The sequence below is a fragment of the Megascapheus bottae genome, chromosome 16 (genome assembly GCF_031878675.1).
Source record: "Megascapheus bottae isolate mThoBot1 chromosome 16, mThoBot2.hap1, whole genome shotgun sequence".
Classification (NCBI taxonomy): domain Eukaryota; kingdom Metazoa; phylum Chordata; class Mammalia; order Rodentia; family Geomyidae; genus Megascapheus; species Megascapheus bottae.
This window is the reverse complement of record NC_143524.1, coordinates 38,506,353-38,647,670: the sequence shown is the minus strand read 5'-3', so window position 1 is coordinate 38,647,670 and position 141,318 is coordinate 38,506,353. Positions and strand designations below refer to the sequence as shown.

Genomic DNA, 141,318 nt, shown 5'->3' with positions numbered 1-141,318 from the left:
CGAGGTAGAGGAGGAGGAAGAGGAGAAGGGGGGGGAAGGGAGGAAGAATAATGAATCTGAAAGCCAAGTGTCTGTCTCAGCTTTCTTTGATTTATGGGAAGGGGGGAAAAGCTTGCCTGAGGCTCTGCAAACACCATCTCCAGCTCCAGTGGTGCGCGGAGCAGGGCTGTGTTCACTCCCCCCTCCCGTGCCCGCTCTGCCCATCCTCACAACCTGGAAACCTGCCGGGACGACAGGGTTCCCCGAGTTGACACCACTCCGCCATGTTCATCAACACAAAAGAGTCCCGCAAATCGAGCTAGAGCAGAACGTCCCCCCGAGTTCTGAACTCGGGCTGGAGACCGGCGAGGGCCCGGGGCACGCGGGAGTTCGGGAGGGGAGGGAGCTGCCAGAACTTCCCGCGCCCCACCTCCCCGCAAACGAGGGGCAGAGATGCCGGAGTCTCGCAGATGCACCCCAGCCCTCAGTTTCCCCACTTACACTATGAAAACTAGACCGCGAGGCCCCGGGATCCCCAGACCCGTCCCCCGGGGCTCCCGGACAGCGGAGCCCGGGCGGGAGCTGTCACCGGGGCAGGGTCCCCAGGCCCCGGGGCCTTTGGCCCCCCGACGACGGCGGCGCCTCGGCCTGGACGGAGGGGCGAGGACTCCGGAGAGCGAGCGGGGGGGGGGGGTCCCGTAAGTTTCCGCCGCACCCCCGCCCTGCTCCCACCCGGCCGGCCGGGGCCAGCCCGCGAGGGGACCCGGGCGCCCTCCCCGGCACGCGCGCGCCCTCCCGCGCCCTCGCCCGCGGCCAGGTGCGCCCCCGCGGGCGCTCACTCACCCTCGGGCGGCCCGGTCGCGCGGCCCCGGCGCGGCGGGACGGCGGCCGCCAGCAGCAGCGGCAGCAGCAGCAGCGCCCGGGCCGCCCCGGGACGGCCGCGGCCCGCGACCCCCATGGAAGGCGCGGCTCGGGCGGGCGGAGGCGGCGGAGCGCGGCGAGCACGGCGAGCGCGGCGGCGGCGAAGGCGGCGGCGCGGGGAGGTGAGTGCGGGCGCCCTGCCCGCCGCGCTCCGACACCCCCGGCCGGGCCCCGCCCGCCCCCCGAGCCCCGGCCTCATTTTCACACGGTCCTCTCGGGTCCGGGCAGTGCCGCCCCGCCCGCCCTGCCCCTCCCCGTCGCGGGCGGAGGGGGGCGCGGCCGCCCTGGCCCCGAGGGGGGCTCCTGTCACCCTGCCTCCCGCCTGTCTGCCCCGCCCTACAACTTGACCCAGTCCCGCCGGTACGGACCAGCCGTCCTGCTAGGCTGAAACACCCCGTCGTGGGACAGCCAGCGTGTCCTGCGTGGTCCCCCAGCGGCAAAGCCACTACTTCTCACGGCGCGCGTGGGAAAGGGTTACTGAGTGGGGAGGGCGACCCCCCGCTCCTCCGCGGGCCCCCAGCACACGCTCTGCGCCCTGCCCCTTATGGCCCTGCCCAGGACCGCTCAGATCCCCACCCCCTCCCCCAACACCAGGGCACTGGACCTCCTGGCCCACCAACACTGTCCCGACCACTGCTGCAGAAGATTCTCATTCCACAGCCATCACATTCAGGGTGTCTTCAGAGAAGTCCGAACCGCGAAGCGATCAGGGGTGGGCCACCAAGAGCAAGAGACAGGCTCCAGCTTTGCCTAGGGCACAGGGGACACTTACGACCAAGAGCAAAAAGAGGCTGGGACCTGCCACCTGGCCATCCAAGCTATCCAAGGGAGCAAGTACACTTTTCCCTAGCCACAACTGCACTCTGCCTCCCTCCAGAAACAGATATATCAATACCATACTCAAGAGGTATGAATGTGCTTTATTGAGCTTCTCTGTGCAGTATTTATTCCATTTTCTCCTATGAATAGATAGATACATACTCTTGTATGTTCATCTATATACACTAATTCCTTTGGTGATTAGAAAAATAAATATCACACACACACATACACACACACACACACACACACACACCCCTAAGCCAGGCCTTATTGGTCACACCTATAACCCTAACTATTCCAAAGGCTGAGATCTGAAGACTGCAGTTTGAAGCCAGCCCAGGTATTAGAGTCCTGAGATTCTTATCTCCAATTAACCAGCAAAGAAGCCAGAAATGGAGCTATGGCTCAAGTGGCAGAGTGCCAACCTTGAGGAAAAAGGCCAAGCAAGCGCAAGCATGTGCACTTGCACACACACACACACACACACACACACACACACACACACAATCCACATAGCTAACCACAAAAACACATGTCTTCTTGATCCACCTCCAATAGCTCCCACTCTCAGCTCCTCTATGCAGCCAAAGCCTCTGGATTGGCCAATCTGGCCTAGGGCTGTCGGTTGGACTGCGGCTTGTTGGACATCTGAGAAAATTACTTTTCAGTGGCTGTTTTGCTTGTGACCTTTTCAGCCTTAGCAGGGCAGGCAGGTTGCATCCCCTTTTCTGTCTTCAGTTCTTCCCTCCTACCCCCTTTGTGTTTGGTAGGGAGAGAGACACTCAGCTATTTCTAGTCATAAGGGTGTTGTTGTTTTTTTAATAGATATACATTTGTGAATCTTAACTTAGTGAAACGTTCACTCCGCCTTTGTCTTTGTGTCCTTAATGGTAGCCATAAATTACTGCCTTCTTTTCTTGCTGCTGCATCAGGCTCCATTGCTTTTGAAATGATCAAAGTTATTTCTTTTAAAATCCAACTAGAAACTTCCCATTGTGTGGCACAGAGCTCTTTAGCTCCAGTCAAAGCATATAAATACATAAAGCTGCCCATTAAACGCTAGGGAGTCTCCTCCAGCCGTCTTGTGCTCAGTAAAGAAAGAAGCCTGTGCTGTTCTTTCTCCAAGTTTGTGTAGCAGCAAGAATACAAATTCAGAATGATAAGGCCTAGTGCTTTTTGCCTTAGAGGGTCATGTTTCCCTATAAAGTTCACCACTGGCACAGATCTCAAAAAAAAAAGAAAGTTCTGACTCCTATTTTATTTGCCCTGACTTCCATACAAGCATGCTTTCCTCCGGTTGGCTTCCAGACCCCTGGGCAACCTTGCTGACACTTGAAATTAAAGTCAGTATGTTTTACAACTGGGAATTTCCATAGGGGGAAAGAAAGGCCCCAGGGAGGAAATGGTGTTCAACTGTCACTGCTTTCAGTGTCAAGAGGAACCTGCTTGGCCCTGCCTAGCTGCTGTCTGCCCTCTATTGTCCAACTGTGGTCCCCACAAACTTCTCAGACAGGCCCCTGGTTGAGTAGTCTGAGGCAGAATTGCCTCCACCACCCCCAGACTGGGAGGCCAGTAAAGCTGACCTGAAGGAGAAGTCTCACCACACTTTGTGAGCTTCCACCAAGTATGAAGAAAGACTGCAAGTGTAACTAGATTAAACTTGGCATTCACCAGGACCTTTCTCTGCTCATCATTCCAATTCCTGAGCAGCTTCTGAAGGGTTGCTTACTTGCTTGCTCCCTAAGTAAGCATGGTACACAGGCTCTTGCTTCTTTTCCTTCCCTCTCCATCATCTTTTTGAGATTCTCTATGTCTTTTCCCTGGCAGAAGAATTCTTTCTCTTGATTCTATAACATGAATCACCAGTCTGGAGTGTCCCTTGGCTTCAGTCCCAGGCATCCCATCTACTGGATGTTACCTCAGTTTCCAAATTAGACATGCTCAGATCAGAACTCAGTTCCTCACAGCTGCTCTTTCTCAAGTGCAGCTTGAGAGCCCTATCGATCACCATGGCCTCCTTTCTCTCCTTTCCCATAGCATCTAAACAAGTGTATCATTTCTACCTTCTTCTGTCTCCCTCACCATCCTCTTGAGCTGTGTCTGATGCCTGAGTTCAGGGTCTCACCTGGGTTGCTTCTGCCTAGAACCTCATTCCTCTTCAGGCAGGACAGTTAATCTAGGGTCCTCCAGCTCCTTTGGTACAATCACTCTGGAGATCATTGAATAGCAGATCTGCTATGGTTAGTGAGATCTGCTACATCTATTGATGATCAAGAAGTAAGAATGCAGCGGCCTAGAGTTTGGCCTAGTGGTAGAGTGCTTGCCTCGCATGCACAAAGACCCAGGTTCGATTCCTTGATACCACATACATAGAAAAAGCTGAAGGACAGTGATCAGGTCCTGAGTTCAAGCCTCAGAACTGGCAAAAAAAAAAAAAGAATCTCAAGAAGTAAGAATCTGGTGCATCTGGTCACCAAAAAGGAATATATAGGGAAGTGCCCAACAGCTGAATTTCCACTAACACAAACCCAGAAATAAATTAAATACCCACCAACTCAAAGTGAACAAATCATGAGCTATTTATTCACTGGAATAATAGGAGGCAATAACAGAGGTATGTCATGACTATCAGGTGGAGTAGAAGCAGCCGGGGTACATATGATTTCACTGTGGATACTTCCACTTCTGTGCAGTTTAACAGGAGACAGGGCTAAAGATAAAGGTCAGAATGGTGCTTCCCTCTGGGAATGGGTATCCTAAAAAGAAGTATGTAAGAACCCTCTAGAATACTGGATCTCTATTTTCGTGGAGATTGTTTGGGTTTAGACATATGTAAACATTTGTTGGAGTATTATTTTAAGTTTAATGCACTTTACAGCATATGTACTTTTACTAAAGAATTTGACATAAGCATAGCATACCCAAAGACTAGTAATGTAATCCCATTCGGCCTTTCCAGCCTTCTTCCTGCCATTACTTTACCCAGGCCAGGCTCCAGTGATGTCAAACCTGGTCCCAGCCCTGTACTAATGGCTCAGGCCTATAATCCTAGCTACTCAGGAATCTGAGATCTAAGGGTCAAGATTTGAGGCCGGCTTGGGCAGGAAAGTCTAATAGACCCTAATCCCCAATTAAATGGCAAGAAGCTGGGAGAAGAGGTGTGATTCAAATGGTAGAGTCCCAGGCTTGAGCAGAAAAATCTCAGGATACTTCAAAGCCCAGAGTTTAAAAGAATACCAAAAAAAAAAAAAAAAAGAATGCTGTCACTGGGTACTGGTGGCTCACACCTGTAATCCTAGCTACTCATGAGGCTGAGATCTGAGGATCATAGTTTGAAGCCAGCCTAGCCAGGAAAGTCTATGACACTCTTATCCCCAGTAAACTACTCAGAAAAAGCCAGAAGTGGAGCTGTGGCTCAAGTGGTAGAGTCTAGCCTTGAGCAAAAGAACTCATGGACAATGAGCAGGCCTTGAGTTCAAGCTCCAGGACAGACAAAAAAAAAAAAAAAGACTAAAACCAGGTGCTGGTGGCTCCTGCCTGTAATCCTAGTTACTCAGGAGGCTGAGATCTGAGGATCAAGGTTCAAAGCCAGCCCGGGTACAAAAGTCCATGAGACTTATCTCTAGTTTACCACCAGAAAACAGAAGTTGTGCTATGGCTCAAGTGGTAGAGCTTTAGCCTTGAGCTAAAGAGCTCAGGGACATTGCCCAGGCCCAGAGTTCAAGCCCACCCAATGACCAATGGGGGGCGGGCACTATTGTCCTAGTAGATGGAGGCATAGCTCAGTTGGTATGGCACTGGCTAATAAGCAAAAGTGGCAGGTACCAAGTTTGAGTCCCAGTATTGGACCTAATAAAATAATAAAATAAGAGAGAGAGAGAGAGAGAGAGAGAGAGAGAGAGAGAGAGAGAGAGAGAGAGAGAGAGAGAGAAAGGAGAATATTGTCCTAATGTTATATCTCAGATCGTAAAACTTATCATTTTCCCATAAAATCATTTTTAATTTATCAAAATGTATAGCTTTGTTTTTTTCTTTTGCCAGTATCAGAATCTGAACTCGGGCCTCAGGCTTGCTCAGCTTGCACTCTCCCACTTTGACTTCTCTCCAGCCTGGCTCCTTGCTGGTTAATTGGAGATGGAGTCTCCTGATCCTCCTGCCTCAGCCTCTGGAGTACTGCCACCACTCTTGGCCTATTTATGTTTTCATTTCTATAACTTCAATTACAAGGAAACATTAATTTTAACATTGTCTTCCTCATTCATAACTGGTTAACGTGAGGCCTCACATAAGAATGTTTTCTCCCTCTAACACCACAATGTTTATGTTTGATTTCTATTTCAAAGTCTGCCAACATTTGTTTTGCAATGCTATGGCAGTTTTAAGCAGCAGAGTTTCTAAACTTTTCAAGGATTTCTCCTACCCCACACTATGCTTTATCACAGTGTCAAGGTGTTTTCTTATGGAGTAAGAATTTGCTGACAGAGTTTACTGCCTGAGTGTCAGCAGCTCCTGTCTCAGTGCTAAGGCCAGAGAATGAATATTCCTTTAGACATCACAGAAATGGGCAGACAAGCCAGCTTCCTGCTGAGCATCTCCACATGGGCCCATGCAAACTCCCTTTCTTCTATGGCCACTGCTGCCACTGCCACCATCTCAAACTGACAGCCAGAGCCCAGGACCTGGCCCAGCTGCCTGGAGACCCCACTGAGCTGTGTGTTCTCCAGGCATGGCCATGTTCCCAGGCAGCAGGCCTGAGCCCACGTGTGACGGCACAGTCATTCCGAGTGTTTCCACAACGCACATGCATGCACTGCCATCCCAGCAGATTTCTGGGTTTTTGTTTTATTTGGTTTTGTTTTGTTGCCAGTCCTGGGCTTGAACTCAAAATCTGAACACTGTCCTTAGGCTTTCTCAAGGCTTGAGCCACAGCACCACTTCTGACTTTTTTCTATGTATGTGGAACTGAGGAATCGAACCCAGGTTTTCATGAATGCTGGGCAAGCACTAGGCCAAACTCCAGGCCTTGGAGATTTCATTTAGACATAAGTTTGTCTGGGTGAGGTAGCAACACACCTATGATCCCAGTACTGGAGAGGCTGAGGGAGATTGTATTATCTGCTGTGACTCTATTTCAAATAAACAAGAAAATACACACACACACACACACACACACACACACACACACACACACCCTCAAGTTTGAGGATGACACTTGACTTTCTGAAAATATAACCCTGTCTGCCTGAATACACAGTATTCATACTTAGTAAATACATTATAAAGCCAGGAGTATGGCAGTCAATTAAGCAAAAATGGAGGTATAATATAAAAATCAATGTTAATAAATTCTTTAATAAAAAACCAAAAAAGTTTATGGAGCAGAAATACTGCCAATAGTTCTTGGATAACCCAAATTAACTTAAAAAAAACAAAAACAAAACTAGAAGCAAGAAGAAAACGCAAAGAACAGGGAGCAAAATCATGACACAAAAATCAAGACATTTGAGAGGGAGAAAACACTCTTAACTAACAAAAATACTATTAAATATCTGGCATTAAATTTAGCAAGTAATACTCAAGATCTACATGGGGAAAAACATTTAAAACATTATACAACACAGTCCAAAAAACAAACTTGAACAAGTGAAGATCCAACATGTTTCTGAATAGGAATATCCAGTGTTAGGAGTTCTCCCAACTTTATTTTAAAAAATTAATGTGAATCGGGTACTCATGCCTGTAACCCTAGCTACTCAGGAATCTGAGAGCTCAGGATCACAGTTCCAAGTCAGCCCTGGCAGAAGGTCTATGAGACTAATCTCCAAGTAACCACCAAAAAGCCGGAGGTGGAGCCGTGGCTCAAGTGGTAGAGTGCTAACCTTGAGCACAAAAGCTCAGGGACAGTGCACAGGCCTGTGCCTCAAGCCCCAGGACACACACACACACACACACACACACACACACACCTTAACCAGATCCAATGAATATACAAACAAACTTTCCTGGGAAAACTGATTCTAAAGTTCAGATAGAAAAAACATACTGATTTAAACTGTGAAAAGGCAGGATGGGGTTAGGGAAACTGAGTCAACAGGTCTAGATGTTGAGGGACCTTTTGAAGCCTTGGTGATGTGAACAGTGCAGTGCTGGCATGTAGAGACAGGTCAGCACATGGAAGAGGACATCATAACCAGAAATAGAATGCAAATCACACACACAGGGCTGACTTCTCCAGAAAATATGAACCGTCAAGAACGTGGCATCAGGACAAAAACTGGAGTTTGAGTCCATTCCTCCCACTCACTAGATTCACTTGAAATGGATAAAAACATTTTACTTGGGGGGAAAAAACTCAAAAATAACTTGAAAAAAAGTAGAGAGGGCCAGGAGTTTTGCCTAGTGGTAGCATGCTTGCCTGGCATGCATGAAGACCCGGGTAAAACATATATAAAAAAACATATATAGCAAAAAGCCAGAAATGGTACTGTGGCTCAAGTGGTAGAGCTCTAGCCTTGAGAAAGCCCAAGGACAGTGCCCAGGCCCTGAATTCAAGGCCTAGGACCAGCAAAAAAAAAAAAAATGTAGAAGAAGAGATACTTTTCTTTTTTTTTTTTTTTTTTTTTTTTTTGCCAGTCCTGGGCTTGAGCTCAGGGCCTGAGCACTGTCCTTGGGCTTTCTCAAGGCTAGAGCTCTACCCCTTGAGCCTCAGCACCACTTCCGGATTTTTTCTATGTATGTGGTACCAAGGAATTGAACCCGGGACTTCATGCATGCTAGGCAAGCACTTTAACCACTAGGCCAAACTCCCGGCCCCTGGAAGAGATACTTTTCATGTTGTGGAAAGTTTCCTAACATCCAAAATCCCAAAGCATCCGTAAATTCAACTATTCAAATTTTTAAAAATACTGTATTTCAAAAAATGCCATATGTAAAGGTGAACAGAAGAAAACTAACTTTCTTCCTTCCTTTCTTTCTTCCTTTCTCTCTCTTTCTTTCTTCCTTTCTCTTTCTTTCTTTCTTTCTTTCTTTCTTTCTTTCTTTCTTTCTTTCTTTCTTTCTTTCCAGTCCTGTGGCTTGAACTCAGGGCCCGAGCATTCACCCTGTGTGGTTTTTTTATTCTTTTGTTAGTTGTATTCTCAAAGCTAATGCTCTACCACTTAAGCCACAGCTCCACTTCTGACTTTTGAGTAGTTTATTGGAGTCTCACAGGGCCTGGGAGTTTGGCCTAGGGGTAGAGTGCTTGCCTAGCATGCACGAAGACCTGGGTTCGATTCCTTGGTACCACATACATAGAAAAAGCCAGAAGTGGTGTTGTGGCTCAAGTGGCAGAGCTCTGAGAAAACCCAAGAACAGTGCTCAGGCCCCGAGTTCAATCCCTAGGACTGACCCCCCAAAAAAGACACTCACAGCCTTTACTACCTAGTTCCAAACCACAGTCCTCAAATCTCAGCTTCCTAAGTAAATTCTTTCATATTTAATCACACTCAAAAGAGTAACATCCCTTCATGTAGAAAGAGCTACTAAACGCCAATAGTCAAGCCACTTAACAGAAAATAGAAGACATGAATAGGTAAAAATATAAATCATAAATAGATGCAAATGTTCTTAACTTCATTCATAATGAAAATTGAGCATAAACATGGATATAGAATGTATATATGTTTATCAACAAAAATCTAAAATTTGGGGATATATTCTCATAAAACTGGGCACAGGTATTTTTTTTTTTTTTGCCAGTCCTGGGCTTGAGCTCAGGGCCTGAACACTGTCCTTGGACTTTCTCAAGGCTAGAGCTCTACCACTTGAGCCTCAGCACCACTTCTGGCTTTTTTCTATGTATGTGGTACCGAGGAATCGAACCCGGGTCTTCATGCATGCTAGGCAAGCACTTTAACCACTAGGCCAAACTCCTGGCCCCATGGGCACAGGTATTTTAAACATTTGTGGTGGGAGAATATGTTGACATTAAGTTCTAGAAAGATGAATCGTAAATTTTCTAGTTAAACTGTAAATATAATTTCACTTAACATTGCAACCTTTTAAAAAACTGACACATAATTATAATTATGTATATAGGATTCAGTGTGATATTTCAATAATTACAAATAATTTAGCTGATCAAATCAGGGAACTAGTAAATCCATTACCTCAAACATTTGTTCTTTTTGTTGGGAACATTCAGATAGTTTTTCCTACACTCAGACTTTCACAAGAAAAAATGTTGCCTGTACAAAGCATTTCTCAGCATTGTTTGCAATAGTGATAGATTAAAAGCAACACTGGGCACTAGTGGCTCACACCTGTAATCCTAGCTACTAAGCTAGGATCACAGTTTGAAAGCCAGCCCAGGCAAGAAAGTCCATAAAATTCTTATCTGCAATTAATCACCAGAAAACCGGAAGTGGAGCTGTGGCTCAGAGTGCTAGCCTTGAGCAGAAAAGCTCTGGGACAGCTCCAAGGCACTGAATTCAAGTCTCGTGATCAATAACAATAATAACAAAAGATTAGAAACAACCCAAAAAGCCATTAAGGAAGGACTAGAAATATAAAATGCATGACACTCACAACACAGAACATTTTGCAACTGTAGAAATAAACGGAACTGGGCACCGGTGGCTCACATCTGTAATCCTAGCTAGTCAGGAAGCTGAGCTCTGAAGACTGTGGATGAAAAGCCAGCACAGGCAGGAAAATCCGTGAGTCTGTTACCGCCAATTAACCACCAAATAGCCACCAGTGGAGCTGCAGCTCAAATGGTCAAAATACCAGCTTTGAGCAAAAAAAGCTCAAGGACAGGCCCCTAAGTTCAAGCCCCAAGTTTGGCACTGGCACACACACACACACACACACACACACACACACACACGACTCTACATTCATTCTAATGTTTTCATGTGGGAAGATTTGTCAATAAACTTAGCAATATTAAAGAATATAACTTTAAGTGGGAAAAATACAAGAAAATATGTACACTTTGCTGCCTTTTAGGTAAACAAAGAAAAACAAGAATCCATATTTGTGTTTGCTTATAAATACCCAAAGAAAGAGCTATAGGAAATGAAGAAGGTGGTACCCGTGAAGGGTTGAGCCCCTAGCAAATGGTGGCCAGGGCCAGGAAGGACATTCAGTGGTGATCTCTGCACTTTTTAGCTATTGACAATACTAATAGATTGTCGTAAAAGGAGGAGGAGAAGTGGAGTGGAGATGATTTCCATGATCATCAAACTAACAAAATCGAATGAAGTCCAGATCTTAACCAATCCTGAGAATCATGAAGTTCTTTTTTTTTTTTTTTTTTGCCAGTCCTGGGCTTGAGCTCAGGGCCTGAGCACTGTCCTTGGACTTTCTCAAGGCTAGAGCTCTACCACTTAAGCCTCAGCACCATTTCTGGCTTTTTTTTTCTATATGTGGTACTGAGGAATCAAACCCGGGTCTTCATGCATGCTAGGCAAGCACTTTAACCACTAGGCCAAACTCCCGGCCCCATCATGAAGTTCTTTTGCTTTCTTGCTTTCTTTTTTTTCTTTTTTTTCTTCCTTCCTTCCCTCCTTCCTTTCTTTTTCTTTCTTATTCCTTTTTTCCTTTCTTCCCTTCTCTAATTCTTTTTTTCTTTCCTTTGTCTTTCTGTCTTGTGCCTATCTGTCCTTTTCTGGCTCTCTCTCTCCCTTCCTCCCTCCCTCCATTTGGGACTTTTTAATGTAAGATTCGCTCACAGTTGATTTTTAGCCACATTGTTAACTCTCTTCTGTTGTCTTAGAATTAATAACTCCCTCATGGGGAATTATTGTGCTGGACCAAGTTAGGCTTACTAGACAACAGATAACATCTTTTAAATTCTTGTAGAAACATTGGTAACTTGCCTGCAGCCTGTGGGAAGATAATAAGGAATCAAAACAAACACACACACATACACACACACACACACACACACACACACACACACCCCACTTTGGTCAGTGTGATTTTATGTGATAAAAATCATCATATAAGACAACTGATAATAGAAATGTTGTAATCCTTTTAAATGAGCTCATAGAGCCAATTAGTAAGATAACAAGGTAAGATGTGACCTGTGATTACTTGCAATTATGCTATCTATTTTGCAATTTTATTGCCAGTAACTGACAATGCCCTTTCATTTAATAATAGGTCAACACAAAGCCAGCTTGTCAATTGTTTATCTTTGAAACAGTTCATGCCAGTGTTCAAAGGAAAAGAAAATTGTAGTTCATAATTTTTTTTTGTTGGTCATGGGACTTGAACTCTGGGCCTGAGTGCTGTCCCTGAGCTCTTTAGCTCAGGTTACTGCCCTACCCCTTGAGCCACCGCACCACTTCTCGTTTTCTTGTGGTTAATTGGAGATAAGAGTCTCTCCGGCTTTTTAGTGCCCAGGCTAGCTTTGAACCGCGATCCTCAGATCCCAGCCTCCTGAGCAGCTAGGATTATAGATGCAAGCCTCCCCACTTGGCTTAGTTCATAAATCTTATATGAAAACCTCGGCAGCACATGTGATGGAAAAATCAGGGACTTTACAATTACAGAAACATATTGGTAGAGAAAGTAGCCCCTGCTTCCATCTTGCCACCTTGATATAAAGTATGTGTGTGATTACCTTTTTAATTAGTGTCTGGCATGGTGGGCCACCTCTGTAACCCTAGCTACTCAGGAGGTTGAGATCATGAGGTCATGGTTCAAAGCCTGCCCAGTCTGGAAAGTCCATGAGGCTCTTACTTTCAATTGACTACCAAAAGCTGGAAGTGGAGATGTGGTTCAAGTGGTAAAGTACCAGTGTTGAGCACACAAGTCCCTGAGTTTAACCCTAGCACCAGCACCTTCTCACCCCCCACCGCCCAAAAAAATGGAGAAATGGAAACACATAAACAAATACAGGTTGAGCACTGAGGCAGGCCTGGTTTGTTAGCACGCTTTCTGGAGCATGTTGGGTAGGTTGTTTTCATCTTTCTGAATATGTTTTCCATATTCTGTATGCAGAATATTCTGTTTCCTTTGCAGCATTGCAGTGAGTCAGGGCTGAGGTGGTATTTGAGGTACCAAGTTCAGGCTGTGATGTACAGTAAGCACATAGCAAAAAGGAATTTTCATCCCACTCCTGGGAGATGAGACTTGTGGAGGACCGCCCAGCTGGGGGTCATGGTTTCTCAGTTCTCCATTGGGCTGTTCTACGAATGTGCTCACGAGCAGACATTTGCCCCTGCTTCTTGAGACCGCATTACTAATCTGTACCCACGGTGTGATTGTAATTAGGAAGCCTGGAACTGTTGGAAATAAACTAGCCCAATTCAGATCCTCAAAGGACATCTCCCTTATTGTACTAGTGAGGTATCAGTGCAGGAAGCCCAGCTGGCTACAGATATTTAATGCAGAGAAGCATAAAATATCTATTAACATAGAGAGTACTGAGAGTCTGAAAAGTGATGGAAGAACCAGAGAGGTGCACTGCAGGCTGGGCTTTCAGGAAGGATTCCCACAGCATACCCAACCTGGACCCAAGAGCAAAGCCAGAGCTTCAAAGACACACAGAAAATCTGTGAATTCACACACACACCTTGAATCACACCTGTTGGCTAGGTAACCTTGATCCCTCAAACATTAAGACAAGGAAGCTGTCATCCCAGCAACTGTTTCTCTGCACCTCTTACCTGGTTAACAGGCTCATCTCTAGAACTTTCCTAGTGCATAAAAACAAACAAGACGAAAGCCTGTGCCTCACTGTGACCTTTCAAACCTCACAGGAATAGCACAAAATAAGTCATATCCAGAGACCTGAGATGCAAGGGAGTCTACTAATGTGCTCATCAAGCTCTGCATGGCAGAAAGGTGTGAAGAACTTGGAAATCAGCGATAAGTACCACCTAAACTAATTCATCACAGAAAACTATTTGAAACCATGGCCAATACCTACTTGTGTTATAAGGACCCAAAGACCAGTCAAGGCTTTAAGCTCATAGTACTCATCATGAGCTCCACATTGAATGCTACACAGACCCTAGGCGTGATGCCAAAGATGAAGATTTACTGCAACTGAAAGACACTTGTGATATCATTAAACTAAAAAGAAGCAGACTAGTAGATGATGTGCACCTTCAATTCCACTTGCAAAATTAGACATAGAAATGGTATGTGTGAGCGATAGCTCACACCTGTAATCCTAGCTACTCAGGAAGCTGAGATCTGAGGATCGCAGTTCAAAACCAGCCCAGGCACTAAAGTCGTTGAGACTCTTATCTCCAATTAATCACTAGAAAACTAGAAGCGGTGCTGTGGCTCAAGCGGTAGGGCAGTAGCCTAGCGCTGAAGAACGCAGGGACAGCGCCTAGGCCCAGAATTCAAGCCCCACGATCCACAAAAGAAAGAGGGAAAGAAAGAAAGAAAGAGAGAGAGAGAGAGAGAGAGAGAGAGAGAGAGAGAGAGAGAGAGAGAGAAAGAAAGAAAGAAAGAAAGAAAGAAAGAAAGAAAGAAAGAAAGAAAGAAAAGAGTATGAGTACATAGGAGGAAAAAAAAAAGGGTGAAAGATATACACCAAAATGTTTGAAGTTCCTGTATCTTCATGGTGGGCACAGAGGGATTTTTCCTCCTCTCATTTGTATCTGTTTGTAGCTCATCTGTCATCCATGCATTCCCTGCCCCCAGTCTTCCAGTATTGCAGGTTTTTCCTTCCTCTGACATTTAAACAAAAATGGCTGATGTCCTCACTCCATATAGTATGCACATTCCAACGTCCTCCCCCAGCACTGCTGACTTCCAGGCTAAATCTCATGTTCACTGCTATTTCCTCTTCCTGCAGCTCTTGATTTTCCCTGGCACCCCGCTCTCTGCAGCTGTTCCCTTTTCTTTGTCCCCAGTTAACCCGAATCGGGAACCCTGCCTTCTTTCCTTGATTTCCTCCAAGGAGCACCTTATACCAGGTGCTACTGAGGGGTCTCTAATTCCATGACCTATGGCCCCTAGCTTCTGGAAAATTCTCTCTGAGGGCCAGGAGTTTGGCCTAGTGATAGAGTGCTTGCCTAGCATGCACAAAGCCCTGGGTTCAATTCCTTGGTACCACATACACCAAAAAAACAAAACAAAAAAAGTCAGAAATGGAAGATTCCCCCTGGACCATCTTCTCTCGAGCAGGCCTCTCGTGGAGGGAGGGGAAGAGTGGATAAACTCACCTCTGCTCCCAGAACCTACTTGGGATCCTTGTCTGCCACCAAGCTGCCAATTTATTCATGTTTTCCATTTACTTCTGTACAGAATGATGCCTCCCTCTGGAACCTGTATTTTTGTGGAAGGAAAATCTTGACTTTCATATTTAAAAGACTTCCAAACAATCTTTCATCTCCACCAACTTGAACAAGCAGCTGGAGTGAGTCTGCTAATTTTCTTCCCACTACATGCTAATGACAGTATACTTTCTATGATGACGAGGCAGTGCTTTTTTATTTTTTTCCCCCCAGTCCTGGGCTTGAGCTCAGGGCCTGAGCACTGTCCTTGGGCTTTCTCAAGGCTAGAACTCTACCATTTGAGTCTCAGCACCACTTCTGGCTTTTTTCTATGTATGTGGTACTGAGGAATTGAACCCGGGTCTTCGTGCATGCTAGGCAAGCACTCTACCACTAGGCCAAACTCCCAGCCCCGAGGCATTGCTTTTTTAACTGAGTCATCTGAAGTAAAAGAAAGGAGTCATGGGACTGGGGATAAAGCATGGTGGTAGAACATTTTTTCTAGTGTGGTTCTGGGTTCAATCCCTGGCACTGTTAAAGGAAAAGAAAAAAAGTAAAAGAGAAGGCACCATAGATGCTGGGAATAGATTAAATAACATCCTTTCTTTTTTAGTTTTTTTTGTTTATTTGTTTTATGGGGTACTGGGCTTGAACTCAGGGCCTCATGTTCCCACTTGGCATTTTCGTTTAAAGCGGGTACTCTTCCACTTGAGCCACGGCTCCACTTGTTGCTGGTTAATTGGAGATAAGAGTCTCACAGACTTTTCCTCTTTGGGATGGCTTCAAACCTTGATCCTCAGATCTCAGCCTCCTAAGTACCAAGATTACAGTGTGAACCAGCAGCACCCAGCTAGCATAGTTTGTTCTGTTTTCCTCACTAGCACAAGTGCCATCACAGAAGCCGTGCGTACCTACTTGATTAAAACTTTGGAGAGAAGAAACAGGCCAGCTAAGAAACCACAGGAGCCTAACTGTCCTGGTGCCCTAGTCAGTTTTGTGAGGTCTTTACTAACATAGGTAGATAGGTAGAATCCAATGTGCACCTGCTCTCGCCTTCTCAAAATGCAGGCCTATGACTTCCCAAGCCCCTGTGCAGTCATCAAACCATTTAGGGGAAGAACCACCAGGGAGATCTTTCGAATCACTTAGTAGCCCATCTTGTTGGGCAATAATAGGTCCTGACAACTTCGATGTAATCTGCCCATACCCCAAGCCCAGCTCACCCCTTGAGGTATAGTATCTCCTCTGCTTAGGCAGTCACGCTTTTTCTCTTGAACTGCTTGCTCCACAATTCTCTCCAGGAGAATACTATCATTTCTAATTAAAAAAAAAACAAAACAAAACTCTTTCTTTTCACAGTGAAAGTCTCTTTCCTTTGCTTGTCTATCTGCCCCCTGCCTCATTGGAACAATGCTCTAATTTTAAACATAGCTGCCAGAGAGCCAGTCAACATCTGGGCTGCCAGTGGCAACAGCGAATTGCTTTCTTTCCCTTTCAAATTGCTGTCTTTTTTTCAAACTGGATTTTTAAAAGACCTATCTTTCAGAGAGATGTAAGAACAAGACAAGTAGAAGAAATTTCTGGGCCTAAGCCTTTCCATGATGCAAAGGGAATTGCTACATTCTTAGGAAAGGAGAAAGAATTCGTCTCGGGGGTGGGGAAGAAGAGCCATATCATATGCCTCCAAGTGCAGTCTAGTCCTCTGTAAAAACAATTCCCAGGAGTCTCCGAATTGTTCTTTTGGGGGAAGGTCTTCACAGCAGATGAAGCAAGCCCACCTCACCGCAGTCACCCACAAGACTCTCGTTATCACCATCTGTGTGCCACTCAAATTTGTTATGTTGACGTTCCGCCCCCTACTGTGGTGGTGAGGAGTCTTTGTGACTTAATCCAGATTAGATGCAGCCAGGAGGGAGGAGCCCTGTAAATGGGTTAGAGTCCCAAGAGAGATTGATTCTCCTCTCCTTTGGAAGAGATGGTGGCCCAAAGAGGAGGAAGTGGGACCTCACCAGACACCAAATCAGCTCACTCCTAAGACCTGTCAGCCTCCTGAACTGTAGTAATGTGTTGGTTGTTTAAGCTACCCAGTTTGGCAACCTTGGATAAGGATCCACATCTCTATGCCCAGGACTTAAAGTGTGTGCTTAAGCAAAGGAAAACACTCCATTTGTGTTTGCCACCTGGGAATATCGTATGGCTGTAGCTCAGAGGCACCCAAGTATTGTACAAAGAGGTATCACTGTGACATTTCCACGCACATACACAATGTATCCAATCAACCTAAGCTCCTCTATCACTCTTACTCCTTAAAACAATTTTAACAGGTTTCATCATTTTATATTTTCATCCATGCAAATAAAGGGCCAATGATTTCTTGCTCTTCTAGTTACCTGGCCATGAAATAGCACCCTCTAACTACTGCCCTGGCCATCCTGAATCAAAGCTGGATGGCCTTCCACAGGCCAGGTCTCCCAGGACCTGACAAGAAATGCATCATGTCAGCCCCAAGACTGTTGGCTGTCTGGTGTCAGATAGGGTCTGAGAGGGCTGCAGAATTACAGCAAGCAGATTAGCAAAAGAGCTTTGAAGTAAGAATTAGACTGTATACAATCACAGAGCTGGTGACTCTTGCCCTCAATCTGCAGATTCACAGGGCAGCAGATGGAAAGAAAGCTGGGCTGAAACAGGAAAGAGGGAAGACCAAGAAGGCATACAACCTCCAGTACCTATTTCTGCCTGACCAGGACTGGTCACATGATCCTGCCTGACTGAAAGCTCTGTGAAATATACATGTGGGGAAAAGGATGCTGAGTGAATGTAAGGGTCCCTGTCAGGAAATGGAGATCGCTACTATTACAGGGCAAGGTAACTGAGAATCCTGGTAAAATGATTCTTTCAAAGGTTTTCTGGTTTTGTTTTGCCACTTTAACTATACGACATGTTTTGCTGCCTGAAAGATTAAAGAATGTTTCTTTCCACTCCTCTGGACCTCCTCACGAACAAGGCTGAGAACAGGACAGTCCCTGCAATTTCCCTCTTTAACCCCATCCCTAAGGAATGTCCCTTAGAACTAGGATGTCCAGCTCATCCTGGTTTCTTTAGGATATACCAGATTTTACCACAGATTGTCCTGCATCCTGGGACAATTTAACACAGATTGTCCTGCATCCTGGGACAATCAATCCTCAGAGGAACATCCTACATAAAAGGTGATGAACCAGACAAAAAGAATTTGGAACAATGACAACAATGCGTATTTGTTAGTTGTTGACCCTTTTTTTCTTTAGTGTTGGAGATTGAAGCCAGGGCCTCACACATGCTAAGCATGTGCTCTGTCCCTAAGCTACATCCCAGCTCCTGCCTTTGGAAATAATAGTTTTATTGAGATATAAATCACAAGCCATAGATTTCACCAACTTAAAGCATAGAATTCAATGATCTTAGTATATTTACCATCACAACTGACTTTTAGAACATTTTCACCACTCCAGGAAGAAACCCCAAATCCAGTAACTTATTCCTAATCCCCTTTCTGCCCCTGCAGATTTGCCTATTCTATTTCAGAGGAAGAGACTCATACCACAAGCCTTTTCAAACTCAGTTCTGAGATACTCTTTAGTTGAATGCTGGATAACATCTCATTGTATGGAGACAGCAATTCCTTAGTCCATTCCTCAACTGGCTGCCCCCATGTTTTGACTATTATGAATTACACTGTGATGAGCAATGTTGTGCCAATATGTGCTTTCATTTCTCTTGGACAACTACCTAGGAGAATTTCAGGGTCCTTTATGTTAATGTTTTGAAGAACTGTTAGATTGTTTTACAGAGCTGTCTGCATCCATTTACATTTCCACTAGCAATGTATGAGGATTCCCTCACAGCCTTCCCCATATTTACATATGTGTGTGTGTGTGTGTGTGTGTGTGTGTGTGTGTGTGTGAATCAAACCTCAGGCAAACATGCTAAGCATTTGCTCTACCACTTAGAGTTACAGCCAAGTTTAAGTATTTTCTTTCTTCTTTTTCTTTCTCCTACTTCTTGTCTCCTTCTCCTTACTTCTCTCCTCCCTCTTTCCTCCTCCAGGGTCTTGCTATGTTGCCTTCCTCTTTCCAGTAAAAGGACAAGCATGCTCTATCATGTGTGACCATTTGTCTTTTGGATTTTAGGACATTCTAGAGCATATAAAGTAACACAGATGGAGGACTGGGAAGGTGGTTTATTGGTAAAGTGTTTGCCTAGCATGCATGAGGCCCTGGGTATGATTCCTTGATACCAAATAAGCAAAATTTAAAAAAAAAAATACAGATTGAGCACTACTAATTCAAAAATAAGAGGTCCAAACTTTTAAATGCCCATTACACAAAAAAAATTTTGGGGATTTTGGAATATTTGGGATTGTTTTATTTGATTTTTACAGTGCTAAAGCTTAAGCCTTGTGCTTGCTAGTGCATTGCAGATTTTTAAAAACTTTTTGGACAAGGGATGCTCAACCAGTAAAGTTTCTATAAGTATTCCAAAATTTGAAAAACTCTTGAAATTTAAATTTTTCTAGTTCCAAGAATTTTGAATATATTTAACCAGTGTTTCATTGTGATTCTGATCACATTTCCTATTAAAAATGTTGAACAATTTTGTGTGTATTTATTGGTTCAGACTCTTCGAAGAAGTATTCAGATTCTTTGCCTCTTTTTACATTGATTTGTGTCTTATTGGGTTGTAGTTCTTTATGTATTCTGGATACTGGTTCTTTGTCAGATATGTAAGTGACAAATATCTTATTCTATGGGCTGTTTTTTTTTCACTTTCTTGAGCAAGTATCCTTTGAACCATGAAGTTTATAAATTTGAAGAAGTCTAATTTCTTTTGGTGCTTATATTTTGGTTTTCATAGCTAAGAAACTATTGCCTCATCCTAGGTCACAAAGATTTATGTGTATGTTTTCTTCTGAGAGTTTTATAGCACTTGTTATTGTTCATTTTTATGTATAAGATGAGCAAGGGCCCCACCCACTTCACTCTTTTGCTAGGCAAGTTCTCTACAACTATGCTATATACCCAGTCCCTTAACTTAAATCTTTTATATGTGGATATCTATTTCCCCATAATATTAGTACCTTTCCAAAAAATCAATTGACCATAAATGTGATGGTTTCTTTCTGTACTTGGGTCCTATTCTGTTGATCTCTATGTCTGTCCTTATGTCAAAACTACAGTCTTGAATACTGTAATATGCTCTGAAATAGAGAAATACATCTTCCAGATTTGCTTCCCCCCATGGTAGAGATTAACTTCAGGTCCTGTGCATGCTAAGTAAGCACCACTAAACTAAGACCACCCCAACCCCTAATTTGATTTTTTCCAAGTTTGCTTTGGCTAGACTAGGTCTGATGGATTGTCACATGAATGTTAGGATCAACATTGATTTGTGCAAAGAATTCTGATGGGATTGTAGCAAAGCCTTTCTCAGTGTGAAAAATGTTATTTTATCATTATTTTCTGGTCCATGAACACGGGGTATCTGTTTATCAAGGTCATCTTCCATCTCTTTGAAAAATATTTTGCAATTTTCAGAGTATACATTCTTCACTTCTTCCGATAAAGATGTAAACATTGTTTTCTCATTTCTACTGCATAAAAACACAATTTTTTGTATGTTGATTTTGAATCCTGAAAACTTGAGCTCTTTCTCAGTTCAAGTGATGTTTAGATTACCTGGGATTTTGTATATAGAAGATCATATATGCAAGTAGTTTTTATCTTTTCCAATCTAAATACCAGTCCTGGGGCTTGAATTCAGGGCTTGAGCACTGTCTTTGGACTTTTTCAAATCTAGAGTTCATTTCTGGCTTTTTCTATGGATGTGGTACCGAGGAACTGAACCCAGGTCTTCGTGTATGCTAGGTAGGCACTCTACTACCAGGCCAAACTCCAAGGCCTAAGTGCCCTTTTTTTTTTTTTTTGGTGTGTGTGTGTGTGTGTGTGTGTGTGTGTGTGTGTGTGTGTGTATCATGGGGCTTGAACTCTGGGCCTGGGTGTTGTCCCTGAGCTTTTCTGCTCAGGGCTACCACCCTACCCTAGGAGACACAGCCCCACTTTCCCTTTTTGATAGATTAATTGAAGGGAAGAGTCTCAAGGTCTTTGGTGCCTGAGCTGGCTTTGAACCAGACCCTCAGATCTCAGCCACCTGAGTAGCTAGGATTACAGTTTAGATGCCTCTTTAAAAAAAAAATTCTTTTTTGCTTAATTTATTCTTACATTATTTACTTATTGATAGTATTGGGGTTTGAACTCAGACCTCAAGCTTGCTGAGGTGATGTACCACTTGAGCCATGTATTTTCTTATCTAGGAGATGTAGTCTCCTGAACTTTTCTGCTCCTCCAGATCCTAGCTTCCTGAGCAGCTGGGGTCACAGAGGTGAGCCACTGGTCCCTTTTAAAATGTGCTCTCAATTTTGAAAATTACTTGGTAGATCCTTTTGTCTTTATCACATACCACTGACAGAGAGCTAAAAAGCTTATTTTGCAGGAAATAGAGGAAGGCACACCATCTGGGAGATGGGGTCCCACAGCAGGCTAAGATGAAAACCTAGCTACTATATGTCCCATATCAGTATCCATTTGGGGGTTTAGTGTTAGTAAATAAAAAACTTCCAAGAGAATTACTTATCATTGCAAATTCAATAAAGTGAAATTTTACAAATAATATTAATTCACCTGATTACTTTTTGCTGTAAAATGATGCAAATTCATACGGTTTTAAGATTCCAGAGGGCTAAGCTTAACAAATGCACAACTAAATATTCAATTCACAGAGGTGCTTCCAAACCCCAGAACTGAAAGAAAGGACAAAATCTTACAACAGATCTAAGTCAAAGGTTTTAATTGAAAGCCCTGTCTCTAATGTGTCCTGGGATTTTGGTTCTCAATGGTGGTAACATCATTGGCAGCAGCAACATTTTGGGTCAAGCAAGTACAAGAATTCAAAGAGCTTCCAGGCCAGGACTGCACGTAGTTTAGGGAAGGTATGGCTTGCATGCCAAGCAGCAGCTCAGGAACTATAAGCTTGGACCAAGATGGAAAGTGATCTGTGGTTTGTTCAGGGGATGCCTTGGCTCAGCTGGAGACTCAAAAGAAACTTAGCAATAGAAACCATGTTCCAGGGACATTCACCATACAGTTCAAAGGCGTGGCAGCTGCTTAGCCTGTGCAGCTCCAGTTACAGGTCAGACCCTTGGGAAGTTAGGTCACTGTGACCCCTGCCTGAGGGATGGGGAGAAGTGCTCCAGGCCTGATCCACTCCCAAAGAGATAGCTTTATTTTCAGTCAGTATAAAATAAGAAAAATCTTTTTAATTCCAGGGCTTCTCATAAGCAAGCCACCATCCTCTCTTCTACTTTCCCCAAAGTAGCATGACAAAAGGAAGCTCAAAGCAGCTCAGGGGTAAACCTACAAATGAGTGTGAGCCTGTGTACAATGACATGTATAGTACACTACACAGATTTTAGTGTGGCTCAAAGTACAAAAAGGCAACCTTAACAACTCTTCTTCCTCACCTGGCTCTGGTCTATCACCAGATGCTGTGCATCCAACTCTGAAGCAACTCCCTGGCACCCCACCCCCACTCCCCAGTGCAAGCAGTGCTCATTTTCCCTGTGACCAATAACAGGGATACATCTTCCCTGGAAATTTAAATCTGAACATGTCACTCACCTACAGAAAGCCCTTGCATGACTTCTTGCGGCTCTAAGAGTACAGTAAAATTCCCTGAGATCACTTCAGGGCCCTGTGCAGTTGGGTTCTTACCACAGAATTTCATAAAAGCAATAGGTCCTGAATCTTCCTAGGGTTTATCTCTATCTTTTGGAGCCCATGTATCTTGCAATGGCTCAAAGAAAATAGACAGGTCTTTCTTTCCCTCCCAGTAACTATGATAAAATCCATGTAATGGAGTTGTGTGATGTTCTGCAGGCCACTCAGATGGTCCAGATCTCTATGGACAATGACAGAAGGCAAGAGAGTTTGACAGTTCTGGGGGAAAAAAAACCTGTAAGCAAACATTGTTGGCCATTCCACAAGAATCTGTTTACTGCATCCAGTGGGCACGGATGCAAAAGTAAAAGATAGGCCTGGGAATGTGGTTCCAAGTACCATACCTGGGTTCAACTCTTAGCACAAGGAAAACAATGGAGGAGGGGAGGGAAGACTAGAGGGAGGAGAGGTAGTAAGGCAAAGGAAAAAGAAAAGTTGTCAAATATGGAATAAGACTATCCTGGTAAATGCAAATGACATTGGCAAGTAACTAAAAACTCTCAGAGCTTATTTCAAACCTAGGATAATTTAAGCATGCTTTACATAATTATGAAGAAAAGGAAGAATGTGTTTATAAAGCTCCTGGCTTAAGGTAAGCCAAGACCTATCTGAACAATAAACACATAGCTGAGTACCATGCTGCCTTTCTTGTCTGAACAAGAATCCACCCTCTCTTCCCTTTTCACCAAAAGAATTGAAAACTCTGTGGCCTTCGGCAATCACAGTATAGTAATGCCCCCTGCTGGTAGCATGCTGTACTGCAGCTCTCCTGGAGACCCACTTTCCACATCTTTCCCAAGTTTTAAAGGTATTTATCATCTGCCAAGGGATGGAGATGGTCAAAAAGTCCTCTCTGTCCTGCAGAAAGAAGCTCATTCTCCATGACCAGAACCATGTTGGGCTTTGGCCCAACATGAGGCAGAAAATGAGGACCAAGAGGCTGTACCAACATCTAAGAAATGCCAGAATCAGGCTATAAAAGTAACCTTGAGCAACAAATAAGAACATACGCAAAGGAAAAGCATTCCAGGCAGAGAGAACAGTACATACAAACCAATGCAGCATGAGAGGGCACTGGTTTGAGGGGCTGTACTTTGGTCATCCTGTATTTTTAGAGCTTTAAGAATAAGAGCCGAGGGTTTGGCCTAGTGGTTAAAGTGCTTGCCTAGCATGCACGAAGACCCGGGTTCGATTCCTCAGTACCACATACATGGGGGGAAAAAAAGCTGGAAGTGGTGCTGAGGCTCAAGTGGTAGAGCTCTAGCCTTGAGAAAGTCCAAGGACAGTGCTCAGGCCCTGAGCTCAAGCCCAGGACTGGCAAAAAAAAAAAAAAAAAAGAATAAAAATAAGCATAGTGGCTCACGCCTGTAATCCTAGCTATTCAGGAGGCTGAGATCTGAGGATTGAGGTTTAGTGCCTGGGCACTAAAGAACTAAAGACCCTGAGGCTCTTATCTCCAATTAATCACTAGAAAATGGAAGTGGGGCTGTGGCTCCACGGTAGGATGGTAGCTTGGAGCTGAAGAGCTCAGGGACAGTGTCCAGGTCCAGAGTTCAAGCCCCATAATCCACCAAAAAAAAAAAAAGATTAAAAATAAAGGAAGCTCTAGGAACTCATAGAACTTGGGAAATAAAACTTCCTCCCCCCTCCCCCCTGTGTCCTGTGTTCGCATACCAGGCCTTCCTAATCATCTCAAGAAATGGCTCACCCAGTCTCAGTCAAGTAGTGATATCTGTAACCCAGGCCAGGTCTTCTCTCCTCCATGCTTCTGTTCCTTGTTTGTGACCTTTCCACCTCCCTATCTATGAGCCACTGGAGTCTAAATTGAAGGCAACAAGAAGGACCATGGAGATGCCAGGCCCTCAGAGGTACCCTGGGCAGTCCACAGCCCTGAGCCAGCTGGTAAGAGGCAATGAATAACTCAGATATCTCTGCCAGACCAAGGTACACCCTCCACCACTCATTGCTCACAAACCCCAATAAAAGTCTATGTCCTGGGCAGTTCTGTTTCAGGTGTTTTATTAAGTGGGCCATATTGTAGCTGGTTTCTAAGTTGCAAAACAATATAAATTTAACAATAATAACAGCCAGTTAGAATGTGACAAGCTTTATCTTTCCTTAAAAAGGAAAAAAAGAAAACAATAGTTAAAACACACAATGTAGAGTTAAAAATAAATAAAATGTAAGAAGAAAAGAAAACCTGTTAGAACATGCTTGTGTTTACTTCTCTAAAGTGTGCCAACAGGAAACATAACTTTCCACACATGACAGCATGATGACACGTCCAGCCATGTCTTCTTCCCAAATAATACTGACAAAAAAAAAAAAAAAAGAAGAAGAAGAAGAAGAAGAAGATGTGGGGCTGACTCCTCAGTGCTTGCTTAGAGGTACTACTAAAACCCTTTGGTGGAGCATGGAGCTTCCCACTCAGCACAACTGTGTGTGGTCTGTGAAAGCCAAACAACCATAATAATGTTAATATAGAAAACATTAGTTAAAAACAATGTGGAATGGCCTCATTAACGCAACACTGCAGGGTGAAGATCAGCCCTGCGTGTGTGTAGGCTCAGTCCAGGAGGCCGCAGGCCCCGAGTGCGTGGCCACACGAGGGAGGGCACCAGCTTCAAAATAAGCGGCACCAACCTCGCTCCCTCTCCCTATCACTCTTTCACATGAAAGTGTGTAAAAAGTAAATCAGCAAATAAACTCTAAAATAGATTTTTTTTTCTCCAAAAATCCTCTAGTTTTCTTTTTACAGTGAGTATACATCTCCTCTCTGTCCCCCTCCCCCGCATAGGTCTCCCTTTGGGAAGAAGATACAGAGCTGCTATGGAGTCTTTTCCCAGTTTAGCTGCTGGCTGGTGCTAGGTCAGATGTCGATGCCTTTGACGAGGGATGTCTCCAGCGTGATGTTGAACTCCTGCAATGTCTGCAGCACTCGGATCAAGGAATTCACAAGTGTGTGGTCTTTGATCAGTGCCACATCCTCATACATGTGTGCAGTGATGGGGCAGTCGGCCAGCAGGGCAATCCAGTGGTGCAGGAGGTGATCCCTGGCAGTGGTCCAGCAGGTCAGAGGAAAGGGAAAAGGAAGAGAGACAGGGAAAGGCCAAAACAGAACCTTGAACTTAAGTCTGAAGATACTGGCATTTCCCCACAGCCCCTCTTCCCTTCCTTACAGGGCTTGTGTCCCACTGGGGGCTGCCCAACCCTAGGGACAGAAGCCAATCTGACTCAACCTTCTTCCCAAACAATCCCAACACCTGCTAGACACAAGCTGTAGCAGATCAACATTCATTCCATTTACAGCAATCACTCCAGAGCATCTTTCACCTCTCCCTTACCCTCAACTACCACCACCAGGAAAAAAAGCACTAGCTTCTCAAATGCCAGCACTGTTATGAGACACTTCACTTTCAGAACAGGCCCCTTAACACATCCACTTCATAAATGAGCTACATGAAGATTAAACAATGTGTCCAAGGCCATATAATAGTGAGTTGACACCTGAGATGTGAACCTTGAAGTTGGTTCTAGGGTCTTGCTACATGGTCCAGGCTGTCCTCCCAATCCTGGACTCAAGTGATCTTCTTGCCTCAGTCTCCCAAGTAGCTGGGACTAAGAGGTATGTGACTTTGTGCCCAGCTTAGAGTCAATTTTTAACTACTATGTCAATTGCTTCATTTACATGGACCAAATCAACTACTATCTTAGGTCTAATGTGAGCTTCATACTCTTACCTATCCTACTGGAATAGCCTATCTCAGTCCTCTCTACTCTGAAACCCACATTGGATTATGTTAGATTCACATCATTTCAGAACCCTGATTAAACAAGGTTATCCTGGCCGGGAGTTTGATCTAGGAGTAGAGTGCTTGCCTAGCATACACGAAGACCCAGGGTCCATTCCTTGGTGCCACATACACAGAAAAAGCTGGAAATGGTGCTGTGGCTCAAGTGGAAGAGACCCCAAGGACAGTGATCAGACCCTGATTCCAAGCCCCAGGACTAGCAAAAAAATAAATAAATAAATAAATAAATTTGTTCTATCATATGATTAATTTTTCTCTACTCTAGATCACGGTCCCTAGCCTCTTTCAACTTTATTTCCTACTATTGCCCTTAGTACATTTTCCACTATTTTCTTTGAAACTTTAGATCTCCTTCCTCTACATATTCAGTATAATTTAGGAGTAAGTGCTTCTCTTTTAGCTTCTGATAACTTTCTGCTTTTTAAAAGTGAGACAAGGCTGGGAGTTTGGCCTAGTGGTTGAGTGCTTGCCTAGCATGCATGAAGACCCGGGTTTGATCCCTCGGTACCACATACATAGCAAAAAGCCGGAAGTGGTGCTGAGGCTCAAGTGGTAGAGTGCTAGCCTTGAGAAAGTCCAAGGACAGTGCTCAGGCCCTGAGCCCAAGCCTGGGACTGGCAAAAATAAATAAATAAAAATGAGCTTGGCCTATAAAGTGAGATCCCTCTTTCCCTGTCTCAAAATAAAACAAATAAAATATTTAAAAAAAATAAAACTAGGACAAAAAAAACTAGGCACAGTGGCTAGACATCTCCTTGGAAGGTAGAGATTGGGCAGATTATGGTTGGAAGCCAGCCCACGCAAGAAGTATGGGAAGCACAAATAGGCAGATCATGGTCCAAGCTGACCCAGATCTAAAAGCAAATACTAACTAAAGTAAGTAGTAGAGAACACTTGTCCAGCAAATGCAAGGCCCTGAATCCACACCCCAATTCTCCCCCTTCTAAGCAGCAGGAACCATTATCTCTTACCATCTGTTTTTGTTTTTTTTAAGACCTGGCACATCTAAGAAGGAATGACTATATTTACTCTGCTTCTAATTCCACCAGTGGGGTAGTTTTGTACCTTCTCATCATAACATGACCCAACCTCCCCCATGTATACACTCTCTTCTATTCAGAGGCTCTTCTAAACACACACACACACACACACACACACACACACACACACACACACACACGAAGTTAATGACCTCTAGAAAGAGCTCCAACATGTTCTCTTCAAAGGTAGCCACACACTAGCCATTTCCCAGCCTGCATCACACTAGGCGTCTAGCACTATCCTCTCAGGCTAGCTGCCAAGCACTCTAATCCCAGGGGCTGCAGTACCTGGCTCCCAAGCACACCAACATCTGAAACTTGCCGTCCTTGCCAATGTTCCGAGGAGTATTGTTGATTGCAGTCACAAATCGGCAGAAGTTTCGAGCCCTTGTATGCCAATTTTCTTCAGAGACTACTTCATTTTGCTCCAATGTTTCATAATAGGTTTGTGCTTTTTCTGTAAAGAGTAAAGTTGCTGGGCACAGTGTCCACACCTGTAATCCTAGCTACTCAGGAGGCTGAGATCTAAGGATCGCTGTTCAAAACCAGCCCGGGCACTAAAGACCCAAGAGACTCTTATCTCCAGGTAACCACATGAAAAAGGGAAGTGAGTCAGTGGTTCAAGGGATAAGGCAGTAGCCTTGAGCTGAAGAGCTCAGGGACAAAGCCCAGGCCCAGGGGTAGGGTGGTAGCCTTGAGCTGAAGACCTCAGGGACAGTGCCCAGGCCTAGTTCAAGCCCCATGACCCACCAAAAAAGAAAGAAAGAAAGAAAGAAAGAAAGAAAGAAAGAAAGAAAGAAAGAAAGAAAGAAAGAAAGAAAAGAAAAGAAAAGAAAAGAAAAGAAAGAGAGAGAGAGAAAAGAAAAATCAGAGGGGGCTGGGAATGTGGAAGAGTGCTTGTCTAGCATGCATGAAACCCTGAGTTCCATTCCTCAGTACCACATACACAGAAAAAACTGGAAGTGGTTCAAGCAGTAGAGTGCTAGCTTTGAGCAACAGTAGCTCAGAGACAGTGCCGAGACCCTGAGAAAAAAAGAAAAATCAGAGGCCGGGAGTTTGGCCTAGTGGTTAAAGTGCTTGCCTAGCATGCTTGAAGACCCGGGTTTGATTCCTTGGTACCACATATATAGAAAAAGCCGGAAGTGGTGCTGAGGCTCAAGTGGTAGAGCTCTAGCCTTGAGAAAGTCCAAGGCCAGTGCTCAGGCCCTGAGCTCAAGCCCAGGACTGGCAAAAAAAAAAAAAAGAAAAAAAAAAGAAAAATCAGAAAAAACAAACAAAAGATAATTTGATAGATGCCCAATCGAGATTGGTCTGAACTCAGACCCCCAAGGATCAGCAGCACACTGTTGGTGAGCCCATCTCTGCCTCTGCAGGCTTTTCCCACCCTCATGCCTTAACCCAACTCACCCAGGAAATCCCAAATGAAGACATTTTTGAAGAGGCGGGGCGATTTAAATCCGTGCTGGAAAGCCTGTTCCAGGGCTGAGACAAGGCCACATTCTCCACAAAGCAACAACGTGAGACTGCCCCGCTGGTTAAAACAACAGGAGTGAATCACAAGCTGGTCATAGCTGGGCTGCCCTCCCACAACTGCATCCCTAAACCCAAGGGCTTTGTCTTCTCCCTCAGCACTGGCACAGTGCCTGGCTCAGAGCAGTTTTTGGTGCTGAACAAATGAATAAAGAAATAATAATTGCTCCAGGTCACATATAAGGAGGTCCCTCACCAAGAGCAAAAGGCCAAGACAGCCATAATATGGAGACCCAAGCAAAGTAGATAGGAATAGGTACTATTCTCTGGGGAACCCAGAGATTCCACTGAAAATCATCAGCGTGGAGTGACGCAAATCAAAGACACTCTCCCCCCTGGAAGGAGTCTGTTCATTTCAAATGAGTTGGGGCATTTACTGTGCTCTGGGCTGGTCACACACCAGAAGTAGTAGTAGAAGAGTACAAGGTATTGCAAAACCAAATTGACTCCCTCTATTTAACATGAGCTGTGGGTTGGAGGGCAGGAGGCTCACCTCTTTCTCAGGTTTATGGAAGTGCTTCACAATGCCATTGACTGCCTCCCCAATGGATTCCTGGATCTGCCCAGTGTTCAGCTCTGACAAAAATCAAGCAGACATCCCTAACCAATCTCAGAAGCTAACAGTGCTTGGCTGACTGAATAGGAGACTGAGGATATCAGGAAGAGAGCCCATGGGAGAGGCAAGGCAGCTAGACCTTGGAGAGCAGTGGCTTGCTTGCCCGACTTTGATGAGCATTAACTCTTCCCAAAATCTTGGGAGAAAGCCAAATTTACCTTATCTTTTAAAAGATTCTCTAAAAGATTGGTAATATTTATTTTCTATTTCCCTCTAGAAATTTTGGCCACCAAAAGAAGGGCAAGATATATGTGAAGCTAAGGCACCAAAAAGGAGACCAGAAATATACTGCTCACCTCTAAAACATCATGAGGAAAGAGCACAGAGCTGCAGACTGTGCTGACTTCCCTTTCCTTCTGGGCCTCTAAGGAAATGGACATATACCTACCTCGCTGATCATGAGAAGTGGTGCCAACTCTAAGCTGGGTTTGTCAGAGGGATCCTGAGATGGCTGCACAAGCAGGGATTAGGGATGGGTGACATGAAGGTCTGACCCCCTACTTACTAGGCTTGTTGTTGGGCGAGATGGTCACAAGCCTCCGGATGACACTGGGGGACTGCTGCAATGGTGGGGTCCGGCATGGTCTCTCATCCACCTCAGGTAGGGATGTAAGCAGCTCCCCAACAAGTACCCGCTCCAGGCTTCCATCATCCATACCTTTCCCCAACCACCGGCCACAAGGAAACCTAGAAGTTAGGCAATGGTTTGTTAAGAGCTGCCAGCTCTTTCATTGTCCTTGCCTTGGTTGCTTAGCAAGAACCATCAACAAAGCTGATCTCTGGAGACAGTTATAAAATTAGGATAACTACTCTTACTCCCCTGAGGACTTGTTCATCTACCATGTGTCATCAAAGCTACCTAAATAGCATGTTGGGCTGGGACCTGTTCACAGCAATATCTTTACTTAGAAACCTTCCTTCTGTTTCTTTTCAAGTGCATGAAGCAGAGACAACAGGAAGTTGTCTCAGCCTGCCAAACCTCAAGAGGCTCCTTGAGAATGCACATACCTGAGCATACCTGAGAATGCACAGCTGAGGGATCACTCACTTGTAGGTATGTCCTGTGATCTCATTCCTGACCATCACATACTCCACCAGCCATTTGGCATACAGCCCTGTGTTGTCATGGCCAATCTGGACAGTAGTGAGCTTCCCTAGGTTCTGATACTGTGAGAGGAGAAAAGATGAGGCAGGTCAGGAAAACAGCAGAAAAGAGTAGCGCTCATTTGAAAACACAAATGTGACCGTTGCCACCTGGCCCCTCAGCATTTGTAGGGAACTATTTCCTGAGAGGCCCAGGGCTAGGAAAGAAAACACTACTACTTATGTGGAAGAATGACTTGGATGCAAGAGGCTTTGAAGTGGGTCCTGAGGTCTCTAAGGACACTTGAGCTCAATAGCTGAAAGACATCTTGGAGAGTCTCCATACCCCAAGCATAAGGAAGTATCTAAATCTCACAAAGGCCTCCATAAAATCTTGCAGAAGCCTCCCCACAGCAGCTGTTGCAAACTCAGGTCCCCACAGATTTGTAGACACACGTAACACATACCTCAAAGGTCATCTCCAGCACGTTTCTGGGAATCTGCAGGATTTGTGTCTCACCCAGTTCTCCTGAGATACAGATCCATGGGTTTGCAGTGAACATGGAGCCCCCCAGCTTCTTGCTTGGTACAATCAGAATGTGGTATGGAATCACTGTTTAGGAGAAGCCACAAAAGTATTGAGGGGAATCAGGATTCCCATACCTGGTGGGGCCTGGACCTGCCCCAGGCATGCATCCTGAGTGTAGTCCTGGCTATACCAGCTCCAGTGGGGTTCTGGACAGCAGAGCCCTGGATGGCTTACAGTATTAGCCAATCTACCTTTCAGAAATCATTCCTCCACGATTACCACACAAATATCAAAATCCAATCTGCTGGCTCTATGAGTTGATTCTTTAAATAATGCAATCAACTCCTGACATTCTAACAAATTGCATTATAGAGCACTTTTCATCTTGTTTCATGATTTCTATTAACTGTCATAATAATCTTAGCAAAGTCCATATAAATATCAACTTTTGTCCAGGACACACAGTAAGAAATAGTTTGCCCTGAATCTTTTAAGTTCTAGTCCAGTTAGTTCTATTGAGCCTACAGCTCTAGTCTCTGAAAATGAAGATGGGATGTTAGAAACAAGAGTGCAGGCTGGCTGTTGAGGCAATAGAGTGGCTGGCCAAAGAACTAGCTATGGAGCAAGTTCAGAGACTATCCAGTAAAGAATCTTGGCATCAGAAGAGATCTTAACAATATAATGAGCCCTCTTCCTCACTCAGAAAACAGGAAGATTAATGACCACAGCAAGGGTGAACATTGCTTGCAGACACTTAACAAGTTGTGGGCAGAGCCAGCCAGGACTCACACCTCCTACCATCTTTCTGCTACTTCAGGAAGAGATCTTTCTCCCTTGGGCTTACTCAAAAATCTATAATGCTAAGTGACCTCCCAGGGAGAATCTTTACAAATACACAGGGTGGGAAAATAACTGCACCCCTCATCCCTACCTCAGTCCGGTCACTGCCTTACACTCCTAGAGTATCACACCTAGCAAACACCACCAACAATATGATGGCCAGGGAATGGTAGTTCTTAATTTTAAACAGAACAAGAAGATTCAGAAAGAACATGACCTCCAAGGAAAGCACTGTTCTTTCCTTATTTCTCTCAAAGAGGCAAAAAATACAGAATAAAGGAAAAATCTCTCCCCTAAAAAGGGACCAGTTAGCCAGGGACAGTGGCTCACGCCTATAATCCTATCTACTCAAGAGTCTGAAATCTGAGGATTGGGATTCAAAAATAGCCTGGGCACTAAAGTCCATGCGACTCTTATCTCCAGTTAACCACCAGAAGACCGGAAGTGGAGCTGTGGCTCAAGGGGTAGGGCAGTAGCTTTGAGCTGAAGAGTTCAGGAATACCTAGGCCCAGAGTTCAAGTCCCAAGACTGACCAAAAAAAAAGGGGGGGGGAAGGCAGTGAGAGCTGTGAGTGTAGCCTAGAGGTAGAGTGCTTGCCTTGCATGCACTTGGGTTTGATTCCTCAGTGCCATATACACAGAAGAAGCTGGAAGTGGTGCCGTGGCTCAAAGTAGCCTTGAGAAAGCCCATGTACAGTGCCTAGGTTCTGAGTTCAAGCCAATAACTGACAAAAAAAAATGGGGGGAGAGGGGTCAGGAGCGTGGTCTAGTAGTAGAGTGCTGATCTACCATGCACAAAGCCCTGGGTTCAATTCCTTAGTACCACATACTAAGAAAAAGCCAGAAGTGGTGCTGTGCCTCAAGTGGTAGGGTACTAGCTTTGAGAAAGCTCAAGGATAGTGCCCCGGCCCTGAATTCAAGCCCCAGGACTGGCCAAAAAAAAAAAAGCAGGGGGAGTGGGAGTGGTGACAGTGAATGAGGCTAGGATTTGTTTGGAAGATTGCCTTGAGCAGGTCAGTGGGAAGAACAGAACTACTCACAGATTGTTGTGAAGACATTGGTGAAGCAGAAGTAATCAACAGCATTGAAAGAGAGCAGGTGATAAAGGAACTGCTCCTTCTCATCATCACAGCGCAAGAAAGCATAGCGCTTGTACAATTTCCTGTTGGAGAAGAGGCAGCACATCAATGCCCATCAAAAAGGAGAAGACAGTTACTCAGTTCCAGGAGTAGACAGTTAAAGAACTCTAAGTTCCTCAGAGTTACTCCATAAAAATATAAAGATTGATACTCTATGTAACTGAATCTACAGAGAAGTGGTTTAAGCCACAGAAGGAACAACAAAATTTAAATGCCATCTGTTGTCCAAGGGTTGTTGTTATACTGTCCAGTGTGACAGGCCATGTAATCTTTCCTGAACAATCTAAGACTAAAAGCCTAAAAGGTGATACAGATCCTCTCAGGCTTCTAGTTAAGCTGTCATTCCAACATATGAACCGTATGTAACAATAGCAAGAGGTCTATAGTGACTATTTATTACCAGGCAGAAACTCAAATGCTTAACAGACCTGAGGACCATGAGTCAAAAAGAACACTGCTTCAAAGGTGTGACTGAGGGCAGGTTCTATTTTTTTTTTTTTTTGGTGGGTCATAGAGCTTGAACTCTGCCTGGGTACTATCCCTGAGCTCTTCAGCTCATGGCTACTGCTCTACCCCTGGGCCTGGGCATTGCCCCTGAGCTCTCCAGCTGAAGGTTACTTCCCTACCTTTGAGCCAAGCCCCACTTTTGTTTTCTAGAGGTTAATTGGAGATAAGAGTCTCAGGTCCTTTTGTGCCCGGGCTGGCTTTGAACCTTGATCCTCAGATCTCAGCCTCCTGAGTAGTTAGGATTATAGGTGTGAACCACCACGCCCTGCTGGCAGGTTCTACTTCTTAACCCAAGTCACTGATAAGGAAGAGCTATGGAGAATAAGACCTTCCTCTCTGCAAAAATTTCTCACTTTATCCCTACTGCCAACTCATCAAAAGGCAACTCCTTTGCCTGATGTTCCAGGTCCTAGGAGGCTACACAGAAATGACATCAGATAACAATGGCAGCCAAATTTTCAGGCCCTGTCAAAGATTAATACACAGAAAACAAAGGATGACGTCTGTCCTACTTTTCCCAATTGCCCAAGCCAGTAAGATCTAGAATTCAGTCTATCTAGCTGTGAAGGCTTACTTTGACAGGATGAGAAGGCAGCTTCAAGATATAATTCATCAACTGAGGCCTATTACACAGTGCTAGAGAGACAAAGATCTACCCTCAAATATAGTCTAAGTGAATAAATTGGGTAAAGGACCTATGCATGAAGAATTGCCAAGTTAAAAGTTCTTTCAGGGGGCCGGGAGTTTGGCCTAGTGGTAGAGTGCTTTGCCTAGAATGCACAAAGACCTGGGTTCAATTCCTCAGTACCACATACATAGAAAAAAGCTGGAAGTGGTGCTGTGGCTCAAGTGTTAGAGCTCTAGCCTTAAGAAAGTCCAAGGACAGTGCTCAGGCCCTGAGCTCAAGCCTAGGACTGGCCAAAAAATAATTTAAAAAAAAGTTCTTTCAGGAAACTTAAAGAACATGAGCTTCAGTAGTACTAGAAGGCATTATAGAACAAAAAGGGCCTGAAGGATAGCACATGAGACTTTTTATTTCCAATCAATCTTTAGAAAATGGGAAGTGGGGCTGTGGCTGAAGGGTAGGACGATAGCCTTGAACTGAAGAGCTCAGGGACAGCAGGCCCAGGGATAGGTTGGTAGCCTTGAGCTGAAGTGTTCAGGGACAGTACTCAGGCCCAGAGTTCAAGCCCCATGACCCACCCCCCCCCCCAAAAAAAAAATGTCAGGGGCCAGATGAGGGCAGAGGCTAAGGACTAGAAATTGCATATGTGGCAGGCAAAACAAAGCAAGGAGCCAAAACTGACTACAAATTTAGAAAGTAAGTGGAAAGAAAGGGGGAAGGATGTTCCAAGAGAACAATGATGACATAACAAAACTGAAAGGAAGTTATAATGAAGGCATTGTGAAGCTTGTTTCTGTTTTCTCTGAACTACAGCTAAGATATCTGAATGGGAACAAATTCAGGACTAAAGCTCAGGAAAAACTATCAGAGCTAGGAGCTTTAGAGCTGGAAGTCTCCCACTTAGAGGTGACAGAAATCATGAGAATGAGTGAGATCAACAAGTGAATGAAAGAGAAGGGGGCATTGGAAGGGAGGGAAGAAAGGAGGAAGAGATAGTGACAGAAAGGATGTGTACGCAGTGACTAGAAGTTAATATCTAGAAAGAGTAGGAGCAAAGGAACAGAAGGATGTTGGGTCATGACAACCACACAATCTCAGATACAAAGGAAAGGGAACAGTACAACAGTATTAGTCACTTCAGAGAAATCAATGAGAAAGAGTTTGAGCTCCCTACAAAGAACCACCTTGTTTATTTCATTAGAACTTACAATTCACTAACTCTCATAAATCTGATGAATATATAAGCCCTCTCAACCTGCCTCTACCTTACCCTGACTCCAAGCTGTATACAATCTTGAAAGTTAATTGGAAATCCTAGAGACTCAGGAACATTCTATTAAGATAACGCTCTTCCACGGATGGTCTCCTCTCACACTGGCAGCTATGCACATATTTTATATGCACTGGCTGAATACCTATTAGATGCTAAGCAACATGCTCAGCACTGGAAAGGTACATGGTTCATGCCCTCAAAGTAAGCAATTTTTTTTTTTTGGCCAATCTTGGGGCTTGAACTCAGGGCCTAGGCACTGTCCTTAAGCTTTCTCAAGGTTAGTGCTCTACCACTTGAGCCACAGCACCACTTTCAGCTTTTTCTGTGTATGTGATACTGAGGAATCGAACCCAGGGCTTCGTACATGCTAGGCAAGCACTTTACCACAAATAGATAATAAGCCTACCAGTGGTAAATTAGGTATAAATAAATAATGTAACAAATGTCATGCATCAGGCTGGACAAATGACTTACACTTGTAATCCTAGCTACTCTAGAAGTGGATCAAAGTTTGAAGTCAGCCCAAGGAAAAAGCTCTCAAGATCTTATCTAAGTATAATCACTTCAGATATGTGGAAGGTGAAAACAGAAGGATCATAGTTCAGGCTGTCCTAGGCAAGAATTAAGACACTACCTGAAAAATAACTAAAGCAAAAGGATTTGGAGGCATAGTTCAAGTGATATACTGCCTACCTAGCAAATATGAGACCTTGAAGCCCTCAAAAGAGGTTGAAAAGACTGGACCACCTGATCTTGGACTTGCCAAACTTCAAGCTAAATAAACCTTTTTTCTTTATAAAGTATCCAGCATCAGATATTCTCCTATAGCAATACAAAATAGACTACTACAGTACTAATGTTTAATAAAGTACCCTTTTTCTCTATTCCCATTCAAAGCAAAACAAACAAAAAAAACCCAAAACCCTCTTGATTTTTCTACTCATTGAAATAGCAGAGGAGTCAGAATACCAGGGAGGAAGGTATTTATTGATTAGATTCTTAGCATACTTCCTCTGATAGGGCTACAAAACAACAACAAAAATGAGTTGCTTCTTCCCCAAGATCTGCGCTCCATTTGCTGTGCTGAGACAATTAAGTTCAAATGCTCTAAGCCCATCCATGTTCTGGCTTTCATAAACTTCCTGCTTGACTTCTCCCTCTGCTTAGGTGATATATGGAAGACAGAGAGTGCTTTAGGATTATGATTTGAAAAGTCCTTCTAAGTTAAAGGGAGACTTGGGGCAGAGCCAGTAGGTAATAACAAAGAACTGGTTGCTTTGAGTTGACTTTGGCTCAAGAGAAAATAAAAGAGATAAGGGAAATAACTCAGATGTTTCCTTTTACTTCTCCAAATCTTTGCTCTTCAGGACCTGAATAGACAAAGGGAACTCCTTACTTTATGCCCATGTAATGTCACCTGAGTGCAAGAAGGAGCAGAGGAGAAGCCCATCTTTCTGTTATTTCTTTAGGAATGCAAATTAGGAAAGGGAAAACAGAGTAGAGTACTGTTCTACAGAAAAAGATGAAGAGGAAATACGGCAAAACTTTCATGACATACTGAATAGTCTCCTTCTGACACAGGGGTTTCTAATCTCCCCACCAATCCTAAGAGCCTGTGTCTGCTCCAGGTGGAGTGTTCTTACTTGGTGAGCTCATGGTCTGAGAGTAGTTGCTTCAGGTGTCTAGAAAGCAACTTCTTTTCCATGGACAGTCGCACCCACGCTCTGGCTTTTCCCACATCAGTCTTGATTTCCCCAATGTTCTGAATGTGCCTGAAAGGGGAATAAACAAGAGAAGTGGAAGTTCAGTGGGGAGATGAACTCACTGTCAATACCTCATCCATAAAGCCAATGAAATTTTCTCTTCTCTCTTGTTCTTCAAAATCTTCAATATGGTATTGTCAGATAGGGTAGTCACAATTTTAGGAAGGAAAAGACATTAGAGAAATCTTTAAAATAAACTTTCTAAAGAAATAAAAGGAGCTGAAAGTGATGGCTCAACCCTGTAATTCAAGCTACTCTGGAGCCAGAAATTGGAGCATTATGGTTTTCAAAGACAGTCCAACCATAAAAGTTCAAGACAGAGTCCCACACTTCTGAAGGACAGCCTGCCATCTCAAGCTACAAGGGGAATATAATAATAAAATGCAAAGGGTACCAGTGGATTACAGTCCAAGATGACCTGGCAAAAAGCAAGGCCTTATCTTGAAAATAATCAACATAGAGGTAAGTGCTGGTGGCTCATAACTGTAATCCTAATTACTCAGGAGGCTGAAATCTGAGGATCATACTTTAAGGCCAGTCCAGGCAGGAAAGTTTGTGAGACTCTTATCTCCAATTAATCAACAGAAAAATGTAGGTGGAGGTGTGGCTCGAAATGGTAGAGTGCTAGCCTTGAGAAAAAGAGCTCAGGGATAGTACCTAGCCCATAACCAAAAGTTAAAAAAGAAAAGAAAAGAAAAGAACCAACATAAAAGAGGGCTGCAGGGGCCGGTAGTTTGGCCTAGTGGTAGAGTGCTTGCCTAGCATGCACGAAGACCCGGGTTCAATTCCTCGGTACCCCACATACATAGCAAAAAGCCGGAAGTGATGCTGAGGCTCAAGTGGTAGAGCTCAAGCCTTGAGAAAGCCCAAGGACAGTGCTCAAGCCCTGAGCCCAAGCCCAGGACTGGCAAAAAAAAAAGAGGGCTAGCAGAGTAGCTCAAGTACGTAGGGCACCTGCTTAGGAAGCATGAGGTCCTGAGTTCAAACCAAATGTGTTGATTAATGAAATAATTATTGTTATCACTATTATTAATTATTAATTAATATTTAAAAAGGGAAAGGACATTGTAGGATGATGCAAAAACACAGAACCAGAAGGTACCCTAATCCTGAACTCCAGAGCCTTGAAATATTCTCCTCTGCTAATTCACCTGGTATAATTCTCAAGAAATGCCAGGAGACCTAAGGCATTATAAAGAACAAGACCATTAAGGAGGATTTCCTGTTTAGCCAATATGCTTTAACAGCCACTGAGATTGTGTCATCTAAAGTAGACATCCAGGCCAAATACAGTGAATCAAGCTTATAATACAAGCTACAGTAGAACTGTGCTTGAAGGCCAACCCAGGCAAAAAAGGTTGCAAGATCCTATTTCAAAAACAATTTGGGGGGCCAGGAGTTTGGCCTAGTGGTAGAGTGCTTGCCTAGCATGCACGAAGACCTGGGTTTGATTCCTCAGTACCACATACATAGAAAAAAAGCCAGAAGTGGTGCTGTGGCTCAAGTGGCAAGTTCTAGCATTGAGAAAGGACAGTGCTCAGGCCCTAAGCTCAAGGCCCAGGACTGGCCAAAAAAAAAAAAAAAAATGGCCAGGCATTGGTGCCTCACAGCCTATAATTGTAGCTACTGATGAGACAGATCAGAGGATCAAGGTCTGAAGATAGCCTGGGAAGGCAAACCCTTGGGACTCTTATCTCCAATTAATCAGCAAAAAGTTGAAACTAAGATTGGTCAAGTAGCAAAAATGCCACTTGAGTTTAAAAAAGCCCATTGAGAACTACAAGCCTTGAGTTCAAACCCCAGTACCAACACACACACACACACACACCACCACCACCACCACCAACAACAACAACAACTGGGCATGGTAATATTCCTAAATCTCAGCTTCACAGGAAACAGGAGGATTAAGGTTCAAAGCTGGCCCAGACAAAAGTAGAAGACTTTTACTAGGAAAAAAAAAAAAAAAGCAAAAAAGGACTATGGGCTTGGTTCAAGTAACAAAACACTTGCTCAGCAAGCACAGGCCCCTTAGTTCAATCCCCAGTACCATCAAAAATAAACAACAGTAGACACCAAAGCAACACCTGAAAACAGGGTAACAGTGGCTTCTTATATGTGAGCCCAGACTGACCTCATATCCTGAATCAGAGAGACCCTCAGGGGAGACATGGCAGCGCTGGCATCAGACTTCCTCCGTTCTGAATCAAAAAGTATTCCTATAATAACAAGGTAAAAACACATAATAAAAGCAAACCTCATGGTTTTGGTATGTTCAGAAAGCCTAGTGGCTTCATATTTAAAACAGAGCAAAAAACTTCATTCATTTGCTATACATGATCTTTCCAATGAGGGAAAATGGAGAAATGGTGAAATTTCTGTGCAGTGGTTCAGAGATTATTTACCTGAGGTACTGAGGCTTGCTGATGTGAGTTTCCTCTGCCGGTTTTCCTGATAATGTAACAGGTGAGACCACAAGGCTGATTTCCCCTAAACCAATGTGAAGGGGAAATACATATCTGTTTAGATTTTAGAATACAACTTGTAATGTACAGATATAGACTTTTTAGCTGGGTACATATCTGCAGTACCAGCACTCAGAAGGCCGAGGCAAGAAGATCAAGAGTTTAAGGCCTGTTTGGTCACATAGTGATTTTGAAGCCAGGTTAGGCTGCAAAGTTAGACTCTGTCTCAAAAGCACAACAAGATGGATTAAGATGAATGGACGTGGTGGTTCATGCCTCTCCTACTATTCAGGAGACAGACAAGGAAGATAGAAATGCAACACCAGCCTGGGCAACAAGCTTGTAAGACTACATCTTAACCAAGTCATCCTCACTACATAGGAGTCTAGATTGGGAGGATGATGGTTCAAACCAGTACTGGCCCCTCCTCACAAAAAATTGCAAGACCCCATCTAATAGAAAAAGCTAGTGTAGTGATACATGTCTGTCATTCCAGTTACATTGGGATATGAGAATTTCAGTCCAGCAAGACCCTACCTCAAAAGTAACCATACCAAAAAAAAAACTAGAGTGCAGCTTAGGTGATAGAGAGCTTGCCTAGAAATGCAAACCTCAGTAGAGTGCTTGCACACACACGCACTAAAAATAAGAATGAAAAAGAAAGAAGTGGGTGCTAGGAGTTTGGCCTAGTGGTAAAGTGCATGTCTAGCATGCACGAAGAATAGGGTTCAATTCCTCAAGAAAAAGCTGGAAATGGTGCTGTGGCTCAAGTGGTAGAATTCTAGACTTGAGAAAGTCCAAGGACAGTGCTCAGGCCCTGAGTTCAGGCCCAGGACTGGCAAAAAAAAAAAAAAAAAGAGGTGGTCCCCATCATTGGGACTATAAAGGAACATGCCCAACAGGGCCTATGAAGGGAATACATGGATAAAAAAAAAAAAAAAAAAAAAGGAAACCTCAGAATGCTTTAGTGCTAGAGGCTAGCCCAAACCAAGCACTAAGGCTTCTACAGCATATGAGATTCTAAGGTAGCTTGTGAATTTCCTAAAAATTTAAAATCGTCCCCACCTTAATGCAAGTTGTTGAAAGTACAGCATTAGTAGGATGAAGATTTGCTTTGGTTTTTTGTTTGTTGGTTGGTTGTGGGGCTTTAACTCAACCTGGTCACTGTCCCTGAACTCTTTTGTTCACAACTAGTGCTTTACCATTTTTGAGCCACAGTACCACTTCCAGTTATCTGTTAGTTAACTGGAGATAAGAGTCTCATGGACTTTCCTGCCTGGGCTGGCTTTGAACTACAATCCTCAGATCTCAGGTCTCCTAAGTAGCTAGGATTACAGGTGTGAGCCACCAGGACCCAGGTAAAATTCACTTTTGAAGGTTTATAAGCCTACAGAAAGGTAGGCTGGTACTTAACTACAAGGCTAAGATAAACAATAATCAGTATAGAAGAATCTTGGCATTCAGAAAACAAAAAGGTATAGTTTAAACTATATAAGACATGTAGTAATTATTTTATCAAGGCATAAATCTAAATATAGCATTTGTGAGCCTGATATTCCTAAGGAAGCAATTTTCTGTTTATTGAGAGCCCAGATGGCCACATAACTGCTTTTTCCTCTACTTACCCATCCTTCAGTACACCATGACTTTTCTTTAATTTTTGTGTGTGTTAGTATAAAGTTGATATACAGAGGGGTTACAGTTACATATGTCAGATAATGAGCACATTTCTTTTAAGACAACATCACGCCTAGCCTCACCCTCTCCGTTTTTCCCTCTCATCCCCACCCACAAGCTGTATAGTTCACTTCAACAGTGTGTACTGAGTACCCACCACTGCTCTTGTTAAATGATAACGATTTTATTTCAGACTCATGGTCAATGTTCTGATGTGGTGGATACAATGTGTGGTACGTTTGTTTAAAGAGGAATTATAATCTTACAAATTAATTATAATTTCAAGTTTAACAAAAATAAGTGATACAACCATGTCCCAAGGCTTGCTAATAACAAAACACTACGTTAAATTATTAAAGTCTTTTAACTGATGCCCCCAGCAATTCTACAAGGTAGATACCTCTATCCCTATTTTCTTTCTTTTTTTTTCTTTTTGTGCCAGTTTTGGGGCTTGAACTCAGGGCCTGGCATTGTCCTTGGCTTTCTTGCTCAAGCCTAGTACTCTACCACTTGAGCCAAAGCTCGACTTCCAGCTATTTTGGTGGCTAATTGGAGATAAGTGTTTCACAGACTTTCCTACCCAGTCAAGCTTCAAACTGCAGTCTTTAGATCTCAGCCTCCTGAGTAGCTAGAATTACAGATGTGAGCCACTGGCTCCTGGCTTACAGGTGACTTCTATATATAGCTACCTGTACAGGAATAAGCCACCATACTTAACTTATTGGTTGAAACAGGGTCTTGCTCTTTGCCTTGAGCTAGCCTCAAACCACGATCCTCCTCAACCACTTTGCAATTCGCTAATATGACAGGCCATAGGCCAAAGATATCTATTTTAACCAGTAGTTGAAAGTACAACACTTCAAAATAAGGATATTCGGTAAGTATTATGTAGCAAAAATCAAGTATTTAACCTCCCCCTCCCCCCTCCCTCCCCCCCCCCCCCCCGATCCTAGGCCTTGTAATCAGGGCCTGGAGTCTGTCCTTAAGCTTCTTTGTGCTCAGGCCAGCATTCTACCACTTGAGCCAAAGCTCCACTTCTAGCTGTTTTTGATAATTTGTTAGAGATAAGGGTCTCACAGACTTTCCTGTTTGAGCTGGCATTAAACCATGACCCTAAGATGTCAGCCTCCTAAGTAGGTAGGATTACAAACAAGAGCCACCAGAGGCTAGCTAATATTCAACTTTTAAGGATTTCTCTCAGATCTTTAGATGGTTAAGCCATCTATTTACAAAAGAAATATTAATGGCCAATGTCTTTCCACTCAGAATTTACAATTAGTATGCACAGTACTTTCTGAACTCAAATTCTCTATTTCTTTTTGTGCTACCTCCAATCAGGGGCAAGTGTCAAATAAGATCTATAAGGTTGACCCTGAATTTACTTCTAGAAAGAAAAATACTATTTTTAAAAGTCTGGAGGTTGGGTATGGTGGCTCATGCCTGTAATCCTAGCTACTCAGGAGACTGAGATCTGAGGATCATAATTCAAAGCCAGCTGGGCACTAAAAACATCCATGAGACTCATCTCCAATTAACCACCAGAAAACTGGAAGTGGCGCTGTGGCAGTAGCCTTGAGCTAAAGAGCTCAGGGACAGCACCCAGGCCCAGAGTTCAAGCCCCATGACCGTCCCCACCCCCCCAAAAAAAAAAAACAAGAAAGGAAGAAAGACAAAAGAAAGAAAAAATAGCTGGAATCATATTTATTTACCTAGTTAATATTCATTCATTCTAAGAGCAGTAAACACTATTTTCAAAGCTGGATAGAGTGTGCTAAGTGAAACCAGGAAGACAGTTTGCTCAACATGGAGAGACCAGACATGTATTACCTGTTTTACTTGTAAACCATGACTCCAGATCCTTTCTAGAAGGTCACAGAGGCTAGCAATCAAGGTATTCTCTTCTACTCCAGTGATGTTCACTTCCCCATGCCCTAGCTCCACAGCCTCACGTCCCATCTTCTCCACCAGCATCCTCTTTGTCTAGAAATCCAAAAGTAGGACAGATAACCACACCAAGTAGAATCACATGCAATCACAGAGGGCTATGGCTACCTGCATGAACATGTGGTTGAATAAATCCCAGCCACTCAGGATATTGATAGCCATATAGGTCAGGTTATAGGGACTGCATACTTTGTTTTTTTTCTTTTTTATATATTTTTATTGTAATTAATAAAAGGGTTACATGATATTTGCCAGATAGAAGGTGCATTAATTCACATACATTGATACCCTTTCACATGTCTTGGTGCCCATTACCCTCCCCCCACCCACCACCCACTCCCCGTATTGGTTTTCCCCCCTTCCCTATCAAGTTTCAAATAACCAAATACAAATAAATTCAATATATCAGATAACAAAGTGAAATACTGTAACAATATGAGATACCCAAGGGACAGCAAAGGAGATGAGGGATAACATAGTACATTAAGGACAACAATCATTCGTTATATGGCTTTTATTTCGATATCCTGGAGGTCCTTTCAATTAGCTTCATACTATATGGCCTTATGTATCAAGGTTTTGCTCTATTGCAGATCTCTGCTAGTAGAGCCCAAGGTTTCTACTGATTATGACAAATGAGGCAAACCATTGAGCCTAAGTTCCTTTGAGTCTGGCTTACTTCACTTAATATGATTTTTTCTAAGTCTTTCCATTTCCTAACAAATGGGGCAATGTCATTCTTTCTGACAGCAGCATAGAATTCCATTGTGTACAAATACCACAACTTGTTGATCCACTCATCAACTGAGGGACATCTAGGTTGGTTCCATATCTTTGCTATGGTGAATAATGCTGCAATGAACATTGTTGTGCTAGTGGATTTAGTATGCCCTAGATTCTGGATGGTTGGGTAAATGCCAAGTAGTGGAATTGCTGGGTCATAGGGGAGTTCTATGTTTAGCCTTTTGAGGCGGACTGCATACTTTGAAAGGATATGAGAACATAACAATCACCATATAACCCTCAGCAAGTAATTTCATCAATCTAGATTCAGTTTTTGCATTTATGTGATAGAGTTAAATAAAATTCTTATACTCACCTCTGATACCCTCTAATTCTGATTGCTTAACTTTAATAAACCATCAAACCAGGCACTAGTGGAAGCTGAGATCTGAGGATCGCAGTTCAAAGACAGCCTGGGCAGAAATGTCCATAAGCCATTTATCTCAAATTAACCACCAGAAAAATGGCAGTGGCAGGGCCAGGAGTTTGGCCTAGTGGTTAAAGTGCTTGCCTAGCATGCACAAAGACCTGGGTTTGAGTCCTCGTTACCACATACATAGAAAAAAGCCAGAAGTGGTGCTGTGGCTCAAGTGGCAGAGTTCTAGCCTTGAGAAAGCTCAAGGACAGTGCTCAGGCCCTGAGCTCAAGGCCCAGGATTGGCAAAAAAAAAAAAAAAAAAAAAAAAAAAAAATGACAGTGGCACTGTGGCTTAAAGTGGCAAGAGTATTGGCATTGAGCAAAAATGCTCAGGGACAACAGTGTCACACCTGTAATCCTAGCTACTCAGAAGCTGAAATCCAGCCAGGCACTAAAGTCCATGAGTCTCTTATCTCCAATTAAACATGAGAAAACTGGAAGTGGCACTATGGCTCAAGGGGTAGGGCAGTAACCTTGTGCTGACGAGCTCAGGCACAGCCAGGCCCAGAGTTCATGCCCCATGACCAACACCAAAAAAAAAATTGTCAGGGACAAGCAACCAGGCCATGAGTTCAAACCCCAATACTGACAAAAAAATACATAAAATAAACAAACCTTCAATCATACATACAATATATAAAAATACCTCAAATAATTTCAAAGGGATAAAAAATTGAGGAAAATAATTGGAAGAAAAATCTTTAATGTGTATTATAATCAAAAACAAATATTATAATGATAATCACAGTTTTTATTAAGTATGTGTTAGGACTGTACTAAGTGCTGCATTAACTCATTTAAACCTAGTAACATCCTGAGATAAGTATTATTATTTTCAATTTACTAATAAAGAAATTGAGAACTTAAGTAATTTCCCCAAAACTATATAGCAAAGGAGTAGCAGATGTGAATTTGAACCCAAGTCAGCCTGAACTTGAAGTACAAACTCTTAATATTTAACTACACTATAAATTTCGACATATAAAAAGGAAAAAATGAGCCCTAATGCTAGTTTTAAAAAGTAATTCTTTTGGGACCAGGAGTTTGGTCTAGTGGTGAAAGTGCTTGCCTAGCATGTATGAAGACCGGGGTGTACCACATACACACACAAAAAAAGCCAGAAGTGGTGCTGAGGCTCAAGTGGTAGAGCACTAGCCCCGAGGAAAGCCCAACAACAGTGCTCAGGCCCTGAGCTCAGTCCTTAGGACTGGCAAAAAAAAAAAAAAGCAATTATTTTATATAAATATATAAATACATATATTTTTGGAAACTTTAGCTGTGCTGTCAATTTTGTAAAAAGTATTCCAGTTTACCGTGTTGAGTTGGCATTGTACAGAAATTAATAGCCATATTGGTCCAGAAATGTTAAACGTACTTTTTTTCCATTTGTACAGGGGTAAACACACTGTATTAAATATGTAAGGTCTTATCTACATGGGTTTGGTTACAGAAACTAATAAAAGTATTCTCTAAATAATGAATAAAAAACTTATTCTTGTATATTTCTTTCCAGTGTTACTGTTTTTTTTTCATTTCTTTTACTGTGACACATAATACATGTGTGTGTGCTCACACATGTGTGCATGTACCAAGAACTAGGTTGAGAAATAAGCTAGGGGATGGCGGCTCACGCCTGAAATCCTAGCTGCTCAGAAGCTGAAATCTGAGAATCACAGTTCAAAGCCAGCCTGGGCAGGAAAGTCTTTGAGACTCTTATCTCCAATTAACTGGAAGTAGCACTGTGGCTCAAAGTGGTAGAGCACTATCCTTGAGCAAAATGGCCCAGAGACAGTGCCCAGGCCCTGAGTTCAAGTCCTATGACCAACAGAAAAAGAAAAAGAAAAGAAAGAAGGAAGGAAGGAGAGAGGAAGGAAGGAAGGAAGGAAGGAAGGAAGGAAGGAAGGAAGGAAACACTGTCAATCTCTAACCACTGAGGCCCTCTTACAATTACTTTCTCATCAGAAATGACAACATACACAATGAAACTACAGAAAAGCATCTATATTTGTATTCTTAAATAATATCATTTGGTTATATGTTTTTCTTCTATAACTTGCTTTTCCCTCAACTTTATGTATGCAATATTCATCAGAGTTGATGGACACTGTGATTCAGTTTCACTGCTGCACAGCATTCCACTGAACATTAGTTATCCTACTGATTAGCTCTTGGCTTTTTGAGATTTGGGACTATTACAAAGAATGCTATTCTAAACTAATTATCACATTGTAAAAGTGATGGTTAACTGACTTGCAAAAGTTTCTCTAGAAAATACAGCTAGGAGACAAATTGCTACATAATTCTATGCTGTTTTCCAAAGTGATCATACCACTTTCAAGAGCATGAGTGTTCTATTGTTCCACATGCTAGCCATGCTTTGGGGTATTAGAATGCTTATGGTATTTCTTCAGTACTAAGATGCACATTTTCCTACACAGTAGCATTGTTGTGCCAAGATTGTCCCATGTTCTGGGAATGACCCCCTCCCCGCCCTTGCTCAGGGCCCATGTACTAGGAATCAAAAACACATGCTCCTGGAACTAGCCCGGACTTGAACCCCTGGTGGCAACAGCTCAGTGCTCAGTGGTTAGACGCCGGAGCTCTGACCAATCTTGAAGCGACCAGTGGTTCCAAGTTACCAAACAGCCAATCAGGTGATTTTAACTAATGCCCCTAAAACTTGTTTGTATAAAAGCTGTGTAAAATCTTTGTTCGGGACCTCTTAGCGTTGCCAGCTATGGGTACGCGGAGGTCTGAGTTCGAACTCGTATCCAAGTTTGAGCTCGTAATAAACGACCCTTGCCTTTTAGCTTTGACTATGGCCTCTGGTGGTTCTTTCGGAGTCCTAGGAATTCAGGTACAACAGCATGTCACAAAATGGTATGTCTTTCAGTCATCATTTAGCCAGGTGCTGGACATTGGAAGCTATCACTGCTAGGAGTATAACTTAAAACTTGAGAATGAATGGTGAGACAACGGAGGGATACTCTTTGAAAAAATGTAGCATCAATTCTCTCGGGGTAGAAAAAAGAAGAGTGCAGGGAAAAATCATAGAACTCAATGACTCAAGATTGGTCTGACAATTTTTAAAACCTGAATTTAAAATATCATTTGTGTGCAGAGAGAAAGGGCAGGTGAATACAGTCATGGTATTCAATGGAAACATGTGAAAATGGAACCAGATAACTTGAAGGAATGGGTAGGATTGGGAGAGATGGGGAGAATGATGGAAAGGGTGATCTCAAACCAGATGCACTGTACTCATGAACTGACATGTTAAACTGAAGCTTCTTTGTACAACTACTTACAGAGTATTTTTCCGTTATATGAGTATAAAATAATATAATATCTGTTCTGCAATCTGTTCTGCTGGTAGCTCATGTCTGCAACCCTAGCTACTTGGAAAGTTGAGTCAGGATTACAAAGAGGATCACAATTCAAGGACAACCCAGACAAATATTTAAGTCACCTTCTCAACCAATAGTATAGATATATCATCTGGCTACAAGGGAGGGTGAGACCAGGAGGATTATGCTTCCAGGCTAGCCTAGGCAAAAACATCCTAAGGACTCCATCTCAACAGAAAAAATGCTGAGCATGACAACACGTGCCTATCAGTCCAGCTAAAAATATAAGCCTAAAACAAGCTGAATGCAAGCTAGTTGTATGCCGCAGAGAGAAAATGTAACCCCATCTCAAAAATAACCAGTGCAAAAAAAACACTGGGGGTACTCTGCCTCAAGTGGTAGTACAGAGCAACAGCCCAACAAGCAAGAGGCCCTGAGTTTCAAACCCCAGTGCAAAAGGGGTATTACTTCTGATATAAAAATCTAACTTGCAAAACAATAACAATAGTATATTTCTATATGAAAAAAAGAAAAAAGCATGTTGAGCACTGGTGGCTCACACTTGTAATCCTGGCTACAGAGGCTGAAATCTGGAGATGGCAGTTTGAAACCAGCCTGCGCAAAAATCCCCATGAGACTCTTATCTCCAATTAACCACTCAAAAATCAGAAGTAACACTGCGGCTCAAGTAGAAGAGCACTAGCCTTGAGTACAAAGAAGATCAGGGACAGTGCCCAGACCCCAGGACTGATAAAAGAAAAGAAAAAAAAAAAGTTTTTTATTTCTCCCTAAATATGAGTACATCTTTGAAAACAGAAATATTTTTTTCATTTCATTGATAAAGAGGATGTAATAAAGACTAAGTCAGCAGATTTACCCTAAAAATTAGGATTGTTGACTCTACTAGAAAATAAATTCAAGTGATAGTTAAGAAAAAAATCATCTACCGAGCTGATTTTTAACACATACCCTAGAGTGAAAGTCAAGATGTAAGAATAATTAAAAGGGAGGCCTGGAGGCCCAGTCTGAGGGGACTCTTATTCCAACTTAACCCCCCTCCAAAAAAAACACATTTTGGAATGGAATAGAAGAATACCCATTTAAAAATAAGCTATACTTTGAAATAAGACTTAATAAACTTAAGTTAAAAGACAGAAGTTATAAGAAATATTAGTTGGTGTTTTATATAGAAAAGATTAAATAAACCATATAGGAAATAAGCAAGAAATCATAAAACAGGACAAGCCATCTGACAGAGAAAAATCCATATATTTATGAAACTCAGAAAGACATTAAAAATAAATCATCAGCCAATGAGAGACGGAAGAGGTTGTGAAAAAAGTGACACTGGGGCCAGGAGTTTGGCCTAGTGGTAGAGTGCTTGCCTAGCAAGCAGGAAGACCTGGGTTTGATTCCTTGGTACCACATATATAGAAAAAGCCAGAAGTGGTGCTGTGGCTCAAGTGGTAGAGCTCTAGCCTTGAGAAAGCCCAAGGACAGTACTCAGGCCCTGAGTTCAAGCCCCAGGACTGGCAAAAAAAAGTGACACTGAACAAGATGCATTTTATTCATAAACTGACATATTAAATTAAAATACCTTTGCAAACTACTTAAAGATAATAAAAAAATTAAAAAGAAAGAGATTATTTGTCTCATTTGTTAGTTTATCTATTTTGGGAGAGAAAAGGTGCACAGAAATTGAGGGCCAAAGGGTAAACAAATACAGCAGTGGTAGTTACTAAACAGTATGTTAAAAATTAATTTTATAACTTATGGGTGAGGATGGAGGGAAAAACTGGGAAAGAATAAAGAAAAGGGCGACATGTCCAAAAAGAAATGTAAGGAAGTGGGGTGCTGTTGCTCAAGGGGTAGGGTGGTAGTCTTGAACTCAAGAGCTCAAGGGACAACACCTAAGCCAAGAGTTCAAGCCCTACAACTGACAAAAATAAAGAAGCAGAAGCAGAAGAGAGAAAAAAAAAAGAAATGTACTCATTACTGACTTATGAAACAGTTACCCTTCTGTATATCATCTTTATAATAACAATAAAAAGTATTTTTAAAAAAGAAAAGCCAGGCACGGTGGCTCCTGCCTGTAATCCTAGCTACTCATGAGGCTGATATCTGAGGATCAGGATTCAAAGCCAGCCCAGGCACAAAAAAAAAAAAAGAGACTCTTACCCTCCAATTAACCACTAGAAAACAGGAAGTAGGGTTTGGTTCAAAGGTAGGGTGGTTGCTTTGGGCTGAAGAGCTCAGGGCCAACCCCAGGCTGAAATCAAGCCCCATGACCCACAAAAAAAGAAAAAGGAAAAAAAAAAAAAGAAGAAGAAAGAAAAAGAAAAAAAGGAAGCTGGTGCTCACACCTGTAATCCTAGCTACTCAGGAGTCTGCAATCTGAGGATCATGATTCAAAGACAGCCTGGGCACAAAAAGTCCATGAGTCTTTCATCTCCAATTAACCACCAGAAAACCAGAAATGAGTGATACTGTGGCTTAAGAGAAAGAAAGAAAGAAAGAAAGAAAGAAAGAAAGAAAGAAAGAAAGAAAGAAGGGAGGGAGGGGCTGTGAGTGTGGCCTAGTGATAGAGTGCTTGCTTGAAGCCCTGGTTCAATTTCTCAGTACCACATACATAGAAAAAGCCCGAAGTGGTGCAGTGGCTCAAGTGGTAGAATGCTAACCTCAAGGACAGTGCCCAGGCCCTGACATCAAGCACCAGGCCTGCCCCCCTCCCCACAAATAAAAGAAACAAACAAAAAGAAATTCATAGCACACATAGAGAAGGGTCCATAGCTTACCTTGTTGCGACATTCTTTTAGCAGGCCCTCTACAAATTTCCAGTTGGTTTGGGCAATGACTGATGGAGAGAGGTTAGACAGTTTGGGTTGGCGGATGGTACTGCCCATATTCCTAGCTTCTTGGATGTATTTCTGCATCAAACAGAAAAATTGAAGACCCTCTGTGTCCATTCACACAAACCATAGGTGACCAGTACTGATGGGTGCCTAAAGAGGGCATTACTACCTCACATTTTCCTGCCTGTCTCTCCCATGGCTCAGATAATATTGAAACCAGTAAGTTTAAAATGGAAATCTTGCCAGGCACCAATGGCTCACATCTATAATCCTACCTACTCAAGAGGTGAGATCTGAGGAAAACAGTTTGAAGCCAGTCAGGGAAGCAAAATCCACCAGACTCTTATCTCCAATTAATCAAAGAAAAAGCAGCCAGACTGGTGGCTCCTGCCTGTAATCCTAGCTTCCCAGGAAGCTGAGCTCTGAGGATCAAGGTTCAAAGCCAGCCCGGCACTAAAGTCTATGAGACCCTTATCTCCAATTAGAAAAGGGGAAGTGGGACTGTGGCTCAAGGGGTAGGGCGGTAGCCTTGAGCTGAAGAACCCAGAGTTCAAGCCTGGGCTTGAAAGAAAACTAAAACAAAGAAAAAAGAAAAAGAAAAAGCAGCAGTGAGGCTCAAGTGATAGAACTTTGACCTTGAGAAAAAAGGAGCTCAAGGACAGTGCCCAAGACCTCAGTTCAAGCCCCAAGATCTACCAAAAAAAAAAAGAACAACTCTCAAATTAGATGCTAGTGTCATCTAGCTAATCAGTAGGCTGAGATCTGAGGATTACAGATCAAAGCCAGCCAACAGGATTCTTATATCTAATTCTATAGATATAGAAATAGATATAGATTCTTATATCTAATTAACCACCCAAAAACCGTAAGTGGAAATGTAGCTCAAAGGGTAGAATGCAAAAAAAGGTAGAATCCTTGAGCAAAAAAACTCAGGATCAGCCCCCAAGCCCTGAATTCAACCCCAAGACTGGCACACACACAAAAAAAGGAAAAACAGATAATATGTTTTCTGTTTTCTGTTTTTACTGATACAAAGCACTAAAGCATTTCATAAGTAACCTTTGATTAAAAATACAAGGGGGGAAAAAAAAAAAACCCACCTGCCGGAGTGGTGTAATTCTAGCTACTTAGGAAGCAGAGATCTGAGGATCAAGGTTCAATGCCAGCCTGGGCACAAAAGGACCTGAGACTGTTATCTCTAATTAACCTCTAGAAAACAGGAAATGGGGCTTGGCTCAAGGGTAGTGTGGTAGCCTTGAGCTGAGGAGCTGAGGGATAATGCCCAGACATATAGGTAGGGTGGTAGCCTTGAGCTGAGGAGCTCCACAGTGCCCAGGCCTAGTTCAAGCCCCATGACCCACCAAAAAAAAAAAAAAAAAAGGAAGAAAGAAAGAAAGAAAAACCATAGCTACAGTGTACATAGCTCAGCTCAGTGTACAAACCCATCTTTTCTCCAAGTTAAACAGAATTTTAATTCCTCTTCCCATATCAAAGATACCCATTCTTTCTAAACTTGCTGAATTAGGAACTGAGAAAATAAGGCTGCACACAAAACAACTACATTTCCTGCTTCTCTACAATATGACAGGATTGCTTTAACACAGACGCAAATCACTGTAGTAAACTGTATATAAACATCATCTCAGTATTTTAGGTTCATGACCAATATTTTTGCCTTGTTCTTTTCCTTTCTACCAAATTTACTCTATCAGCACAACTCTGTCCACTCTATTTGGCCTCCTTAACCTGCTCCTTTCTCCCATCCCACTAAATTCGGATCCAGCTCCTACCACTTAGACTACAATTACCTTCCTACTCATTTGCTATCTCTGTAACTCAATCCTCCAAAATATTCTGCCCAAACCTGCTTTACACAACATAAATCAAACTTTAGGTCCTACTATTCATTTCCTAAACTTGAAATGCTAATCTCTTCAAAACCCTATCATTCTCCAAGCTTAAAAAGATGCTGAGTTATCCAAGTAGAAGTGATTTTCTCTCACCAGTAATCATATGAGGGCTTGTCATTCACATGGCCAATTCAAGTGATTCTTCTACAGAAGTTTTTGTGTTGCGCTCTTAATAATATTTTATCATCTTTATATTTCAAAGGTCTTACCACAGTGATTTCAATCAAAAATGTGTATTCAATAGTCATTGCTGGCACCCATAGCTCACACCTATAGCCCTACTCAGGGGGCTGAGATCTGAGGATCAGGGTTCAAAGCCACCCCAGGCAAACAGTCTGTGAGACTCTTATCCCCAGTAAACTACAGAAAAGGGGGGTGGAAAACAAAACAAAAACAAAAACCAGAAACTCAGGGCCAGAGCACAGGCCTTGAGTTCATGCCCAGGACTGGCATATGCAAACAAAATATAAAAACAGTAATATTCAAGTTGAAATAGAAAAGCATACAGGGAGACTTGTAAGTTTTTACTATATTAGCCAGGGAATGTATAAAATGCTTAAGTAAATATAGAGAGACTCTACAAAGTTAGTGGCTGTCACTTGAAAAACATACTATATACTCAATTGTCATCATCTCCAACTAGTATTATGTATCAAAATCTATTCTTAGCCAGGTGCCAGGGGCTCACACCTATAATCTAAGCTACTTAGAAGGCTGCAATATAAAAATCTCAGCTCAAAGCCAGGCCAGACAGTAAAGTCCATGAGACTCTTATCTCAAATGAACCATCAAAAAAGCCAGTGGAACTTTTGCTCAAGTGGTAGAGCACTAGCCTTTGGCAAACATTTTTTTTTTAAAGCTCAGGGACTGGGAGGACAAATGCAGTAGTGGTATTCACTAGACACTATGTTGAAATGAACTATATAACTTGTTGATGGAAGCCAGGTACTGGTGCCTCACACCTATAATCATAGCTACTCAGGAGGCTGAAATCTAAGGATCGTGGTTCAAAGGTAGCCCTGGAAGGAAAGTCCATGAGACTCATCTCCAGGTAACCATCAGAAAATCAAAAGTGGTGCTGTGGCTCAAGTTGTAAAGCATTAGCCTTGAGCAGAAGAGCTTGGGGACAGCACCCAGGCCCAGAGTTCAAGTCCCACAACTGACAAAAACAAAAACAAAAACAAAAAAAAACAGAACAAAAACTTGTGGATGGGAATGGAAGGAAAAAAAAAAAACAAAAGACGGAGAGGGGCTGAGAGTTTGGCCCAGTATTAGAGTACTTGCCTAGCATGCACAAAGACCAGGGTTCCAATCCTCAGTACCACATACATAGAAAAAGCTGGAAATGGTGCTGTGGCTCAAGTGGTAGAGCACTAGCATTGAGAAAGTCCAAGGACAGTGCTCAGGCCCTGAGTTCAAGCCCCAGGACTGGCAAAAAAAAAAAAAAAAGAGGGTGAGGGGGAGAAGGGGTGACATTGTCCAAAAAGAATACACCTGACTTGGCCAGGAGCATAGCCTAGTGGTAGAGTAATTGCACCCCCGTTCAGTTCCTCAGTACCATATATATAGAAAAAGCCGGAAGTGGTGCTATGACTCAAATGTGAATGCTAGTCTTGAAAAAGCCCAAGGACTGTGTTTATGCCCTAAGTTCAAGCCCCAGGACTTACAAAATAAATAAATAAATAAATAAATAAGAAATATACCTGACTCATGTAACTTTAACCCCTCTTTACAATAACCATAACCCACTTTTATAGTAACAATAAAAAGAAAGGAAACACTGGGTACCAGTGGCTCATGCCTATAATCCTACTCAGCAGGCTGAGAAAAACAGAAGTAAAGCTGTGGCTCAAAGTGAAGAGTGTTAATCTTGGGCAGAAAAAGCTCAGGGACAGCATCCAGTCCTAGAGGTCAAGTCCCAGGGCTGACAAAAGAAAGAAAAAAGACCCTGAGTTCAAGCCTCAGGACTGGCACAAAAACTAGACCTACTATTTATGGGGAGTGGTTATGACTGGCATATATTTATGGGATCTGAGGCTAAGGAGTGGTAAAGAAAAGGCACATGGAGCATGCTAACAGGGCCATTCCTTGTCAAAGTTAAGGTATCTTACCTCTCTCTGGTCATTATCTAAACGCAAGTGTTCTGTATGCTGCTTCTGCCGATCTTTCCGCCTCCACTGAGCAGGGGCATTCCTTTTTGTCCACCTGAAAATTTCCAAGGAAGCAATTAAGAACATTATAAAGCCACTGAATGGAGAAACTTGAATGTCTGAGAAAACAACAGTGGATGCAGGGACTCAGTTCAGAGGAAAATTAAGTGCAATTCAAGAAGCAGTAACTAAGCCCGTGCAGTGGCTCACGTCTGTAATCCAAGCTACTCAGAAGGATGGGATGTGAGGATCTCAGTTCAAAGCCACCCCAGGCACAAAAGACCAGGAGACTCTTATCTCCAATTAATAACTAGAAAATGGGAAGTGGGGCTGTGGCTCCAGGGGTACGGTGGTATCCTTGAGCTCAGGAGGCCCAGAGTTCAAATCCCATAGCCCAAAAAAGAAAAGAAAAAAAAAGTGACTAGAAGCTGGACACTACAGGCTCATGCCTGTAAATTGTTACTACTCAGGAGGCTGAAATCTAAGAGCTGTGATTCAAAAGCTGGGCAGGAAAGTACATGAGATTTTTTTTTTTTTTGCCAGTTAAGGGGTTGAGCTAAGGGCCTGAGCACTGTCCTTTGGGCTTTCTCAAGGCTAGAACTCTACCACTTGAGCCACAGCACCACTTCCAGATTTTTCTATGTATGTGGTACTGAAGAATCGAACCTGGGTTTTTGTGCATGCTAGGCAAGTACTCTAATACTGGGCCAAACTCCCAGCCATCCATGAGACCCTGATCTCCAATTAACCACCAAAAAGGTGTAAGTGGAGCTGAGGCTCAACTTGTAGAATGTTAGCCTAGTGTCCAGGCCCTGGGTACAAGCCCTAAAACAAGCACAGGGGAAAAAAGAAAAACAAAAGCAGTGACTGAGTAAGAGATTACAGCTCCTCAAGAAAGATCTGTCTCAAAAACATGTACAAGAACTTCATCTGGTAATCTAAAAGTATCATTCAGAATCATTCATTGATACTCACCTCTAAAAGTAAAGGAGAGGAATCCAGCTAAATTATCTATTTTTTATTTTGATTATTTCAACCTCTAATTACTGAAGATACAATGCTATTTGGGATCCAAGCATGAGATGATTTGAACCCATCTGTAGCCTGGCTTTTTGCAGGTCCTGAGCACATTGTTATCTCAAATTTTTACAGTGAGGACAGGAACTGACAGACACTCTAAATTATTTTCTTGTTTATAAGTGAACAATCTATAAACTCTGGTTCTTTTCTGTATTTATTTCATAAAAATCTGAGAGTTTGGGGGTACTAACTCCAGGTGACAACCTCGGCTTAGAAACTCAGCCAGGGATTTGAAGGGCTGACTCACTTGTTGCTGGCTGGTCCAGTGGAAAGTACATCAGACTGTAGCTTAGGGAAGAAACCTGGTTCATACTTCCCTTGTCCAATCTTCATATCAAGTAAATGTGGATGAACTGCAGTATGATCAATCTTTGCCAGACGTAGTTCAATTGCTTTCTCTGGATGAGAATTTTAAAAATCAAGTCAAACATTTTTCAAGAAGCAACTATGCTTCCATTTCTAGCCAAGATAAAATAGAAGGGGATAGTACTTACCTTCTTTTTGAAACAGTAGAAAGAAGAAAAAAAAATAACCGACAACATAGAAATGAAGCAAAGAATTTTAAAACACTAGACATCTGGCAATGGAAGGCAGTAGCCCTGAGAAGAAGGAAACAAATGAAGTAATTCCTAAAAATGATTTGGCTAAATGGCTTAGAGAGTTTCTAATCTACAACAAAGGGAGGGCAACAAAAATCTAGGGAGAGTCCGCCAGACTCCCTGAGTTAGAGCCGAGTAGCTAAGTGCCAGAGGGCTTGTATACTATGAACAAGGTCCTGGGATCAAAAAAAGAGACCTAAGTATTTTTACTTGGTATCAGAGAGGCCAAAGTGATAGCATTAATTAAAAAATCGTACCAGAAAAGAAAAAGAGAAGCTGGGCGAAGCTGGGCGCGATGGTTCATGCCTATAATCTTAGCAGAGATCTGAGGAACAAGGTTCAAAGCCAGCCTAGGCACAAAAGGACCTGAGACTCTTATCTCCAATTAATCTCCAGAAAAATGGGAAGTGAGGCAGTGGCTCCAGGGATAGGGCAATAGCCTTGAGCTGAAGGCCTAAGGGACAACACCCAGGCCCAGAGGTAGTGCAATAGCCTTGAGCTGAAGAGCTCAGAGACAGCGCCTGGGCCCAGAGTTCAAGCTCCATGGCCCACAAAAAAAAAAAAAAAAAAAAGAAAGAAAGAAAGAAAGAAAAACAAAATCCAGAAACTCAGGAAATTTGCAGAGGGTCCATCCTGAGTATTTGCCAAGGTAACTGACCATTTCATACAAGTAAAGTAACTACTAGGGCCAGGAGTTTGGCCTAGTGGTAGCGTGCTTGCCTAGCATGCATGAAGGCCGGGGTTAGATTCCTCGGTACCACATACATAGTAAAAAGCCAGAGGTGATGCTGAGGCTCAAGTGGTAGAGATCTAGCCTTGAGAAAGTCCAAGGACAGTGCTCAGGCCCTGAGCTCAAGCCCAGGACTGGCAAAAAAAATAAATAAATAAAATAAAATAAAAATAGAATAAAGTAACTACTAAAAGCTGGAGAAAGAATCATCTGAGAAAACAAAGGAAGGTGACATTAACCAAGAAGGATTAATTGTAACTACTTTATATAAATACATCATCATCATCAACCTTATCATCATTGTAATAGTAATAAAACATTCAGAGCCGAGGTCCAGTGCCTCAAGCCAATTATACTAGCTACTCAGGAGGCTAAGACCTAAGAATCTCAGTTCAAAGTCAGCCTGGGAAGAAAAGTCCTGTAGAGACTTTTATCTTCAATCAACTACTCAAAAGCCAAAAGTTGATGTCTACTACTAGCATGACCTAGTAGTAGAGTGCTTGCCTAGCATGCACGAAGCCCTGGGTTCAATTCCTCTGTACCACATACACAGAAAAAAACTAGACATGGTGCTGTGACTCAAGTGGTATTGTGCTAGCCTTGAGAAAGTCTAAAGACAGTGCTCAGGCCCTGAGCTCAAGCCCAGGACTGGAAAAAAAAAAAAATCTCCAGGAAGATTTGTTTATGTTATTGTTTTCCAGTGGGACTGGTTTAAGAAGCCGAGATGTCTCTGTGAATAAGATGCCTAACTATTCCTACAGGCTAAGATATATGGATGGTGAGAAGAGCTCTGCTCTAATGGATTTGTAGTGTGTAACAATGGTACATATTTTTTTTTTTTTGCATGCTAGGCAAGCACTTTAACCACTAGGCCAAACTCCCGGCCCCGCAACAATGGTACATATTTAGAGCATATGTCTATGGCAAGCAATTCCTTTCTATGGTTTCTTTTTTTTGGGGAGGGCCCAGTTCTGGGCTTGGGCTCAGGACCTGAGCACTGTTCTTGGGTTTTTCCTCAAGACTAGAGCTCTACCACTTGAGCCACAGCACCACTTCTGGCTTTTTTTCTAAGTATGTGGTACTGAGAAATCAAACCCTGGTCTTCGTGCATGCTAGGCAAGCACTCTACCACTAGGCCAAACTCCCAGCCCCATCATTCCCATGCTTCTGGGAACAAAGCAAAGAGCCACCTGAAGCATGCTGGAATACTCATTTTTCTGAAATGAGCTTTACAACTGAGAATGTCAATTCTTCATACTATATTCCAAAATCTACATTCTAATATGTCACTACATATTCTGGCCATAATTGAAACCAGAGTAATTCAAATAAGCATATTACAGTATTTACCATATGGATTACAGATGGTCTAAGAATTAACTGCCTCACTCATGGCAAATAGGTAGGGCCTCAACTGATTAGAGCCTCTAGTTTTACTGCCAGTAGCTACAAGCAGAAAAACCTCTTGATTTGTGGCATGTCAAATACAAATATTGCCATGAAAATGGTTAAGGATCCTGATTTAAACCATACTTTAGGATGGTTTCCTAAACTCACAGTCCCATAGAAATCTCTTTCAAGTTGCCCAGGTCCAAACTGTGAAGCAGAGTTAAAGAACTGGAAGGCTGCTATGTCCAAAAGGCAAGAATGATTATGTTCTACTAATCCACTCATACAGAAAACATGTGAGCCTTAGTCATGAACCTGTGTGTGTGTGTGTGTGTGTGTGTGTACAAAACTGGGACTTAAACTCAAGGCCGAATGCTTAGTAGGCAAGCAGTCTATCACTTGAGCCTTCTTGCTTTAGTATGCTGTGGCTCACTTAAGGTAAGGTCTTGCTGACCATGGTGGCTCATGCCTGTAATCCTAGCTACTCAGGAGGCTGAGATCTGAGGATCATAGTTCAAAACCAGCCTGGGCATTAAAGAACGTGAGACTCTTATCTCCAATCAATCACTAGAAAACTGGGAAGTGAGGCTGTAGCTCTAGGGATAGGGTGGTAACCTTGAGCTCAGGGACAGTGCCCTCTGACCCACACACACAAAAAAAGATAAAGTATTAAGCTTTTGCTCAGGTTGTCCATATCCTTCTTTTGGGGGGGGGGATGGGGTGGGTCATGGGGCTTGAACTTGGCAGCCTGGGAGCTGTCCCTGAGCTCTTCAGCTCAAGGTTACCACCCTACCCTTGAGCCAAGCCCCATTACCCATTTTCTAGAGGTTTATTGGAGATAAGAGTCTCAAGGTCTTTTTGTGCCCATGCTGGCTTTGAACCTTGATCCTCAGATCTCAACCTCCTAAGTGGCTAGGATTACAGGCATGAGCCACACCCTGGCTCTGAGACCATATCATTCTACCTCCACCTCCTAAGCAGCAAGAAGACTGTTAATTTTTTTTTCTTGGTGACAGTCCTGAGGCTCAAACATTAGGCCCGGTACTGTCCCTGAGCTCCTTTTTGCTGAAAACGAGTGCTCTACCACTTGAGCCACACCACCACTTCCTGAGGGCAATTATCTTCAAGAAAGGTCTGAAACATAAATGATAGAAACCAGAGGATGTAAGGTTGATGAAGACAAAATTTTACTCAAGCAAAACAGTTCTAGCTTCAATGTCTAAAACATAAAAGCTGGGGCCGGGAGTTTGGCCTAGTGGTAGAGTGCTTGCCTAGCATGCAAGAAGACCAGGGTTTGATTCCTTGGTACCACATACATAGAAAAAAGCTAGAAGTGGTGCTGTGGCTCGGCTCAAGTGGTAGAGCTCTACCCTTGAAAAAAACCAAGGACAGGGGGCCGGGAGTTTGGCCTAGTGGTAGAGTGCTTGCCTAATATGCATGAAGATCCAGGTTCAATTCCTCGGTACCACATACAAAAAAAAAAAAAAAAAAAAAGCCCTAAGTGGTGCTGAGGCTCAAGTGGTAGAGCTCTAGCCTTGAGAAAGTCCAAGGGCTCAGGCCCTGAGCTCAAGCCCAGGACTGGCAAAAAAAAAAAAAAGGACAGTTTGGGCTCAGGCCCTAACCAAAAAAAAAAAAAAAAAGTCTATTGTATGCTGGTGCTTAGCCTACTCAGGAGGCTAAGATCTAAGGTTGTAGTTCAAAGCCACCTTGGATAGGATCAAGGTTCAAAGCCAAGCAGGGCAGGAAGGTTCATGAGACTCTCATCTCCAATAACCCACCAGAAAGCCAGAAGTAGTGGTCAAGTGGTACAGTCCTAGCCTTGGGCACAAAAGATCAGGGACTGCACCCAGACCCTGAGTTCAAGCCCCAGATCCAGCATACAGAAAAAAAGCCAGACGTGTTCATTTTTGGTTGAACACATATATGATAGACATATAGTAGTAAGTAGTTATAATGGTAAATAAACAAACTATACTAAAGGATAAAATAAGGACACAGCATCCTATAAGGAGGCACACTAGTTAAACATTTCAAGCTGAGACCATCCTCTAAAGCTAAACTGATCTAGCTGCAGCCTTCAGTAAATAGAAAGGCATGTTTAGTCATTTGTGTAGCCTACAATTTTTAATATTTGTAAGACCAAGCATGATGCTAAATTATCAGGAACAAGACAGTGAAAAGAGACTCTGCGCTTAAGCTATTCCCTGATACCAGTTCAAAGTAGCAGATTAGAGTGGAAATGAGAACTAAGTACCATAGGTGCACAGAAGAAAAATCAACTCTAGAGTATCAGAGAAGACTTCACAGAGGAGTTGACATATTGGGTGTTGTTGTAAGCTTATGGGTGTTGTTGTAAGCTTATGAGTTTTGTTTTCTTTCTGACGATTATCAATTTCTTAGTCATACTTCATTAACCCTGTATTTCTTGATTAAAGAATTCTAATGTTGTTCAGAATTGCACTGCACCCAATTCAATGTTCACTTTTATAGATTCCCTAGATTTAAAGGTAGTAACATAATGTGATCCTGCTCTACGAAAACATGGGAATTGTTGGCAATTTCTGGGAACTGCTTTCTGATAAGTAGGGGGAAGGGGGGATATAGGTGGCATCAACTCTATGAATATAAAAAGTCTCATAACTGGCTGGGCACTGGTAGCTTATACTTATAATCCTGCAGCTCAGAAGAATAAGATCTGAGGATTGAGGCTTAAAGCCAGCTTGGATGAAAAAGCCCCTGAGACTCTTATCTCCAATTAAATACCAAAAAAGCTGAGATTCAAATGATCTAGTGCTATCCTTGAGCAAAAAAGCCCAAGGACAGTGCCCAGATCCTATGTTCAAGCTTAAGTTCAAGGACATGGGCACGCGCGCACACGCGTGCACACACGCACACACAAAAATCTCATAACTAGGGGCCGGGAATTTGGCCTAGTGGTTAAAGTGCTTGCCTAGCATGCATGAAGACCCGGGTTTGATTCCTCGGTACCACATACATAGAAAAAAGCCGGAAGTGGTGCTGAGGCTCAAGTGGTAGAGCTCTAGCCTTGAGAAAGTCCAAGGACAGTGCTCAGGCCCTGAGCTCAAACCCAGGACTGGCAAAAAAAAAAAAAAATCTCATAACCAAAAGAGTGGAAAAAAAAATAGAATCTCAGTTTCTGATTATGCTGGTTAAGTTGTTCATCAAACTCCTGTTTGGAAAAACAACAACAACAACAAATCCCTATTTGTTTTACTCACTGCTGCCTAAGTTCCCTGCTATTTATTTCAGGAATTGTTCCCAAATGTGTAACAATGTTAAAGGATGAAGACTGTCAGATATTTTTTAAGTCAATAATAAGGAAGAACACTGCGGGTAATGTACTAAAAATATGTAAAGGCAGAAACAAGGAAAGAGATTGGCATGTTTAAGAACAGGGACAAGTTAGAAATGTATCCCAAGAGACTAAACATAAAGCTCCAAGGAGGCCTTACCTGCTTCATCCACAGTAGTACATTTCTGATACATGGATGTGCGGAGCGTAGGTGTCCGAACATTTAACAGCCTTATCTTGTCCACCCGGGAATCAAATACTCGGAGTACAGGGTCTTTATCATCATCATCATGACACATAATTTTGTTGTCAATAAAAGAAGCAAACATTTGGGTTTCTAGGAATCTTGAGAGAAAGGGCAGGTAGGGCTCAGGCTGATCTGACAGAAAAGATGCCTGGTGGGAACAAAAAAAAACAACCATTGATAGGGAAGAGAATTTGTCTTTTTGACCAGTACAAGCCACATACCCTAAAGATATAGTAAGTTAGTTCTTCCATGGAGTTTCCTAGACTTTTATGAAAAGCAAATTGCAAAATCCTTTCATTCCTTAAAAAAATTTTTTTTCAGACATCAAGAAATTCTAACCCTAGCACAAACTTATGCTGGTAAACTACAAAGGCAAAAAATTGTAAATTTTTCCTGGGCGGGGCAGAGGAAGGGGAACAGGGGATTGAGGAGGCAGGTGTGCTGGTACTGGGTCTTGAACTTGGTCTCAATCTCTTGGTTGGCTTTTTTTCCTTTGTGCCAGTCCTAGGGCTTGAACTCAGGGCTTGGGTCCTGTCCTTGAGCTTTTTTTTGCTCAAAGCTAGCACTCTGCCACTTGAGCCATAGCTCTACTTCTCACCTTTTTGGATATTAATTGGAGATTAAAGTCTAATAGACTTTTCTGCCTGGGCTGGCTTTGAAGTGTGATCCTCAGATCTCAGACTCCTGAGTAGCTAAAATTACCTACCACCAGGGTCAAGTTTGTTTGATTTTATTGTTCACGGCTGGCTATCTGCCAGTTGAGCCACAATTCCAGTTCCAGCTTTTTGCTGGCTAACTGGAAATAAAAATCTCTCAGATTTGTCTGCTTTGGCTAGTTCTGAATGAGTCAATCAGGACTTTTGTTTCAAGATTCCTTTTCCCAAAGCACTATGCAAAAAAAAAAAAAAAAAGAGAAAAAAAAGAAAAAGAAAAAGAGGCACAGAAATGGAGGGACAAAGGATGAACAAATGCAACAACGGTACTCACTGGAACACTGGACACAATATTAAAAATGAACTATACCACTTATGGGTGAGGACTGGAGGGAAAAACTGAGTGAAAGTCAGGGAAGGAGTGACACTGTCCACAAAGAAATGCATTCTTTGCCTGACTTAAGTAATTTTAACCCCTCCGTACATTATTTTTATAATAACAATAAAAAGATTTTTTTTAACTTTTTGGCTGGAGATAAATAACTGGGTAGTAATCATAAATACATCAAGGACCAGGAGTAGAGTGCTTGCCTAGCATGCATGAAACCCTGGAACCAGAAGTGATACTGTGGCTCAAGGGTAGAGTGCTAGCCTTGAGAAAGCTCAAAGACAGTGCCTAGGCCCTGAGTTCAAGCCCCAGGACTGGCAATAATAATAACAACAACAGTAATAAGTACACCAAAAGATTATTCATTATAGGCTGAGTACTAGTGACCCATGTCTATAATCCTAGCTACTCAGGATTCTAAGATCTGTTGTTCAAAGCCAGATGAAGCAGAAAAGTCTGTGAGACTCTTCAATTAACCAGCAAAAAGCCAGGCATAAAGCTGTGGCCCAAGTGCTAAAGTACCAGCCTTGACAAAACAAGCCACATAAGAACAAGTAAGAAGCCTTAAATTGACACCCACAACCAAAAGCGGGGCACCAGTGGCTCCCATCTGCAATCCTGGTTACTCAGGAGGCTGAGATCTGAGGATTGTGGTTCCAACCCAACTAGGACAACAAAGTATGAGACTTTTTTTTTTCCATTCCTAGGGCTTGAACTCAGGGCTGGGGTGGACTGCTTTCCCTCAAGGCTAGCATTCTACCACTTGAGCCACAGCACTACCTACAGTTTTTTCTGTTTGTGTGGTACTGAGGATCTGAATCCAGGGCTTCATGCATGCTAAGCAAGCACTCTACCACTAAGCCACATTGCCAACCAGTCTACGACTCTTACCTCTAATTAATCAACAAAATGCCAGAAACAAAGCTGTGGCTAAAGTGGTAGAGCACTAGCATTGAGCAAAAAAGCTCAGAAAGCCCAGTTCAAGCCCCAAGATGGGCCTCCCTTTCCCCCTACACACAAAAAAGACACACAGACACACACACACACACACACACACACACAGATCATCAAACTTGTTTTAGTAATATAATATACAAAAATGTATATACGTATATATAATCACATAAAATCATAATTATTTAACTTTTTCAAGACATAAATAACCAGTTTTCATTCTTCATCACCTCTCCAGCTAGACTATACTTACTTTATCAAAGTTTTGCATCTGCTCTCTGTTGGTAAACCAGGATTCCTTATCCTGACTGGGCTGAATGACAAACACTTCATAATCTGCAAACATCTGAGTAAAACGATTTGCAAAAACTTCCCGAATCTGAATGTTTAGCTGATAAATCCTAAGTTCTTCTTCATCACACTGAACTTTGAGATCCTTATTGCTACTGGAGTCTTCACGTACTTCTAGCTAAAAAAAAAAAAAAGAAAAAGAAAAAAGAAAAAAGAAAGCTAAGAATACAGACACTTGTTCTTCTATGTCAAAGAAATGCAACCCAGTAGGGCTCACACCTATAATACTAGCTGCTCAGGAGGCTGAGCTCTGAGGATCATGATTGGAAGCCAGACCAGTCAGGAAAGTCCATGAGACTCTTATTTCCAATAAATTACTCAGAAAAAGCCATATATGGGGTTGGGAGAATGGCCTACTGGTAGAGTGCTTGTCTAGCATGCACGAAGACATGGGTTCAATTTCTCGATACCACATACAGAGAAAAAGCCAGAAATGGTACTATGGCCAAACTGGTAGAGTGCTAGCCTTGAGAAAACCCAACAACAGTGCCCAGACTCTGAGTTCAAGCCCCCAGGACTGGCAAAAATAAAAAGCCAGACATGGCACAGTGGCTCAAGTGGTAGAGCACTAGTCTTGAACAAAACAAGCTCAGGGACAATGTCCAGGATTAGCAAAAAAAAAAAAAAAGAAAGAAAGGAAGAAATGTGACTAGTCCAATTTTTTCCAGTAGTCTTTTACTTAACAAACAATGAGAAATTTAAAACAGTGAAAAATAAAGTAGAGGTTCTAGGGACTTGAGGTTTAGCTCAATGGAAGTGCATGTGCTGGCATATGTAAAGAAGGAAGAAGAAGAGCAGGAAGGAAGAAAGAAGAAAGAGAGAAGAGAGAAGGGAATTGAGAAGGGAAGAAAGAGGAGAGGGAGAGGAGGGGAGGAAGGAGGGAAGGGAAGAAATGTGAGGAAAGAAGAGAAAGATTTTGACACATTTAAAGATAATCAACAACTCAATGCGCGTGTCTATAAGATCATTATGGTCAGAGAGAAACTCAGCCACGAAGGAAAAGATGCTAATTATTTCAAGTGTTAAGGATAAAGGAGGGAATCTATCAAATCAATAAGGAGCCAGGTGCCAGTGACTCACACCTATAATCCTAGGCACTGAGAAGACTGAGATCTGAGTATTGTAGTTTAAAGCCACCTAAATTGACAACCCCATAAGACTGTTATTTCCAATTAGCCAGAAAAAAGCTAGAGATGAAGGCATGGCTCAAGTGGTAGAGTACAGTTTTGAGCTAAAAAAGCTAAGGGAGAGCAAAAGCTCCTGAGTTCAGGCCCCAATACAGGCACAATCAAGACAGAGAGGCAGGCAGGCAAGCAGATCATGTATGTTTAAAGTTATACTCTATAACTATCTATCCCTGTGGAGTGAGGGGGTGAGAGAAGTCTTTTTACTTTTATAAAAAGAAAGCAATGATAGCTGAACATTGGTGGCTCATGCCAGTAATCCTAGCTACTAAGGAGGCTGTGATCTGAGGATCTCAGTTCAACACCAGCATGCCAGCATGGGCATGAAAGTCCATGAGACTCTTATCTTTAATCACCAGAAAACCAAAAGTAGAACTGTGGCTCAGGAGTGCTATCCTTTAGCAGAAGAGCTCAAGGACAGATAGAACCCAGGACCAAAGTTCAAGCCCCACAACCGACCAAGAAAAAAAAAAGTAACAATGAGAATGAGGAAGGTAAAGAGTAGGTAAACAAGTACAGAAAGCTTGTGTGAGAAGTAATGCACCCACTACCCGAAGAATGTAACTGTAATCCCTCTATACGTTACCCCGACAATAAAATAATTTTTTTAAAAAGTAAGAAAGCTTAGTCCCATCAAAGTAGAAAACAGAAAGCTAAATACATTCCTAGAAATAGCACATGACTAAAATCCAAGATAATTAATTCTAGCCTCTTTGCTCAGCTATTTGATAAGCATCAAATCTTGGGCAAAAATGCTTAGGCTTTCTAAACCTCATTTTCTTTGGCCATAAGAGGTTTGATTTGGGGGTTGGGGGAGGGAAATGGGGACCAAGACATGAGAAAGGGTATCAATGTATATGAAGTAATGCACCTTCTATCTGGTGAATATAATGTAACCCTTCTATTAATTATAATAAAAAAATATATGAAAAAAAAGGGTTGATTTTTTTTTTCTCTATTGGGCTGCTGTGAAATTCACAAGACAATGGATCTGAATAGGTCAGAACATCATCATCCTCTAAGATTCTCTGTCATATGTTCATACAGAATGACATCAGGCTCTCAAACTGCACATGAGAAACTACCCACATCTAGAGTTAAGTAGCATTTGCTAAAATAACATGCACAAGAGCCAAATCTAAGTCACCCATTGAAAGCTTTTTTCACTTCTAACAAATGTTTTCTCCTGAACTAAGAGCTTTTTCCTCCATATCCATGTCCATAATTTCAAAAGATCCATGTATAGCATCTTACTTTTTCCAAGCTCACTCCAGTCCTCTTAACCAAGGCTTGCAACCGGGCAATAGTTTCATTCTCCTTGAGAAGCTCATAGGAATGCAAAGGAGAGCCAGCAATGTTCCCATTCTTCTTGTCAGACACAAGGTCAGAGGCCCGGAGTCTCTTCAACTTGGAGGCGCTCTCACTGCAGTGAAGGTTTCCTTCAGGGGGAATGCCAAATGCCATGAGAATTTCAGAGACTTCCTGGACAAACTCCAATTTGTTGGGAAACTGAGGCAAGTCCTCTGGCAGCTCAATAAAATGGTTGTCAACATCCACAAAGCAGAGATTAGCCTAGAATCAAAACAGGATAAAAAGCATGAACAACTCCAGAGCACAGAGAAAAAAGAAGAAAAAGAAAACATCTGAAATGGGAATATATGAAATGTATAAAAAGAAATGGGGCTCAGAAATGAGATAGACCCCTTTCTACCTATTCAAACTCGGTTATTTTTCCTCTCTAATTCCTTTTCTTTGGCTATAAAGTGGAAATAAAAAGACAAAAACTCTTCGTGTTAGAGTGATAAGGATATTGAGATGCCACAGGTGTTAAGTACCTAACAAAACTCTCATACATAGCAAACATTTGTTAAATTAAAACTCTACAGTCAGTGGGGGGGGGGGGGAAACAGTAGAACTGAATTAGAAAATATAGATTCCAAACCTTAAAATACCATTATCTCCCTGTGTGAGTTCACTGAGTGTACTAACTTCTCTGAGACTAAGCCCTGATTTGTGAGATTTAGTGGCTCTTAGGGCTCCCTGTGCTTCCTTTGGGCTTTAAGATTGACTGAAAGGATGCAAACAGATAGCATTCTCATATGATGCTGATGCCATCAGCACCCAAAAAAAATTCGGAGATTTTTTTTTTTTTTTTTTTTTTTTTTGTGGGTCATAGGGCTTGAACTCAGCCTGGGCATTGTCCCTGAGCTCTTCAGCTCAAGGCTACCACCCTACCCCTGGGCCTGGGAGTTGTCCTGGAGCTCTTCAGCTCAAGGCTACCGCCCTACCCTTAAGCCAAGTCCCAGTTTTGTTTTCCAGAGGTTAACTGGAGATGAGTCTCAGAGTTTCAGATCCTTTTGTGCCCGGGTTGGCTTTGAACCTTGATCCTCAGATCTCAGCATCCTGAGTAGCTAAGATTACAGGTGTGAGCCACCCAGGCTTTCAGAGATTTTTTTTAGCATCTTTTCACTAAGAAATTTTCCTGTATCGCAATATTTTGTGTTTCTATGTGTATAACAATATGTAAAAGATTCATATTCAAGTCAGGTACAATGGATCACATCTGTGATCTTAACCATTAAAGAGGCTGACATGGAAGACTTATCCCCAAGAGTTTAACCAACCTAGGTAACAGAAAGCCTTTTTTTTTCTTTTCACTTCTTTTTCGTTTTGGTGGGTCATAGGACTTGAACTCTAGGCCTGAGCCCTGTCCCTGAGCTCTTTGACTCAAAGCTAGCACTCTACCACTTGAGCCACAGTGCCAGAGATAAGAGTCTCACGGGATTTTTGTGCCCAGGCTGGCTTTTTACCACAGCTCTCAGATCTCAGCCTCCAGGGTAGCTAGGATTATAGCCACCAGCACCCAGCTTCTTTCCTTTTTATCTTATTTATTTGTCTATCTTTGGGAGGGTAGGGAGGCACAGAAACAGAGGGTCAAAGGGTGAACAAATGCAGCAATGGTGCTCACTAGGTACTATTTTGAAAATGAACTATAAAACTTGTGGGTGGAGACAGGAGGGAAAAACTGGAAGAAGGCAAGGGAAGTGGTGACATTGTCCAAAAAGAAATTACTGTATGCCAGTAGCTCTTGCCTAGATACTCAGGAGACTGATATTTAAGGATCTCAGTTCAAAGCCAGCCTAGGCAGAAAAGTCCCCATGAAACTCGTATCTCCAACAAATCACTTAAAAACCAAAGTGGAGCTATGTGTGGTTCAAATCACTAGAGTACTAGCCTCAAGCAAAAGACCTTAGGGATAGCACTAAGGCCCTGAGTTCAAGCCCCAAGACTGACCAAAAGAAAAAAAAAAGAAATGTACTCACTACCTGATTTGCATAACTGTAACCCTGCTATGCATCACCTTTATACTAACAATTTTTAAAACTTTTTAAAAAGACTTTGTTTTGCTTATTCCCTTAAGACTGAAAAAGTATATATGCTGTCAGCCCATGTCACCTAAAAGGATGCACAAAACAGAATTAACTCATCTTCTCATGAAGATGACTTGCTTTATAGGCCCTATTCACACTGCTAACAGAAGAAGGCAATGTGATCCAGATGTAATCATTTCTGCCTTGGTTCTTCTCTCTTCAGAGGAAAAAAGCAATTTCTCCAAGAGGAAACATAAAGGCATCTAAAAATAAATCCACTCAACGGTTCAATTGGCTTTTTTCCCCACTGCCATGAGCCAAATATAGCATCTGCTTTTCTAGCAGTATACCAAAGATCCTGGTTCAATTCCTCGGTACCATATACATAGAAAAAAGCCAGAAGTGGTGCTGAGTCTCAAGTGGTAGAGCTCTAACCTTAAGAAAATCCAAGGACAGTGATCAGGCCCTGAGCTCAAGCCCAGGACTGGCAAAAAAATAAAATAAAATAATCTTATAACCTCCAAATTCTATAGCTCCACTGTGATAAACCTGGTCAAGGGTAGCTATGGAAAGAAAACAGCTCAGGAACATTTCAGAGACCGGTTAAATCCGATAGTAGCCTCAGAATACACACCACTAGCCTTAATTTTAAAAACTGGGCAAAAATAAGAAAAAAAAAGGAAGTATAAGACAAAAATAAGAAAGTGGATCATTCAATTTCTAGACTAATAGACTCATTCCGTTTTCTCCCAGCATACAGAGAGAAGTAATTTATAATCTACAACCAACTCCTTAGCTGAGAAACAGCCAGTTCTTGCATAATAGTTTTGGGGAAAAGCAGTAGACTGGTATTAAATTTCAAGTAATCATTTCTCCTCTTTTAACTTCCTCCTTGTGGAAAGAATAATTAGTAGTTAGGTACAATAAGAATAATAACTATATGGTTCTCCAAAATCTCCCAAATCTCTTCCTATAGGGGGTCATCATAATACCCTTTCCCATTCTAAGTTCCTAACACTAAATCACAGCCACCTCCCTCCCTCCAACACATTGTATACTTATTCACTAAAGGAAAGCTCTGTTCCCAGATTAATGGAGAACAGCTATTAGAAGAGTACCCTGAAAGGGGTGAAAAATAAAGCCAGTTGCCAGTGGCTCACTCCTGTAATCTTAGCTACTCAGAGAACTGAGATCTGAAGGTTGCAGTTTTGAAGCCAGCCCAGGCAGAAAGGTCCATGAGACTCTTATCTCTAATTAACCACCCAAAAAGCTGGAAGTGTCAGTGTGGCTCAAGTGGCAGAGCACTACCCTTGAGTACAGAGCAGTACGTAGACTTTGATTCAAGCCCTAGGAGACACACACACACACACACACACACACACACACACACACACACACACACACACACACGGGGGGAGGGGGGGAGAAGGAGGACAAAGAGAAAACAGTATCTAAGACAAAAAAGAAAAAAAATTAACATCCCCTTCTACCATTCTACTCTAGATATCTTTTCACTTTCTTTCTGAAATAACTGTAGATTCAGACAATGAAACCCCCAAAGAAGCAGAGGACAAAGGATACCTCATAAGGCAGCTCAGCACCCTAACTTCCTCAGAGCCTGCTGAGCTCATGTGATGTTATTAAAAAAAGAACAAAGGGCTTTCTACAAACTTCTAATGCTGAAAGATGGGACAGCAACCAATGATTTATGATTTATGATTTTCAGGTGGGGGCAGAACTAGGAAATGCATATTCTGTTGTTCTGAAGAAAGTCTCTTTTCTATACCAACCCTGCCATACTCACTACTGTGATGACGCTCCCTTATACACCCAGGTAAATACTGCTAGTCTTGCCTCAAAGCCTCCTTCTAATACTAGAATTTAAAAGGTATCACATAGTTTAAAAATGTCAACAAAAATGCTAAAATGAAGTACCTTTTGGTAAGAAAATTTGAGGTAATTTTTGTTTTAGTATTGTACTTTTTACTATAAATATTTTCTTTAGACATCTCAAAATTGCTTCAATGACAATTTTTTCCTACCTTCAGAAAACCAGCTGTGCCCGATGCTAGTGACTTAAGTGGAAGCTACCTGGAAGCTCAGGTAAAAAAACAACAAAAAAAAAAAACAAGAAAGTTTCTATCTCAAAATAACTAGAACAAAAAGGGTCTGTAAGCATGGCACAGTGGCAAAGTGCCTTCTGCCTAACATGAAACCCTAGCTGGGTGCGGTGGCTCATGTCTATAATCCTAGCTACTCAGGAGGCTGAGATCTGAGGATCAAGGTTCAAAGCCAGCCCGGGCACAAAAGGACCTGAGACTCGTATCTCCAAATAACATCTAGAAAACCGGAAGTGGGGCTTGAAGTGGGGCTTGGCTCAAGGGTAGCGCAGTAGCTTTGAGCTGAAGAGCTCAGGGACAGCGCCCAGGCTGAGTTCAAGCCCCGTAACGAAAGAAAGAAAGAAAGAAAGAAGGAAGGAAGGAAAGCAGGGAGGGAGGGAGGAAGAAACCCTAAGTTTAAACCCCAGTACTATACAAAAAATAAACAAATAAATAAATCTCTCAAGGGTTTCCTTATCTTAAACTAGAAAACTTCCAAGCTAACCAGGTGCTGGTGGTTCATACCTGTAATCCTAGCTACTCAAACTGAGATCTAATGATTGCAGTTCAAAGCCAGCCCACGCAGGTAAGTCCATGAGACTCTATTTCCAAACCACCAGGAAACTGCAAGTAGTGCTTTGGCTCAAGTGGTAGAGTGCTATCCTTGAGCACAAAGAGGCTCCGGGACAGCACCAAGGCCCAGAGTTCAAGCCCCACAACCGAAAAAGAAAAAGAAAAAAAAACTAATAAAATTCTCTATGAATATGTAGAATAACATGATTGAAAATATGTACAGGAAAAAGACAACTCAGCAAGGCACAGTGATACACACCTGTACACTTATAATTCCAGCCTCTAGAAGTTGAGGTAAGCCTGTGCTATGAAGTGAGACACAATCTAAAAACTGATATACACAAATAACAGCAACAATAATAAAAATGACAATGTAAAACAAATACAAAATGAATGAATAATGTGTGTAGGTCAAGTGATAAAGATGACAAGTTTCTCTGGAATGATATAAATTAAGTTCATTGTTTATCATTTTTCCCTGAAAGGTTAATCATATCTCCCAAAATAAATGTTTAGTGACAACATGGTAGGTTCATCTCAAGGGCTTTGTCTTCAGGATTCAGGATGGGGACTATTGGCACAAATATTCAGGTTCTCACCTCTTGAGGCAGCTCCAGCTTTGACCGGTCATCCAGGCCATTGGAATGCAAGCCCATCAGGTATGGAACTGGAGCATCTAAGAAATGTAGGAGAGAAGCCGGGAGAATAGGGACATAGACATGCTGCCACTGGAAAGGAAACATGAGAGCTGTAATCGTCTCTGCCACAGTCATCAGTCTCTGGTAATCTAATTCAAAAGAAAAAAGGAGGAGGAGGAGGAGGAGGAGGAGGAGGAGGAGGAGGAAGAAGAGGCAGGCATTAAAACCAGTCAAAAAGGAGGCCCTTCCCAAATATTATGTTAAATCTTTAATCCAATTTCATATTCAGAAACAATCAAGCTAAAATACAACAAAGGTATGCTTAATATGATTTCCCTGTATCAGAATTACGAGACATTGGTAGACATTGTAGAACCACCCCACATAGCCACACACACAGCTCCAACAAGTAATACAAGTTAATATAGAAAAAATAATAGCACCTTTTCAGATTCTAACTTTCATAGAATATATTTTAAAAAATTATCTTAAGTTGAAAGGATAGTGGAAGGAGCTGAAACAAACACAAAACAAACAGTGGTCTGGGGCTCTACTAAAACACTCTGGGCCTTGGTGCTGTCCCGGAGCCTCTTTGTGCTCAAGGATAGCACTCTACCACTTGAGCCAAAGCACCACTTGCAGTTTCCTGGTGGTTTGGAAACAGTCTCATGGACTTACCTGCCTGGGCTGGCTTTGAATTGCAATCATCAGAACTCAGTCTGAGTAGCTAGGATTACAGGTATGAACCACCAGCACCTGGTTAGCTTTGAAGTTTTCTAGTTTAAGATAAGGAAACCCTTGAGAGAATTTTGTATGTGTGTTGTGGTACTGAGGTTTAAACTTAGGGTTTCATGCTTGTCAGGCAGCAGGCACTTTACCACTGGGGCTCATTTACTCTCAAACACTTTTGCACAGTAATAAAGCTCTGTCTGTGCCTGTGCACACACATGCACTCATGTGCACATACTATTCCTAAGATTAAAATCAGTATCTGGACACTGCCCCTAAGCTTTGTGCTCAAAGGCTAGTGCTCTACCATTTCAAGCTATCACATCATGTCTGGCCATTTTGGGGGGGGGGGGAAGGGGATATCATGGGGCTTGAACTCTGGGCCTGGCGCTGTCCCTGAGCTCTTCAGCTCAAGGCTACTCCCCTACCTCTAGCTACAGCCCCAACTTCCCTTTTCTAGTAATTAATTGGAGATAAGAGTCTCAAGGTCTTTAGTGCCCGGGCTGGCTTTGAACCATGATCCTCAGATCTCAGTCTCTTGATTAGCTAGGATTACAGGCATGAGCCACCATACCCTGCCTTTTTTTTTTTTTTTTTTTTTTTTGGTAGTTAATTGAAAATAAGAGTCTCATGGACTTTTTTGCCTGGGCTGGCTTTGAACCAAGATCCTCAGCTCTCAGTCTCCTGAGTAGCTAGAATTACAGGGATGTCAATGTCTTCAGGTACAAAGGCTCATGGCTGTAATCCTAGTAGTTAGAAGACTGATTTAGGAAGGACTGAAATTCAAGGGCAGCCCTAGTGAAAAGCTAGTGAGACCCTCTTTTCAACAAATAACTGGCATGGGGGTCCAAGCCTATCATCTCAAATATGCAGGAAACCTTAACAAGAGGATTATGGTCTTGGCTTGCCTGGGCATAGATACATCATGAGAATTTATCCCCAAAATAACTAAAGAAAAAAAGGAGAGCATAACTCAAATGGTAGAGTGCCAGCCTATCAAGTGTGAGACCTTGAGTTCAACCCCATAACAACAACAGCAACAAAAAAGGACACTGTCAAGGAAGACAAATAGGGCCAGGTACTGGTAGCTTACGCCTATAATCCTACCTACTCAGTAGGCTGATATCTGAAGATTATGGTTCCAAAACCAGCATGGGCACAAAGGTCTGTGAGACTCCTATCTCCAATTAACCACCAGAAAACTGGAAGTAGTGCTGTGGCTTAAGTGGTAGAGCACCTAAGCTGAAGAGCTCAGGGATAGTGCCCAGGCCCAGAGTTTAAGCCCCACAACTGAGGAAAAAAAAAGAAAGAAAGACAAGGGCCAGGGGTTTGACCTAGTGGTAGAGTGCTTGCCTAGCTAGCATGCACAAAGACCCGGGTTCAATTCCTTTGTACCACGTACATAGAAAAAAGCTGAAAGTGGTGCTGAGGCTCAAGTGGTAGAGCTCTAGCCTTGAGAAAGTCCAAGGACAGTGCTCAGGCCCCAAGCTTAAGCCCAGGATTGGCAAAAAAAAAAAAAAAAAAAAGAAAGAAAGAAAGAAAGAAAGAAAGACAGACAAAAGGGTTGAGAGTGTGGCTTAATGGTAGAGTTGGATAAAGGAAATGCAAATCACAACATCTCTGAGGGGTGGGGAGAAGGAAATGGAGACCAAGACATGAGAAAGGGTATCAATGTTTGTGAAGTAATGCACCTTCTCTCTGGTGAATACAATGTAACCCTTTTATCAATTACAAAAAAAAAATATGGAAAAAAAATCTCTGAGATTCCATCTCACCCCAGTTAGATTGGCCAACATCAAGAATTCAAACAACAACAAATGTTGGCAGTAATGAGGAGAAAAAGGAACTCTATTGCATTGTGGATGGAAATGTAAACTTGTATAACCACTCCGGACAGCAATCTGGAGGTTTCCCAAAAATTTAAATATAGATGTTCTCTAGGCTGGGAGTTTGGCCTAGTGGTAGAGTGCTTGCCTAGCATGCACGAAGACCCGGGTTCGATTCCTCGGTACCACATACATAGAAAAAAGCCAGAAGTGGTGCTGTGGCTCAAGTGGTAGAGCCCTAGCCTTGAGAAAATCCAGGGACAGTGCTCAGGCCCTGAGCCCAAGCCCAGGACTAGCAAAACAAACAAACAAATAAATATAGATGTGTTGGGAGCCAGAGTGGAATCAAACTGTACCTTGACTTGCATCAGATGATGGCTTTATTGTCTTATTGTTTTCTGGCCCTATTCTATGTAAATGACCTGAGAATTACCATATGAATGTAACACCTGGAGGTTCCCTGGGTCTGGAGGAGGGAAGAAGCGGGAGTGAAAAATAAGTGAAAAATAAACGGGCAGTCTTTACCTGGACTGCGGACATCCCGGACCCGGTGTGTCTGTCTCTCTTCTATTTCTTCCTAGTCCTTGCCCCCGATTTCAGGAACCCCAATCTGCTAACCCTGGTTTGCTGCCGGTTGGCCCCAGCATAGATGTTCCCTACAATCTAGCTATACCATTCCTGGGCATCTAGCCAGAACATCACCAACCAGAATTCCATAAATATACAAAGACACTTGCACATCCATGTCCATTGCCACACTATTCACAAAAGCCAAGATATGAAACAGCTTAGATGTCCTACAATAGATGGGTGGATCCAAAAACTGTGGTGCCTATACACAATGAAATTTTACGACTTTTAGAAAGAATAAGTATGTCATTTTGCAGGAAAATGGATAGACCAAAAACAAATCATGTCAAGTGAGGCAAACCAAGTTCAGAGAGACAGTGTATGTTTTCTCTCAAATGCAAAAACTAGATCTAAAATACAGTGGGGCATTACACAAGAGTCTAGGTATTCACACACAGTGAAAACAAAGGATATTCTTAGGGGAAGAACACAAAGGTATTATGCTTATGTGCATTACCTGTGCTCATATAAAATAATATTTATAGAAATGAACTCCAAACCAGGCACTGGTGGCTCACACCTGTAATCCTAGCTATTCAGGAGGCTAAGACCTGAGGATTGTGGTTCAAAGCAAGCACAAAAGTGTGTGAAACTCTGATCTATAATTAACTACCAGAAAACAGGCAGTGCGCTGTGGCTCAAAGTGGTAGAGTGCTAGCTTTGAGCTGAAGAGCTTAGGGACAGCACCCAGACCCAGCGTCCAAGCCCAACAATCGACCAAAAAAAAAACAAAAAAAAAAAAATCAGAGCCGGGGATTTGGCCTAGTGGTAGAGTGCTTGCCTAGCATGCACGGATACCCGGGTTCGATTCCTCGGTACCACATACATAGAAAAAAGCCAGAAGTGGTGCTGAGGCTCAAGCGGTAGAGCTCTTGCCTTGAGAAAGTCCAAGAACAGTGCTCACGCCCTGAGCTCAAGCCCAGGACTGGCCAAAAAAAAAAAAAAAATCAATTTTAGGAAATACAAACAAGTTTTTCTTTCCTTTGTTGCTGTTTTTGTTTTGTTTTTGTTTCTCTTTTGCCTTGTTTATTCATTTAACTGTCTTTGGGATGGTTAAGGAAAGGCATAGAAATGAAGGGACACTTGCTAGGAGTTTGGCCTAGTGATAGAGTGTTTGCCTAGCATCCATGAAGACCCAGGTTCCATTCCTTGGTACCATATACATGGAAAAAGCTGTAAGTGGTACTGTGGCTCAAGTGGTAGCCCTAGCCTTAAGAAAGCCCAAGGACAGTGTACAGGCCCTGACTTCAAGGCCCAGGACTGGCAGGAAAAATAAAAATAAAAAAAGAGCTATGGGAAGTCCGGGAGCATAACCTAGTGATAGAGTGCTTGGATAGCATGCATAAAGCACAGAAAAAGCTGGAAGTGGTACTGTGACTCAAGTGGTAGAGCTCTAGCCAGAAGAAAGCCCAAGGACAGTGCTCAGGCCCTGAGTTCAAGCCCCAAGACTGGCAAAGAAAAAAAAAAAAGCAAAGGGAGAATGTCTACGTCCTGAAATACACACAGATACACACATACACATACGTGCGCGCACGCACACACACACACAAATTTATTTAAATAAAGAACAGAAAGGACAAACAGCTAATTTTCCCACAATGTAAAGAACCATCCTTTTTGAATTCTTGCTTTTACCGTCAGTCTGAGAAAGAACAGAAATAACTTGAGAGGGTTAGAGGTATGGCTCAGGTGGTAGAGCATGAGTCAATAAGTGAAAGCAAACATCAAACATCAGATAGTATGTTCAAGTCCTAGACTTCACGAAGGAAGGAAGGAAGGAAGGAAGGAAGGAAGGAAGGAAGGAAGGAAGGAAGGAAGGAAGGAAGGAAAAGAACAGAATTGTGGGAATGAGAAAACAGATGGGACATTACTTCTTGGTGACTATCACCTCCCATCCCTGTTTTCAGCTTTAATCAGAAAGAGCATCAGTAGACAGAGTTGTCTTCCCAGTCTGGAGTACTTGCTAGAAGGCTATCATGGAGGCCAACAGGAAATGCTAGCTCTGTCCTGTTACATCAATTTGCCACCCATTACCTACTTGCAAAAGATCTCGCTTTTACCCAAATTCTAACAAACTTTGGCATTTATAGTCAATCCCACTGTATATGAATATGGAAAGCAGGGAGATCCTATATAGAGAACTATACGGTTCCCATGCAGAGAACTCTAAGAAGCACTGACTTACGCTGTGAGTAGAGCAGAATTTGAAACTCCAAAAGGGCACAAGTAAAAAGCTGAAAGACATTCTCCACCCCAAGCAGTTCAAAGACTTCTTTGACAGGAAAGTCAAATAAGGGAAGCTCATTGGTACTTGGTCTCTGGCAAATTATTGGCCCATAAACCCCAGAAAACTTCAAGGACCGGCCAGGAGGTGGTAGTGGCACCTCATAAAGTACGTTGTATATGTAGCTCTCAAGAGGCAGAGGAGGGGGCTGAGGTGAAGTAACTGCCTGGTAAAGCTGTTCCAGCACACTGCGGCATGCCTTCATGAAGGACATTGGTGTGATGAGGCAAATACACTTAGAGACATATAGAGTGTCCCGGCTAATATCATATGAGTTGAAGCGCTGCAGTTTGGTCCCAGGAGTGCCTTCCCCATCTTCCATGCCACACTGGTCTCCACCATCAGCCACAGGAGTGTGCAGGACATCATACTCAGCATTGTGCATGTGGTACAGGGTCTGCATTGCACTGCAGATCTGCTTGCTAGTCACTTCTTCATAAAATGTGAGAGCAAACCCAAATGTCCGAGAGCCATCCTCCCTTGTGATAATAAAGGCATGGAACTGGGGCTCCCTAGGATCAGCCTGGGTCTTGAATGCCAGCCCTTTGGGCATGCACAGCTGCAAAAGAAATAAGGCAAGCAGTGAGAACACTCACTGCTAGTCATATTCAGGACATATTGCCTGTCTATGTATCTATCCATCTAGCACTTACTGTTCTTGATATATACCTGCCTTAAAGCTTTCCTCTTCTAATATACATTGCATGTAAACAAAATTATAGTACAGTTAATATAAGTTATCTCTACCAATAATATAGTTATCTGTAGTGTAAAACACTAGAGAAATACTAAAAAGACAACCTCAGCATGGGAACTTCAGAAAAAAACTCAGATATGGAGTGACACTAAAATTCATTAAGTAATATAAAAATTAGGACATCTGAAAGAAAGCCTAGAGCAGGACATTGGTAGCTCATACCTATAATTCTGGCTACTCAGAAGACTAAAATCTGCAGATACTGGTTCAAAGCCAGCCCAAGCAACGAAGTCCATGACTCTTATCTGCAATTAGGTACCACAAAAGACAGAAATGGAGCTGTGACTCAAGTGGTAAAGTGTTATCCTTAAGTAAAAAGCCCAGGGCAGTGCCAAGGCCCTGAGTTGGAGCCATCTAAAATTGACGCCCCACCCCCCCATTATTTATTTATTTATTTATTTTTGCCAGTCCTGGGGCTGAAACTCAGTGTGTGAGCACTGTCCTTGGGCTTTTTCAAGGCTACAGCTCTACCACTTAGGCCACAGCACCACTTCTGGCTTTTCTCTACGTATGTGGTATTGAGGACTCACACCTAGCTCTTCATACATGCTAGGCAAGCACTCTACCACTAGGCGAAACTCTCAGCGCCCCAAATTTTAATATAAGAAAGTTTACAAAATTTAGAAAATGGTAGATGATTAAGTACAACAGTATGACACAGACTAAAAGATATATTAGGAGGCTGGACACGGTGACTCACACCTATAATCCTAGCTACTAAGGAGACTGAGATCCAAGGATCTGAAGTTCAAAGCCAGCCTGGGCACTAAAGACCGTGAGACTTCTATCTCCAATTAATCACTAGAAAATGGGAAGTGGGGCTGTGGATCAAGTGGTAGGGCAGTAGCCTTGAGCTGAAGAGCTCAAGGACAGTGTCCAGGCCCAGAGTTCAAGCCCCATGATCCCCTTCCAAAAAAGGATATATTAGGAGACAGTTATAGAAATATATCTGAAATTTTTATCTAAAAATAAACTTGTAAATAAAGTTTTAGATAGAATTCTATCATCAATAAAATCTCTTCATGTCAAAAAGTTTCTCATTTCATATAAATGAAGATGACATGATCAGAAATAATGATGTGTATTTTTCCTATTGCCTTACATGAATTATATAAAGTAAGATAAATAACCAAACTGACTGATATAAAGTAACATAAATAATGAAACTGACTGAACCAATCACTACTCATTTTCTTTTTTTTTTTTTTGCCAGTCCTGGGCTTGAGCTCAGGGCCTGAGCACTGTCCTTGGACTTTCTCAAGGCTAGAGCTCTACCACTTGAGCCTCAGCACCACTTCTGGCTTTTATCTATGTATGTGGTACCGAGGAATCGAACCCGGGTCTCCATGCATGCTAGGCAAGCACTTTAACCACTAGGCCAAACTCCCGGCCCCTCACTACTCATTTTCTAAACCGGCTGTACAAATGAAATACCAACTGCCTGAGTTAATAAAAAAATAAGGATCTACATCATTTTAGCCTTAAACTTAATTTTTCAATGCCCTTTTTTTTTTCTAGCATTAGTATGTACAAATGAAATAAACAATGTAGCAGGAGTCAAAATTTTAAGTTTTGGTAAGAGATATTTTCACTTGTGAATGATATGTGGTACTTGCCTATAGTTACTGTAGACATTAAAGAAGATCATACACTAAACAATAGACTACTAAAAATTAAGAGACAATATAGATGTTGTTAAAAAAAATAAGTGGGTCAGGCTAGAGGCAAGGCTCAAGTGGTAAAATGATAGCTAAGCAAGCTGAGTTCAAACTCAACCCACAAAAACTGAGGGAGAGGGCCAAAGGAATATCATTTTTTAAAAGGGGGAGGGGCTGGAGTATAGTCTAGTGGTAGAGTGCTCACCTAGCATGCACAAAGCCCTGGGTTTGATTCCTGAGTACCACATAGACACACAAAAGCCAGAAGTGGTGCTGTGGATCAAGTGGTAAAGCCTTAACCTTGAAAAAGCTCAAGGACAGTGCTCAGGCCCTGAATTCAAGCCTCAAGACCAGCTCCCCACCGCACCCCCCCCCAAAAGTCAGGTCTAGAGCCAGACTACCAGTATTGTAACTCCAGCTTGACTAATTATTAGCAATATGACCTTGAGTACATTACTTAACTTCTCTGGATTTTAGAATCTACCTCTATTAGTGATGTTTATGTATTTGTGAATATGTTTTAATATTATCTACATAGAGGGTATTGGTGAGAAAAAATGAGTTAATCTATGTAAAATGTTTATTAGAATGCCTAGTACAACGTGAATAGTCAATACAAGTTAGCTTACTCAGAGTAGCATTCATGAAATTTAAAATGCTAACCTACCTAAACTATGATGAAATAAAAAGATATTACCAGCCAGGTGCTGGTGGCTCACACTTGTAATCCTAGCTACTCAGGAGGCTGAGATCTGAGGATTACAGTTCAAAGCCAGCTTGGGGAAGAAAAATCCATGAGACTCTTTTCTCCAATAAACTACTCAGAAAAAGCAGGAAGTGGCTCAAGTGGTAGAGTGCTAGCTAGCTTTGAACAAAAGAAGCTCAGGGGAGCACCCAGACTCAGAGTACAACCGCCAGGACCAGCAACAACAAAAAAGGGTGTAGTTGCCATAAGATTCAGATATAAACAACACAGAATAAGAGAAAACTACTCTAAGCTAGGTGCTAGTGGTTCATGCCTGATATCCTAACTACTAAAGAGGCTGAGATCTGAGGATCACAGTTCAAAGCCAGTTTGGGCAAGAAAGTCTGTGAGACTTTTATCTACAATTAACCATCAGAAAACCAAAAGTGGTGGAGTGGCTCAAAGGGGTAAAGGCCTGGCCTTGAGGAAAAAAAAAATAACAACAACAAAAAAAAAACAGCTCAGGGATAGCACCCAGGCCTGACTTCAAGCCCAAGACCAAATGTAAAAAAGAGAGAAAGTAGCCAGGTGCAGTGGCTCATGCCTGTAATCTTAGCTATTCAGGAGGCTGAGATCTGAGGATCATGGTTCAAAGCCAGCCTGGGTACTAAAGACCCCAAAGACTGTGAGTCTCTTATCTCCAATTAATCACTAGAAAATGGGAAGTGGGGTTGTGACTAGAGGAGGAGGAGGTAGCCTTGAGCTGAAGAGCTTAGGGACATTGCCCAGGCCTAGAGTTCAAGACCCCCCCGAAAGAAAGAAAGAGAGAGAGAGAGAGAGAGAGAGAGAAAGAAAGAGAGAGAGAGAGAGAGAGAGAGAGAGCGAGCGAGAGAGAGCGTGCTACTTTAAACTTCATTAATAATATAATCTTGATGTAATAAGCAATCAATAGTACTCCAAAATAAGTTCACTAAGTTAATATTACATATATACATATGTGTATATGAAACAGAAATGTGTTTTAGTATATTTTCTATGTTTTCAGTATTTGATAGACTGAACAAAATACAGAATGTACAATATATATAATTCTTTCTTCAAAAGTTATTGGTGGGCTGGGAGTTTGGCCTAGTGGTAGAGTGCTTGCCTAGCATGCACGAAGACCCGGGTTTGATTCCTTAGTACCATATACTTAGAAAAAGCCAGAAGTGGTGCTGAGGCTCAAGTGATAGAGTTCTAGCCTTGAGAAAGTCCAAGGACAGTGCTCAGACCCTGAGCTTAAGCCCAGGACTGGAAAAAAAAAAAAAAAAAAAAGTTATTAGTAAGTGATGAAAGCACTGCTACCACAGCTGCACTCATAATCCTGCTATAAATTATTTGTAAACTATCTCATACCTGTAGCTAAGAAATACTAACCATTCCCACTGCATCTTGGTCAAATGGATTCCATTCAACATTCTCAGGGTATCGGGCAAGGACCTTAGACTTGAATGTTCGTCTCAATGGTGTCTGCTCAAAATTTTCTCCTGTAAGAAAAAGAATAAAGCAAATCATCTCCACAAAATCCCTTTAAACCATAGTGCTACGAATGTTTTAGCTCGGTAGTCCAGCAAAAACATAAACGAAGGCAAGAGAGTTAGTATGCCAACCATTTAAGAATAGGAAAGATATTAAAATGTTAACATGTCAGTAAAGAAGCTGAAAAAGTATAGCATGGTTAATAGTAGACACCACTACGATCTTTGCTTCTCTTTGAAATTAAATATTACTACAATTCATTAATTTTTAACAGAATATTAATTTTCTTCAAAAAGAGGGGAAAAGGCACAAATGATTATAAAGAATTACTCATCTTATCCCCTTTGAAAGCCACAGTAGTTGATTAAAATCCATCTAAAACATCAAATTGAAAAAAATCTCAGAGCTAGGTGCGGTGGCTCACACATGTAATCCTAGCTACTCAGGAGGCTGAGATCTAAGGATCTCGGTTCAAAGCCAGCCTGGGCACTAAAGTCCATGAGACTGTTATTTCCAATTAACCACTAGAAAACCGGAAGTGGCGCTGTGGTTCAAGGGGCTGACAAGCTCAGGGACAGTGCCCAGGCCCAGAGTTCAAGCCCCACGACAGAAAAAATAAAAAGAAAAGAAAAAACATAAAACAGTTGAGGGTAAATGTAATGCGTACAAAAATCACTTGTAACTTCTAGAATTCTGTTTCTCCCTTTCCTCTCTTCAAATAGTATACTATAAACTTAGAACATTAATGCAAGGAGGGAAGAACCAGAGAACCCACCACCTAGAGGGATGCCAATATGAAAATAGACTGTCCAAAAAGGCACAGGAAGGTTAGAAGGACCAAAGAATACAAAATGCTACTGGAGAGACATAGGAAAGAACCACCAGAAAGCTTTGGGTCTTCTCAATTTTGTTTTTTGTTCTTTTACCTTCAGTTGTACTTGAAATGAAAGGGCTGGCACCACCTCTGGCTTTAGAAGCCTGAATGTACTGGCATAATGCTATATAATAAACGAAATAACAGAGCATTACAATAAAGCAGTGTTACTCGTTTGACCATGACTCCAGTATAAAACACATTTTACAATGTAAAACAATTTAACACATACATGTATGTGTGTATATGTAAATTTACCCAACATAAAAATGTTTACAAAACAATACTTAACATTGAGGCCCTCTCCAATTTTCTACTCTACACCATTAAAACAAAAAATAATGCTTGTAAATATACACTCACAGTCACCATTCATAATTTGAAAAACATTACAACAGGATATAATAAACAGATAAACTGATACAACTTTACTATAACATCATTAGGGTTTTAAATGAAATAACCTACCTCAAAATATTACTTTCCTAAGGGGTTTAGGAAATGAGGGACAAATTCCAACTCGATAGTTGTAAATAATTTTAAGGGGAAAATAAGAGAAAGCAAAGGAAAAAGTAACATTGTCCAAGAAAAACTGTACTCTTCTGACTTACAAAATTATAACCCCTTTGTACAATTTCTTAAAAATTAAAAAAAGCCAGGCAAGGTGGCTCACACCTGTAATCTTAGCTACTTAGGAGGCTGAGATCTGAGGATCAATGTTCAAAGCCAGCCAGGGCACAAAAGAACCAGAGACATTTATCAGAAGTGGGGCTTGGCTAAAGGGTAGGACACAACCTTGAGCTGAAGAGGGCAAGGACAACGCCTAGGCCCAGGGATAGGGTGGAAGCCTTGAGCTGAGGAGCTCAAGGAAAGCGCCCAGGCCAAGTTCAAGCCCCATGACCAAAAAAAAAAAAAAAAAAAAAAAAAAAATGCCAGTCGCAGTGGCTCATGCCTGTAATCCTAGCTCCTCAGGAGGCTGAGATCTGAGGATCAAGGTTCAAGGCCAGTCCAATCACTAAAGTGTAAGACTCATCTACAATTTACCACCAGAAAACCAGAAGTGGTGCTGTGGCTCAAGGAGTAGTAGCCTTGAGCTAAAGAGCTCAGGGACAAGCCCCACTACAAGACACACACACACACACACACACACACACACACACACACACACACACACACGAAAAGAAAGTAAAAGGAAGTTGGTTATCAGTGGCTCATTTCTATAATCCTATTTAGAAGGCTGAAATCTGAGAATCTTAGTTCAAAGCCTGCCCAGGCAAGAAAGTCCATGAATCTCTTACCTCCATTAAAGTACCAAAAGCCAGAAGTAGAACTATGGCTCAAGTGGTAGAATATTAGCCTTGAGTTAAAAAAAAAAAAAAAGTTCAAGGACAGAACCCTAGGCTCTGAGTACAAGAGAGGCTGACAGCAAAATAGAGGAGGAGGAAGAGGCGGTGGCGGTGGCCCATGACTCACACCTGTTATGCTCCCTACTCAGGAGAGTATCACAGTTCAAAACCAGCCTGGACAAGAAACTCCATAAGACTCTTATCTTCAATTAACCAACAAAAAGACGGAAGTTGGGCCGGGAGTTTGGCCTAGTGGTTAAAGTGATTGCCTAGCATGCATGAAGACCTGGGTTCGATTCCTCGGTACCACATACATAGAAAAAAAAAAAAAGAAAGCCGGAAGTGGTGCTGAGGCTCAAGTGGTAGAGCTCTAGCCTTGAGAAAGTCCAAGGACAGTGCTCAGGCCCTGAGCTCAAGCCCAGGACTGGAAAAAAAAAAAAAAAAAGACGGAAGTTGGGGCTGGGAGCACAGCCCTGTGGTAGAGTGCTTGCCTAGCATGCACTAAGCCCTCGGTTAAAAAGCCAGAGAGATGCTATGGCTCAAGTGGTAAAGTGCTAGCCTTGAGCTCTGAGTTCAACCTCCAAGACTAGCAAAAAAAAAAAAAAAAAAAAAAGCTGGAAATAAATCTATGGTTCAAGTGGTAGAGTGCTAGCCTTGAGCACAAAAGCTCAGAGACAGCACTCAGGCACTGAGATCAAACCCCAGGTTCAGGGGGGTAGGGGAGGAGAAAACATTCATATCTCATTTACATAAAATATCCAAAATAAGGAAATCTAGAAACAGACTTGTTTCTTGTTTCACTCACTCCTTGAAGACACAGAGTAACTGCTAATGGGTTGATTACACATGCTAAAACTATACTAAAACACTGGAACCAGTGTTTGGTGGCTCAAGCCTGTAATCCTAGCTACTTAGGAGGCTGAGATCTGAGGATCACAGTTTGAAACCAGTCTGGGCAGGAAAGCCCATAAGACTTTTCTACAAATAACCACCAGAAAACCAGTTGTGGTGCTGTGGCTCAAGTAGCAGAACACAAGCCTTGATCTGAAGAGCTCAGGGATAATGCCCAGGCCCACAGTGCCTCATGACTGACCAAAAAAAAAAAAATCATTGGAGAAAACAATATAAGAAAATTAGTCAGCCTGGGTTAAATGTAAATAATACTATTTCATAAAAGGAAAACTGAGAAAATAAAAAAGAATTATCACTAAATAGAATATCCCATCATCCCTCTGTGAATATAAAATACCTGTACTTGCTTTATTATACATACTAGTGACTGTGCTTTATCAGAGCTGCTTTAAATAATGTTACTCAAGAATGTTTTCTTTCCAGATGATGATTGAGAAGCTAATAAAAAAAAATGGTGCCAGGTACCACAACAGTAACAGAACTTCACATTTTTCTGGGGTTTTGCTTTTTATCTTTTTCTTTTTATTAATGGAGTGTGCTGGATGTCTAATTTTGTTCATTATTATGACTGCAGAACCTGGAAAAGCTGTTGCTGCTATCGATGCATAACATACTGCTATTACTGATCTTTTTATATAAATATATATATATATATATATACAATTTGAATTTTTGGAAATTTTAGCTGTGCTGTCAACTTTGGAAAAAGTATCCCAGTTTACCATGCTGAGTTGACATTGTACAGAAATTAATAGCCATATTGGTCTAGAAACATTAAACTTAATTTTTTTTCATTTCTACAGTGCTAAACACACTGTATTCAATATGTAAGGTCTTATCTAAATGGGTTTGATTACAGAAACTAATATTCTTTAAATAATGAAAAAAAAAAGAATATCCCACAAAGAAAAGGCATAAATTCCCAAAATGAAAGTATTCTTCAAGGATCTACACAATAGATAAAAACAGACCAAAACATTTCAGAATGCCAGGAACAAAGAGGAAATTCTAGATATTTCCAGAAAGATGTACTTACAAAGAACAGAGTATCTGAATAGACTGGGTTTTTCAATAACAACATTGGAAATTGAAAAACAATGGAGCCATGTCTTCAAAAAGGGAAAATTATTTCCAACTAGAATTGTATACTCAGACAAATTATGGACAAAGTCCAGAATTTTTTTTTTAACTCACAGACATTTGATTTTTTAAAATGTGCTTTCCAGGAAGGATATGCTCCACTACAATCCTAGCTACTCAGAAGACTGAGTACTGAGGATCACAGTTTGAAGCCAACAGGGGCCTAAAAGTCCTTGAAACTCTTATCTCCAATTAACCATCAAAAAGTCATAAGTGGAGCAGTGGCTGACGTGTTAGAGTGGTAACTTTGAGGAAAAAACACAGGGACACAGTCCAGGACATGAATTCAAGCCCCAGGACTGGCACTGGTGTGGGAGCGTGTGCGCATGCTCAGGGGCACAGCCAGGAGTAGGTCAGTACCCTGAAGCTGAAGAGCTCAGGGACAGTGCCCAGGCCCAGTTCAAGCCCCATGACCCACCAAAAAAGAAAAAAAAAGTTTTAGAGATTTTTTTTGCCTGTTCTGGCTTTGAACTGTGATCCTCAGATATCAGCCTCCTGAGCAGCTAGGATTACAGATTACAGGCATGAGCCACAGCATGAGGCTTTTCTTTTTCTTTACCAGTTTTCTAAGCCACTAAAAATTTATAAATTACTACACTGTCAAAGCACAAAGACTAGCATTTGTTTTATAAAATGTGCACTAAACAGTACTGTATTGGTCATATCAAAGCCTTGTTGTACTTCAGGCCCAGCTGTGACCAATGGAAATGTTTCTCTTTTACTCTGTAGAATACTGAAAAATAGCCCCCACTCCCAAAAAACAAAGAAAGCCGTTTTTCAGCAGAACAGCTTTAGAGCACAGTATCTAAAAGAGCTCTGGGATTACAAATCTAAATGTGAAAGGTAAAACAAAAAAAGCCCTTAGAAGGCTTCAAATAATCTTCATAATCTCCAGTAGCAAAGATAGAAATGGACTACACAAAAGGAAAAAAAACGATAAATAAATTTAAAATACTTCTTCCTTGCAAGTCACCATTAAGAGAATGAAAAGGACAGGGAATTTGTCCTAGTGGTAGAGTGCTTGCCTAGCATGCACAAAGACTCAGGTTTGATTCCTTGGTACCACATATACAGAAAAAGCTGGAAACGGTATTGTGGCTCAAGTGGTAAAGCTCTAGCCTTGAGAAAGCCAAGAACAGTGCTCAGGCCCTGAGTCCAACCCCAGGACTGGCGAGAGAGAGAGACAGAGAGAGAGAGAGAGAGAATGAAAAGGGAATAGATTACAAGAAGGCATCTATATCTATAGGAGAATCCTTTAAAAAAAAAATGTACTATCCCAGGTTGGGAAGGTGGTTTAGTGGTAGAGTGCTTGCCTAGTATGCATGAAGCCATAGGTTTGATTCCTCAGTACCACATAAACAGAAAAAGCCAGAAGTGGTACTGTGACTCAGTGACCAGACCCTGAGTTCAAGCCCCACAATTGGCAAAAAGAAAAAAAGAGGGGGAAAAAAAAAAACAAAACTGGAGCTCTAGTACTGAAACACATACATACACACACACATAAAGAACCCTAATAAAGGCAAGGAAATCTACCAGGAGTTTGGCCTAGTGGTAGAGTGCTTGCCTACCATGCGTGAAGAATCCTCAGTACCACATATACAGAAAAAGCCAGAAGTGCTCAGGCCCTGAGCTCAAGCCCAGGACTGGCAAAAAAAAAAAAAAAAAAAGAAAAAGCCAGAAGTGGTGCTGTGGCTCAAGTGGTAGAGCTCTAGCCTTGAGAAAGCCCAAGGATAATGCTCCAAGGCCCTGAGTTCAAACTCCAAGCCAAAACCCCCTCCCCCCCAAAAAAAAGAAGCAAGGAAACGAGTTCAGAGATGATACGTAATTGTGAGAAAAGAATCAAGTATGTTAACATCGTGGAACTTTTTTTTTTTTGGTCATGGGAGTTGAACTCTGGGCCTGGGTGTTGTCTCTGAGCTCTTCAGCTCAAGGCTACCACCCTACCCTTTGAGCCCTTCAGCTACAGTGCCATTTTTGGTTTTCTGGTGATTAACTGGAGTCTCTTGAACTTTTTGGTGCCCAGGCTTTGAGCTGAGATCCTCAGATCTCAGGCTCCTGAGTAGCTAGGATTACAAGCATGAGCCACCATGCCGGGAAACATGTATTTTTTTTTTTCGTGCCTGTAATTTTCTATAAATTGGGCTTATCTACTTACTATCATCAGTTGTGTCCTGTGGTTATGACTTCTAAGTCATTTCCTTCCCTGTCTTTAAGACTTTAAAAAATTCTAAAAGTTTCTAGGTAGCTTCCTTTCATTTTAAGAATATGGTGATCTAATCAAAAGTCAAAGCCAAACCCCAAACTACCAACAGAAAAGATACAGATTACACAAAAGCATTTATAAGGTTAACAGATACAAATCTATCTTTTCTTCAAAGAAAACAGACTTCAAGCAAAAAGCATAAAATATACTGAAACATGAGAGGAAAGACAGAAAAGGGGGGAAAAGAGAGTTAGAAGAGGAGGCCGAACAGGAGGGGATGAGACAAGCTCAAACATTCTCAAAAGCTTCTGAGATGGAGGTAGGGGAGGGAAAGTGGGAGAAAAACATGAGAAAGAATATCAATATTCAAGAAGTAATGTACCCACTACCTGACAAATGTAACTGTAACCCTTCTATCCGTTACCAACAATAAAATACAATTAAAAAAAAAAGCTGCCAGGTGTGGTGGCTCACACCTGTAATCCTAGCTTCTCAGGAGGCTGAGATCTGAGGAATGAAGTTCAAAGCTGGCCTGGGCACAGCTGGGCCCACACATCTGGGCTGAGGCTCAAGGGGTAGGGCGGTAGGTAGCCTTCAGCTAAAGAGCTCAGGGACAACACCCAGGCCCAGTTCAAGCCCCCACGACCCACAAAAAAAAAAAAAAAAAGATTTCCAGAAGTGATAAAAAGAGGATAAAGAAAAGGAATTAAATAATAATAATAATAATAATAATAATAATAATAATAACCAGCCTTGACTACAACTCAGGAAAAAGCTCTTCTACTACACTGTAGGTTGAAGAATGAACCACAAAAAGACATTCTATGAAATGCCATGCTAAAACTCCTGCAATCTGATGATTAAACTACTGACCCAATTTCACTGATTTTTTTTTAAATCTTAGTTCAAAAAAAAAAAAAAAAACTGGCCAGGAGTTTGGCCTAGTGGTAAGAGTGCCTGCCTAACATGCACGAAGACTGGGGTTCCATGATTCCCCGGTACCACATACATAGAAAAAGCCAGAAGTGGTGCTCTCACTCAAGTGGTAGAGCTCTAGCCTTGAGAAAGCCCAAGGACAGTGCTCACGCTCTAACCTCAAGCCCCAGGACTGGCCAAAAAAAAAAAAAGAAAAGAAAATAGCAGCTGGGCATAATGGTACCTGCCTATAATTCTAGCAATTGCCTATATTATTTCTTAGCATGTAGAGGAAGATAGGGAGGTTGAGGTCAGCATCAAAGTTATCTGTCTGGAAATAAAATGTAAACTAAAATAGCTGGAATTAGCTCTCATGTAATAACACTTGTCTAGCATGCACAAAACCTTGGGTTCATTCCCCATATGGGAAGGGCAAATGGTGGGGGAAATAGCAGACAGACTTTGTTTATGACAATTTATTGTTTGGGGGGAGGGTCTGGGTGGGAGTGGGGGAAGTGTGTGTGTGTGTGTGTGTGTGTGTGTGTGTGTGTGTGTGTGTGTGTGTGTGTGTGTGTGTGTGTTAGTACTAGGGCTTGAACTCAGGTCCAGAGTCCTCTCCCTTAGCTTTTCTACTGAAGACTGATGCTCTACCACTGGAGCTATGGTTTCGCTTCTGGGCTTAATTGATGGTTACTTGAAGATAAGTCTCTGCCTAGGCTGGATTCAAACCTCAATCCTCAGGTCTTGGCCTCCTAAATACCAAGAATCACAGATATGAGCCAGTGCCTACTTTTTTTTTCCTCTTTAATTTTGTTTTGTACTCTGTCACTGACAATCCTGGGGACAGTCCAGTCCTGGGGACTGAACTCAGGGTCTGAGCACTGTCCTTGGACTTTCCTCAAGGCTAGTGCTCTACCACTTGAGCCACAACACCATTTCTGGCTTTTCTATATATGTGGTACTGAGGAACTAAACCTGGGTAATCATACATGCTAGACAATCATTCTACCACTAGGCCAAACTCCCCATCCCAGCTAGCCCTAATTTTTAAAGAAGGTTTTGCTACATAGCCCAGGCTGACCTCCAACAAGTAATCCTCCTCCTTGAGTCTCCCTAGAATTATAGGCACACACCACTATTTTAAGTGGAGTTGAAAAAAACTTTTAAATAATTTAAAAGACATTGCAAAACTATAAGATCATATACGTGTTTGTGAATGCATATGTGTGTGTATACTTGTAAGTATGTATATGTGTATATGTACATGCACGCATACATACACCATCTTGGCTTGAACTCAGGGTCTAGGTGCTGTCCTTGAGTACTAACTCTACTACGTCTGCTGTACTTAAGCATTATTTTTTTTTTGGTCTGTCTTGGGGCTTTAACTCTGGGCCTGGGGGCTGTCCCTGAGCTCTTCAGCTACCACCCTATCCCTTAAGCCACAGCACTATTTCTGGTTTTCTAGTGGTTAATTGGAGATAAGGGTCTCATAGACTTTAATGCCCAAGCTGGCTTTGAAACTCAATCCTCAGCCTCCTGAGTAGCTAAGATATACAGGCGTGGGCCACCTTACCTGGCTATCTACTTCAGCGTTTTTTTGTGGGTCATGGAGCTTGAACTCTGGTCCCCAGGCCCTCGCTACTCTTAACTCTGCAGTCCCAGTCCATGGCTAAACTAGCCTCCCTACCAGTGGAGGCCTGAAATGGGCACTAGGCCTTCTCAGCCTTGCTGCAAATGGTGCAAATGGTACAGCCTCCCTACAGTCCAGTAGTGACTCTTTTTTTTTTTTTTTTTTTTTGGTGGGTCATTGGGCTTGAACTCGGCCTGGACGCTACCACGCCCAGTTACTTCAGCTTTTGTGACTTGGACATAAAACTCTCACAGGTTTTCCTACTCAGGCTGGAATCAAACTATTACCTTCACATCTCAGTGTCCTAAGTAGCTAGGATTACAAGTGCTCAGCTCATTTACTAATCATCACTATCTGGCAAAAGTAGTGGCTAGCCAATTTCCAGCTGTGACATGTTTTATTCCATGACCAAAATAAATAAACAAAGCTGAGTGCAATGGCTCACCCCTGTAATCCTACCTACTCAGGATGCTAAGATCTGAGGATCAAGGTTCAAAACCAGCCCAGGCACAAAAGAACCTGAGACTCTTATCTCCAATTAACCTCTAGAAAATGGGAAGTGGGGTTTGGTTCAGGGGTAGGGCAGTAGCCTTGAGCTGAAGAGCTCAGGGACAAAGCCCAAGCCAAGTTCAAGCCCTATGGCCCACAAAAAAAATAAATAAACGAACAAACAAATGCACCCTGATACTAAGCTTGGCCTACTGAGGACAGTTTAGAAACCTTACTTACAGGGAAGTGAAGCTGAGAGGAACCTCCACAGACTTCTCACTGCTCAGGCCTCTCAACATTCTTTGAAAGCATTTTAGAATAAATCAGCTAATTCATTTTATATAGTAGACTACAATGGACTAGTAAAATTTTGACCAGATTCACTCATCCATCATACTACTGAACAAAAGAAAAAAAATTCTAAAGGAAGCTACAACAATATGCATGAATGGCAAAAAATAATAATAAAATATAATCATAATGCTGTAGAAATGCAGTGCTCTAGCTAGATGCTGGTGCTCACACCTGAATTCTAGCAAGTGAACTAGGATGAGAAGATGGCCAATGTGAGACTATATCTCCTAAAGAATCGGTCCAGGGAAGCTGGGCACTGGGTGGCTTACACTTATAAACCTAGCTGCTCAGGAGGCTGAGATCTGAGGATTGCTGTTCAAAGCCAGCCCAGGCACTAAAGTCTGTGAGGCTCTTATATCCAATTAATCACCAGAAAACAGGAAATGGCATTGTGGATTGAGCCTTGAGCAAAAGAACACAGGGAGAGTGCTGCCCAGAGTTCCCAGAGTTCGAGCCCAAAACCAACAAAAAACAAAAGAAAAAAAGAACCAACTCACCGTTAAAGGCATGACTCAAGTAGTAGGCCACCAGCCAAGCAAGTGTAAAGACTGAATTCAAACCCCAGAATCAGAGAAAAAGAAGAAGAGGAAGAGGAAGAGGAAGAGGAAGAGGAAGAGGAAGAGGAAGAAGAAGAAGAAGAAGAAGAAGAAGAAGAAGAAGAAGAAGAAGAAGAAGAAATAATCAAAATTAAAAATAACCCTCCTTGAACACTTGTTTGTTAAACTTGTCGTTTAAAATATGATGTAAAAATCAATGTTAATAAATTCTTTAATAAAAAAAAGAAAAACCAGTTCAGTAGTGAAACCCACCAGACCCTATGCTGGAAATGAACTTTATAACTTAGGAGGAAAGTCAGGAGGAGAAAATTTGGGGGAGTAGAAGGGGTGGTGACATTGTTCAAAAGGAAATGTACTTATTACTTGATTCATGTAACTATAACCCCTTTGTATATCAACTTTACAATAAAATTTTAAAATGTCTATTTAAAAAAAATTAAAAATAAAAGAAGGGGCAGAGAGTATAGCCTAGTGGTAGAGTACTTGCCTAGCATGCACGAAGCCCTGGATTCTATTCCTTGGTACCACATACACAGAAAAAGCTGGAAGTAATGCTAGGGCTCAAGTGGTAGAGTATTAGCCTTGAGAAAACTCAACGACAGTGCGTAGGCCCTGAATTAAGACCTAGAACTGGCCAAAAATTAAAATAAAAAAATACAATGGTCTAAACTACATCTGCTGCCATATCATTTCCTGGAAAAATATCTGATACTCTGAGAACATACTTAAAATAGCTGTTGAGACACATACACTTTCCATCAGTGTGAAACCCTCTCAGTCATACTCAGCCTAGTAATCATAAATACACTAAACTAAAATCAAGCACAGAAGATGTACTACAGGGACATTCAACTAATATCTGCCTTACCTAAGCTACAGGGACATTCAACTAAATATACAAAGAAAATCTAAAAGGCTGGCAATGATCATTCGTATGATGTCATCACCTTCTGGTCATCACCTTCTGAAAGACAATCCTTTTTCTCTCTCTTTAGACCCTATGTCATCTTCAGCAGGAACTTAAAATATAGGTCCTTGCATGTGAACTCAGCTTCCTGAGACCTCTAACCCATCTAATGGTGATTTCTATCCAAGAACAACAGGAATTAAAAGAACTAAGCTAAGCAGGGCACAGTGGTTCATGCCTGTAATCCTAGCTACTCAGGAGGCTGAGATCTGAGGATCAAGGTCCAAAGCCAGCCCAAACACAAAAGAACCTGAGACTCTTTATCTCCAATTAACCTCTAGAAAATGAGAAGTGGGGCTTGGTTCAAAGGTAGGGTGGTAACCTTAAGCTGAAGAAGTAAAGGACAACATCCAGGCCCAGGGGTAGGGCAGTAGCATTGAGTTGAAGAGCTCAGGGACAGCACCTAGGCCACAGTTCAAGCCCTATGACTCACTAAATAAATAAACTAAACTAAGCCAAACCCAAATACATATTCCACAGCACTTAGCCAAAAAAATAAATTTATCAAAGGATATTGATCTAGAAAAGCATGTTGGCAAAGGAGGCCTTAGGCAAAAAAAAAAAATATATATATATATATATATATGGATATATATATTAACCTAGGAAGGAAGGGTTGAGCAGAATATAAAAGAATTAGTTTAGGCACCAAACATTGACTCAGGATTTCCTCCAAGAAGAGCAGAATTCCAATTATCATTACAGTAAAATCCACTTGTTTCCAATGTGATTTTCCCTATCTGAGGAAGTCAAATGGGGTTCTCTTATGTTCTAGGAATATATTGTCTTGCCAAATAAATTCAGCATGTTTAAAATTCCCTTGGACTGATCTATAATTATTTCCTGTATGATTCTCTCTCCTCTGCACTTCTTTTTTGTTCTATTTGATGAAAAAAAAAGAAAGAAAGAAAAGAAAAAGACATGACCTAACTTAGGAAATCTCCCCATGCTAGAATACTAATTTGCCAGGGGGAGGGAATAGGGAGTTGGATAAGTGGGAGAAAGTGAGGGATGGAGTAACAATGAACAGAAACAAATGTGCTCATTCCCTTAACTATGTAACTGTAAACCCCTGTTCATCACCTTTTTAATTAAAAAAAAAATACTAACTAGTCTTCTAGCAATAGTCACTGGTAAGTGAGATAAGCCATAGAATTTGAGTCTTGCTAACAGGGCATGCGAGGTGGCTCACATCTGTAATCCTACCTACTCAGGAGGCTGAGATCTGAGGACCAAGGATCAAATCAAGCTAGGCACAAAACGACCTGAGAATTATCTCCAGTTAATCCCTAGAAAATGAGAAATGGGGCTTGGCTCAAGGGTAGGCTGGTAGCTTTGAGAGGAAGAGCTCAGGGACAGCACCCAGGCTGAGTTCAAGCCCCATAACCCACCCCCCCCAAAAAAAATTGAGTCTTTCCAAAGCTAGTCTAATCTGACCTCCAGAGCAGAGACGCCTTCTATGAAAACCATGAGAAAAATTGGCAAAGAATCAACCTGATAGGAAAATCAAAATTGAGTTCATACTCCCCATTGGAAATTGGTTCATTAAAACTATTTTTGTTATGGTGGTAATAATGATGCTGGGGATTAAATCCAAGGCCTTTTATACACTAGGCAAGTGCTCTATCACTGAGCCACCATCACCAAATTGTTTGTGGGGAAGGGAAGAAAGACTTGTATGGGTAGGTATTGCAACTTGAACACAGGGCCAGGGCATTGTCTCTTACCTTTTTTACTCAAGGCTGGACCACTATCATTTAAGCCACTTCCAGCTCCACTTCCAGCTTTTTGATAGGTAACTGGGCTCAGTGTATTCAAGTGTTTAAATTCACTCAAGATACTAACCAATCTCTCATCTATACCCAGCCTCTCCTCTTCAATGTGTGTTTGTGTATGTTCACTGGTACTTGAACTCCTCAGGCTTCTCACTCAAAGCTAGCACTCTATCACTGAGCCACATCTCCACTTCCAACTTTTTGCTGATTAATTGGAGATAAGAATTTATCTGCCTGGATTGGCTCTGAATCTTGATTCTCAGATCTCACTCAGCCTCCAGAGAAGCAGAGTAGGTGCAGGCCAGGAGTACCTGACTTCTCTTCTCTTTGCAAGGCCCTCTGCCAGAGCCTGAGAAAACTGAAAGGATGAAAGAAACTAAAACATTCCTATCTCAATGCTTAGGTATGAGTCTAACCAAAGGAACTTACAAATCAGTTAGAAATTGGTCCTAACCCAAAAAACTGGAGGAGGAAGAAGAGGTCATCTTGTAGGAGGTCATCTCATAGAAGGCGCAGTGACCACACAGTGCCAACTGCTCCCTAGCCAGGAGCAGTTTCCTCTGGGACTAGACAGCTTTGTTCAGCTCCCATAGTCCCTCTCCTGCCCCTCTCACCAACTGTCTCCTGTCCACTTGCGCCTTCCCCATCACACACTATAGCATACCAGCACTGCAAGGCTCCTGTGAGGAGCATTTCCCTGCCTCCCAGCGCCCCTCCTAACCCACACACACCTGCCTCTCCCAGACAAGGCTAACTTCCCACTTAGCTGCAGCCTGCACCTGCTGCGCCCCCACTCCCTTGTGGAGAGATTGCTCTCTGAGCTCTTGGTCTGGGAACTTCCTCTGCTCCTCCACTGTTGCCTCTGGATTCCCTTAAAAGTGGCCTGGGAGGGTTTCCCTGGCCTTAAGGAGGCCCATGCCCCATCCATTCTGACATGCCCATTCTGTCTGCACTGGCATCAACAGGAGGTGCTCAACCCCCACCCAAACTGTCCCCAGTGGCTCACATTTCGACCCCTCACCTCACCTGGTCCCCTTGCACTGGGCTGGACAACCCCTGTGGGGAACAGGTAAAAGGGCAAGAGGTGGGGCCCCATCCTCCTGGTATCCCCATGGGATCTAGCTAGCATCCCCACTTCTGCTCTAGGCTATTCCCCTCATGTGGGGGGCACTAATAAGGAGCTCGCCGCTCACCCTGCCAACCCCCTCCCTTGCCTACCCATCCTCCAAGGTTCTGGTTCCATCTTTTCCTCTGTTCACAAACCATCTCTGGAAAGTTGTATTGATTTTTTGTTGTTGTTGTTGTTCAAGGTTTCATTCTTAAGACATCCATCATTGCTGCTGCTACCAGTGCTCCCAAATGTTCAGTTCAACATAGCCTCCCGTTCAGCCTGCATTCCCTCTTCCAACATACTTCCTGGGGAAGGAGGTCTGGGGCGTGCGGCCTAGGTGGGCTGAGAATCACCACAGTCCCAGGGAAGGTGGGGTCCTGCCCCTAGGATGCTGCAGCTGAGTGTGTGGGGGGGGGGTCTGTATTGATTGTGTGAAGAAGGGTATAGGATCCACTGTCTCTCCTTGTCCTGTTAGGGGAGGGGTGGCCATTATTTGCCCCAGCCTGGGGACAGTTTCCTATTTGTAGTTACTTGAATAAAAATATCCTTTTCTGGGAAAGAAAGAAAGTTGGTCCTAAACGCCTGGCTTGGTGGCTCATGCCTGTAATCCTAGTTACTCAGGAGGCTGAGATCTGAGGATCACGATTTAAAGCCAGCACTAAAGTCCATGAGACTTTTATCTCCAATTAACCACCAGAAAATTGGAAGTGGTGCTGTGGCTCCAGGGGTAGGGCAGCCTTGAGCTGAAGAGTGCAGGACAGCATCTAGGCCCAGAGTTCAAAGAAAAGAGAAAGAAAAGAAGAAATTGGTCCTAAGCACTACAGAATGAAACTTTCAGGTAGAAATAATGGAAACAAGAGCTTTATCTTGTGTGAGTGTTGTTCTTAATGTACTACATTATTTCTCTTCTCTTTTTTTGCCCTTTGGTTAATATATTGTTACTGTATCTTACTTTATTACCTGGTATATTAAATATACGTTTGTTTCTTTGAAATAGGAAAAGGAAGGAAGAAATCAAGATGATTGGGAGGGGGTGGGAAGAAGAAAATGGGGACAAAAACATGAGAAAGGGGTATCAATGTGTGAGAAGTAATGCACCCACTACCTGATGAATCAAGCTCTATACATTACCCTGACAATAAAAAAAGAAAGAAGGAAAGAAAGAAATAATGGAAGCAAACAGATTTCACTTAGTATGTATCAGTAATAGAAAACATAAATCAGAAGTATATCTTCCAGATTTGCTTATCTGAAAACCAATAAGCAGACACCCATTTCTAAAATTTATTAGATTTGATATTCCATTTAATGGATTGCCTTCCTCTCTTTCCAACCTAAAGTGCTTCCTCCACTAATCCAAAAGGAAAGCAAAATTAAATTTGACACCTTTCCCAGTTCCTTGCACATCAAAGAATGCTTAAATGCTTGAGACTGAAAGAAGGGGGAAAAGATGCTAGCAAGAGATGCTGATCCAGTGATCTGAGTCTACATTCAGCACAGCAAGCTCTATGCTTATCATTAAACAGATTAGTAAATCTTTTTTTTTTTTTTTTTTTGGTTAGTCCTGGGGCTTGAAATCAGGGCCTGAGTGCTATCCTTGGGCTTTCTCAAGACTAGAGCTCTACCACTTGAGCCACAGCACCATTTCCAGCTTTTTCTGTATGTGGTATGGAGGAATTAAACCTGGATCTTCGTACATGCTAAGCAAGCACTCTACCACTAGGCCAAACTCCTGGCTCCCAGACTAGTAAATCTTAATCCTTCTACAGAAAACCAGAAAGATGGCTGGGAATGCAGCTTAATGGTACAGTGCTTGCCCAGCATACATGAAGCCCAGGATTCAATTCCTCAGTACCACATAGATAGGAAAAGCCCCAAGTAGTGCTGTGGCTCAAATGGTAGAGTGCTGGCCTTGAGACAACAAAGCTTAGGGGCAATGCCCAGGCTGAGTTCAAGCCCCAGGATTGGCTTAAAAAAAAAAAAAAAAGAATGAATAAATAAATAAATAAAAAAGAAAACCAAAAGAACTTCTTTGTCTGTTCTTGGTATCCTTGAGAGTTTTAGTGCTAGCTGAAGTAACTTACTTTGCTTGGAGAAAACAGCATAGACTTCAATACTACCCCAGAGAAACTGAACGTAATACACAACTTCCTGTAGTTTCACTGACAATGACCTCATCAGTTTGAGAACTATAAAGCTGGCAGAAGAGAGAAAATGCACCCTGGAGAGTCTCAGTATGGACTACACACAGCTATTTGTATTCTGTTTTGTTTTATTCAAGGATTCCCCCTGGGTAGTCCATATTACCCTATCAACACCATCAGAAACGAAATAAAAAGGAAAAAAAAATCTTCAATCAGTGACTATTGTAACGAAGACTTATTGAATGAATAAGTCTTGGTATTAAACTATTCCAACTACATTTAAAAGATAAAAGCTGGGTGCAGTGGCTCTTGCCTGTAATTCTAGCTACTCAGGAAGCTGAGATCTTGGTTTATAATCAGCCCGAGTAGGAGTCTGTGAGACTCTAATCACCAAAAAGCCAGAAATAGAGCCATGGCTTAAGTGATAAAGCACTAGCTTTGAACAAAAAAGATCAGAGATAGCACCCAAATTCTGGGTTCAAACCCCAGGATACCTCTCTCTCTCTCTCTCTCTCTCTCTCTCTCTCTCTCTCTCTCTCTCTCTCTCTCTCTCTCTCTCTCTCTCTCTCACACACACACACACACACACACACACTCACACACACAGTCAATAGCAGATTAGGAATGTTTGACCTCATAACGCATGTCATTACTAGCAGTATCTTCTCAGCTTCATACCTATGTTTTAGCAGTTATAAATTAATATTCTTATCTTCTAAAACCAAGTGGCTACACAAATTAACAGACACCATAAAGTACAGGCTAAAAGAACATTTAATAGGTTGGGAGTAAAACTCAAAAGGGAGAATGGAGGCAAATGCAAGGCCCTTAGATCTAGTACCTATCAAAAGAAAAAAAAAAAAACAACACTGGTCTATTTCATACTTAAATTTCTTTTATTCAAATCCACTGCACTATGTTTTTTTGTTTTTTGTTTTTAATTAATTTATTTTTCCAATCCTGGAGCTTGAATTCAGGGCCTAGGCACTGTCTCAGAGTTTCTTTTTGCTCCAGACTAGCACTCTACCACTTGAACCACAGGACCACTTGCAGCTTTTTCTGTGTAGGTGGTAGTGGGGACTCAAACCCAGGGCTTTATGCACAGTAGGTGAGCATCCTACCACTAAACCACATTCCCAGCCCTATTTTTAACTTTTCTCAGCATGAGTTTTCTAAAAACCTCTAGTCCACTCAATATGATGCAGTTGAGTGTTATGAAAGGAGCACTAGACCAAGAGTCGAAGCAATGGACTAGTATAGGTCCTGTCATCCTTCCTAGCCTTCATTTTCCTGTCTGAGGTACCTTCTAGCATCAATGGTTCCAACAATTACATTGTCCCAAAGCCACAAACTTTATATGAGCAAGATGATAGCATTTGTAAAAATCTTAAGACCTGGGGCCTGGAGTTTGGCCTGGTGGTAGAGTGCTTGCCTAGCATGCACGAAGACCCGGGTTCCATTCCTTGGTACCACATACTTAGAAAAAGCCAGAAGTGGTGCTGAGGCTCAAGTGGTAAAGCTCTAGCCTTGAGAAAAAATCCAAGGACAGTCCTCTGGCCCTGAGCTTAAGTCCAGGACTGGCAAAAAAAAAAAAAAAAAAAAAATCTTAAGACCTAAAAAGTGAGCTTAGAACAATAAAGTTACTCTGACAAAAGGCATAGTATGGGCTGGGAGTTTGGCCTAGTAGTAGACTGCTTGCCTAGCATGCACAAAGACCAGGGTTCAATTCCTCAGTACCACGTATATAAAAATAAAAAATGAAAAAAAAAAAAAAGCCACAAGTGGTGCCATGGCTCATGTGGTACAGCTCTAGCCTTTAGAAAGCCCAAGGAGAGTACTCAGGCCCTGAGTTCAAGCCCCAAGACTGACAAAAAAAAAAAAAAAAAAAAGGCCTAGTATTAATTACATTATTGTTAATGATTTTTTTTTCACCAACCTGGTACTAATCTGAGAAAAACTATTTGGCCTTTGATAAAATTATTCATTGTTTTGGTTGGTCATGGGGTTTGAACTCAGGGCCTGGATGTTCTCCCTGAGCTTTTAAGCCCTAGCCACTTCTGGTTTTCTGGTAGTATACTGGAAATAAGAGTTTCAGACTTTCCTACCAGGGTTGGCTTTAAACCTTGATCTTCAAATCTCAGCCTCTAGAGTAGCTACGATTACAGGTATGAACCACTAGTACCTGGCTAAAACACTAATTTTTTTTTGAGAGGCACATTACAGGAGTTTGAACTCAGGGCCCACCACATAAGCCATACTTGCTGCCTCAATTTATCATAATTTAAAAAAATTTTTTTTCAGTCCTGGGGCTTGAACTCTGGGCCTGGGCAGTCTCTGGGTCTTTGTGCTCAAGGTTAGCACTCTACTGCTTGAGCCACAGCACTACTTCAGGCTTTTTCTGAGTAGTATATTGTGGCTTAATGGTAGAGTAGCTTGGCTAACATGCATGAAACTCTGGGTTCCATTCCTCAGTACCAAATAAACAGAAAAGGCTGCAAGTAGTACAGTGGCTAAAGTGGTAGAAAGCTGGCCTTGAGCAAAAGAAGCTCAGGGACAGTGCCTAGGACCTGACTTCAAGCCCCAGGATTGGCAAAAAAAAAAAGGGGGGGGGTTGGGAATGTGACCTAGTGGGTAAAGTGCTAGCCTAGCACTTTGAGGCCCTGGGTTCAATTCTTTGGTACCACATAAACAAAAATATATTGGCTATTAAAAAAAAAAAGTTTTACAATCTTTCCTACCCAGGTTCACTTCAAACCACAATTCTCAGATCTCATCTCCTGAGTAGAATTACAGATATGAGCCAGTGGCTCCTGGCTGACAATTCATTCTGATCATTGGAAGTGTGCATACCTTTTTCATTAGAAACACTGGAATTTTTCTAATGACAATAACACACCCCCTCCCAAAAAAAAGCCAAAATTCTGTCCTGTCATCTGTAAAGCAAAATCAGTCAACAGGAGGATGAATTTCGAAAGAGAAACTTTACAGTGAACAGTGACCACATCGTGACAGAAAAGCAGAAAGGAGTTCCCCCCATCAGGTCGGAATGACATAACTTTAAAACACAACATAACCACTGAAACCCGCCAACAGGGCACTCCAGACCCCCCCCAAAAAAGAAATCTTTTCAAACTGGTACAATTTAAAGGCTGCAATAATACTGAGGTGGAATTCATGGGAATTTTATAGTGCTGACACTTTCTTGCAATGAGTTGTAAATCTGGTCAGGGCTCTATCATCACTTCCCCCACCCTCCCCCCACCACCAGTTTTCCTTTGAAAAAGGCAAACTGGAGAAGCATCAAAATGCATCCCAACTTCCCCAACCAGGAAACTGCTTTTTTATTCATAAAGGACAAAAATTACTTTTCATAAAAAGGCATGGGTCCCCGGGTGCGAGTCATTTCTAGTGCTCAAGGAGTTCCCATTCTTCTCGGTGCAACCCAAGTTTCAGGTCAGCACTTCGTGTCCCATGGGCAGATGGGCAGAGCTGCAACCTGTAGGCAAATCCAGGGGATCCAGGCCAGGGCCAGATTATAACGGTTTTTGAGAAACTGGTCTCACAGGTTTCTTGGGAAGAATCCAGATAAACTCTTCAAGTTATTCTGCTTTTTGTAATTTTTATTTTTTGAAAGTCTAGGTGGAAGTAACTTTCCCTTGGACGTGGGAATGTCTTCTTGCCTCCCCAGTGGAGGTGCTGGAGGCGTCCCAGGATTCAGTACAAAGTCACTCGACCTCCTCACCACCACCACCACCACCACCCCCGCTCGCCCCCCCCCCCCCCGGCCCGAACACACCTTCGCCATTCCCCGCTGCCGTCGCCGACGCGCCCGCGGCGCAGAAGGAAGCCTGGAGGCCGCACGGCCCCTGCGGCGCCCAGCCCCTCGCCCCGGCCCCCACCTCCACGTCAACGCCCCCCTGGCCGGCGCCCACCCGGCGTCCCGCCGCTCGACCCTCGCCGCGGCCCGGGACAAAGCGGGGATGGCTGAGGGGGAGTCCTATGGGGTCCCCGCAAGGCCTGGGCGCGCACTCACCCGACAGCTCGTCTGGCTCCAGTCCGGTCTCGGTGTCCAGCCCACAGATGACAAAGTAGTCGGCGAGACGACTGGGCGCCGAGCCCCCTCCTCCTCCTCCTCCTCCTCCGCCGCCGCCGCCGCCGCCGCTCATGGCGCCCGGGCCAAGCCGGGCGAGCCGTGCGGAGAGGCGCGGAGCCCCCACTCCCCGGCGCCCGACCGCCCTGAGCCGCCCCTCAAGCCGCTGTCGCTGCCGCCGCTACCGCGGCTCTGGTTGCCGCCCCCGGGCCTGGCCCGGTCCCCGCGGCCGCCGCTGCCGTGATGGGCCAGGGGGGCACCGGGCTGCCCCGCGCTGCATCCTGGACGCTTCTCCCCCGCGCCGCCGCCCGCCGAGAGCGCCGCGGCCCGAGAGAGCCTAGAGAAGGGCGGAGAGCGCCCGGGAGCCCCCGCCGCGGCCCCCGCCCGCCCGCCGGCAGCGTTGCGCAGGCGCAGTCGGGGAGGGGCGGGCGCCCAGTGGTAAAGGATGACGTGATGCTCTTCAGGCCCCGTGGGCCTTGGCTTCCCTGGCGGCTGCCGCAGCGCGGTTTGCAAACGCCACCGTCGACTCTCACCTGGACTGCGACTCCCTTTGGGTGGACTGGGCTGAGGAGGTAGGAGAAGAGTGGGCGCATCTCGCCGAGCCGCGCCTCTGGCCCACCAAACAGACACTAGAAGTCTGCAGATCTCAGCCCGGCCCTGTTATATGGGTAGGGTAACTAGACAAACATTCCCCAATGTAAACCCAACTCAATCCTATCTCCAGCCCCTAGACCTTCCTGTCCCTGCTTTTTGGTGTCAGTGATGGGCCTTTTCCCCTGTGGAGCTAAGGAAAGGCCTTCTTTTGGAGGAGATGGATTAGCCTGATTAACATGTATCTTTAATTTACAGATAGGGACACTAAGGTTCCAAGTAAAAAGCAAGGACTTTCCCTAGGTTTAATAAATTTAAGATGCTAGGAGTTTGGCCTAGTGATAGAGTGCTTGCCTAGCATGCACGAAGATCAGTGTTCAAGTCCCTAGTACCACATACATAGGAAAGAAAACAAAAAAGAAGTGATGGTGTGGCTCAAGTGGTAGAGCGCTAGCCTTGAGAAAGCCCAAGGACACTGCTCAGGCCCTGAGTTCAAGCCCCGGGACTGGCAAAAAAATAATAATAAATTTAAGAGACAAAACCTGCATGAGGACCCTGTGCAAAGGTCAGCTCACAGCTCACTACAGGCTCATTCAGAGCTTTTTCTCATGTGCGATGAGATTCCCACTATCTCACTGGAAGCCTCCGGAGACCCCTGCCACTTGGAAACTCCCACCAAGAAGTATGCATCCATCCCTGAGCCAGGTGTTGAGAGAAGAGGATGGTGTCACAGAGGGAAACTTACTTCCCAGTCCCAGTGTGTGTATTTATTAGGAAAAAAATTCAGAGGGCAGGGAGGCAATATGGCATAGTTGTTTACAAGTGTGGGTTCTCAAAACAGCTCAAAATTGAAATCTCTTGATTTTACCATTTACTATATGACCTTGGGCAAGTTACTTAATCACTAGGTGCCATCATTCAGTTTTTAACAAATATTACATAAGACAAATGCATGTATGGGTAGATTGTTGAGAATTGTGCCTGGAATGTGAAGGCACTCCATATGTATTTCAGATTATCATCATTGTACCAGAAAGAGGCTTGCTCAAGCTCTGTTCAGGGACTCTGCCACTAAGGACCTCAGAAAGAAGTGGCTTCCCCACGGGCAGAACCTGGGCTCTCTCTTGGGTTCTCTCCTCTGTACTTCTCTCAACTACTAGTTCCCTCAGGGAGGATGGCCTGGAGGTCACAGCAAACATCACTGAAAACCATGGCACTTGCTCCTCTTTGTATCTAACCTATCTGAACTGATGGGAGAAAAGTGACTGATAGCTTCGCAGTCTATGCAAGGTGATGCCCAACCTATGCTGCATGTGGCAGACAGACAGTGGAATGGGGATCAGAGAGCTCAACAGTTAGATTACAGAAAAGGATCATGCTGCAGTGTGAGGACTGAGGCTTAAAGCCAGCCAAGGCAGGAAAGTCCATGAGATTCTTATCTCCAATTAACCACCTAAAAGCCTGAGGTGGAGCTGAGCTGTGACTCAAATGGTAGAGCACCAACCTTGAGGGGGGAAAAAAAAAATCTCAGAGAAAAAGCCCAAGCTCAGAATTCAAACCCTATGACTGGCACAAAAAAAAAAAAAAAAACTCAAAAAATAGCAACAGCCTCACACTGCATCTGATAACCTACTTAAGAGGAAATATGTATGAGGTTGAGCAATGAAGAAGCAAGTGCTGATAATTTCCCCAAGTGATTCAACTTTCCCCAGACTAGTGTATGAGTATGAGCATGTGGATTAGGTGCATGTCCAAATTCATTTCTTTTTTTTTTTTTTTTTTTTTTTGCCAGTCCTGGGCTTGAGCTCAGGGCCCGAGCACTGTCCTTGGACTTTCTCAAGGCTAGAGCTCTACCACTTGAGCCTCAGCACCACTTCTGGCTTTTTTTTTTTCTATATGTGGTACCGAGGAATCGAACCCGGGTCTTCATGCATGCTAGGCAAGCACTTTAACCACTAGGCCAAACTCCCGGCCCCCCAAATTCATTTCTATGTAACTGAACATTTGTGTGTACGAATAATCATTCATGAAGGTACTTATACATAGCAAATTTGTGTATTTGCTCTCATAAATATTGTGAGTGTATGTGTGTGTGTGTGTGTGTGTGTGTGTGTGTGTGTGTGTGTGTGTCTGAAGAGACTGATGTAGACAGAGTAGTCAGATCTGAGAAGAAACTATCTTACGCTTTCCAAGCTCAGGAATGACTTAATGGGTACTTCCCTCACCCCGTCTCCTCTCCCATGTACCCCTGGATTAAAAGCCTTGTCAGAATTTAAGTAGATGGCTTTGTATGTGCTGCCACCACACCCAGCTCTCTCTTCTAGACTGTGAACCCCGTAGCCTTGTTAGTACCATCAGCTTGGGGCCAAAAACTTCCTGAGAAAGGCCAATGGTCTAGTGAGGGATAAGTGGACCAGATTCCAATACAATGATATATTTAGCTATAGCTGAGCTTTCAAAGATTTAGAATTGTCATGAACCTTGGCTGTAGTGGTGATTAGTCACCAAAGTAAGGAAAAGGAAGAAGAGAACAGGCAATCCTCAACTCTGTTTCCCTATTTCTTCACAAATTACAGAATCTTGAAATCACAACAACAAAAAATTTCAAGTAGATCCACAAACACACACACACACAGGTAAAACTTTAGAAGGGGGAAATTTAAAATTAAAAAAAAAAAGGAGTAGAAAAGCACTGATTCACACACTGAAAGGAGCAGAGAGAACCAAAGTGGCAGCCCTGGTCCTGGATATATGTACAATTATCTGAGCTTGGAAACTTTAGTTTGAACTCTAATTTAGACATCAAATCATGTATAACAACTGTCAAATCACTAAATTTGTTTTATTATTTTATGTGCTGATCCTAGGGTTTGAACTTGGGTCCTGGGCTCTGTCACTGAGATTCTTTGCTCAAGGCTACCTACCTCTCTACTACTTGAGCCACAACTCCACTACCAGTTTTTTGGTGGTTAACTGGAAATAAGATTCTTAGGAGCTTTCCTGCTGACTTTGAACCATGATCCTCAGATTTTAGTCTCTTCCATAGCTAAGATTGCAGGCATGAGCCACCAGTACCTATATTTGTTTTATTTTTATTATTTCATTTAAAAAAGTTTGGGGGCCAGGAGCAGAGCCTAGTGGTAGAGTCCTCACTTAGCATGCATGAAGACCTGGGCTCAATTCCTTGGTACCACACATACAGGAAAAAGCTGGAAGCGGCATTGTGGAAGAGTGCTAGCCTTGAACAAAAATTGTCCAGGGATAGTGCTCAGGTCCTGAGGTGAAGCAAGCTCCAGGATTGGCAAAAAAAAAAAGTTTTTTTTTCTTTTTTTTTTGTGCTGGCACTGAGTAAAGGGCCTCAGCAACACTCTTTAACATTTTCACCTAAGGCTGGTGCTTTGGCACTTGAGACATAGCACTACTTCCAGCTTTGGGGAAGGTAATTAGAGGTGGGAGACTCCTGGCTGATTTTGAACCACAATCTGCAGATCTCAGCCTCCTGAATAACTAGGATTATAGATGTGAGTCATCAGCAGCTGGCTTCAAATTTTTATATATTCTCTTCATTGTTAACACTTAATATACTAATACAAATAGAAAAGATAATCAAAAGTTTTTCACACTTGTATGCCCATCAGCAATCCATAAGATTTACTTTCCCAGAGTACTGGGGCTTGAACACAGGATAACAAAATATCTATTCTGAGCTCCCAGTTGGCAGCTTGCTTGCTTGCTTTAAGGCACAGTACCAGTTGAGTGGCAACTCAAAAGACCAGCTTGTGGGGTGCTAGCCTTGAGAAAGCCCAAGAACAGGGCCCAGGTCCTGAGTTCAAGTCCCAGGACTGGCAAAAAAAAAAAAAAAGCCCAGCTTCTCTGTGTGTGCTCTAGTACTAATACTGGGTAAACTCAGGACTTGCTACCTCTGATTTTTTTTTTTTTTTGCCATTCCTGGGTCTTGAACTCAGGGCCTGGGCACTGTCCTTGAGCATTCTCAAGGCTAGGGCTAGGGTTCTACCACTTGAGCCACAGCACCATTTCTGGCACCATTTTTCTATGTGTGTGGTACTGAGCAATTAAATGTAGGTCTTGGTGCATGGTAGGCAAGCACTCTACCATTAGGCCAAACTTGTGGCCCCTATCTCTGAGATTTTGTGCTCAAGGCTAACGAGCCTCACAGCTTGGCATTTTTGCTCCAAACTAGTGCTCTATCACTTGAATCACACCTCTACTTCATGATTTTTGCTGGTTAGTTGCAGATAAGAGTTAGATTTCTCTACCTAGGCTGGTTTTAAGCCATCATACTCAAATTTCAGCCCCCAGAGTAGCAAGGATTACCAACATGAACCAACAGCACCCGGTTTCTTTCTCCTCTTCCTCTTCTCCTTCTCTTCTTTCTCTCCTCCTCCTCCTTCTTCCTTCTCTTCTCTTCCTCTTCCTCCTTTTGTACAGATACTATGACTTAAATTCAGGGTCCAGTGCTTTCACTTTTTCATTCTCTGCTGGAGCTCTACCACTTGAACCACCTCTACAGTCCAAAGCTTTTTATTTTTAATTCTTTGGTTAACTGGAGATAGAATCTCAGAAGGCTTTTCTCTGCCTAAGATGGTCCTCAGGTCTTAACATCCTGGGTAGCCAAGATTAAAGGCTTAAGATGAGAGTCAAATTTTTTTCGAAGTTCAGTTTATCAAGTTATTAGCATTTGGATCTCACCCAAAATTTGAGTAACAGGCAGGGCGGCTACTTACACGGACAGATTGCACCAGGAGACATAACTCACTGAGTCATTAACTTATGTGCCATGAAAAGGAAAAAAAAATCTAGAGAATACACTTTTATTCATTGATGTTTTTGATTTTGATTTTTTTGGGAGTCCTAGGGCCTAAACTCAGGAACTGGGTACTGTCCTTGGACACTTTTTGCTCAAAGCTAGTGCTCAGGCACTTGAGCCATAGCACCACTTCTAGCTTTTTTCTGTGTATTCGGTACTGAGGAATTGAACCCAGGGTTTCATGCATGCTAAGCAAGCACTCAACCACTAGGCTACGATCTCAGCTCTGAAGTTTTGTTTTGTTTTGGTCAGCTGCGAGACTTGAATTCTGGGCCTGGATGTTATCCTGAAGCTCTTCAGCTCAAGGTTACCACCCGACCCCTGAGCCACAGCTCTACTTTCTGTTTTCAGGTCATTAATTGGAGATAAGAGTCTCACGTACTTTAGTGACAGGGCTGGCTTTGAACTGCGATCTTCAGATCTAAGCCTCCTGAGTAGCTAGGATTAGAGATATGAGCCACCATACCTGGCTTCGGCCTTGAAGTTCTTTTTGTTTTGTTTTTTGGGTTTTTTTTTTTGTGCCAGTCCTGGGCTTGAGCTCAGGGCCTGAGCGCTGTCCTTGGGCTTTCTCAAGGCTAGAGCTCTATCACTTGAGCCTCAGGCACCACTTCCAGCTTTTCTCTACATATGTGGTACCAAGGAATCGAACCCGGGTCTTCATGCATGCTAGGCAAGCACTCTACCATTAGGCCAAACTCTAGGCCTGGCCTTGAAGTTTTTAATAAAAGTACTTCTATGAAAAAATTCTAAATATGAAATTTAGATTACTTTAGTAATTTATTATTTCATTTTAGTTTCATTTATTGTTATATATATATTACACTCAAAATAACAAAGTTCCAGAGAGAGATTATTAACTATGTCAACTTCCTAGTTCATCTCCTCATTACAGATGCTGATCGCTTGTGGTCAGGACTATGTAACTGTTGCCCTAGTAGCATGACTCAACTAGTAGAGGACCTTCCTGGGAAGTACAAGGCCCTGAAATCAAAACCCAGTATGGGACCTGTGAGTTTGGTAGACTGTTTGCCTCGAATGCATCAAGACCCAGGTTCAATTCCTCAGTACCACATACATAGAAAAAGCCAAAGTGGTGCTGTGGCTCAAATGGTAGAACTGTAGCCTTGAGAAAGCCCAAGGACAGTACTTAGGCCCTGAGTTTAAGCCCCAGGACTGGCAAAACAAACAAACAAAAAACCCAATATGGTCAAAAACAACACTTGGTAATTATCTTTTGAGAAGGATTAAGGGACATAGATAGCTTTGTGGTACAATGCATACCTAGCTCGTGTAAGGCAGGCCCTGGGTTCAATCTCCAACATCAAACCAATGAAGAAAAGAGAAAAAAAAAAAAAAAGAATTAAAGCTTTCATTGACATTTGGCATCAGGACAAGACTTTGACTCTGTGGATATGGGTCAGTGGCTCACACCTGTAATTCTAGCTACTCAGAAGGCTGAGATCTGAGGATCACAGTTTGAAGCCAGACCAGGCAGTTTATTGGAGACTCATATCCAATCAACTACTCAAAAAAGCCAGAAGTGGACCGTTAGCAAAAGAAACTAGGAGATAGCACACAAGCCCAGAATTCAAGCTCCAGGGGGCTGGGAGTATGGCCTAGTGACAGTACTTGCCTAACATGCAGGAAGCCCTGGGTCTCATTACTCAGTACCACACAAACAGAAAAAGCTCAAAGTGGCACTGTGGCTCCAGAGGTAGAGCGCTAGCCTTGAGAAAGCCCAAAGATAGAGCCAGCACCCAGGCCCAGAGTTAAAGCCCCAAGACTGGCAAAAAGAAAAAGAAAAAAGAAGAAGAAGAGGACTTCAAGCTCCAGGACTGCAAAGGATTGGGGGGACAGAGACTGGCTATTCTCTTTGGAAAAGAAAAATATGCCCAAGCTAAACTGATACATTTCTCTAACAGGACAAAAGACTAGCACAGGGCAAGAATGTACTCTGAGAATAGAGTTACTACAACGTACATACACCAGAATAAAAACTGAGACTTCTTGAGTCAAAGCTCTCATTTTTATTTTTAAAAGTCTGATAAAAATTTACTTAATTACATTTTATACAGTAATATTTAGTGAACTTTTTCCCAAAAGGCTATGTTTTAAATTCATTTGTAAAAATAACGAAAGATTTATCATTCAGTCTCTGGTCAATAACAAAGAAAACCTTGCTCAAAATAAATAAATAATTTTACACAAAAGTCCAGGTGACATCAAGAACACAATATTAATCTATATTTTTTGTATTTACAACATATCCATTGTTAATACTGTGATAGAAAAAAATTACTAAGTCCATATTATGGAGTAAGACAGGCTTTGAGGATGCCCACACCTCTAAGAATGAATGAAAACATACAAGAATTTCTTACAGAGCTAAAGAACTTTTTCAACATTAACATTTTTTGAGATAAGGTAAAAATGAGGAAGTACTTTAGATTGGCTCTGTCCCAGAATCAAGGCTGCAGGGCATACCAAGCAGCAAAATGCATTTCAATTTTCCAGAACTATTCAAATTTAATAGTTACTATGTGAGCAGGTAATTTACTTTTTGAAACAGAAGAATAAAAACTCTAAATGGTGAAACCACATTAGTCAAAAGCAGTCCCAAACAATAGGCCATCATATAAACAAAACAAGATATCCTTGTAAATGTATCGTGCATAAAAAGGATAATTGTATTACATTGCTTAATGATCAAATGAGGTAAATTTTACAGTCATTAGAACCAATAAACTGCAATTAAACCACTAGTGCTGTGCTATTACTGTTTGTTTCAAAATAAACTAATCATTTAATCTAAAATTGGTGTTTTCAGATCCTCTACTGCGGTGCTAGAGATGTTACAACAATATATCTAAATATACATTATCAACACCAATATTATATAGGTATATAATCCTCATTTTGCATATGCAGTGTGAAAATATTGCAAAACCTAGAAAAAAATGAATGAAACAGACTGACCAGAATTTACATTATCAGACTAATCCATGATAAAAATCTAAAACAGAAAATGATAATAAGATAGGTAACTTGATATCCTATTTTCATTGGTCTCTGAAGATACAATCCCTAATGAAATTCATTACCTCAAAGATCAAGAGAGAAAGAAAATGAAAACCTCTTTTAAATTTAGTTGTTCGGTTTATGCTCTGACATTGTTAAACTTTAGCAAAAACTTGTTTTATGACAGAATCTTGTTAACTTGTGTAGGCTGTCTCAAATTCACAATCCTAAGTATCTTGAGTGGCTTGGGATGACAGGTGCACACCACTGCACCTGGCTTTGCTAACTATTTTACTTGTTAGACATAAAAATAAATATTGGATGTATTCAGACCAAGAAGTTTCTACCATGCTTCTATTGTCTGTCCGTAGCTATTTTTAGTAATTTGTAAAATGTCTAGTACAACTATAAATGACAGCACTTTTTTTAGTATGCCAATTTCTCCCTTTATTTTCTGCAAGCTCTTGTCACTTAAATGCATTATTTAAAATGTATCATTTGATATATTACAAATATCCCATGAAACTGTATTTCTTTCGAGTACCTAAGAGATCATTTAAAAACAAATGGATGCACCTGCTAAGCCTGAGATGATGATGATGATGATGATGATAATGATGACAGAAAAACTTAAACCTGCGAATTTTTTACTCAAATTTCTGCTTTAGTTTCTTTTGGAAGATAGCTGGCAGAATAGAAAGAACTGCCAAAATCATCAGAATAAATACTGAGTTCCAGGAAACAGCTTCTCCTGCTGTTGTAAGCTGATACAGCGTTGTTCCTGCCTTGATTGCTACAAAAGAGGGAGGTGCAACACCTAAAATTAAAAAACAAAACAAAACATTGTTTTAAAAAGTAAATTTCTGTGTGAATGAAATACCATGCAAGAACACAACTATTCCCATTTGAAATTTTAAAAATCATTCAGAATTTGAGGGCCAGGAGTTTGGCCTAGTGGTTATAGTGCTTGCTTAGCATTCACGAAGACCCGGGTTCAATTCCTTGGTACCACATATATAGAAAAAGCCAAAAGTGGTGCTAAGGCTCAAGTGGCAGAGTTCTAGCCTTGAGAATGTCCAAGGACAGTGCTCAGGCCCTGAGCTCAAGCCCAGGACTGGCAAAAAATAAATAAATAAATAAAATAAAAAAATAGAAATCATTCAGAATTTGAAGCTTCTCAAATTTATTTCCACACAAAGAATTCCATCGTTCATAATCAACTCCTAAGGATAATGAACTTTAAAAGCTAAGAAAAGTGTTCAGAGAATTTTAACAAAACAAGGCCAGGAGCGTGGCCTAGTGATAGAGTGCTTGGCCTAACATGCATGAAGCTCTGGGTTCAATTCCTCAGTACCACATGCACAGAAAAAGCTGGAAGTGGTGTTGTGGATTAAGTGGTAGAGCCTTAGCTTTCAGAAAGCACAAGGACAGTGGCCATGCCCTGAGCTCAAACCACAGGACTGGCAAAAAAAAAAAAAAAAAAAACTAAGGCTGAAGACTAAGGGTGTAGCTTACTGCCAAGAGTCTTACCAGGATTGGGCCGGGAGTTTGGCCTAGTGGTAGAGTGCTTGCCTAGCATGCACGAAGACCAGGGTTCAATTCCTCAGTACCCCACATACATAGCAAAAAAAGCCGGAAGTGGTGCTGAGGCTCAAGTGGTAGAGTGCTAGCCTTGAGAAAGTCCAAGGACAGTGCTCAAGCCCTGAGCTCAAGCCCAGACTGGCAAAAAAAAAAGAGTATTACCAGGATTTAATCTCTAGCACCCAATCGCACCCACAAAAACACAAAGGTTAAAAAAAATACATTAAATGAATAATTAAATGAATAACTCTAACAATACCTCGCACCAAAATATTTTTGATATTCAAAAAGATATAATCCAGAGCAAGGAATTTGGCCTAGTGGTGAGACTGCTCGAAAAACCCAGGTTCAATTCCTTGGTACCACATACATAGAAAAAATCCAAGTGATGCTGTGGCTCAAGTACTAGAGCTCTAGCATTAAGAAAGCCCAAGGACAGTGCTCAGGCCCTGAGCTCAAGTCCAGGACTGGCAAAAAAAAAAAAAAAAAAGAACAACAAAAAGACACAATCTTAGCCAGGTACTGGTGGCTCACACCTATAATTCTAGCTACTCAGGAGGCAGAAATCTGAGGATCTTGGCTCAAAGGCAGCCAAAAGTCCATGAAACTCTTATCTCCATTTAACCAGCAAAAGAGCCAAAGCAGAGCTATGGCTCCACTAGTCTTGAACACAAAAGCTCAAGGAAAGCACCCAAGTTAGAGTGCTTGCCTAGTATGCATGAAGGCCCAGGTTCAATTCCTTGGTACCACATACATAGAAAAAAGGCAGAAATGGTGCTGAGTCTCAAGTGGTAGAGCTCTAGCCTTGAGAAAGCCCAAGGACAGTACTCAGGCCCTGACCTCAAGCCCAGGACTGTCAAAAAAACAAAAACGACTCTTACAAGTATTGATATTCAATACCGAAGAAATCTGGGAGGCTAGGAGCTTATCCTAGTGACAGAATGCTTGCCTAGCATGCATGAAGTTCTAGGTTTGAGTCCTCAGCACCACATACTCAGAAGAGGCCAGAAGTGGTGCTGTGGCTCAAGTGGCAGAGCACTAGCCTTGAGCAAAAGTGCCCAGGCTGGGAGTTCAGGCCCAAGGACTGTCAAAAGAAGAGAAGGAGGAGGTGGGGGGGGGAGGAAGAGGAAGAAAAGGAAGAAGGAGGAGGAGGAAGAGGAGGAGGAGGAGGAGGAGGAGGAGGAGGAGGAGGGGGAGGGAAGAATCTGTACATCGTATTTAGACAAAAATTTTTTGGGGGGGTAGAGTGGGTTGGAACTCTGAGCTTGGGTGCTGTCCCTCAGCAATTCAGCTCAAGGCTTGCACTCTACTATTTTAAGTCACAGTGCCACTTCTGGTCTTCTGGTGACAAATGGAGATAAGAGTCTCAAGGACTTTCGCACCCAGGCTAGCTTTGAACTGTGATACTCAGATCTCAGCCTCCTGAGCAGCTAGAATTACAGGCATGAGCCATTAGTACACAGCTTATATTTAAGCAACTTAAATAGGAAAGAAACGCAGAAAAAAAATTTGTTATATTTCAAAATCAAGTATTGGTTCCTTGGTATTTATAAAAACTACTTTTTTGTAGCTTTGAATAAATGCTGATTTAATAAAATAAAAATCAGGACCTGGGACAGGAGTTTGGCCTAGTGGTAGAGTCTTGCCTAGCATGCACAAAGGCCCAGGTTCAATTCCTTGGTACCACATACATAGAAAAAAAGCCAGAAGTGGTTCTAAAGCTCAAGTGGTAGAGCTCTAGCCTTGAGAAAGTCCAAGGACAGTGCTCAGGCCCTGAGCTCAAGCCCAGGACTGGCCAAAAAAAAAAAAAAAAAAATCAGGACCTGGGCGCTGGTGGCTTACACCTCTAATCCTAGCCACTCAGGAGGCTGAGATCTTAGGATCGCTGTTCAAAGCCAGGTAGGGCAAGAAAGGCTGTGAGACTCTTATGTCCAATTAACTACCAGAAAACCAAAAGTAGCACTGTGGATCAAGTGGTAGAGCGCTTACCTACAAAAAGTAAACAAGGGGCCGGGAGTTTGGCCTAGTGGTAGAGTGCTTGCCTAGCATGCACGAAGACCTGGGTTCAATTCCTTGGTACCACATACATAGAAAAAAGCTAGAAGTGGTGCTATGGCTCAAGTGGTAGAGCTCTAGCCTTGAGAAAAATCCAAGGACAGTGCTCAGGCCCTGAGCTTAAGCCCAGGGCTGGCAAAAAAAAAAAAAAAAAGTAAACAAAAATAAAAAATAGGATCAATTCTCTACTGAAAATGAGAGCTCACTACTTTAACCTCTGATTAGAAAGCAAAAGAAAAAATTACAATAGCCATTTTTTTCCCACTCACTGAGGGATAAAGTTCAAAGCTTCTGTTTCCACTAAAGGTATGGCTCACTGGTAGAGCTGCATGCCCAGTATGTAAGTCACTACTAAAAAAAAAAGAAATAAATAATTGGGGGCCAGGAGTTTAGCCTAGTGGTAGAGTGCTTGCCTAGCATGCAAGAACACCTGAGTTCAATTCCTCGATACCACATTCATAGAAAAAAGCCAGAAGAGGTTCTGAGGCTCAAGTGGTAGAGCTCTAGCCTTGAGAAAGTCCAAGGACAGTGCTCAGACCCTGAGCTCAAGCCCAGGACTGGCAAAAAAAAAAATTGCTGTCAGGCGAGGGCCACCACGCCTAGCTACTGAGGAGGCTGAGACCTGAGGACTGAAGTTCAAAGCCAGCCCAGGCACTAAAGACCATGAGAGTCTTTGTCTCCAATTAACCACTAGAAAACCAAAAGTGGAACTGTGGCTCAAAGGGTACGGTGGTAGCCTTGAGCTGAAGAGTGCAGCAACAGCGCCCAGGCCCAGAGTTTAACCCCCATGACTGACATAAAAAAAAAAAAAAAAAAAATTGGGGACCAGGAGTTTGACCTAGTGGTAGTGTTTGCCTAGCATGCACAAAGGTCCAGGTTTGATTCCTCAGTACCACATAAGTAGAAAAAAGCTGGAAGTGGTGCTGTGGCTCAAGTGGTAGACCTCTAGCCTTGAGAAAGTTCAAAGATAGTACTCAGGCCCTGAGTTCAAGCCCCAAGACTAGCAAAAAAAAAAAAAATTGCCTGATCTTGGATCATTAAAATTATTCCCCTGTATCAAATATATTCTTCCTCAAAGAGATAACACAAAAGTAACACGATGGGCAATCATCATCTTTCTTTCCTTCTCTTTCTTCCTTTCTTTCCTTCTTCCTTCCTTTCTTTCTTTCTTTCTTCCTTTCTTTGTTTTCTTTTGCTAGTACTGAATATTGAACTCAGGGCCTGGGCACTGTCCGTGAGCTTTTTCAATGTTACCCTTGAGCGACATCACCACTTCCAGCCTTTTCTGTCTATGTGGTACAAGGAATCAAATCCAGGTCTTCATGCATGCTAGGCAATCACTCCACCGCTAAGCCACACTACCAGCATTTAAGCACTTGTATAGGCCAGGTTTTACACCCAAGAGTTATATAGGATTGGCAAGTCTTCACAGAATATGCAATGTAGGCCAGCTGGATACTGCCAAGCGTTTAAACAGTGAACTTAATACAGTATGAAACACATGCCTCACCTAGGAAAGTGCCAATAAAAAAAACTTTCAATGGCACATTTATCACAGGAGATGTAATATTAATAAACCAATTAGGCAGAAATGGTGTAATTCGCAAAAATATTATATAGTTAATGAGATGTTCTCTGTGACGTTCAACCTGTCATAAGAAAAAAAGAGAATTACCATTACATTATGCTAATACCATACTTTATTTCATTTTTTCCCCGATACTTCAGAATTTATCAAATAGAAATGTACTAAAAAGGTGTTTGAGCTGGAAACCAATGGTTCACACATGTGACCCCAGCTACTCAGGAGGCTGAGATTTAAGAATCACAGCTTGAAGCAGCCTAGTAAGGAAAGTCTATGAGATTCTTTTTTTTGTTTGTTTTTGGTGGGTCATGGGGCTTGAACTCAGCCTGGGTGCTGTCCCTGAGATCTTCAGCTCAAGGCTTCCGCCCTACAACCAAGTCCCACTTCCCCTTTTCTAGAGGTTAACTGGAGACTAGAGTCTCAGGCCCTTTTGTGCTGGGCTGGCTTTGAATCTTGATCCTCACATCTCAGCCTCCGCAGTAGCAAGGATTACAGGCTTGAGCCACCAGGCTTGGCTGAGATTCTTACCTAAAAGCAAGCACAGAAAGGGTGCAAGTGGAGCTGTGACTCAAGTGGTAGAATGCTAGCCTTGAATTCAAAAAGCTCAGGCACAACACCCAGGTTCTGAGATCAAGCCCCATGACCAATCAAAAAAAAGTTTGGAAATGGAGCTGTGGCTCAAAGTGGTAGAGTGCCAGCCTTAAACAGATCTCAGGGACAGTGCATATATGTCCCGAGTTCAAAGTTCATGATGAAAGAAAAAGAGGGGGGGGAGAGGGATGAATTGAAAATCAACTATAAAATGCTCATTACCAGAGTTAATGACAATGACTTCCTAAAGCTGTGCTTATAAATTGGTATTATCTTACTAAGGATGGCTCATGGTTTGGTGAAAAGATTTTACATAAAATACCAAAGGCTGGGCCGGGAGTTTGGCCTAGTGGTTAAAGTGCTTGCCTAGCATGCATGAAGACCCAGGTTCGATTCCTCGGTACCACATACATAGAAAAAAAAGCCAGAAGTGGTGCTGAGGCTCAAGTGGTAGAGCTCTAGCCTTGAGAAAGTCCAAGGACAGTGCTCAGGCCCTGAGCTCAAGCCCAGGACTGGCAAAAAAAAAAAAAAAATACTAAAGGCTGGGGCCAGAAGTTTGGCCTAGTGGTAGAGTGCTTGCCTAGCATGCACCAAGACCCAGGTCCAATTCCTTAGAACCACACACATTGAAAAAAATGGGAAATGGTGCTGTGGCTCAAATAGCAGAGTGCTAGCCTTAAAGCCCAAGGACAGTGCTCAGGCCAGAGTTCAAGCCCCAGGAGAGAGAGAGGAGGGGAAGAGGGAGGGAAGAAGGGAGGGAAGGGAGAGAGGGAGGGAGGGGAATGAGAGAGTAAGGGAGCAAGGGAACGAGGGAGCAAGGGAAAGGGAGAAGGAGCATGAGCGACAATGTCCTGAATTTAAGCCCCAGTAGCACACACACAAACAACAAAAATGCATGTTTACCTGTTGTGACCATTTTACTGCTTTCTCTGTTAAGTATTTATATACAACTGGTCTTCCAACTAAATAGGAGAGCATATAGCAGAATGAGGCACCAAGTCCAGAACACTACAAAATAATGAGAAGATATTTCATTCATGTAGATACATTTACCTGAGGAAAAGCAACTCTATTAGTTTACTTCTGTCAGGAACGAGAAGGATATTCTCCATGACTTGATCTAGTTCTTTCTGGGACTACACTAACTCAAATGAGAAATAATTTGGCACCTGTGATTAAACTTAGCAACATACCCAAATAAATAACTTTAAATCTAAGAATATAATTCAGGAATCTTTTTTTTTTTTTAACCCCTAACTGCTCTTCTTGACAGCATTACCCCCAACCCTGGGACTTACCCTGCCCTACACATTTATTTAGACTATCTGAATGACAATACATAAGAGGAAAATGAAAGGCTGTAACAGAGCTTATAAATCCAAATTAGTCTATAATACTCTTGTTCTAGAAAAAACAAAGGAGAATATCTCTTTATGGAGACAATTAACAAGCACTCTAATAAAAGTCCTATAAAACAAATGTTTTTTCTTTTTTTTTTGGCTGGTCATGGGACTTAAACTCTGGGCCTAGGCACTGATCTGGAGCTCTTTGGCTCGAAGCTACCGCCCTACCCCTTGAGCCACAGCACCACTTCTGTTCTTTTTTTCTGATGTTTAATCAGACTCAAGTGTACAGGCTGGCATTGAAGCTCAATCCTCAAATCTCAGCCTCCTGAGTAGCTAGGATTACAGGCATGAGCTACTTGAGCCCAGCTTTTAAAACAAATGTATTTTTCCTTACATAGTCTAGTAGGACTAGGACTCCATTATCATACTATGCATTCTAATTAAGGTTTTTTGTTTTTGTTTTTGCCAGTCCTGGGGCTTGAACTCAGCGCCTGCACACTGTCTTAGAAACTTTTTGCTCAAGGCTAACACTCTGCCACTGAAGCCACAGCGTCATTTCAAGCTTTTTTCTGTGTATGTGGTTCCAGGGAATTGAACCCAGAGCTTTGTGCATGCCAAGCGAGCATGCTACCATTAGGCTAAGCTCCCTATCTCCCCTACTTTTTTTGGGAGACCAGTTGTGGGGCTTGAAGTCAGGGCTTGGGCATTGTCCTTGGGCTTTCTCGAGGCTAGAGCTCTACCATTTGAGCCACGGTACCATTTCCAGCTCTTTCTTTCTTTCTTTTGTGGGTTATGTGGCTTGAACTCCCCCTGGGAGCTGTCCCTGAGCTCTTCAGCTCAAGGCTACTGCCCTACCCCTTGAACCACAGCACCACTTACCATTTTCTAGTTAATTGGAGATAAGAGTCTCATGGTCTTTAGTGCCTGGGCTGGCTTTGAACCGGGATCCTCAGATCTCAGACTCCTGAGTGGCTAGGATTACAGGCGTGAGCCCCAGGTTTTTCTATATATGTAGTACTGGGGAATCAAACCTGGGTCTTAGCGCATGCTACACAAACATTCTAACACTAGGCCAAACTCCTGCCCCTCCCCCCAATTCCTTTAAATACTTACCAAACAAACAAGAAATAAGGCTAGTGGGAAGGGATAAAGAAACCCTGAGAGTATGCTGAGAAAAATAGAGCCAGGAATAGCAAATGTTTGCAAGCTGTTAACTTCTAAGTTAAGGAGTAAAACAATGGAATTTTCAAAAAGACAAACCTAACATCTCAGAAAAAAAGACAAAAGACAAATATAGAAATTACCATGCTAATAAGATTATTCTCATATTTCAATATAGGTACATCATCCTTCATCTAAATGTTTGAAATCAGAACTGGTGAAGGACTTTTCAATTTTGAAATATTTGCACATGTCATGAAACTTAGTGACAATAAACAAATAATATTAGCATTTAGCCTAAAAAAAAATTCAGGAGCCACATGACATGTCTTACAGATGAAAATTAAACCTAAAGACAAAATTCATGTACGCCTTATACACACACTTCCTAAAGGTAGCATTACAAAGTATTCTAAAGGCCTATGTTTGAACAAAATGTCATGAGGTCAGGTGAAGTTTTCTACTTGTGATATATCATGTTGGCACTGAAAAAGTCACAAGAGTTCAGAGCATTTTAGATTTTTGAATTAAGGATGTTCAAATTGTATTCAAAGATGTAAAATTATATACAAAGTTTTATTAAAAAGTATAACTGTCTTGCTCCAGTGTTTCCAATTTTAAGCTGACAAGATATTAAAAACAGAAAATACAATAAATGCCATGGTAATAAAATCATTACTAAAATGAAAACTAAAGCAAATAAGCAATATGTACCACATGGAAAGGAATTAGGTGATTTGAGGGGAAAAAAGTCTTCAATTATCATTTAAACACCAGGCTACTCTGATACATCTGTTTTACTCGCAAATGATTTCAGAAAGCATAACTTCTAGGTAAATAAAAGGTATAATTGTTTATTTTTACCTTAACTATGAGGTTTATCTGAATTATTCATTACAAAAAGACCAGGTATTACAAAATACAGTAAAAATTACCAATTTTGGGAGGGAGGAGTTGAGGGGGAGGATCATGGGGCTTGAACTCAGCCTGGGCACTGTCCTTAAGCTCTTCACCTCAAGGCTAATGCTCTACCCCGGGCCTAGGTGTTGTCCCTGAGCTTTTCAGCTCAAGGATACTGCCCTACTCCTGGGGCCAATCCCCACTTCCGGTTTTCTGGAGCTTAACTGGAGCTAAGAGTTTCAGGTCGTTTTGTGCCCGGGCTGGCTTTGAACCTTGATTCTCACAACTCAGCCTCCTGAGTAACTAGGATTACAGGCGTGAGCCACTGAGCCTGGCCAAAATTACCAACCGTGTGTGTGTGTGTGTGTGTGTGTGTGTGTGTGTGTGTGTGTGTGTGTGTGTGTGTGTGTGTGTGTGTGTCGTGTGTGCATACGCACATGTGTGCATGCATGCACACGCTGGTCCTAAGGTTATGTCCCTGAGCTTTGAGCTTTTCTGGCCAAGGCTCACATTCCACTACTTGAGCCATAGCTCCACTTCTAATATGTTGGTGGTTAACTGGAGATAAATAATCTCACAGACCTTCCTGCTCAAGTGGCTTCAAACTGCAATCCCCAGATCTCAGCTACCTGACTAGGATTACAGGCATGAGCTACCAGCACCCAGAATGACTTCATTTATTTACAGCATCTAAAATAGAAAAATAGATGACTGATGAAATCACACTTTTTTTTTTTTGGTGGGTCAAGGGGCTTGTGCTCAGCCACAGCACTGTCCCTAAGATCTTCAGCTCAAGGCTACCACATTAACCCTAGGTTTGGGCGGTGTCCCTACATTTTTCAGCTCCAGGCTACCACCATACCCTAGAGCCAAGCCCAACTTCCCATTTTCTAGAGGTTAATTGGAGATAAAAGTCTCAGGTCCTTTTGTGCCCTGGCTGGCTATGAATCTTGATCCTCACAACTCAGCCTCCAGAGTAGCTAGGGTTGATAACAGGCATTAGCTACTGCACCCTGCCCAAAATCACAACTCTTAATTTTAAAATGTAATCACACCTTTCTTACTTGTTCTGGTTCCCAGTTTTGATCTAGACTCCTCTTTTTCTAAGATAATTTAGCTACAAGTCAGACAGAGTGAATTCTTTTAATATTACTCCATGTTACTTTATTTGATGGGCTCAGTGGACATTCTCTCTTTGTCGCCAACAATCTGACTTACTCCCTTACTCATCCACTACTTCAGTGAAACTCCCTCATAGTGAAAATAACCTTTTCCCACTGGTCATCTATTAGTGATCCCTAACAGGGTAAGACCTCTTCTCTCATGAAATTCAGCTTCAATAAATTGTATTTTCTTTTACATGGCATATTATTTCTTCTCTGCATTTTGCTTCCTGATCTCAAATCAGATTTCTGTAACATTCTGTAAGCCACATTTTCCTTCTTCTTTGGCAAATGCAGCAATTCTTGACTTCCAGTATCAATCATATATCTCAGTAACTCTGAATTCACTTTGATTCAGCCTAAGTAAACAATAATCTCAAATTTTTAGTCAGATAGCATTAAGCACATACAAATTTAAAAAACTAAACACACACACACAGATTGTTAGGGGGGTTAAGACCTTAGAATAGAAAGTTTCAACATGGGCCGGGAGTTTGGTCTAGTCGTATAGTGCTTGCCTAGCATGCATGAAGACCCAGGTTTGATTCCTTGGTACCACATACATAGAAAAAAGCCAGAAGTGGTGCTGAGGATCAAGTGGTAGAGCTCTAGCCTTAAGAAAGTCCAAGGACAGGGGCCGAGAGTTTGGGTTGCTGGTAGAGTGCTTGCCTAGCATGCACGAAGACCCGGGTTCGATTCCTTGGCACCTCATACATAGAAAAAAGCCAGAAGTGGTGCTGTGGCTCAAGTGGTAGAGCTTTGAGGAAGCCCAAGGACAGTGCCAGGCCTTGAATTCAAGCCTCAAGACAAAAACAAAAAAAAAAGTGACTTTCCTGATCAGCTAAAATATATACATATCTACAAAGCAAAGAAATACAGGACTATAAATATTCATTTCTTTGAATGACTACCCTCTTACAATTTTTTTTTTGTAAATAAACAATTAAGCTTGGTGGGGGGAAGGCAGTACTCCATGCCCATAAGCCTAGCTACACAGGAGGCTGAGATCTGAGGATCAAAGCCAGCAGGGGCACTAAAGTCTGGGAGACTTTTTTTTTTTTTTTTGCCAGTCCTGGGCTTGAGCTCAGGGCCTGAGCACTGTCCTTGGACTTTCTCAAGGCTAGAGCTCTACCACTTGAGCTTCAGCACCACTTCCGGCTTTTTTTTTTTTCTATGTATGTGGTACCAGGGAATCGAACCTGGGTCGTCATGCATGCTAGGCAAGCACTTTAACCACTAGGCCAAACTCCCGGCCCGTGGGAGACTCATCTCCAATTAATCACTAGAAAATGGTAAGTTGGGTTGTGGTTCAAGGGGTAGGGCAGTAGCCTTGAGCTAAAGAGCACAGAAACAATGCCCAAGCCCAGGGGTAAAGCAGTAGCCTTGAGCTGAAGAGATCAGGGACAGGGCCCAGGCCCAGAGTTCAAGCCTCAGGATAGCCAAAAAGAAAAAAAAATTATACTACCAGGCTGGGAGTGTGGCCTGGTGGTAGAGTGCTCACCTAGCATGCACAAAGCCCTGAATTTGATTCCCCAGAACCACATACACAGAAAAAGCCAGAAGTGGCGCTGTGGCTCAAGTGGCAGAGTGCTAGTATTGAGCAAAAAGTGTCCAAGGACAGTGCTCAGGCCCTGAGTTCAAACCCCACGATTAGACAAAAAAAAAAATTAGGGGCAAGGAATTGGGCCTAGCATACATGAAGACCCAGGTTCAATTCCTCAGTACCACATATATAGAAAAATGGAAATGGTGCTATGGCTCCAGTGGTACATCTCTAGCCTTGAGAAAGCCCAAGGATAGTGCTCAGGCCTCCAGTTCATGGTCCAGCACTGGCCCAAAAAATACACACACACACACACACACACACACACACACACACACAACCAAACCTAAGGAAAAAGCATTTGTTTGTTTGTCATACGATTTGAACTTAGAGCCTGGGTGCTGTCCCTGAATGGTTTTACCCAAGGCTACTAGTGCTCGATCTCTTAAGAGCCATAGAGCCATTTTCCATTTTCTGGTGGTTAATTGGAGATAAATGTCTCTCAGCTTATCTTGTCCAAAATGGCTTTGAACTGCAATCCTGCAATCTCAGCCTCCAGAGTAGCCACCAGCAAACCAGCAAGAAAATATTTTTAATGTAATACAAGAATTCACAATGATTATTTAAAATGTAATGTCTAGTTAACTAACAGTCAAATCAAAGGCAAATATCTTTAAGAACTAAGGAAAGGAAAATGTCTGGTAAGTAAAATAACAAAAGAAAATGATAACAGATATAACAGAAATAAAAATGATTAGTTGAGAAGAATGGATTAAAATAAAATTACTATTATTATTGCCAGCCCTGGGGCTGAACTCAGGGCCTGATGCACTGTCCTTGGGCTTTCTCAAGGCTAGAACTCTTACCCTTGAGCTACAGCATCACTTCCAGCATTTTCTATGTATACAGTACCAAGAAATTGAACCCGGGTCTTCATGCATGCTAGGCAAGCACTCTACCACTAGGCCAAACTCCCAGCCCTGAAGTAGTTTTTTCATTTTTCTTTTCAATCTTTAAAAAAAATCTTAACACTGAATGAGTAATTGTTAAAGGGAAAAGCATATTTAAGTAATAGACTTTCAAACCTTTCCTTGAACAAAATTAGAAAACATTTTTCAGTTAAAAGGATACAAAATATATGTAGCAAAGTAAGCTACAAGTACTTGCACATAAAAGGTGTCCTTATATTTGGATAAAACTTTTCCTAGAGCCTTGGCATCATCCATATCCCTGGGAACCTTCATATTCACTCTTTCTTCTCTAAAGAAATAAAATTAAAATGAAAAAATTTCAAACAGATTTTTATCATAGTAGAATCAAAGTTGAGATGAAAACACTGAGTTTTATCTTAAATGGTCTGATAAGCTGATCTGGAATCTGTTAAAGCTAAATTACTAAATTCAAAAGCCTATAAATTATTTGCATTTTCATGCTTTAATAATATAATTCCCTGGTCTATGATACATTGAAGTTCAGAATAATACACACTAAAGGTTAAAAGCATATGCTCCAATGTTGGTTTAAATCTGAAATCAACATTAAGAAATAAACTACTGGCATTTAAACTATTAAAGACATACTTAATATCATTTTGGATAATCCTCATGATAAGATAAAGTCAATAATGATTTATAACAGAACCCACATAGAAATTTTAATGAATTTATACTTCATACCTTTTCTGGGATATTCCAGCTTAATGACCAGAAAAAAGTAAAACATTTTTCACATTTTCTTTTCCCTTTTTTTTGCCAGTCTTGGGGATTAAACTCAAGGCCTGAGCACTCTCCTTGGGCTTTTGTCAAGGCCAGTACTCCACCACTTAAACCACAGTACCACTTCGACTGTTCTATGTGTGTGGTACCAAGGAAGTGAAACTGGATCTTTGTGCATGCTAGGCAAGCACTCTACCAGCAGCCCAAACTCCTGGACCTCACATTTTCTTTAAAGCAGTCTTGATAAGTTGTCCAGGATAGACTTGAACTTGAAATCCTCCTGCCTCAGCTGAATCATAGGCCCACACCACTTGGTGACTTTTTTTTTTTTTTTTTTTTTGCTGATGTTGGGGCTTGAATTCAGGATATGGGCGCTATCCTTGGGCTTTTTCATTTAAGGATAGCATTCTACCACTTGAGCCATGGGACCACTTTCAGTTTTCTGGTAGTTAACTGGAGATAGGGGTCTCATAGACTTTCCTGCCCCAGTTGGCTTCAAACCACCATCTTTAGACCTCAAGATCTCAAGTAATCCTCCTGCCTGAGGATCCTGAATATCTATAGGTACGTATCACCACCCCTGGCTGAATGCTATTATTTATTTATTTATTTATTTACTGCTAGTCCTGGGTCTTGACCTCAGGACCAATGCACTGTCCTTGAGCTTTCTCAAGGTTAGTGATCTACCACTTGAGCCAAAGCACCACTTACAGTTTTGTCTGTGTATATAGTACCAAGGAATCAAACCCAGGGCTTCATGAATGCTAGGCAAGCACTCTACCACTAGGCCACATGCCCAATACTGACTGCTACTTTTCTTAAATCCTATAGAAAATATCTGATAAGCTAAAATAGCTTCTCATTTATAAAATTTTAAAGTCTGCATACTCCAAACATGTTTTGTATTCAGCAGAATATAAAAGGTTTGTAATTACATTACTATAAGTAATAAATGTATTATCATTCTTAGACTGGGAACAAAAACCACCTCAATCTTTACATTATTTCTCTCTTTCTCTCAGCTCTTTATTCATTAATCAAAGAAACTAGATACTGGTGGCTCACATCTGTAATACTAGCTACTCAGACAGCTAAAATGGGAGGACTGGGTCAAAGCTAGCCTGGATAGGAAAGTCCATGAAACTCATCTCTAACTACCAAAAAGCAGAAAAAGTGAAGCTGTAGGCTCAAGGTAGAGCTCTAGCCTTGAGTACAAAAGCTTCAGTACAGCACGCAGGCCCTGAGTTCAAGCCCCAGCACTAGCATCCAAAAAAAAAAAGTCAGAAAACTAAAAGTTCTTTATAACTTGTACACAAAAATTTAACTACACCAAAGTTGTTTAGTCTTTTATAATGTGCCTAATAATTACAATGAATGTCAGGTGCTGGTCGCATAACTGTAACTCTAGTGACTAGGGAGGCTGAGATCTGAGGAATGAGATTCAAAGCCAGCCTGGATAAGAATGTCTGCAGGACTCTTACTTCTGAAAGGGAAGCTATGGCTCAAAGTGCTAGAGCACACAAACCTTGAGCAAAGAGCTCAGGAACAGTGCCCAGGACCCCATGACCAAACAAAAAAAAAAAGTTGCAATGGGGGCCAGGAGAGTGCCCTAGTGGTAGAGTGCTTGTCTAGCATGCATGAAGACCTGGGTTCGATTACTTGGTACTACATATATAGGGGAAAAAAAAAGCTAGGAGTGGTGCTAAGGCTCAAGTGGTAGAGCTCTAACTTTGAAAAGTCCAACGACAGTACTCAGGCCTTGAGCTCAACCCCAGGACTGGTCAGGAAAAAAAAAAGGAAAAACAGAAAAAAGTTACAATGAAGGCTTCTCTGCTGTTGTTAATGTACAAGATTATGAAATGCTGCTCTAGGTATAACTAGTGGTATCATATAATATAGTATATCCTTTCTTTTATTTTGTTAGTCATGGAACTTGAACTCTGAGACTGAGCATTGTCCCTGAGGTCTTCAGTTCAGGGCTACAGCCCTACCCCTTGAGCCACAATACCACTTGCTTTCTGGTGATTAATTGGAGATAAGAGCCTCACTGACTTGGGCTGGCTTTGAACCATGCTCAGCCTCCTGAGTAGCTAGGATTACAGGCATGAGTCACCAGGCCTAGCCACTAAAGTTTTTGTTAAGTGAATGTGCACTACAGTTTTTTTGTCTGTTCATTTACAATATCAACGTCACTGTGAAAAGTATACTTTTCCTCACTACTACAAAAACAGAAAAAACCAGAAGTGCTGCTGTAGCTCAAATGGTACAGCATTAGCCTTGAGCAAAAGAAGCGTTAGGGACAGTCCAGAGGCCCTGAGTTTAAGCCCCAGGACTGTATATATATATATATACAGTGGCACACTCTACCACTAGGCTATATTTTTAAAGGTTTGCAGCAATAGGTGGTATTCACCTTTTACTTGGATTTTTAGCTCAGAGCTGGCATTCTACCACTTAAACCGTGCATCCACTTCTAGCTTTTCCTGACTAAAGAAGTCTCACAAATTTGTCTGCTGGGGCTGGCTTCAAATACTGATCCTGAGATCTCTGATTAGCTAGGATTATACACATTAGCCACTGATACCCAGGGGAAGATGACATCTGAATTAGAGAAGTAATACTAGGAAAACTGTTAGAAAATCAAGAGGCAAATTTAGAAACAAATGTTTAAACAGCAATGCAGATGTAGCTTCGTGTACTTCAGGAGACAGATATATAGTCACAACAGTTCTGTTGCCTAAAGTAAATTTGGCTTGTAATTCATTTTCATCTCATAACTCAGCACATTTTTAGTTTCTCTCATGATACTTACTCACTAAGCTGAGGAAAATTTTTATATACCAAAAACATAACAAAGGCTGCAGACAAGAAAATGGACACCAATATAAGGAGTGACATTCTTGCTGATCCAGCTTCTGCCCAGGCTTTTTCTGAAAAAGAAAAAATGGGGGGAAAAAGTATAATTAAGATAAATATAAAAGAAGATAGTATCTCAAGCCAGCAACTAAACTCCTGAAAGGATTTCCTCCTAGAAAACTATCCAATATTTTGCTCAAACATTGACACATTAATCAATCCTGTCGCCAGAGTAAATGACTTACACCTGTAATCCTGCCTACTCAGGATGATGAGATCAGAGAATGGCACTTCAAAACCAGCCTGAGTAAGTGAATCTGTGAGATCCTAATCCCCAACTAACCAGCAAAACAGCCAAAAGTCAATGGTAGAATATCAGCTTTAACTAGAAAAATCTAAGTAAGAACACAGGGCCCTGAGTCCAAACCCCACTGTCAACCCCACTCAAAAAAAAAATCAGTTCTTTCAATTATCATAAAGAATATTCAGTAAAGCAACTAGACAATGTAGGGTTTCTTTTAATACCAAAGGCTTCAAAGTATTATTAAGATGACCAAATGTTCTAAGTAACATGGTCTATGACGCCAAAACTGGGAGAATGTTACCATAAACACTATATGCAGATAAAATAATAGAATGAAATGTAGTAGACAGCAAGCAGAAAAATGAACAGTTTTGCCACGAAGGAGTCAGCAGTAAGGCTACTGGAGTTTAACTCACTACTGAATAGGAAAGTTATACTCAAAGCTAGGTATGGTTGCCAGAAGTTTGCCCTACTGGTATGAGTGCTTGCTTAGCTGCAAAAAGTCCTGGGTTAGATTCCTCCATATCACATACATTTAAAAAAAAAAAAAAAGCTGGAAGGGATCCTATACCTTAAGTGGTAGACCTCTAGAATTCAAAAAGACCAAGACCTGAGTTCAAGGCCCAGGACTGGCCAAAAAACAACAAAAAAAAGAAAAACAGAAAAAAGTTACAATGAAGGCTTCTCTGCTGTTGTTAATGTACAAGATTATGAAATACTGCTCTAGGTATAACTAGTGGTATCATATATAGAATATCCTTTCTTTTGTTAGTCATGGGACTTGAACTCTGAGACTGAGCATTGTCCCTGAGGTCTTCAGCTCAAGGCTACAACCCTACCCCTTGAGCCACAATACCACTTGCTTTCTGGTGATTAATTGGAGATAAGAGCCTCACTGACTTGGGCTGGCTTTGAACCATGCTCAGCCTCCTGAGTAGCTAGGATTACAGGCATGAGTCACCAGGCCTAGCCACTAAAGTTTTTGTTAAGTGAATGTGCACTACAGTTTTTTTGTTTGTTCATTTACAATATCAACGTCACTGTGAAAAGTATACTTTTCCTCACTACTACAAAAACAGAAAAAACCAGAAGTGCTGCTGTAGCTCAAATGGTACAGCATTAGCCTTGAGCAAAAGAAGCGTTAGGAACAGTCCAGAGGCCCTGAGTTTAAGCCCCAGGACTGTATATATATATATACAGTGGCACACTCTACCACTAGGCTATATTTTTAAAGGTTTGTAGCAATAGATGGTATTCACCTTTAACTTGGTTCGATTCCTCAGTACCAGATACATAGAATAAAAAGCTGGAAGTGGTGCTGAGACTCAAGTGGTAGAGCTCTAGCCTTAAGAAAGTCCAAGGAGAGGGCTCAGGCCCTGAGCTCAAGCACAGGACTGGCAAAAAAAAAAAAAAGTACTTGAAAGGTAGGGCAGTAGTCTTGAGTTGAAGAGCTCAGGGACAATGCCCAGGCATAGAGGTCAAGTCCCACAACAGACAAAAAAAGGAAAATCGTACTTGACTCATTTTTTTATTACCTCTACGTACCATTACATACACACATACAAACACACACACACACACACACAAATATGCACACAAATATGCACACATAAACACACACGTATACATATGTGAAACATATAGGGACTAAATATATATATCATATAAATGTGGAACACACACACACACAAAGTGATTATAAAGGATTTTAAAATATCAGGCACAGCCAGGCACCATGACTCACCCCCTGTAATTCTAGCTACTAAGATCTGAGGATCAAGGTTCAAAGCCAGCCTGGGCACAAAAGAATCAGAGACTTTTATCTCCAATTAACCTCTAGAAAACAGGAAGTGGTGCTTGGCTAAAGGGTAGGGTGGTAACCTTGAGCTGAAGACTTCAGGGGCAGCACCTAGGCCCATGGATCAAGCCCCATGACCACCACCATACAAAAAGAAAATTAGCTTTGCTGGGAGTTTGGCCTAGTGGTAAGAGTACTCCCCTAGCATGCACAAAGACCTGGGTTCAATTCCTTGGTACCACAAACATAGAAAAAAGCTGAAAGTAGTGCTGAGGCTCAAGTGGTAGAGCTCTAGCTTTGATTACGTCCAAGAACAGTGCTCAAGCCCTGAGCTCAAGCCCCCAAAGCTGGCCAAAAAAAAAAAGACCATTACTAATCTAGGTTTTCTTGTAGGGCACAGCTTTCTAATAAGTACTTGTTTTTATGGGTGGATGATGAAAAATGCAGACATCTGAACAAACATTCTAACTTGACTGAGCCCTGCTGGCTCACTGATTATAATCCTAGCAAATTAGTAGGCTGAGATCTGAGTATGGTGGTTCAAAGCCAGGCTGGCTGAAAGTCCAGTTAACCATCAGAAAACTAGAAACAAACTTGTGATTGAAAGTCACATAGTACTCACCTTGAGGTCAAAAAGCTCAGGAACAATGCCTATGCCCTAAGTTCAAGTCCCATGACTGACTAAAAAAACAAAGAAAATCCCCGTCTTTTTTTTTTTTTGCCAGTCCTGGGCTTGAACTCAGGGCCTGAGCATTGTCCTTGGACTTTCTCAAGGCTAGAGGTCTACCACTTGAGTCTCAGCATCACTTCCGGCTTTTTTCTATGAATGTGGTACCAAGGAATTGAACCCGGGTCTTCGTGCATGTTAGGCAAGCACTCTACCACTAGGCCAAATTCCCACCCCCATGTCTAACTTTGTAGCTATATTCTTCACTCTCTACAATTAAGCAAATTTTCCAACAGTAACAGAAATGCAAAAAGACTGAGTGACATACAGTTTTCAGGCTCTTCTTTCATACAAACTGATAAATAGTAAACGGGTAATTGTGACAACAATCTTTCCATCTAATTCCAATAAACACAGAGATAAGCATTAATTCATATATAGATTTAAACATAAAAAATTATACATCTTATTTCCTATTATTTACCCTCTAAATTTGCGGCATACACATTTACAATATGTCTTCTCATATCTACATTAGACATACATACTGTTAGCATTTACAACTATTCATATAGGCACTTCATATTCATTAAGTTCAGATCATCTATTGCACTACTTTCTACTGAGTTATCCCATTACCTCCTTTTTCAACCAGACCAAAGGTCCTGCACAAAATAAGTAACTAGTATGTGACCTTTCCCGTAGTGCAATGTCATTGAGAAAACCAAATCTCATTCCTTCCTACTCCTTTTTCAGGAGCACAACAAAAATCAGGCTCAACCTTGAGTTGAAGAGCTCAGGGACAGCACCTAGGTCAAGTTCAAGCCCTATAACCTACCAAAAAATAAAAAAAATCAGGCTCAATCAATCAGGTTGTTTTACCATCAGTCAACAAGCAAAAGATATATATATATATATATATACATATATATATATATATATATAACCTGAGGCAATTAAATCAATAGACATGGAGATTTTGTAATTTGAGGATAAGAACTCTTAAAATTGGGCCAGGAGTTTGGCCTAGTGGTTAAAGTGTTTGCCTAGCATGCATGAAGACCCGGGTTCGATTCCTCCGTACCACATATAGAAAAAAGCCGGAAGTGGTGCTGAGGCTCAAGTGGTAGAGCTCTAGCCTTGAGAAAGTCCAAGGACAGTGCTCAGGCCCTGAGCTCAAGCCCAGGACTGGCAAAAAAAGAACTCTTAAAATTAACAAGAATACATTAGTTTATGTGGATCTTCATCCAAATACAGGCACAATTCAAACTAATGTTGCAAATCAAACGAAAGGTACAATCATTATCAATTAAGTATATAACCCAAGATTCTGAAAATACCTGATCCTGGGCCAGGAGCATGGCCTAGTGGTAGAGTGCTTGCCTAGCATGCTTGAAGCCCTGCGTTAGATTCCTTAGTACCACAAACTCAGAGAAAAGCCAGGCGTGGTGGCTCACCCCTGTAATCCTAGCTGGATCTGAGGCTGGATCTGAGGACTGCTGTTCAAAGCAAGCATGGGGACTAAAGTCTGTAAAACTCTTATCTCCAATTAACAGAAAACCAGAAGTGACCCAGTAGCTCCAGGAATAGGGTGGTAGCCTTGAACTGAAGAGCTCAGGGACAACGCCCAGGCACAGAGTTCATGAAGGAAGGAAGGAAGGAAGGAAGGAAGGAAGGAAGGAAGGAAGGAAGGAAGGAAGGAAGAGAGAGAGAGGGGGGGGGAGGGAGAGAGGGAGGGAGGGAGGGAAAGAACAGAGTGAACTTGATCCTGAAGATAATACTGAAGCATGGGTTCCTACCTGATGTTACTAAAATCCTATTTCATTTATTGATTGTTTTTTTAAGGTTATATGAACCATGGCCAGGAGTTTGGCCTAGTGGTAGAGGGCTTTCTTAGGATGCAAACAGACCTGGGTTTGATTCCTTGGAACCACATGCACAGAAAAAGCTGGAAGTTCACAAAAGGATCTGAGACTCTTATCAGCAATTAACCTCTAGAAAATGGGAAGTGGGGCTTGGCTCAAGGGTAGGAAGGTAGCCTTGAGCTGAAGACCTCAGGGACAACACCCTGGCCCAGGGACAGGGCAGGAGCCTTGAGCTGAAGAGCTCAGGGACAATGCCTAGGTCCAAGGATAGGGAGGAAGCCTTAAGCTGAAGAGCTTGGAGACAGCACCCAGGCCAAATTCAAGCCTCATGACACAAAAAAGAAAAAAATAAAAGGAAAAAAATAAAGAATAGCACACTACCACTTGAATCTCAGCTCCACCTCTCACTTTTTGGTGGTTAACTGGAGCTAAAAGTTTCCATACTTTCCTGCTAGGGCTGTCTTCAAACTTCAGTCCTCAGATTTCAAGACTTCTGAGTAGCCAGGATTATAGGCAAGAGCCACTGGCACCCAGATTAAACTTCTCTTTCAACAAAAGTTTTAAATGAATTTTCTATTTATTGTAGGAAAGAAGAAAAAGCCACCTGAAACATAGTATTTTGGTTGAGATGACAATAAATCGTAATACCTTTAAGGTCTTTCTTTTTTTCCCCCTTGCCAGTCCTGCGCTTGAGCTCAGGGCCTGAGCTTGGACTTTCTCAAGGCTAGAGCTCTACCACTTGAGCCTTAGCACCACTTCTGGCTTTTTCTATATATATGGTACAGAGGAATCGAACCCAGGTCTTTATGCATGTTAGGCAAGCACTCTACCACTAGGCCCCGTTTTGCCAATTTTTATACCATTTGTCAGTTATCAGTTTCCCCCTTCCTCCAAATCAGTAAGTATTTTACTCACTACAGATGCTTAAGTGTTAGTTGTTGAATTAGCAAAGCAGGATTCTAAACAGAGATCTTAGACTTATCCAAATTCAAACATTATTAGTTGTTATTCTTTTTCTTTTTTTTTTTTGATGCTGGTACTTTGGCTTGAACTCAGGGTGCTCTCCATTCCCTTTTTCTGCTCAAGGCTGGAACACTATCACCCACTTCTACTTTTTGTGTGTGTGTCATGGGCTTGAACTTGGCCTGGGCAATGTCTCTGAGCTCTTCAGCTCAAGGCTACTGCCCTACCCTTGAGCCAAGTCCCACTTCCCATTTTCTAGGGGTTAATGAGAGATAAGTGTCTCCAGTCCTTTTGTGCATGGACTGGCTTTGAACTTTGATCCTCAGATCTCAGCCACCAGAGTAGCTAGGATTATAGGCTTACAGCATCTGGCCACTTCCACTACTTTTGTCTAAAAAAAATAAGCCTTTCTTGCCTACGATTATCTCACACAATTCTAAAGGAGCCAACTTTATCTCCTACTACCTTGCAACAGAAACTCTTCAAGGGAGATAAATTAACCTCTTTATTGTCATACATAAAAGGTTCACACTAACCCTTTTATTTATTCCCAGCATACTTCCCTCTTCATTATCTAACCCCTATTTCTCTATGAAGATATGACTTCACATTTTCTTTTGCTTTTTTAGAGATTTGTCCTCTGTAGAAGTCAAGAATAACTGTGTAAATAAAATAAAGCTAGTTGCTGGTGGCTCATGCCTGTAATTCTAGCTACTCAGGAGGCAGAGATCTGAGGATTCCAGTACTACAAGTAAAAAGCCAGCCCAAGCAAGAAAGTACAAGACTCATCTCCAATTAACCACAAGAAAATTGGAAGTGGCACTGAGGCTGTAGGAGTAAGGTGGTAGCCTTGAGGTGAAGAACTCCAAGACAACACCTAGGCCCAGAGTTTAAGCCCCAAGGCAGAAAGAAAGAAAGAAAGAAAGAAAGAAAGAGAGAGAGAGAGAGAGAGAGAGAGAGAGAGAGAGAGAGAGAGAGAGAGAAGGAGGGAGGGAGGGAGGGAAGGAAAGAAAGAGAGAGGGGAGGAGGGAGGGAGGGAAACTGAGTTAGGAACATGGCCTAGTGGTAGAGTGAATGCCTACCGTGCATGAAGACCCAAGCTCGATGCTACAGTACTACATACATAGAAAAAGCCAGAAGTTAGAAAAAGCCAGAAGCGGCCGGGAGTTTGGCCTAGTGGTTAAAGTGCTTGCCTAGCATGCATGAAGACCCGGGTTCGATTCCTCGGTACCACATACATAGAAAAAAAAAAGCCGGAAGTGGTGCTGAGGCTCAAGTGGTAGAGCTCTAGCCTTGAGAAAGTCCAAGGACAGTGTTCAGGCCCTGAGCTCAAGCCCAGGACTGGCAAAAAAAAAAAAAAGAAAAAGCCAGAAGTGATACTGCAGCTCAAGTGGTAGAGCTCTATCCTTGAGAAAGCCTAAGTACAATGCCCAGGCCCTGAGTTCAAGCCCCAAGACTGAAAAAAAAAACAAAAACAAAAAAAACCTGGAAGTGGCACTGTGACTCAAGTGGTAGAACACTAGCCTTGAGCTGAAGAGCTCAGGGACAACACCCAGACCCAGAGTTCAAGCTCCATGACTGACCAAAACAAACAAACTAGTTGAGCTGGGCACCAGTGGCTCATGAGTGTAATCCTAGCTACTCAAGAGGCTGAGATCTGAGGATTACGGTTCAAAACCAATTGGAGCACCCATGAGATTCTTATCTCCAGTTACCCACCAGAAAACTGGGAGTAGTGCTGTGGCCAAGTGGTGGAGCAGTAGCCTTGAGCCAAGGGACAATGCCCAGGCCTAGAGTTCAAACCCGACAACCCACCAAAAAAAAAAAGGTAACCTAATCACCATATCTCAAACCAAGTGAGAATCATGTGGATTGCCCTTACAAAAAACAACTGTATTATCGTAATAGCAGAACACTGTTCTTTTAGGTCTTTTGTAACAAAAGAAATTTTTTCAAAAGAATTTTTTTTTAATTTGTTTCCAGTGTCTATCGTCTAGAAAGACAACCACAATAAGGCCAGGTATGGTGGCTAACGCCTGTAATCCTAGCTACTCAGGAGGCTGATATCTGAGGATCTCCATTCAAAACGAGCCCAGGAACTAAAGAACTAAAGAATATGAGACTCTTATCTCCAATTAATCACTATAAAAGGGGAAGTGAGGCTGTGGCTCAAGGGGTAGGGTAGTAGCCTTGAGCTGAGGAGCTCAGGGACACCCCAGGCCCAGAGCTCAAGCCACATGACCCACCAAAAAAAAAAAGAAAAAAAGAAAGAAAGGAGTTTGGCCTAGTGATAGAGTGCTTGCCTAGCATGAATGAAGGCCCGGGTTCGATTCCTCGGTACCACATACATAGGAAAAAAGCGAAAAGTGGTGCTGAGGTTCAAGTGTTAAGAGCTCTAGCCTTGAGTAGGTCCAAGGACAGTGCCCAGGCCCGGAGCTCAAGCCCAGGACTGGCGAAAGAAAGAAAGAAAGAAAGAAAGAAAGAAAGAGAGAGAGAGAGAGAGAGAGAGAGAGAGAGAGAGAGAGAGAGAGGGAGAGAGAGAGAAGGAAGGAAGGAAGGAAGGAAGGAAGGAAGGAAGGAAGGAAGGAAGGAAAAAGAAAGAGGAAGGAAGGAAGGAAGGGAGGGAGGGAGGGAGGGAGGGAGGGAGGGAGGGAGGCAGACAGACAACTACATTATGGAAACTTCAAAGAGCCAATTAGAGATGTTTAAAATTATTTCAAACACATTAACATTTCCTGCTATATAATCATAAAAGACCTTTTCTCAACTAGGTATGGCAATGTTGCACATTTGTAATCTCAGCAACAGGTAGGCTGAGGCAGAAAGATTAAGAGTGCTGTAAAGTCATTCTATACTACATAAGATACCTCTGTTCCCCAAAAAAGGGGGGAAAGGGAGGGAAGCAGAAGTCAAGAAAGAAGAGGGAAGGAGCAAAGAAGAAAAAACGAAGAAGCAAGGAACGAAAGGAGAGGAAGGAAAAAGGCCTCTCATAGCCATCAGTATTGGTAGAACATAAGCATATGTGATTTGAGCTGCAGACAACTTAATTGCCATTTGTTCTGATTAATTCAAGTATATAAGCTTTAAATGCTCTTACAAAAAAAGTACATAAAAGAGTTTAAGAGGGCCGGGAGTTTGGCCTAGTGGTTAAATTGCTTGCCTAACATGCACGAAGACCAGGGTTCGATTCCTCCGTACCACATACATAGAAAAAAGCCAGAAGTGGTGCTGAGGCTCAAGTGGTAGAGCTCTAGCCTTGAGAAAGTCCAAGGACAGTGCTCAGGCCATGAGCTCAAGCCCAGGACTGGCAAAAAAAAAGAGTTTAAGATTAGTAGTTTCAACTGATGGGTTTTTTTGTTGTTGTTGTTGTTTTTGCCAGTCCTGGGCTTAAGCTCAGGGCCTGAGCACTGTCCTTGGATTTTCTCAAGGCTAGAGCTTGACCACTTGAGCCTCAGCACCACTTCCGGCTTTTTTCTATGTATGTGGTATTGAGGAATCGAACCCAGGTCTTTGTGCATGCTAGGCAAGCACTCTACCACTAGGCCAAACTCCCGGCCCCTTAGTATCTAGTCTCTATGTCCAGTTCTGTTTTCTGATGTTTTGGGTTTTGTTTTGTTGCTTAAAACAGTAAACTTGGAACTGATGGCTCACATTTGTAGTCGCAGCTACTTAGGAAGCTGAGATAAAATCAAAAGATCACCCAGTGCAGTGGCTCATGCTGGAAACCTTAGCTACTCAGGAGGCTGAGATCTAAGGAAAGAGGTTCAAAGCCAGCCTGGACACCAAAAGTCCGTGATTCTTATCTCCAATTAATCACCAGAAAATCAGAAGTGGTGCTGTGGCTCAAGTGGTAAAGCACTAGCCTTGAGCTGAAGAGCTCAGGGACAGAGCCCAGGCACTGAGTTCAAGCCCCATGACCAAAAATAAAAAAATAAAAATAAAAATAAATCGTAGTTCAGGGGCCGGGAGTTTGGCCTAGTGGTTAAAGTGCTTGCCTAGCATGCATGAAGACCCGGGTTTGATTCCTCGGTACCACATATAGAAAAAAAGCCAGAAGTGGTGCTGAGGCTCAAGTGGTAGAGCTGTAGCCTTGAGAAAGTCCAAGGACAGTGCTCAGGCCCAGAGCTCAAGCCCAGACTGGCAAAAAAAAATAAATAAATAAATAAATCGTAGTTCAATGACAGCCTCAGCAATAAAGTATATGAGAGTCCATCTCCAAATAACCAGCAAAAAAGCAAGGCTTGGAGGCATGGCTCAAGTGGTAGAGCCCCAGCTAAATAAGCAAGCAAGCTGTGAGCTGGAGACCCTGAGAACATACCGCAGGATCTACAAAAAGAAAGAAGAAATGTGTTTAAAGATCTAGGAGCACAGTTTAAGTAATAGTGCAAGTGCCTACCTTGTGCCAAGGTCTTGGGTTCAATCCCAGCACTGTAAAACAAATCTTAAAAGCTATGAAAATTACTAGGACGGTGTATGGGGGGGAGGGGCCATAGAGCAGTAGCAACTGTAAACATTAAGCCCCCGCCCCCCCAATCCTCATTCGTATAAGCCAAACACTGCCTGAACTAACAGATACTGGTAGAACCATGAGACTCAAGGCCAGATGATCCTACCACTTGAAACTGGCACCGGGAACAGGCACCTTATCTCCCTTGTGAATCTGGCTTTGAGACTCTACCCAAGTCAGGAAGCCACTACAGCCTTCTGTTTTCTCATCGGGAAAAAGCGAACGCAGCAAACGCTAACGATCTGTCCAGCTTCGCTCTGAACCTGACAATCTCCCTCGCGTCAACAAACTGGTGTGTCATTCTTTCTGGTAACTCAATCCAATTAATAAAGGCAGCAAGACGCGTCCTACTACGCGTCTGGCTTTGTGTTGCTCTGGGGCCCAAGCCGAGTCCTCCACTCTCTCGCGGACGTCGGAAGGCTCCCCCTAACGCCGCAGCCCCTGGAGACCCGCTGGGGTCCCTGATCCCCACCGGAGCTCCTCGCCGCGCACCACAGCGCTGGACAAGCCTCAGCTCCGGCTCTCAGGTCCACTCACCCTTCAGATGGTCTCCGCCGCCCGGCTCCGCGGAGCCCCGCGGCCCCGCGGCCCGGTCCTCGACTGGGGTCGTGTGGAGTGCCCCCGTGGGCGACCGTTCAGCAGCTTTACCTTTCGCCATGGCGGCTGCAAGAGGAAAGTGGAGAGGAGTGATGTCGCGCCCCTTAACAACAAAACTCCGTCTCAGGTTGCTGCCTCCGTGGGATAGCCACGGCCGGCAGCAGGACCTCCTCACCTGAGACGACCCCACCTCAGCGGCGTTCGGCCAGAGGCTCCCAGTGCCAAATCGGACGATGCCCCGCCCCGCGCCGCCCGCAAGCCTCGCGCGCTCCCGCCCGCCCAGTAACCGCGAGACAAGTCAGAGGCCCCGCCCACTCCAACCAGAGCCTCGCCCACCTGGAACCTAAATGGAGCATGCGTAGTTGGGTGCTAGGGCGTACGGTACCGCTCCTGGACTGACGTCTAAACAGCTGATTTCGTGACCGGAAGTGTTGTCCAAGGACTTCAAACCCTTTGTCCTAACCGACCGGAAGTGCCTGCGCATGAGTGGTTGGCGTTGCTTAGCACAGAATTCCGCCATTCTGTAAACCAGTTCACCAGCGGTTATTGGTGGAGACCTGGTTTGAAGACCCTAGGGGGGGGTGGAAAAGATAAGGCCTCAGTCAATCCCATCTAAATTTCAGAAAAAGAAGGCTGGAAGAGAAGCTGTAACCTGTGAAGGTCAGAGGGTGGTAGGAATGGGTTTGGAATCCCAGGGAGATTGTTCACAAGCAAATGCTTTCCCACCGGCCACCCTTCACTAGTATGAAGAGCTAAAAAAGCACCCCCATTCTGAAGCGGCAACCGTCTTGTTTATGTAAACTGTGAGTGACCCAAAAGTGCACATAAATTAAAGAAACAGAATTGTGGGGCCATTAAGTTCCAGGAACTGACCTATCTGTGTTAAAATTAACCAGAACTGGTGTAAATTCAAGGGATGCCATTTCTTTTCTAAAGCAGAAGCGTAAATTCAAGGGAGAGCATTTGTTTTAGCTCCCACTGCCCTGAACTGTCCCTAACCCCTACCTTATCTCACTCCAATAGCTGATTGCTGTGTTGATGTAAATCTGTCGTCTTTGCCTTTAAAAGCCCTGTAGAAAAGCTGTTCAGGGCTTCCTCCTAGGCTCCCGCTATATGGGAGTGTAGGACAGAGGCCCTGAGCTAGCCGGCCTGAATAAAGCCTTGCTTTTGCATTTCGGAATGTCTGACTCTAGGTGGTCTCTTGGTGGTCGTCCTGAGACTTGGGCAGAACAGTAAATCCAGGTCACATCTTAACACTTAGCTTTTCCTCAAACCCCAGCAAACATTTATTCTTCCCCCTCAAGATCAACATTTATTAATCTTTTTCACTGCAATAGCAACATTGTACAATCATTAAATTATCTTTTTTCCCTAATATATTGTTGTTTTAGAGATGATATACAGCAGGATTACCTTTACATAAATCAGGTAATGAGTACATTTTCTTTCCCATAGTGTTATCTGTTCTTTCTTCTTTTCTTTTTTCTTTGCCAGTACTGGGGCTTGAGCTCTGGACCTGTGCACTGCCCTTGGGCTTTCTCAAGGCTAGCATTCTACCACTTGAGCTACCATACCACTTCTGGCTATTTCTATGTAGGTGGTACTGAGGAATCAAACCCAAGGCTTTGTGCATGCTAGTCAAACACTCTACTGCCAGGCCACACTCCCTGTCCCTGTTCCTCATTCTCTCCCATTCTCTCCCTCCTATCTCAGCCCATAAATTGCACAGTTCACTTTCATCAAATGTCTAGTGTGCTTCACTTTTTCACCACCTGTTTGTTTTTGGTTTTGTTTTTTTTAGGATCTGATCACACTGGCTTCTGGTCTGTCTTGTCTAACACTGCATGGACATTGGTGCTTAAAAATGAGGGCTGGACGGCTGGGAGTTTGGCCTAGTGGTTAGAGTGTTTGCCTAGCATGCACGAAGACCCAGATTCTATTACTGGGTACTACATACACAGAAAAAAGCTGGAAATGATGCTGCTATGGCTCAAGTGGTACAGATCTAGCCTTGAGAAAGTTCAAGGACCATGCCCAGGACTGACAAAAAAAATGAGGGCTGGAATGTGGCCTAGTTGGTAGAGTGCTTATCTAGTATGCGTGAAGCTCTGGGTTCGATTTCTCAGTACCACAAATACAGAAAAGGCCAGAAGTGGTATTCTGGCTCAAGTAGTAGAGCACTAGCCTTGAAAAAACTAAAGGGCAGTGCCCAGGCCCTGAATTCAAGCCCCAGGAATGGCAAGAAAAAAAAAAGAAGAATTCTAAATGCCTGACATTCAAATTCTAAGGCTTGAACTCCAGGCCTGGGTATTGTTCTTGAACTTTTGTGCTCAAGGCTAGTGCCCTACCACTTTGAGCTACAGCTATTTCCAGTTTTTTGGTAGTTAAGTGGAGATAAGAATTTCTTAGGCTTCCCATAACTGAGCTAGCTTTGAAGTTCTGTCCCCAGATTTTAGCC

General features: G+C 42.4%; 2 protein-coding genes across 5 annotated transcripts; both read right to left on the bottom strand.

The window, feature by feature from the left end:
- Positions 1-24,761: 24,761 nt before the first annotated feature.
- Dennd5a (DENN domain containing 5A) lies at positions 24,762-103,317 on the bottom strand. 3 transcript variants are annotated; one of them, XM_090348177.1, is made up of 23 exons: positions 103,170-103,317; positions 83,643-83,714; positions 82,615-82,724; positions 78,000-78,657; positions 72,591-72,778; positions 67,203-67,520; positions 64,667-64,882; positions 62,332-62,566; positions 56,388-56,538; positions 55,022-55,115; positions 50,944-51,075; positions 43,485-43,637; positions 39,921-40,005; positions 39,650-39,734; positions 37,396-37,524; positions 33,249-33,370; positions 31,308-31,453; positions 30,806-30,924; positions 30,263-30,444; positions 29,635-29,717; positions 29,019-29,142; positions 27,900-28,068; positions 24,762-25,812 (listed from the first exon to the last, which is right to left on the bottom strand). In XM_090348177.1, exons 1-23 carry the CDS (start codon positions 103,300-103,302, stop codon positions 25,629-25,631), a joined length of 3,888 nt encoding a protein of 1,295 aa, XP_090204303.1. In that variant the 5' UTR covers positions 103,303-103,317; the 3' UTR covers positions 24,762-25,628. The 3 variants fall into 3 exon arrangements, with proteins under 3 accessions (XP_090204303.1, XP_090204304.1, XP_090204305.1); XM_090348179.1 differs by having other exon boundaries at positions 25,645-25,812; positions 27,934-28,068; XM_090348178.1 differs by lacking the exon at positions 83,643-83,714.
- An 8,976-nt stretch (positions 103,318-112,293) lies between these two features.
- Tmem41b (transmembrane protein 41B) lies at positions 112,294-139,288 on the bottom strand. 2 transcript variants are annotated; one of them, XM_090348176.1, is made up of 8 exons: positions 139,197-139,288; positions 138,801-138,926; positions 128,116-128,233; positions 124,720-124,848; positions 119,935-120,028; positions 118,379-118,483; positions 116,810-116,948; positions 112,294-112,480 (listed from the first exon to the last, which is right to left on the bottom strand). In XM_090348176.1, exons 2-8 carry the CDS (start codon positions 138,919-138,921, stop codon positions 112,311-112,313), a joined length of 876 nt encoding a protein of 291 aa, XP_090204302.1. In that variant the 5' UTR covers positions 138,922-138,926; positions 139,197-139,288; the 3' UTR covers positions 112,294-112,310. The 2 variants fall into 2 exon arrangements, with proteins under 2 accessions (XP_090204302.1, XP_090204301.1); XM_090348175.1 differs by lacking the exon at positions 139,197-139,288 and adding an exon at positions 139,036-139,123.
- Between the last annotated feature and the right edge of the window lie 2,030 nt (positions 139,289-141,318).

Bases quoted from the DNA above. Each gene is read 5' to 3' on its own strand.
- Tmem41b (XM_090348176.1), bottom strand. From the start codon at position 138,921: ATGGCGAAAGGTAAAGCTGCTGAACGGTCGCCCACGGGGGCACTCCAC. The intron at 124,849-128,115 runs GTAAGTATCATG...TTATTTCTTTAG, and splicing joins AATTTTCCTCAGCTTAGTGA to AGAAGAAAGAGTGAATATGA. The intron at 120,029-124,719 runs GTATCCTTTTAA...AGAAGTTAACAG, and splicing joins TACTTTGCTACATATATTTT to CTTGCAAACATTTGCTATTC.
- Dennd5a (XM_090348177.1), bottom strand. From the start codon at position 103,302: ATGAGCGGCGGCGGCGGCGGCGGCGGAGGAGGAGGAGGAGGAGGAGGG. The intron at 83,715-103,169 runs GTGAGTGCGCGC...TTTATTATATAG, and splicing joins GGAGCCAGACGAGCTGTCGG to CATTATGCCAGTACATTCAG. The intron at 30,925-31,307 runs GTATGTGTTACG...CTCCTCTCACAG, and splicing joins TGCTGGAGATGACCTTTGAG to TATCAGAACCTAGGGAAGCT.